The sequence below is a fragment of the Mobula hypostoma genome, chromosome 12 (genome assembly GCF_963921235.1).
Source record: "Mobula hypostoma chromosome 12, sMobHyp1.1, whole genome shotgun sequence".
Classification (NCBI taxonomy): Eukaryota; Metazoa; Chordata; class Chondrichthyes; order Myliobatiformes; family Myliobatidae; genus Mobula; species Mobula hypostoma.
The window spans coordinates 75,139,229-75,283,407 of NC_086108.1; positions in this window are offsets into that span (position 1 = coordinate 75,139,229).

Below are 144,179 nucleotides of genomic sequence, written 5' to 3' on the forward strand. Positions count from 1 at the left end.
GCTTTAATTTTATTTTAAAATTCATTGGCAGGTGGAGCTTTGAGACACAGTGGAAGAAGCTGCTGCCTGGAGCTCCTGAGCAACACTCAGTGGCAGGAGGAACTCGGCAGATTAGGCAGCATCTACAGTGGGAAATGAACAGTCGGCCTTTCAGGTCGAGACCCTTCATCAGGACTATACTCAGTGACCACTTTATGAAGTACCCTCCATACCTAATAAAATGGCCAATGGGTGTGTGCTCATGGTCGCTTGTTGCCATAGGCCATCTACTTCGAGGTTTGTGGTGTTGTGCATTCAGAGATGCTCTTCCGTACACTGCTGTTGTATGTGTGGTTCTTCCTGTTTGCCTTTGACCTGACTTGTGCATCCTGTGCAAAATTAACTGACTGAATCTACAGTGGGGAGCTCTGACCATGCTACACGATTTTTGATTGAGTTTTCTCGAAACTTACACTGCTTTTAAAGACAAACAACAGGAATTCTGCAGATGCTGGAAATTCAAGCAACATACATCAAAGTTGCTGGTGAACGCAGCAGGCCAAGCAGCATCTATAGGAAGAGGTGCAGTCGACGTTTCAGGCCGAGACCCTCCCCGGCCTGAAACGTCGACTGCACCTCTTCCTATAGATGCTGCTTGGCCTGCTGCGTTCACCAGCAACTTTGATGTATACTGCTTTTAAAGATATGTTTTTCCTGACTTTGGTTTTACTCATATCATCCTCACCACTAACTGTAATGTGTATGGAGCTGGGCCACAGATACTTTTGGAATGCTGATGAATTGTACTTAACTTGCATCATGACAGAGACAAACATATCTCACTGCTTTCCTTCTTTGAAGAAGATTGTGTGTCCATTCTTTTCAGTTATACACAGTTATTATACAGATCTTGTCTGCTTACTGGGTTATTGAGTTGATTTGACCTTCTCAGATATGTATTTCTGCCAAGAAAAAGATAACTATGCTGTTGAAAGGATGCTGATTGGTGGAAGAAGTTGTTTACTTAGCATAGTGTGTTTCTTGGGTTGAGGTCACAATTAAAAGAAATTTGGATTTGCTCCCTGCAGTTAATAATTACATAATATGTAAACTGTTAGAGATATAATAAATTACTCTACTCTTCCGAGTTCATGAGAATGCCTATTTATGTTTCTGTACAGCTTCACGACCTTTTGGGGGGGGGGGAATTTCTGACCAATTAAACATCACTGGTAGATTAACATTTAAAAATGTAAATATGTCCCCAATACATTTTTAGTATTATGCTTGAAGAACATTGTACTTGAGGTACTGTATCACGCAACGTTGTTCACTAAAGGGGAAAAAAGGCTGAGAAGTGGCAGACGGAATTCAATCCAGAAAATTGAACAACACGACCTTACAGACAAACTTGAAAATTCATCAGGGCAGGTCCACATCTTTGTTTTAGTTTCACACCATCACAATACTTTAACTTTCAGAAACATCTGTATGACCATTCTCAATTAATTCTGTTGCAGGGACATCATGTGTACATTCAGATGCTTTTTCAATGTCACCACTCTTTTGGGTAGTGAGTTTGAGACCTTCACCAGGAGAATCCTGCAATAAGCAACAGTAATTGGGCAGTCATAAAAATTTAAAACTAAATTCAAGAATGCTTTTTAAAAGTGTCTTACTTTTGTTTTATGGGAGTGGGTGTAATTTGATGAAATAACCAATAAGGAACTAACCACAACAATAAGCATTTTAATCATATTGCATTGTACCCACCTCCGAATGGTCTAAATTTAAATTACTGAAATATTTTTTTAAAAATACACATTGGTTAGCGTCCATCTATCTCGAAGGACAATGGGTGTCGATAATCATCATCACAAGCCTGGGCAGAAGGTACAGAGGTCCTGAGATGCCCAGTCGTGCAGATCCCCCTCTTGGCATCACCAGTGTAATCCAAAGGAAAGCTTATGAAGCAATACATTTGGCACCAGCTTGGCTGCAGAAGCTGCCGGAAAGAAGTTCAATGACATCCAGCTGCCTTAGGGGCTCCACTCCAGAATTGCTCTCTGGGTTTACTTCTATAGCCTTCGTCTCTCCTGAGGCTGCCCACAGGGCAATGGGGCTATTTACCCATAACTGGGGTAATGTTGAATGAACATTCACTATTACATTTAAGAGAGTTTACTTGAACAATAAGAGACATTCTACCACTTATTGCAAAGAGCAAAGTTGATCTTAAACTCTCACTGAAAGCCTGCAACTCAACACACATAACAGACCCTTCACATTTTCTCAAGTAATGGCTGGTCCATGCTAATGTATGTTGGGGATGGAAGGTTCAAGTGGTCTATTTTGGAGAAAGTGCCTGATTCTACCTAAGTTTTTGGAATAAGAATAAAAGATACAATGTAAATGAATGAACACTCCAGATAAAATTGTTAGAGACTGCAAAACAGTAATCAGTTATTTGTAAAAGATAAGCGAAAATTTAAAGAAATTATTCAAGGTTAAAATGCCTTCAAATCAGTGCAGTTAACAGAAGTTTCTGACCATGAACTTCACAATGATCAAAACTGCTCAGAAGGTGACCGGAAGGAGACACTTAATACTTATGATTAGAAGTATTTAGCATTTAGAGACTCCATTTCTTATCACAACACCTTCTCACCACCTGTAAACTACAAGTTAGTCTTGCCTAACAAGTTACAGCAGTGGGTCATGAGGTGGTACCTCAACACCCTCTTAAGGGCAATGATGGCAGCTCAGGTCTTTGTTCCAGTTTCATATGAACACATTATTTTAATTTTCTGAAATGCCTATCTGAATTTGTCTAAGAGTTGTATTTAGACAAATCACACTTTCCCACACTTGATTAGTGATCTTGCAGGTTGTGACTGACCGTATGTACAGTACATCAAGATACCTTTCCAGTATGTATAGGTCACCACATGCTGATGAGATGAAGGTTGGCAGTGCTGTGGATAGTGAAGGAGGTTTCAAGGGAACATTGATAGGAAGAGGAGCTGAGCTGAGAAATGGCAGATGGAGTTCAATCCAGAAAAGCATGAAGTAATGCAAACACTTTAGAAGGTCAAACTTGAAGGCAGAATGAAAGGTTAATGACAGGATTCTTCATAGTGTGGAGGAATAGAGGATCCATAGATCCCTTAAAGTTTCCATGCAAGTTGGTAAGGTTGTTAGGAAGATAATGGTGTGTTGGCCTTCATAAGTTGAATTCAAGAGAGGCAAGGTGATGTAGCCCCATAAAATTCTAGTTACACCACATTTGGATTATTGTGTTCCATTCTAGTCACTTTGTTATAGGAAGGGTGTGGAAGGTTTAGAGAGGAGATTTGCCAGAATATTGCCTGGATTAGAGAGTGTGTCTTATGAGGAAAGATAGCAAGATAGGGCTTTTCTCTTTGGTGTGAAGCAGAACCAGAGGTGACTTGAAAGAGCTGCTTATGATGATAAGAGGCATAGATAAAAGTGGACAGCCAGCAGCTTTTAATATGAAAGGGCAGAATTTTGAAGTGATTGGAGGGAAGTATAAGAGGGATGTCAGAGATAGTTTTTTTTTGCACACTTATTATATATCCAGTCTGGTGACTGGGTTACCGAGTTGCTTTGACCTCCTCAGCTATACATATCTGGCATGCACTGCCAGAGGTACTAGTGGAAGAAGATACATCTGGGACATTTAAGAGTCATATAAATAGACATATGGACGAAGGAAAACTGGAGAATTATGTGGGAGAAAAGCATTAGATTGATCTTGGAAGAGTGTAAAATGTTGGCACAGAATCATGGTGGAAGGGGAGAAAAAACACAATGAACTAATGCAATTAGTGCAAAAGCCCATGAATGAATTAGAATAAGAAGGAACTTGGATTTCTTTTGAACAGTTTTCCTTCTTCCTAATCTTTTCAGTATCTTTCTGGGCACAAATCACTAAGAACCTGTGCCTATGCCAGATTTCCCCCATTTGTTCCAGATACCACCCCACCCCATATTTCAAAGGCATGTATGTTAGTAGATAATTTGACCAGTGTGAATTGCTCCTTTATGTGAGTGGGAGAATAGGAGACTGTGGAGAAAATAAAAAATAGGATTAGCACGGGATTAATGTAAATGGTTGGTGGTTGGCACCCACTCATGAGGTGACTGTTTCTGTGCTCGATGATTCCTATGACCTATGGCTAAAAGAAAGATTGTGGGTACCCTTCCTGACAGTGGTTGCAGTTGACATAATCTTGAACAGCTCTGAGCAAAATGCCCTGTATGTGACCTCCATCATCCTGAAATACGCAGCCATTCTCTGGGCAAGACTGAAACAGTTTAGGCAGCATCTGTGAAAAGACAATCAGAATTAACATTTTTGGTGGAACTGAGAAAGGAGGGAAAATAAGTCAATGTAAGGATTGATCATATGCGGCAGAAATGTGCTTCGCTGACCTATTCTTCCTTGTCTAACTTGCTTTCTGTCTTTCCCTGTTCTGAAGAAGGTCTTCGACCTGAACCATTAATTTCTTTGCCCACAGATAGTCTCTGATTGTCAGCATTTCTGTTCTTATTTAAGATTTCCAGTATCTGGTATTTTTTGATTTCAGTCTAATTCAAGCTAATTGACTGGCACCCCTCTGAAATAGTGGCAGCTTCGCCAAGAATATGAATGCCTGCTTTTGTGCTCAGTTGTCTGGACAGAATCTGGAAGAATTTGATGAGAGTATGGGGAGAATAAAAAATGGAATTAATGTAGATTACTGTGAAGGATAGCTGATTATCAGTGACAGCTCATGTTTCTGTGGTCTATGACTCTGTGACTCTGAAAGGTTTGTTTCAGCAAGGGTGCATTATTCCATATTCTTGCACTGGGAGTTTGTCAGGCCTGAACAGGCACACACCTCCCAGTCTCCACCCAGCTATCAGCAGTCACCATCTACAGCCTAGTTAAACCCAGCTCTCAACCGCATTGGTTGTTCACTATCAAACCAGCCAGACTCAACCAGTTGCTCATAGCCTTCAGTGGCCCCTTGTGGCTTGTTATTTTGCAGTTTAATATTAAAGTGATACCCTACTGCAAAATCATCTCCGCTGCTCTGCATTTGGGTCATGCCCCCCTGCATCTCCTGACAGGATGAGTGAACCATCAATTGACCCAGCAGAGTTTGCTTGCCTTAAGGAAGTTCCCACTGACGTAAGTACACAATCCAGAAGCGGCCGGAATGACCATCTGTTCGCCACTCTCAACCAACGCTCCGTCTCATTACAGCAAACCCCACACCAGTCAACCTTCTTCAAACCCTCAGATTCCAGTGCCTGAATACTTCAATGCATCCCCAATCTGATGCCACAACTTCCTATCCCAGTCCATCTAACACTTCAAGGTCCAGCCATTTCTGTATTCTGTGGATTAGGCCAAGATAGCCTTCATCATTTCCCTCTTGACTGGGCGAGCTCTCTCTTGGGCCACCGCTGACTGGGACAATAAAACCACCATCTGCAATAAAGGTGAGGAATTCACCATGAGGAGATGCGCCAGGTTTTCGACCATTCAGGAAGTGGAACGGAGGCAGTGGATTGGATACTTCCCCTGCATCAAGGCTTACGTTCAGTGCTGGATTACACCCTGGAACTCAGGACCCTCCAGCAGAGTGCAGCTGGAATGCAAAAGCGCTGCTGACCCATTACCATCACCGCCTTTTAGATCGACTGAAAGACAAGCAGCCCACTGACCTTGAAAGCCTCACTTTGGCCCTCCATGTGAACAAGGAATTACCTTCCAGATCACCAGCCAAAACCCCATTTCCATTCCCACAACCATTTCAGGCGCAGGACCCTCATCAGCAAGGCCTCCAGAATACATACAGTTATTGAGAGCTCCTTTAATCCCCCCTGAGCATGAGCATCAGTGAAGAAGCACGCATGTTCAACTTGTATTGCGCCAAACTGGAGTAGGAAACAGGGAGCTTTTGTTGTTCAGTCATTCAGTGAAGTCTGACTCTTCCTGACCTCATGGACTCCTGCACACCAAGCCTTCTTGTTGGAAACTGCCTCTCTAAGATTCCCCAAGGTCACACACATTGTCTGAGTAATATTATCCATCCATTGTAGCCACTGTCATCCGCTCCTTTTATCTAACATGAGAGTCTTCCCCAAAGAATCCTGTCTTCTCATGATGAGGCCAAAATATTTGAGCTTTTGTCTCATAATCAATCAAACCACCTAGTGAGCAGTCTGGCTGTATTTCTTCAAGAATGGACTTGTTAGATCTTCTTGTTGTCCAATGAAATCTTAACACTTTCCTCCTGCATCCAAGTTCAAAGGCGTAGATTCTTTTGTATTCAGCCTTACTAATAGTCCAGCTCTCACAGCCATACATCACAACTGGAAGTACCATAGACATGACGATACAGATCTTCATAGACAATGTTATATCTCTGCTCTTCAATATTTTGTGTAAATTTGCCATTGCTGCCCTCCCCAGAAGTAAACGCCGTTTAATTTTGTGGCAGGGGCCACTCACCGTTAAATGGGCCTTGCAGGAATGAAGACGTTGGCTGATGGGGAGTAGTGAGCCCTTTCTGATCTGGGCTGACCAGCACAACCTCATACCCATTCAGCAGACCCGCCAACTCAACCTACGTCAGACTCGCTGGGCCCTTTTCTCCAAGCAATTCAACTTCAGTACCTCCTACCAACCCAGCTCCAAGAACACTAAGGCAGACGCGCTGTCACAACAGCTTGACTCAATTGAAACACCAATCGTTCGTCAGCCTATCATTTCATCCTGATAAATCCTTACCCCAGTCATCTAGGATGTTGAGAACTAGATCCACCAGGCCTTGCAGCACGAACCTGCTCTGGCTGACATCCCTGTCAACCGCATGTATGTGCTGGCAGCCGTGCACAATGAAGCACTCCAGTGTGTCCACTCCTCGCCTCTCTCCAGCCATCCAGACACACAACGGACACTGGATTTTCTGCAATGCCAGTTTTGGTGGCCCACAGCACAAAGAGGTCTGAGCTCACTCACTTACTTGGAAGCAAAAAAGTAAATGTAACCGCAGCAAAGATGTGTGAGTGTGAAGGTGGTCATTGGGGATCAGGGAGATGGGATGTGAGCATAAGAACATTAGACATTTACTCGTGGTTATACAAGAAATAACAGGAGAGGATATAATGGCAGTTGGCAACAGGACCAATGTGATGACTTGTTACCGAAAGGAAATGCCAGTATTGATACATATAATGAACTTAACCTCAATGTTCAAAAATTCAAAGTACATTTACTAACAAAGTACATATACTGTACGTCACCATATACAACCCTGAAATTCGTTTTCTTTTGTACATACTCAGCAAATCCAAGAACCATAATCGCAACACTGAAACAATAGGGGGGACAACAAACTTTGCAAATGGAAAAGGAAAATAATAATAAATAAATAAGCTATAAATATCTAGAACATGTCCTTGGAAGTGAGTCCATAGGTTGTGGGAACATTTCAGTGATGGGGCAAGTGCAGTTATCCCCACCAGTTCAAGAGCCCGATGCTTGAGGGGTAGTAACTGGTCCTGAACTTGGTAATGTGAGTCCTGAGGCTCCTGTACTTTCTTCCTGATGGAAGCAGCGAGACGAAAGCATGACCCGGTTGGTGGGGGTCCCTGATGATGGATGCCGCTCTCTCCCCTGTGATAGTGCTCCATGTAGATGTGCTCAATGGTGGTGCGGCCTTTACCCATGATTAACCGCGCTGTATCCACAACTTCTAACCTCAGTGTAAGGTTTGAACTATTTCTTTAATACCATGCTTTGGTTATTATTATTTAAGCTCAAATTATATTACACCACAAAAAAACTAAATTATGTTCTATTTACCGGGTAATGAAGATGGCTCCCTCGTGTAGAGCTATGTTTCAGAAACAGCAGTAATTATTGAGATGAATTTTGTGAACTGCTGCCACTTGAACTCAGTCGTCATGCGTTAAAGGCACACACACAACACCATCAGCTTCTGTAGCATATGTTTATTTTTATATGGTTGCACAGGTGATCCCTGAGGGCAGGGAGTCTCCTTGATTTAGCGACAAGACCTGACAAGATCACCCCGCTTGCAGGAGGGATGTGATTGTTTGAAGGCTCACAGGGAGTATTTAGTGCAGCAGGCAATCCAGGCAGTAAATTGTCAAGGAGATTGATGTTATAAACAATGCTGCCTGCACAATGACCAGCGGAACAAAAAATATCGTTATCACAAAAGATCGGAAAACATGTCCTCACAAATTGAAATGATCATTATCTGTGCAGATCTTATCTTCCCCTTGATTCACGCTCTGCCAATGCCATTCTTTACACTACACTCACCCTCCTACTCACAGACTACCAAAAAATGTTAATGTCAGAAACATAGAAACATAGAAAATAGGGGCAGGAGTAGGCCATTCGGCCCTTCAAGCCTGCACCGCCATTCAGTACGATCATGGCTGATCATCCAACTCAGAACCCTGTACCAGCCTTCCCTCCATACCCCCTGATCCCTTTAGCCACAAGGGTCATATCTAACTCCCTCTTAAATATAGTCAATGAACTGGCCTCAACTGTTTCCTGTGGCAGAGAATTCCACAGACATCCCACCCTGCAAAATCTCATTTCAGGGAGGTAGTACCCCCGCCCCCCGCAACTTCATATTCCCCCCACCCCCATCGACCTCCAAGGGTGTATGTAATACTTTGTTTAGTGATTTTGTCTCATCTGTAAACCAAGTCGGGTATATGCAGAAAATGTGACATTAAAGTATGTACTTGTATTATATTACCATGTTTATTCTATTACAACTTTAAGCAAGTGAATAGGGAGTTTGGCCTCATCAAGTAGGACATCAATAGCATAGCTTCTTAGCAGCCAGCCAGCTAGTTTAAATAATGTTAGCTATGCCAATGAATGAATGACACCTGTTACACTCACCTCAACATGTCTTTTACATTTTAACCCACCATGGGCAATCGAAAAGTCACTGTTGCAAATAGTGCAGCGAGCAACATTGTCATTATTTTTGAGGTCGACTGTAAAGCCCGCCCACAGAGAAAACTGATGGGTCTACTTAGCAGGGGTCCGCAATTGTTTTCGCACCGCAGACCGGTTTAATATTAACAATATTCTTACGGACCGGCCGAGCGGGGGCTGGGGTGTTAATCACAACCGGAATATAAGTGATAAGTCAATCGCATCTTAACATTTTAAGTAACATTTGGATATTAAACACACAGCGCATATTTTCCCCATATGAACATATAAAATCATTGCAACACACCAATATCACTGAATCAGTAGGAGTCCTGGGCTTGTTTTCCTGCAACAAGACCGTCCTATTGAGGGGTGATGGGAGACAGCGATACTCGAAGGGGGTTCCTTATGTCCAGTCTATTCCGCAATTTAGTTTTCGTTGCATTCATTGCAGAAAACTCCGCTTCACAGAGATATGTTGGAAATGGAAGCAACGTTTTCAGTGCTTCCGTGGTTATCTCAGGATATTCAGCCTTGACTTTGATCCAGAATGCTGGCAGAGATGTTATGTCAAACATAGTTTTCAGCCCACCGTCATTTGCAAACTTGAGGAGTTGATCTTTTTCCCGCGCTGACATGGAAGATTCACCGGGGACATTCACTAATGGGTCAAGGACCCGTTCCTTTGTACGTCTCGGGTCACTGATGACCTCGCGTGTGTTAAAATTCAACAGTGCGTGACAGGGAATGAGGAAAGGTGCAGCTGACTCATATCATTTCATATCGTCAAATCATATTGTTTCCTCGTGGCCCGGTGGTTGGGGACCACTCTTAGCACGAAGAGAGACCAATCAGGATGCTCGCTCTCCCTCTCCCTCTCAAAAAAATCTATTTCCGGGATATTGTATATAATTTCCGGGCATCAGGGAGCCACTATCGATATGCGGGAGGCTCCCAGAACTTCCGGGAGAGGTGGGATGTCTGTAATGTTAGGGGAGGGGGAAGCACGCTTCATGATTAACTCATCGTGGTGCACAGACGTGACGGTTCTGTCTCAGTCCTGCTTACCCGACCTGGAACATCTAGCGGTCAAGTGTCATCCATTTAATCTGCTGAGGCAGTTTTCTGCCATTATTCTGGTAGTGGTGTACATTCCACCTCAGGCCAATGTCAGGCAGGTACCGCAGGAGCTGAGCACCGTGATCAGCAGTCATGAAATAGTGCACCCTAATGCCTTCCTTGTCATTGCAGGGGATCTCAACCAGGCCAGCTTGAAGAAGTCTCTGAACGGCCTGATGCTTCACTCCCAGGTGGGCTAAATGGCTTTTATGCACGCTTCAAAAGGGGGAATAAAACTACTCCTGTGTGAATCCCTGCAGCATCTGGTGAGCCTGTAATCCCTGTCTTGGAGGCTGACATCAGAACATCTTTCATGAAGGTGAGCCCTCATAAGGAGACAGGCACCGATAGTGTCCCAAGTAGGTACTGAAAACCTGTACCGACCAACTGGCTGGAATGTTCAAGGACACCTTCAGTTTCTCACTGCTGCAGTCAGAGGTTCCCTCTCGCTTCAAAAGGGCAACAATAGTACCAGTGTCCTAGAAGAACAGGGCTGGGTGCTGCAGTGACTGTTGCGCTCACAACTACTGTGACAAAATGATGTGAGAAGCTGGTCATAGCCAAAATAAACTCCTGCCTAAGCAAGGCCTTGGACTGCTGCAATCTGCCCATCGCCACAGTTAGCTTACAGTGGATGCGATCTCATTGGCTCTCCACTCAGCCTTCGATCACCTGCACAGAAGTAATACTTGTCCCAATCTGCTTATTGATTACAGCTGAGCATTAAACACCATCATACTCTGAGTACTAGTCGACAAACTCCAAAACCTGGGCCTCTATACTTCCGTCTTGAACTGGATTTTTGACGTCCTCATCAGGAGACCACATTCAATGCAGATTGGAATTAACGTCTCCAACTGGCTGACAATCAACACTGACGCTCCTCAAGTATGCACGCTTAGCTCACTGCTCCTCTCTCTCTGCACCCATGACTGTGAGGCCAGGTATGGCTTAAAAACCATCTATAAATTTCAATGACAAAACTACAGTCGGCAGAATTCCAGATGGTGGTGAGGAGGTGTAGAGGAGTGAGATAGATCAGCTGGTTGAGTGGTGTTGAAATAACAACCTTACTCTCAATGTCAGTAAGACCCAGGAATTGATCGTGGATTTCAAGAAGAGGAAGTTGAAGGAATGCACATCAGTTCTCACTGAGGATTCAGCAGTGTGGAAAGGGCAAGCAGCTTCAAGTTCCTGAGTGACAACATTTCTGAAGATCTATCCTGCGTCCAACATATTGATGCAAAAACAAAGAAAGCATAACAGTGGCTATATTTCATTAGGAGCTTGAAGAGAATTGGGACGCCACCAAAGACTTAAACATTTCTACAGACATACCGTGGAGAACATTATAATTGGTTGCATCACTGACTGTTATGGAGGGGCCACTGCACAGGATCAAAAAAGCTGCAGTACGTTATAAACTCAGCCAGCTCTTTTGTTGGCACTAGTCTCCCCAGCGCCGAGGACATCTTCAAAAGGCGATGCCATCTGTCATTAGGGATCCACATCACCCAGGACATGCTCTCTTCTCATTGTTAACATTAAGAGGAGGTACAGGAGCTTGAAGACACACACTTGACATTTCAGGAAACAGTTTTTTCCCACCACCATCAGATTTCTGGAGGAACAATGAGGCCAAGTACACTACCTCACTATCTTCTTTTTGTCCTCTTTTTGCACGACTTATTTGATTTAATTACATATATGCACCTATTTCTTATTGTAATTTATATATTTTAACTATGTATTTCATGTACTGTTGTTGCAAAACAGCATACCTCATGTCTCATGCCAGCGATATTAAACCAGATTCCGAAATAAACTGCTTTGGTTCACCTTCTCACTCTCCTCCTTTTTCTCTCTGCTCCATGTCAGGTTCAGTCTGTTCCTAGCTCCATCCTGGCAGGCCAAAAGCTGAGTTTGTCTCATTGCCTAATCAGGCAATGCACAGTATAACTCGATGCTGAATAATGCAACCATTGTCGTATATTTTGAGCAACCCTGGTTGGTTAACCTCAATCTCTTGCTACTAGCACATCATATCAGTTGTGTTTAGAGGTTTAAACTGAACCAACAGCCACTTGAGTAGGGGATAGTCCTCATCCCTCAAAATTCAGCTTGAGGAGCAACATGACTGTCAGTGAGAGACAGATGAAATAGTCTAAGGAGTGAGTCACGTGAGCTCCTGACGTACCTAGGAGTGATGCTGAATTTTGGGCATTGGATGCCTGTTGATGTCACGAGTGAGTTTGATATGAGAAAAGCAAAGCTAGAAAAGACAAACGTCTTGCCAAAAAATGAGCACATGACGTCAGTGACTAATGTGAAGACATCCAGAAATGCAGGACTGCTTTGCATTAATTTTCAACTGATCCATGTCTATTTACCTGCCATCATGAAAATGAATTTCTAGCTTTTGTTCTGATGTCTAGATTAACCATGGAATATTTTATTCATTTCCTTAATCGTTTCCATTTGCTTGTCTCTTGGCTATTGAATACCAAGTGAGTAATTTCCTGCAATTGAGTAGCTCCTCTGCAATGATTATATCCACCACTGGATTAAACAGCTAAAGTAACCATATATACCAACCCATATTGTGTGAATCAGAACTTAATTTGGATTCAAATGTTTTATCTTCTCCATATAGGAATTTAAATTCATACTGTGATTCTTTTTTCAATGACTTGGTACCACAATTAGAAATTTATTTCGTGGTGTTGCAAACTTTTACTATGCTAGGGATGGACACCTTGCTTCTCAAGTAGCGATGAGGACATTCCTGTGGAGAAGGGATCCAGAGTCATGGGATTATTTAGCATGGAAACAGGCCCTTTGGTCCCATTCATCCATGCCAACCCAGGTGCTAATTCCATTTTCCTGCATTTAGTTCATATATATATTAAAATAGAGCCAGTAAAATTCACAAGTCAACTGAAAGGGTAGGCAATCAGGACCAAGGCAAGCGAACGAGAGACTATATAAACATAAGCGCTCCTGGAGAGAAACGCTAACAACTGTGCACTGACGATGTCACCTCAACTGGCTAATTGCCAAGCTTGGCAAACACCACAACTTCAGATGGTTCATATACTTTCAAACCTTTCCCATCCACGTACCTGTCCAAATGTCTTTTTAACTTTGGGTTATACCTGCCTCCAACATCTCCTATGGCGGCTCATTCCATTTACTAACTACCCTTTGTGTGCTAAACTTGTTCCTCAGACCCTCTTAAAAATTCTCTCTTCTTAAACCTCCAGTTTTAGACTCCTTTACCCTGGGAAGAGAGACTTTGATTATCTATCCCGTCTGTTCCCCTTATAAGATAAGTCCTCAGCATTCTTCTTTTGAGGAAAGACAGTCCCAGTCAATCCAGTCTCTCTTTAAAACCTTCAAACCAGACAACATTTCTGTGGATCTTTTCTGCACCTTCTCTAACTTAAACATATATTTCCAGAAGTGTGACTATCAGAACTACACACCAGAATCTGGCCACTGCACTAATTTTAAAGGACACGATGTTAGTATGGTGGTTAGCATGAGGTGACACTATTATAACTCAGGGCCCTGGAGTTCGGAGTACAATTCCAGCATCATCTGTGGAATGTGTGGGTTTTCTCTGGGAGTTCCTGTTTCCTCCCACAGTCCAAAGACCTAACGGTAGAGTAGGTTAATTGGTCACTGTAAATTGTCCTGTGTTTAGGTTGAATTGGGGTTGTTGGGTGGTTGCTGGGGTGGTATGGGTTGCAAGGGCCTAGTCTGCATAGTATTGCTAAATAAATAAATAGCCAATGATTATACAACTGTAACATGATGCTCCAACTTCTATTTTTAATGCCTCAGCCAATAAAAGCAAGCTCATTCACCACTTTGTCTACCTATGTCACTACTTTGAGAGATCTACATATTTGCACCCCAATGTCTCACTGCTTAATAACACTCCCTATGGCCACTGCATAAGTCCTGGTCTGGTTTAACCTCCCAAAAAGCATAATTTTGCACTTGTCTCCGTTAAATTCCATCTATTGGAATTTTCTCATTTGATCCAGATCCTGTTGTAACCTTAAACAACCTTCTTCTCTATTCACTTTACCACCAATTTTGGAATAATGTGCAAACTTCCTAATTGTGTCACTTATATTTTCTTCCAAATCATTAATATACGTAATGAACAATGAAGGACTCAGTGTAAATCCTTTTGACACACTGCTTCAATCTGAACAGCAAATCTCCTCTACCACTATCTGCCTAACACCAAGCCAATATTGTATCTTTATCTGCAATGTCACCCTGGACATCTCGTGTTCTACCATACAATGTCAATGTCATACAAAGTGCTCTTGTCAATGGCCTTGCAGGTGACATCCACTGCCCTGTCCTCATCAGTCCTCTTGGTGACTTCATTATCTCAATCAAATTTATGAAACATGATCTCCCAGACCACCAGAAGAGAGGTCCAGAGATAAACCAACAATGGAGCAAGCAAATAGGATGATCAATATAAGGAGAGATGCCTTAGAATATGCTTCAGGTGTAGTAAGTGAGAGGTGCCAATGAGTGAAAACATCTTATCTACCAATAACTGCATAACTACCATCAATCACTGCTTTATGCAATACAGCTCCAACTCTCACCAAACAAACCATAACTCCCATCAGTCACAACCCCAACCTAGAATTCATATGTTCCACCACACCAAGCCACCACTACTTCTTTTTCAAAACGCACATATCTTTTCATGCACCACCAGACTTGGTAGCAAATGGATGTATCCGATATTTGGTCTATCAGTTAACTTAGTGTACGATCATCACTTGTGTTCAAACAGAAATTGCTAACCACCAGGTAAGTATGTTATCATGAAAATTGGATTTTCTCTTTATTGGTAACCCATCATGAGAAATGAGCACAACTGGAAGATTGGCATGCGAAGATATTCTTTCAATGCCATTGATGGTGGTGAAGGACAGCCTAGCTGACCATTGCAATACTTCTGATGGAAGTGCTCTGTCAATTCATTTATGAAGACAATTCCAAAATGGTGAATATGTGAGGACGTGGGAATCAGCATAAAACCTTTCCACTTGAGGATGGAATATTACCTATGGTCCATCTTATAGTTGTTGGACAACTCAAGTGATATCTGGTCTTGTCCTTCTGGATGCTTCAAGTTAAGGTTCATTTTGAAGAAACACTTTGGGTAAAGAACCTCCTCAGTGATGCTGTCATCCATCTTGTATATGGTGTGTACTATAGCCATTGTGATAATAGTCAAATGTAGTGAATTTTGATGGGATAACGATGCACCAGACTACTTTGCATGATAAATTAAAGCTTCTTTACTGTCAGCACTGGAACAGCACTAAAGTGACAAGAAGATACCTGATTTTTTAGCTACCTAATTTGTGCCTTGTACATAATCGAAAGGCTTGCTGAAGTGTTTCCCTGCAGAATACTTAGTATTATTCATGTCTCTGTGGCCATGTAATTAAAGTGGGCCATACAGGAAATTTTCTGGTCAGCGATGGTCACCAGTATGTTGCTGGTTAATAACGATGCAGCTAAATTCAAACAGGATTTTTTTTTAGATTACCTCTAGTAGGAGATGATAATTGACAGGCACTTAGGTGACCAATGGGAACTTTCTACTTATCATTTCATCTCCAATTATTGGTGAGCTCTAGTTTTATGTTCGCATAACGTGTATGCTCAAAATTGTCCTCTATTCAGGTAATCAAGTCAATTGCAGCAGCAGCAGCAGCCAAAACCAGAGATAAGTGACAAATCTCAGCTGTTTAGAGCCTGGGTGATGTGGGGAGGAAGGTAAACAAACTTTGGAAACTTTATTTCCACAAGCAGAACAGTTCATAAATATGGAGATAGGAAGGTTGCTCCCAGCATTCTACTCAAGACGTCCTTCAGCCTCCTTTACTGATTAGGCTTTGTCTCCAGGCCCTCTTCCCAGTCATCCAGATAGCAGCTCCTGCTGAAGACGGATACCCAGCGGGATCAGTAATAAACCACCCATATTCAACCAAAAATATAACAATCTTCAATGGAAAAAATTATCTGTAGCTCTGGCAGTTCCACAGACCATGAACAGACCTCCTCTAAGTTAATCCCTGATGAAACCTGCAAGCAATTAAGGATCCCTTTAAATAGTGCAGGTGCAGGGCTTCAGCTTGCCTTTCAGACCTAGCTTCCTGTGTATAGCCCACATTGTGTACTTGTAATACAAACACAGTCCAGAATGGGAGGACAGGGGTCAAATGAGCTTTCCACACACAATAACTGATGCCATTATTGCAAAACGCTCTGTGCTTGGGTTGTACATCCTAATGCTGTGTCCTTTCATATTGCAAGTTATGTGAGATGTCTATTAATGAGCTGATCATAAATTACTATTACAATTGCCCCCAAAAGTGGTATATAATAACACAAGTGCTTTGTTATTGAATAACCATTCCAGTTTATGTTCCATTGTACCACATATAGTTGTGGTTAAGACATTGCCTTAGTAGAAATAAATATTAAAACAGCTGACTATTTTATATTCACAAACATTTCCCTAAAGGTTGTGATATATCTAGCAGCCTTCAGCTCCCTAAAGAAAATTCAATTGTGTCGATTGTTGAGGATGCCTAGAGGTAGTAGCTTCTTGGTGTTCTGCTAAATCCATTTGCCATGTTGAAAAGGGGATGATTGATTTTGGCTTGGCAATAAAACTGATCTGTTGGAATGGATGGATGCAAGTTCTAATCTACAGAGTCTAGACTGCATTCAGGAAAGCATCAAAAGTTAGCAAGACTTTGACAAATAGGAAACGTATCTGGAATCTCATGATGTAAGTGCAACTGTATCTTACTTCAGCTGATGTAATGATGTTACTTATTTCTTTTTACCCTGACTACATTTAATGAGTTATCACAATATAGAAGGTTTTGTTTTTCCATCTTTAAGCCAACATACAATGTAAAGCCACTGAATCACTCCAACAGCATGCTCAGATTAAATTACTTAAATTTGATGACATATTGTGGAAAGTGTCGTTAAAAAATCTAAATACTCATGGGTATTAACAATAACACATTAGTATGGAGAGAGGATTAATTAAATCAATAATAATAAAAAAAGAGTAGGACAAAGCAGGTAGTTTTCAGGTTAGCGGTCTGTGTCCAATGGGGAGCTTCAGTTATTAACAGTTTAAATGAAAGGGCTAAATGTTAAATGTAGCACATCCAAGTTTTCTATTGATAGATGCAAGGTGGGAGAATAGTCTATGAGATGGACTCAGTATTTGAAAAGTTTCGACAGGAAGAGTAGGGCAAGGAGGTGGCAGAAGGATTACTTATAGAAAAAGAAATGAAGTTATTTCGGTAGAAAGAAGGAAAATTGAATATTTTAAATGCCAATAAGCTAAATAAGCTGATGCACCAGAAGGATCTTGGTCCTTCTGGTTTTTATGATGCAGAAAATAAATATACAAATATGGAGAGCTAATAGGAAAGAAAATGGTATGTTGGCCTTTTGTTAAGGAGGTTGGAATACAAAAGGAAATCTTACAGAGACAATACATGGCTTTCATGAGAACTTCACAGTTTAATGAACAGTTCTGGGTCTGTGAACCTAAACAAAAAGAATAAATTTATTTCGGATGCACCACCACATAGTTTCATTAGGAGTGGGGATATTTTATGAATATATATAGAGTATGGTTCACTCAGGCTGCTGGAGTTTTAGGAAAGAAATGTGCCAAAGATTCTGAGAAGGGTTGATAGAGAGCTTCCAAGAAGTTGCTTGCTGCAACTGATTCAAGGTTCAAGAAAGTTTAATGTCATTTCCAGTGCACTGATGTAAAGGAGGCAAGTCAAGTACTAGGAGCAAAGTCTCATTATAAGGAATCTGCCTCTTTGGACTGAGACTTGGAGGAATTTCTTAATTCACAGTATTGCATGACTTTGGAACTCTCCGCCTTAAAAGGCTGTGGCTGCTCAGTATTTGAGTATATTCAAATCTGGAAGTGATGAGAAACACAAAGGGTCTCTGTTGCTTCTTATCCATTGTGTGGCTTATTATTGAATAATACCATAACAATACATCACATGGAACTTCATTGTTGTCTTAATAAGCAAGAGGAACTTCACTTGTTTTCCTTTCTAGTATTTATCATGTGCGCGTCCTTGCTCCCTCCACTACATCCATTTCAAAACCTTTTATGCTAAGTGCTGCATTGGCTGATTTTACGCACAATACTACATTATCCCTCAAAACAACATTGGCACTGCAACAGTTAAAGGCTTCGGAAATGACTTCTCATTTTTGTTCATCACCCCTTATTGCAAAACACACAGTTACATCAGTCAATTCAACTCCACATATTGCTTGTGTAGTCTTCAAACACTAAAGATTTTCATTATCTGTACTAATGGAAAACAATAGATTATTTTGCACATAGAACAATCCACTGCTTACAAGACTTCAGCCATCGAGGATTGATTTTTTTTGGATAATGTTATCCAAATTTTTGTGATTAATTTTATCATCCAAAGTTGTCATTTTTTTTTGGATATGGTTACTCTAATTCCATAGAGTAACCTCATGCTTGAGGAGAGCTCTTTCTGCATATTGATGGTCAGGTACTAATAACTATTGGTGCTGGCATTCTATTTTGCAAAGATATTCTTAAATTTCTTTGATCCTGCTAGCACCTGTGGTAAGTGTTGGCCATTGCAATTATTGCTGATGATCGAACCAGCCTCATCAGTATGCTTTGCAGTCAGTTTCAAAGTCTTAGACTTTGCTATAGCTATCTGAAAATGGACTACAGTTACACCACCTTCTTATGATGGATAGAATTCTCTGGCATTCTGTGACATAGTAATTTAACATGGAAGTAAGATTGACAGGTTTTGCATATTCATAAGCTATGACAGAAATTGTTCATTTACCAGTCCATACACAAACTTGTCACATCAGGCATCTTCTAAAAATGTGCCAATACTTTAATATGACTACTTGTTTAATGAGACAATGTATTAATTTCTGCATGCATAGGTAAATTCCCAGATCTTAGACAAAAGTTCTTCCAGTTATATCTATAAAAGACAGTTTGAATAATTTAGGAAATTGTAGATTTTAGGAGAATAATCTGAAACCTAACAACTTCCAAGTTTCTTGCATGAAAGTTCATGCCATGTTCTTTGTTAAACCAGTGCATGTATAGGGAAATCTCAAGCTCACTTGTAATCTGTATCTGGAATCTAGAAATAAAGGCATATAAAATTTAACTAAACCTTTGTGAATCTGAGATTATCACATTTCCTATTGTTAAAAAATGGAGAATTTTAAATATCTAGTATTTTTTAACATTCCTCCTTAACAGCTGGATTCTTTGGCACAATGGTTTCAACTTTTGAAACTTCCCCAAAGTTTTATTCATTTTCATTTTTTGTGATGCACTTCATGAACTGTCTTGCCATCTGGGAAAAAGAAAGGCTGACACAAAGGTTAAAACTGAAAGTTCATATGTTCTACTCTATGGCCCTCTTGTGTTTTAATCAGATGTGAATTCATGACTCACACAAGAGGCTTGAGCACAAAACTCTGGAACAACTTTCCAGTGTATTCAAAAGAATGCTAGATTGTCAGAGTTGCTGTAATTCTGATGCGATGCAAGTCACTTCCTGCATCTCAGATGCCTCTTTTCTAAATAAAAAGCACCATTTTAGAGAAGGGAAGGGGATTTCTTCCTAACTTCATGAACAATGTCTATCACTTAACAAATAACGCTTAATAACAACATGGCTATTAAGATTAGTTACTATAGAACCATAGAACACTACAGCACAGAAAACAGGCCATTCGGCCCTTCTAGTCTATGCTGAAACTTTATTCCGCTAGTCTGTTACGGTGGAAGTTGTGTGAGTTGGTTGCCATATCATTTACCTACAAGAGTAACTCGAGTTCTAAGGCATTTCTCGGGTGTCTTAAAGACATCCCGAGGATGTGAAAGTCACTATTTGAATGCAAGTCATTCTTCTTTTATCCATGAAGTAAAGTGCAGCTGGAAATCAAAATAAACCCAGAGGATAGTATAAATTGAGATGGAATCAAAGGTAACATTTCAGGTCTTTAAACTGTTTCTCAGAACTACGTGAGTTCTTTAGATCTGTAACTACAAATTACAGAAGTAGACAAGGGCTACCTTACATTTGGCAGGGGCAGGAGTTAACAGATCAATTCTTATTTTTGATTTGTTTGCATTTTAAATCATTTGTTTGTAATCTGCTCCACATAGGCATTTAAATGTAGACACTGTAATGTCAATAACCACAGTGATGCTTGTTATTATCTCCCAGGTCTGTTACACAAAAACAGATTGGTCTTCTGAAGTTTCTTCCTGAAGTTTACTCTTTCATGCAGCTTATCACTTTTGTGCCCTTTTGGATTCTAGTGTTCCTCATTATACTAGTCAACTTGTGATGTCAGATTTTGAATAAGCCAGACCAAAGAATACTATCCGTTTTGGCTCTACCTATCTTTTTATTGGTAGACTGCAGTGAAGATTATGCTTTTTTAAGGCACGGTAAATCATCCTGTCAATGGCAGAGACATTGTTGATATTACAGTGAGCTTACTAGTCTCCTTATAGTTACATTGAGGCACAATAGAGATGCTGAAGATTCAAAGATGTAAGCCATACTTTTATGCATGCTTTAGTCGATATTGAAAAGGTTCTTAGTTGAACTTTACTAAATTTATTGCACAGGCTGTCAATTAATCAGTGATCTGATATCCATGCATTTCCTGACAGAGTACCTTTTATTGAAAACTCATCTGAGTGAAGAAAAAAGTGATCCTATGTTTCATTTGCATTTCCTGTTAAACTGCTGACATCAATCATATTTCAGTTCCTTAGTATGTGAGGGTTCTTGGTGGGTCTAAGAGCAAAGTAATACCACATCAAAATTATTATATTAAAATGTCAGTACATCAGGTTATGGGATGTTTATTGGATAGGAAACACTTGAAGCTCTTGTTGGTTGCCACAAATAAGCTTTCTCACATATGTTTAACACATATGAGCAGCAGCCGGTATTTTCTCCAATTAAATCATGCACTAACAATTTTGATTTGAGTTTTCATTGCTTAGTGACGTATATCACTGATGTAAACAGGAATATATTTATCTGTATTAAATTCTCACTTGTGTGTTTAACCAAATGAAGGGAGGTGTGGTTCATTCAGTATCGCTCATGCCTTTCAGTCAAGAGTTTGTGGATTCTAGTCAAGGAATTATGGGACAAATCCATGCTGTAGCTCCAAAACCAATCATCAGGGAATGTCATATCACTGGTGGTGGCACCCTTTGGATGAGGCACAAGACTGAAAGCATGCGGGTTTGCTTAGCTGGATGCAAAATGTCCTATGAAAGTGAATTGATGAAGAACAACCTTTATCAATCATTTAATCCTTCATTCAGCATTCTTGGAATAGATTAGCCATCCATGATATTATTGATATGTATTGAAATTTACTATGTGCAAACTGGCTGCTGTAGATCCTAGATTCTAACAGTGACTGAACTCGAATAAAAGTACAAACTGAGTACTCTTTATCCAAAATGCTGCGGGCCAGAAGTGTTTCAGATTTCAGGTTTTTTCAAATTTTGGAATATATAATGAGATAATTTAGGATCACCATAATTTCCAACTCTGAATTTATGTGCTACCGGTGAGCAGCCTTGGTCATAAACTTGTTCATCACACGTATGTACTGATGCACATGCTCAGCATGTTAGATTTTCATCAGAGACGATCATGGCAAACTCATCAATAAATTTCTCTGCAGCTTTGTGATCAGCAGACGAATTATCACCACCAATCTTTAAAATTTTAATGCTGTACTTTTTCTCAAATTTCTGCAATCAGCCTGCTGAATATTTAGAATTACCTTCACATTTCAGTTCACCCCGATAGATCTTTGCTTGTTTTATGGTCAGCATACTGTTAAGCAGCATATGTTCACTCTGACCCTGTATCTATTCTATTTCTAACAGTAGAATTAATTTTTCCCTGTGATCATATCAACACAAAAGCAGCTGTACGTTATTTTCCCCCAATACCAGTTGAAGAACAAGTAGAGCTCAGTTTAATTTTTTGTTGCATTTACTTTTGTAACTCTATTCCATTCAGTTCTGATCTAAAAGTGCTGACGATCTATCTCAAGAATGTAACAAAGGCAAGGAAAAGTCATTTGGTGCATGAAAACTCATCTCTCAAATATTATTTTTGCCAATTTGTTTCAGAAATGTTTAACAATATTATTTTAGAGTTTTCTTAAAAATCTTTTCATTAAGTAATTCCATCTAATGTTTGTTTCAATTATAATTTGGCAAATTAAAATTATATTTTCTGTTTTTATTTTACTGTAATTTTCTTATCTATACTGAACACCTTATTTTTTGGCATTCCCTTTATATGCTTACAGCACAGAATGAGGCCACTCTGGCAGACTGGTCCATGCCATAGTTTATATCACTTCCACTCAAAGTACTACTTACGATCACAGTATCATTCTGTTTCATTTCTATCTACTGTGCCTAATGTCTCCCCAAAGATATATAAAAGACATTTTCTCCAACCATGAATGTGACTGCAAGTTCTGCATGTTCTGTGTAAAGAAGATCCCCATCAATTCTTTATTAGAACTGCTGGCAATTATATTTTTAAGCCCTCATTCTGACCTCACCCTCAAATGAAAGCAATTTCCCTGCACTTACCCCTGTACAATTCTTTTAAAATGTATGTGTACTTCCTCTTCTAGCTAAGAAACAAACCTGGCTTATTTCAACTCTCACAAGTTTGATAATATCTTTAAAATCTTTTTTGCATTTTCTCCAATGATTTGATACTATTTACTTGTATTGCTGCACTGAAGTGCGGCTTAACTGAATCACTGTATTTTAACAATATGTCTCAACTTTTTATTCTATTCCTCTGGAAATAAACTTTTATAATTGAATTTCTTTATAGCCTTAATATTTGATTAGTATTTTGTGTATCTGTTTTTTGGATCTCTTTGCTTCCCTTCCCCGTTTATTTCCTTATCTTCTGAGAAATAAACCGATCCTTTATTCATTCTATGGAAATACATGACTGTGGACTTTGTTATGTTGAATTTCATTTATCATTAATCTCTGTATTTGCTAAGTCAGTTTATCTCTTTCTGCTCTTGTGCAACTTTTCAAATTAGCTTCATTTATGAAATTCAATACAACTTAATCATAAACATACATAGTACGCAGTTGTGGTTTCAGCAGAGATTTCTCCAGTTCACTGCTTATTGCCAGACTGAGAAACTTTTCATAATTTTTGCCACTGCTTACTGATTTATATCCAGATTTCAATAAATTCTGCATTCCAGTTCCTGACCTCGCTAGCCCGTGTCCTTTAACGGCATTTGACTGAAAGTCCAAACAATACAATATCCATTGCATTGCCCTTGGCTAATCGTTCTATTCTCTATTCAGAAAAAAGTAATAATATTATTTACAAGACTTACATTTAGAAAATAGACTTTGCTATTTTTAAAGATGCCCACCTTTCTTTAGGTAGTTTCTGATCTTATCAATGTTTTTAGTACGTTTTTCTGCCATTTATTTAAAGATAAAAACTGGTTATCAACTATTACTACTTCAATTCTCTAAATTCCTTCATGGTTCTGTTGTTTTCCAACTACATGTCTACCTTTCCAGCAAGTCTGTGACCAATTACTTTGAAATCATTTACAGTTCTCTAGCCCTATTTTTTAAAAAAATAAAGTGACATTAGTATGTCTTCTGTTTCTTTGCTGAGTTTTCTTTGAATACCCACAAATAAAATCTACATTGATCTGGAATCCCATCTTAGCTTACTCAGCCTGCCATGATGTCATATTTTCATCTGAGCTGTTACAATTTCCTTAAAATTCATTTTATTTTTTTGCACTCTAAATTCATAGTCAAGTTTATTGTCATATGCACAAGTACATCTATGCACAGGTGCAATGAAACCAGGTATGTTGTATCATATATGCAGCATTTACGAGAAAATCATAAATTATAACCCGTATACCCCATGTTTTTAAAAAGCAAGAACACAATTAGAAAAAAAATCTTTTTTAGAACAAAGTGATCAAATCAAATTGGTAAATTAGTTTCTTATTTTCACACGTACTGAGGTAGAGTGAAGAACTTTGAATTGCAAGCCATCCATATAGATCATATCATTATATCAGTGCATTGCAGTGATACAAGGAAAACCAATAACATAATTCAGAATAGTTGTTAAAGTTACAGAGAATGTTCAGTCTAGGCAGATAACAAGGTGCAAGGTTATAGTGAGGTAGATTGTGAGGTCAATAATCCATCTTGTAACAGTTCAATAGGCTTATTACTACACGATAGAAGCTATACTTGAGCCTGGTGGTACATGAGGGGAAAAGAGAGAATGTCCAGGCTGAGTGGGGTCTTTGATTGTGTCGACTGCTTTACCAAGGCAATGAGAAGTATGGACAGAGTCCATAAAGGGGTGGGACGGACTGGCTTTCATGCTTTTCAGCAATCCTCTGTAGTTCTTTGTAGTCACGTGCAGAGGAGTTACCATACCAAACTGTAATGTGTCCAGATAGCATCAGTAAAATTGCTGAGGGTTAAAGGGGACATACCATTTTCTTTAGCTTCCTGAGGATGTAAATGTGCTGGTGCGTTTCTAGGCCATGGTGATATTTATTCCTAGCAACCTGAAGCTCTCAACCCTCTCGTTCTCGGCACAGTTGATGTAAACAGGAATGTGTGCAATGCTTCCCCCCATCCCCAAACCCTTCAATGAATAGCTCTTTTGATGCCATGCCACCAGGCTGTCTTTCTCCCTCCTGTTACTCCAACGTTGTTATCTGAGGTTCAGCCACTATGGTGGTGTCATCTACAATCTTGTAGACAGAGTCAGATCAGAATCCAGCCACACAGTTGTGATTGTATAGGGAGTAAAAGTAGTGGTCATGCTGTGGCTAAAATGTAGTGATTATGGTTATGCTGTTGATTCAAGAATTAAATAGTTGAAGGAAAATAACTGCTCCTGAACCTGATTGTGCGGGACTTCAGGGTTCTATATTGCCTGCCTGATGGTAGCTGTGTGAAAATGGCATGGAATGGAAGGTGGGGATGCTTGAACATGGATGTTGCCTTCTTAAGGCAGTACCTTCTGTAGATGCTATCACTGGTAGGGAGAGATGTGGCCACGATACACTGAGTCCATCACTCTCCGTAGCTTCTATTGTCCATACACATTCAAATTGTTATACTGGACCCTGATGCAACCAGTCATAAAATTCTCAACAGTACATCTGCAGAATTTGTTAGCACGTTCGGAGACACTCAGAATCTCCTTAACTTCCTAAGAAATTGCACTGACACTATTTAGGCATTTCCAGTGAAAATGAGGCCAAAATGTCTCAGTTTCTAACGCTGCCTGGAATAGAGAGCATAACTGGTGAGGACAGATTGAGTGAGCTAGGGCGTATCTCTTTGGAGTGAAGGGGAATGAGAGGTGACTTGATAGAGGTATGTAAGATGATAAGAGGCATATACTGTATAGAGTAGACAGCCATCACCTTTTCCCCAGGGTGACAATGGCTAGTAGAGAGGGTATAATTTTAAGGTAATTGGAGGAAAGTATAGAAGGCTCTCAGAGATTGTTCTTTTTTAACACAGAGAGTAATGGGTGTGTGGACCACACTGCCAAGAGTGCTGGTAGAGGCAATTATATTTGAAACGTTTAAGAGACTCCGGGTGAAAGAAAAATGGAGAGCTATGTTGGTGGGAAACGTTAGATTGATCTTGGAGTGGGTTAAAGGGTTGGCATAACTTCAAGAGTTGAATGGCCTACACTGTGCTGCAGTGCTCTATGGTGCATTACTGCCCATTTAAGGTTCACACAATGCCCCTCTCCTGATCTTCTCTCCTTTCTGTTTCTTATGAAAATCTTTCCCTGCCTATAGGACTTTTCACTGTTTTGTGTAACCTTTTAATATTTTTTCCATCTCATTTTTCCTCTTTGCCTTTTACTTGTTTGCTCAATCCGCTTCTAAAGATCACAACTTCTTTTTTTGCCTTCTTTTCCATTGTTCTATATTTTTCTTTTCCTTCAGGTGACCTTTTGCCCTCATTCTTCTTTCCAAACCCATTCTGTTGTGATTGCTTGATAATGTTTCTCTAAAAAAAAGTTCAGCATTAGTTTTAATAACTCTTAATGAAAGAGTTATTAAAACTACTTCCTGTGATTTTTTTTAAGCTACTTGGTGGGAAACAGCTGAGATAGAGACAAATAGATAATTCCTTAGCTTGTCTGGATGTTGCAATTGCAACCTACACCCCTTGAATGGAGAAGCACTTTGATTGTAATGGGTGAAATGAAAAGTATAGAGAAATAGGAAGATTTTCCAGAGTATCTCTCTGGGAATATTGACATTGATCTTTGTAGTCCATGTTTGTTTCTTCCAAGAAGTTGACCAAACAGGAGTGAAATGTCTCACAACTTGAACCAATATGCAATGTTGTAAACATCTATATGTCTAGTCTCTGAAGATTTTACTGTAGTCTTCTGCTTAGATACCCAATATTCCATTTGAAGTTTATTTGTTTTGCATTTAGTTTAAATGGCCAGAGTGGGTTTTTTTGTGATTTCCTTCAGTAATTTATTTTAATGACTTTAAGTTCCCTAGCCCCGATTATCTTATTTTCACTATGGATATCCAGTCCCTCTACACATCTAATCCCCATCAGGAGGGTCTTAAAGCTCTCTGCTCTTTTTTGGACAACAGACCCAACCAATTCCCATCCACCACTCTCCTCTGTCTGGCAGAACTGATCCTGATCCTCAATAATTTCTCCTTCAGCTCCTCCCACTTCCTTCAAACAAAAGGTGTAGACTTGGGCCCTCGCATAGGTCCCAGCTATGCCTGCCTTTTTGTCGGCTACGTGGAACAGTCTATGTTCCAAGCCTAAACTGGTATCACTCCCAACTCTACATCAATGAATGCATTGGTGCTGCTCCCTAAACCAATGCTGAGCTTATCGATTTCACCAACTTTGCCTCCAACTTCCCCCCTCCTCAAATTTATTTAGTTCCTTTCTGACACCTCTCTCCCCTTCCTTGATCTCTCTGTCTCTATCTCTGGAGACAGTCTATCTACTGATATCTTTTGTAAACCCACTAACTCTCACAGCTATCTGGATTATATCTCTTCCCTCCCTGTCACTTTGAAAAATGCCATCCCTTCTCTCAGTCCCTCTATCTCTGCTGCATTGGCTCTCAGATGAAGCTTTTCATTCCAGAACAACAGAGATGTTCTCCTTCTTCTTAAAAAAATGGGATTCCCTTCCTCCACTGTCAACGCTGCCCTCAACTGCATCTCTTCCATTTAGTGCATATCTGCCCTCACCCCATGCTCCCGCCACCACACAAGTGATAGGTTTCATCTTGTCCTCACCTACCACTACACGACCCTCTGTGTCCAGCACATAATTCTCCATATCTTCCACTGTCTCCAATGAGATCCCACCACAAAGCACATCTTTTCCTCTCCCTGCCAACCTCCACTTTTTGTATTCCACAGGGACTCCCTTGTCCACTCATCCCTCCTCACTCATCTCCCTCCTGGTACTTATACTTTCAAGCAAATCAAGTGCCACACCTGTCTGTACACCTCCTCCCTCATTACCATTCAGGGCTCCAAACAGCCCTTCCAGGTGAGGTGACACTTCACCTGTAAGTTTGTTGGGGGTTATCTACTGTATCCAGTGCTCCCCGTGTGGCCTCCTGTATACCGTTGAGAACTGATGTAGATCGGGAGGCCGCTTTGCCGAGAACCTTCCCTCCATCTGCCACAAAAAGCAGGATCTTCCAGTGGCCAGCCCTTTCAATTTTATTTCCCTGTTCCCATTCCGACATGTCAGTCCATGGCTTCTTCTATTGCCACAATGAGGCCACACTCAGGTTGGAGGAGCAACACCCTATATTTCATCTGGGTAGCCTCCAAACTGATGACATGATCATCAATTTCTCTAACTTCCGATATTTAACCAGCCCACCCCACCACCTCTTCTTAACCATTCCCCATTCCTCTTTTCCTCTCTCACCTTCCTCTGGGGCTCCTCTCCCTTCCCTTTCTTCCATGGTCTTTTGTCCTCTCCTATCAGCTTCCACCTTCTTAGCACTTTATCTTGTTCACCAATCAAATTCCCAGCTCTTTACCTCACCCCCTCACCCTCTCTCAGTTTCTCCTATCAACTGACACCTTGTACTTCTTCCTCCTCTCCCTCCACCTTACTCTGACCTCTTCCCTTCCTTTCCCCATCCTAACGAAGGGTCTCGGCCCGAAACATCGACTGTTTACTCACTTCCATAGATGCTGCCTGGCCTGCTGAATCCCTCCAGCATTTTGTTACTAACGATTAGAGTTATACTGCATTGAAACAGATCCTTTGTCCCAATTAGTCCATGCTAATCAAGGTAACCAAGACTCAGCTAGACCCATTCTTCTGCATTTGGCTCACATCCCTCTAAACCTTTCCTATCCATGTACCTTTTCAAATGTTAATAATTGGATCAAAGTGGTTTACAGTAAGCAGTACTGTACATTTGTCACTCTTTACATTTTATTTAATAGTCCTTGCCCAGTTTGCTTAGTTTGTCTTACTTATCTATTTAATACACTTTATGTCTGTGTTCCTATGGTGTTCCAATTTAATTCAAAAACCTTCATATGGAAATCATCACACTGATTCATCCACTCTATACAGTTAGACAATGCATTACAGAAAACATAAGTTGCAATCTGTGTTCTCTATTCAAACATACCTTGTACTGAGACATGGAAGAACTCAATGAGTCAGGCAGCACTCGTGGAAGTAAATAGACAGCTGATGCTTTGGGTTGCGACACATCTCCTGGGCACCTTTAAATGGACTTGTACTGTATTTACATTGGTCCGCTCTTCCTCGCAGGGTGCCCACCTACTTGGTCTATCAGCTCCCTCCTGAACCATCTGCGGTAGATTTCCCACTGATCTCAATTGTCACCTTAGAACCGATGGAACTCAAGTGACCCTACATCCTGGGGGATCTCTCTAAGATGAGGAGCTGCAAATGCAATTATATTTAACCCTTACATACTATTCAGGTCAAATTTGACCCGTTTTGACATTTGACAGCAGTAAAAACAGCCTAAATGCCACTTTTTTAGCTGAAATTTGATGACTTTTCCTAAAGTGACCCAAAATGCACAAAAATGAAAATATTTTAAAATTTTATACTTTTGTACAGGTGCTAGAAATTTTTGTACATTGAGGCTGATCTGGGTCAAATTTGACCCGAATCTATTGAAATTGATTTTAGATCCCTGAAATATTAAGGATTAATGTACATTGAGGCTGTTCCAGGTCAAATTTGACCCGTACCTATTGAAATGGATTTTAAATCTCTGAAACATTAATTAAGGATTAATCACCCATTTATTAATGTCAGATAGGCTATTTAGACATTCTAAATAGATCTGTGGTTCAAAATTTGGTATTGACACTTGTTATGAGGGGATTCTTGGGCCGGGTCAAAATTGACCCAGACCATACTGTGAAGGTACAGAATATGAACAGGTTGCCTGGGTTAATTTAAAAATTAAAAATCATAGAGAAAGCAGGATCTCCTAGTGGCCACACGTTTTAATTCCACGTCCCATTCTCATTCTGATATGTCTATCCACGGCTTCCTCTACTGTAAAGATAAAGCCACACTCAGGTTGGAGGAACAACGCCTTATATTCCGTCTGGGTAGCCTCCAACCTGATGGCATGAACATTGACTTCTCAAACTTCCGCTAATGCCTCACCTCCCCCTCATACCCCATCCGTTATTTATTTATTTATCTACACACATTCTTTTTCTCTCTCTCCTTTTTCTCCCTCTGTCCCTCTCACTACACCCCTTGCCCATCCACAGGGCTTCCCCCCACCTTTTCTTTCTCTCTAAGCCTCCTGTCCCATGATCCTCTCATATCCCTTTTGCCAATCAACTGTCCAGTTCTTGTCTCCATCCCCACCCCCATCTTCTCCTATCATTTCGGATCTCCCCCTCCCCCCCACTTTCAAATCTCTTACTAACTCTTCCTTCAGTTAGTCCTGACGAAGGGTCTTGGCCCGAAATGTCGACTGTACCTCTTCCAATAGATGCTGCCTGGCCTGCTGCGTTCACCAGCAACTCTGATGTGTGTTGCCTGGGTTAATAGTACCATCATGACTTGGATGTCTCTGGATACACTATTGTGTCTATTGCACAGAGTTAAATCATAGGGAAAATGATGTAAGCTGCATAGCTGCATCCCTATCCTTCCCCTAGTGTTTTACATGCACGTCAAAAATATTCACCAAGCATGGATAGAGGGGTAGTGACTGAACAATCTGACAATTTCTAAATGTACTATAACTGGGTCAAGTAATGTCAGATCACATTTATTATTATCCAGATAGTCAGCAATTCCGTTATTATGTAGATGATAGGCATTGATCTGTTGGGCCTGTTTCCATGCAGACAATAACTGACTGAGCCCTGATTGCTGTAGCAGCTGTCCTACAGGTTTCATCAGAATGGAACTGAAAAATACCTTTGTTCAAAGCAATCACAAATTGCCACTACTGGTCAGGAAAAGATTTTAAAAAACATAGGCTCCACCTTTTATGTGGGATGACAAGGAATCCCTTAATTTGGTCATTGACACTTCGATATAACCCACATATTCTATCTCTGAATTTGGTCTGGTTGCTGTAAGATTTTATTTGCAAGTCAAAATCAAAGACTTTTGAGCTGCCCAATGAATGACATTTGATATATGTTATTACACTGGAATAATATATATTGAAGTATGTTACTTAATCTCAGCCAGTTCTATGTTGGCCTAAACTCACACTATGGCCTCTCAGGCACCCTATGCTGCAAAGGCAGGATTAAGCTGTTCCATTTCAATGCTCTATACTTGAGCCAAACCACAGGCCTGAAAAGCCCATTCTGCCAAAATCAACAATTCACAACCTGTTCTGAGCACAGATCTAAGACGGTATCCATCTACTCACTAAACCTCTGCCTCTGTCTGAAATATCGTTTCCTCTTTTGTCACAACGATAATTAACTTATTGATTTATACATTAACCCAGGCAACCTGTTCATTTTCTATACCTTCACAGTACGGGGCCCAAGAATCCCCTCATAACAAGTGTGTATACCAAATTTTGAACCACAGATCTATTTAGAATGTATAAGTAGCCTATCTGGCATTAATAAATGGGTGATTAATCCTTAATTAATGTTTCAGAGATCTAAAATCTATTTCAATAGATACGGGTCAAATTTGACCCAGAACAGACTCAATGTGCAAAAATTTGTAGCACCTGTACAAAAGTATAAAATTTTAAAATATTTTCATTTTTGCACATTTTGGGTCACTTTAGGAAAAGTCATCAAATTTCGGCTAAAAAATGGCATTTAGGGTGTTTTTGTTGTTGTCGAAAGTCAAAACAGGTCAAATTTGACCTGAACAGTATGTAAGGGTTAAAGAAATCAGACAAGCTTACCCAGCTGACTATAGCATATTCTAAGCACTTCTGTGTGGATTTTGTATTGTTTCCTGTACACATTTTTCATAAATGAACATCACTTATCCTTGGAAGCTCATAGGCTTCTTTCCATAGAACCATAGATCCATAGAAACTACAGCACAGAAACAGGCCTTTTGGCTCTTCTTGGCTGTGCCGAACCATTTTCTGCCTAGTCCCACTGACCTGCACACGGACCATAGCCCTCCATACACCTCCCATCCATGTATCTGTCCAATTCATTCTTAAATATTAAAAAAGAACCCGCATTTACCACCTCGTCTGGCAGCTCATTCCATACTCCCACCACTCTCTGTGTGAAGAAGCCCCCCTAATGTTCCCTTTAAACTTTCCCCCCCCTCACCCTTAACCCATGTCCTCTGGTTTTTTTCTCCCCTTGCCTCAGTGGAAAAAGCCTGCTTGCATTCACTCTATCTATACCCATCATAATTTTATATACCTCTATCAAATCTCCCCTCATTCTTCTACGCTCCAGGGAATAAAGTCCTAACCTATTCAACCTTTCTCTGTAACTGAGTTTCTCAAGTCCTGGCAACATCCTTGTAAACCTTCTCTGCACTCTTTCAACCTTATTTATATCCTTCCTGTAATTTGGTGACCAAAACTGAACACAATACTCCAGATTCGGCCTCGCCAATGCCTTATACAACCTCATCTTAACATTTCAGCTCTTATACTCAATACTTCGATTAATAAAGGCCAATGTACCAAAAGCTCTCTTTACAACCCTATCTACCTGTAATGACACTTTTAGGGAATTTTGTATCTGTATTCCCAGATCCCTCTGTTCCAGTGCACTCCTCTGTGACTTACCACTCCTCAGTGCCTTACCATTAACCCTGTATGTTCTACCAGGTGAGGCATCACTTCACCTGTGAGTCGACTGGGGTGATATACTGCGTCCGGTGCTCCCGATGTGGCCTTTTATATATTGGCGAGACCCGACGCAGACTGGGAGACCACTTTGCTGAACATCTACGCTCTGTCTGCCAGAGAAAGCAGGATCTCCCAGTGGCCACACATTTTAATTCCACATCCCATTCCCATTCTGACATGTCTATCCACGGCCTCCTCTACTGTAAAGATGAAGCCACACTCAGGTTGGAGGAACAACACCTTATATTCCGTCTGGGTAGCCTCCAACCTGATAGCATGAACATCGACTTCTCCAACTTCCTCTAAGGCCCCACCTCCCCCTCGTACCCCATCTGTTACTCATTTTTATGCACACATTCTTTCTCTCACTCTCCTTTTTCTCCCTCTGTCCCTCTGAATATACCTCTTGCCCATCCTCTGGGTCACCCCCCCCCTTGTCTTTCTTCCCGGACCTCCTGTCCCATGATCCTCTCGTATCCCCTTTTGCCTATCACCTGTCCAGCTCTCGGCTCTATCCCTCCCCCTCCAACTTTCAAATCCCTTACTCACTCTTCCTTCAGTTAGTCCTGACGAAGGGTCTCGGCCTGAAACGTCGACTGCACCTCTTCCTACAGATGCTGCTTGGCCTGCTGCGTTCACCAGCAACTTTGATGTATGTTGCCTGTATGTTCTACGTTGGTTTGTCCTTCCAACGTGCAATACCTCACACTTGTCAGTATTAAACTCCATCTGCCATTTTTCAGCCCATTTTTCCAGATGGTCCAAGTCCCTCTGCAGGCTCTGAAAATCTTCCTCACTGTCTACTACACCTCCAATCTTTGTATCATCAGCAAATTTGCTGATCCAATTTACCACATTATCATCCAGATCATTGATATAGATGACAGATAACAATGGACCCAGCACAGATCCCTGTGGCACACCACTAGTCACAGGCCTCCACTCAGAGAAGCAATTCTCTACCACCACTCTGGCTTCTTCCATCGAGCCAATGTCTAATCCAATTTACCACCTCTCCATGTATACCTAGCGACTGAATTTTCCTAACTAACCTCCCATGCGGGACCTTGTCAAAAGCCTTACCGAAGTCCATGTAGACAATATCCACTGCCTTCCCTTCATCCACTTTCCTGGTAACCTCCTCGAAAAACTCCAACAGATTGGTCAAACATGACCTACCACGCACAAAGCCATGTTGACTCTCCCTAATAAGCCCCTGTCTATCCAAATGCTTGTAGGTTCTGTCTCTTAGTACTCCCTCCAATAACTTACCTACTACTGACGTTAAACTCACCGGCCTATAATTTCCCGGATTACTTTTCGATCCTTTTTTAAACAACGGAACAACATGAGCCACTCTCCAATCCTCCGGCACTTCGGTAGACAGCGGCATTTTAAATATTTCTGCCAGGGTCCCGCAATTTCAACACTAGTCTCCTTCAAGGTCCGAGGGAACACTCTGTCAGGTCCCGGGGATTTATCCACTTTAATTTTCCTCAAGACGGCAAGCACCTCCTCCTTTTCAATCTGTACAGTTTCCATGGTCTCACTACTTGATTCCCTCAATTCCATAGATTTCATGCCAGCTTCCTTAGTAAATACAGACGCAAAAAACCTATTTAAGAGCTCCCCCATTTCCTTTGGTTCCGCACAAAGCCGACCACTCTGATCTTCAAAAGGACCAATTTTATCCCTTACAATCCTTTTGCTCTTAATATACTTGCAAAAGCTCTTTGGATTATCCTTCACTTTGACTGCCAAGGCAACCTCATGTCTTCTTTTAGCCCTCCTGATTTCTTTCTTAAGTATTTTCTTGCTCTTCTTATACGCCTCAAGCACCTGATTTACCCCCTGTTTCCTATACATTTCATACAACTCCCTCTTCTTCTTTATCAGAGTTGCAATATCCCTTGAGAACCAAGGTTCCTTATTCCTATTCAATTTGCCTTTAATCCTGACAGGAACATACAAACTCTGCACTCTCAAAATTTCCCCTTCGAAGGCTTCCCACCAACCAATCGCATCTTTGCCAAAGAACAACCTGTCCCAATCCACGCTTTTTAGATCCTTTCTCGTTTCTTCAAATTTGGCCTTCTTCCAGTTCAGAACCTCAACCCTAGGACCAGATCTATCCTTGTCCATGATCAAGTTGAAACTAATGGTGTTATGATCACTGGAACCAAAGTGCTCCCCTACACAGACTTCTGTCACTTGCCCTAATTTGTTTCCTATCAGGAGATCCAATATTGCATCCCCTCTAGTTGGTCCCTCTATATATTGATTTAGAAAACTTTCCTGAACATATTTTACAAACTCTAAACCATCTAGACCCTAACAGTATGGGAGTCCCTTCCTTCTGAAATAACCAGTGAATTGTTTTTGAATCGGTAAAACCTAACTCAGAATGTTTACTGACACAAAAGCATGTCTTAATTACCAGCCGAGCTTCTCAAATGGCTTTTGTGCTATATTATTGATAGAATTTGCTTTGATGTTTAGAAGCATGTTTAAGGACAATTATTTTGTATCCTTTATGCCTTCTCCAGGGGGTTGGGGGGGGTGGGGGAGAGAGATGCTAACCTGGGTATTCCCTTTATTTCATGTCACTGACGGATCTTTAAAAAACATGAATTTGACAGGCCTTCTAAAGACCATTTACTTTTGCTGGACTTTAATCTTTCTTGCCAATTTCTACCCAAAGTCAAACTGTAATGTTAATGTACATCTTGTGTATATTAATTTGGAGATGGGTGGAGGGAGAAAGGGTGGTGCTAAGGAAATGGACCACATTTTTCAGCTGCTTTCAGGATTTATACTTCTATAATGGATTAACTGAAATATTTATTGAGAAAGCAGGGAAATTGCTTCACATGTTAGTATCAAGTTACAGTCATAGCAGTTTCCATTTTATATTAGAGTTTGCTGTATTACTGAAAGGGGATTAAATTAATAACAAACAATGGCTCAGAACAAGCATTTATGTGGCAACATGCATGATTTTATTATTGCAAATTTGAACAATATTGCCTGAAGTCATTTTTGATGAGAAGGGCTAAGGTAACGCTGTCAGAATTAAAAAGGATTTGTGATTTTGTTTTTGACAGTTTCAGTCACGTTCCAAAGCATATTCCAAATTGGAAAGATTGAAATATGGAGTCATGGGAAAACTAGTAACAGATTCCATGCATGATCAAGGGATTGGGAGTTAAACTGGAGTTTGGATTGGCTTTGGTTTTCAAGGGTGTTGGGCAATAGCTGTTTTTTTATGAAAGGGGGACGAACGTGTTATCTTTGAAATGTAGAGAGATGAGAGTTGAATAGAGGGATCAATTTGCTATCATCATCCAGGCTCAGTTTGGAATAATATGCAATTTTGCCAAACAATAATAAGGCCTGATATCACTTCATGTTATCCAACTGGATCTGATGATGGTTGGCTGAGCGATTTCTTTGCCAGATATGTTCCTGAAAGTACTAAAGGTCTGCACTCCAGAAACAGTGTCTCCAGCTATTTTCTTCTGCTACACTGGCATCTACTCTGCTATATGGAAAATTGTTCAGGTATGTTCTGTTCACAAAATATGGAGCAAATCCTATTTACCAAATACTGTATCTAGATTCTACAGATAATTACCCTACTGTCTCTGATTGGTAAGTGAGTTGCGAGTATCTAAGGACAACAAAACTATAGGAGAATGAGAAAAGAGATTAAAATCAATAGTGGTTGCTCAGTGCAGAAACTGAGGGAGCAAAGCAGAGATGGCATTTAGAAGAAAACTTAATGGGGGGCACCTAAGCATTTATAAGGAAAGTTTAGGTCTGGAGAAAGGTGAGCATGGACTAGAGGGAAAAGAGGGACCAAAAGATGATTTTGTTCTGAAGGTCATTGTTCCTTTATGTTGGAAATTATAGTGACACTCCAGAAAGGGAGAAAGGAGATAAATTTCTGTCAAACACAAAAAGTCAAGAGTTTAAACACAAGAGATTCTGTAGAGGCTGGAAACCTTGAGCACCACAAAATGCTGGAGGAACTCAGCAAGTCAGGCAGTATCTATGGAGGGGAATAAACAGTGGATGTATTGGGCCAAGACCCTTCATCAGAACTGATGAAAAATCAGAAGTTTTCCCCTAAATGAAGGGTGTGAATAAGTATGAACTTCATCATGACTGAACAGAGAAAACATGGAAAGGGACATTAATAGTAAAGCACTTTTTGATAATGCAAATGATAGTGGTAGAATGAATAGTGGAACTAGGGGAAAAAGTTTTGCTCTCAGTTAAGCTAGTAAGAGGGAAAATTGCCATCATTGGACTTTATAATGATATAAAAGCAAATAAAGACTTTTTATGGGTCTCTCATTGAGTACTAAGTGCCACACAGTGCCGTGGGAATTCTAGTCTCACACAGTGACAGAAAAGAAGGGCGTCTGAGAAATTGTGATAGTCTATGTAAAAGCTACAGCACAAATGCTCTCCTTTTGGAGCCTGACATCCAAGTGAACCTTTCTTATCTATTTTCCTTCCTTTCCTTCAAAAAATTATCAGGCACTCTGGCATATCACATTTCTGCTATCATAGCCATTGATGTGCAATAACAGATAAGGTGAGCATTTGCTCTTTATCTCAAGAAAATGAAGCTAAGGTTTAAACTAGCCATGATCTAACATTACCGTAACAGGCTTAAGAACCTGAAAGCATACACCTGTCCTTAATGCTTTAATATTATTAAACTTTAATTACTGTTTGTATGGTTTAAACTTTTACAAAGTTGATTTTTCACCAGTTTTGTCAATCATAAAGTTAACTGTAAAGTAAGAAATAGGAATAGATTTAGATTCACCCACAGCCTTTAAAATATTATGTAGCTACCTTAAGGGGAGAAACATATTAGTGGAAAACAAATAAACATTATTGATTACTGAGATCTGCAGTATAAAAATGCAAACCTCCCAAGTGAAGGTTTCCCTTTGATTCGGTATTCAGACACAGTGCAATGAAGCCTGAGGTAATGTTGAAATGGGGCCAAAGTTATAAAATATAACAGTTTATTTTCCAGCTCTTTTGCACTGCTGCTCTTACAAAGAGAAATAGAAGATGGGGTCATTTAACTATTCAATTATTCCTTAAGAAAATCTACTTTAAGAAAAGCATTTGAATATAAATAATATCTCAGATGATACTGGGCGATGGTCCTTTAGGATTATTCTTTCCCACCCTGCTCTTCTGCAATTTTCCTTACCTCTCCATTCACTGTTCTAGGCTAAGGCGGTCTCCTAAAACTTAAATCATCTATTGGTTGCTCTTCCTTTTATTAATTCAAGGGATATGAGTTCCTTAGGATGAACAAATGTTTAACTGGCAATCCATAGTGGTCCTTAAGAAGGTGATGATAACCTGTGTCCCTGATCCACTGCAGACCTTGCGGTGTGAGTACACATACAATACTAATAGGGAAGGAGTTCCAGGAGTTTGACCTAGCACCAGCGAGAAATGACTATACTGTATATTCTCAAGTCACAGTGGTGTGTGGTTAGACGGGCAACATCCAGGCGGTGGTGCTCCTATGCTTCCATTGCCTTTGTCTTTCTAGCAGGTAGAGGTTGTGGGTTTGGGAATCTGCTATGTAAGAAGTTTGGTAAGTTGAACCAATGCACCTAATAGATGGTCCGAACTGTTGCAACTGTGCATCAGAGGTGGAGCGAGAGAATGATTTTGGATGGGGTGCCCATCAAGCTGGCTGCTGTGTCCCATATGGGTCCAAGTTTCTTGAGTGCTGTTGAAGCTGGACTCAATCAAGAAGGTGAAGGGCATTCCATTACACAACTGACGTGAGTCTTGTAAATCAAGCAACACACAAAAAAAATGCTGGAGAATGCAGCAGGCCAGGCAGCATCTCTAGGAAGAGGTACAGTCGATGTTTTGGGCTGGGACCCTTCGTCAGGACTAACTGAAAGGAGAGATAGTAAGAAATTTGAAAGTGGGAGGGGGAGGGGGAGATCCGAAATGATAGGAGAAGACAGGAGGGGAGGGGGTGGATCTAAGAGCTGGAGAAGGGAGAGGATCTTGCTTTCTCTGGTGGACAGAGCGTAGGTGTTCAGCCAAATGGTCTCCCAGCCTGCATCGGGTCTCGCCAATATATAGAAGGCCATACCGGGAGCATCGGATGCAGTATGTCCCCCCAGCCGACTCACAGGTGAAGTGTCGCCTCACCTGGAAGGACTGTCTGGGGCCCTGAATGGTGGTGAGGGAAGAAGTGTAAGGGCATGTGTAGCACTTGTTCCGCTTACAAGGATAAGTGCCGGGAGGGAGATCAGTGGAAAGGGATTGGGGGGTGGGGGGGGGAACGAACGGACAAGGGAGTCGCATAGGGAGCGATCCTTGCGGAAAGCAGAAAGGGAGGGAGGGAAAGATGTGTTTGGTGGTGGGATCCCGTTGGAAGTGGCGGAAGTTACGGAGAATTATATGTTGGACCCGGAGGCTGGTGGGTTGGTAGATTAGGACAAGGGAATCCCTATTCCTAGTGGGGTGGTGGGAGGATGGGGTGAGAACAGATGTGCGTGAAACGGGAGAGATGCATTTGAGAGCAAAGTTGATAGTGGAGGAAAGGAAGCCATCTATCCAACCTCAAAGTTCCCTCACCCTGCACTTCCTGTTTCTTGGTAGTTAATAGAGCAGTGAAAGAAGTGCATGGAGTAAAGCCAGATCTAACATACAGAGAGGCTTTGAGGAAAGAGAAGCAGAATAAACGGTGTAAAGACAGTAAGGTAGAAGGGCTGAAATGTGTGTACCTCAATGCAAGAAGCATCAGGAACAAAGGTGATGAACTGAGAGCTTGGATACATACATGGAATTATAATGTAGTGGCCATTACAGAGACTTGGCTGGCACCAGGGCAGGAATGCATTCTCAATATTCCTGGATTTCAGTGCTTTAAAAGGGATAGAGAGGGAAGAAAAAGGGGAGGAGGGGTGGCATTACTGGTCAGGGATACTATTACAGCTACAGAAAGGGTGGGTAATGTAGCAGGATCCTCTTCTGAGTCAATATGGGTGGAAGTCAGGAACAGGAAGGGAGCAGTTACTCTATTGGGGGTATTCTATAGGCACCCTGGTAGTAGCAGAGATGCAGAGGAGAAGATTGGGAGGCAGATTTTGGAAAGGTGCACAAAAAAAACAGGGTTGTTATCATGGGTGACTTTAACTTCCCTAATATTGATTAGCACCTGATTAGTTCCAAGGGATTAGATGGGGCAGAGTTTGTTACGTGTGTCCAGGACGGATTCCCGTCACAGTATGTGGACAGGTCGACCAGGGGGAATGCCATACTAGATCTAGTACTAGGTAATGAACCGGTCAGGTCACAGATCTCTCAGTGGGTGAGCATCTGGGGGACAGTGACCACCGCTCCCTGGCCTTTAGCATTATCATGGAAAAGGATAATCAGAGAGGACAGGAAAATTTTTAATTGGGGAAAAGTAAATTATGAGGCTATAAGGCTAGAAGTTGCAGGTGTGAATTGGGATGATGTTTTTGCAGGGAAATGTACTATGGACATGTGGTTGATGTTTAGAGATCTCTTGCGGGATGTTAGGGATAAATTTGTCCCGGTGAGGAAGATAAAGAATGGTAGGGTGAAGGAACCATGGGTGACAAGTGAGGTGGAAAATCTAGTCAGGTGGAAGAAGGCAGCATACATGAGGTTTAGGAAGCAAGAATCAGATGGGTCTATTGATGAATATAGGGAAGCAAGAAAGCAGCTTAAGAAGGGGCTGAGAAGAGCAAGAAAGGGGCATGAGAAGGCCTTGGCAAGTAGGGTAAAGGAAAACCCCAAGGCATTCTTCAATTATGTGAAGAAAAAAAGGATGACAGGAGTGAAGGTAGGACCGATTAGAGATAAAGGTGGGAAGATGTGCCTGGAGGCTGTGGAAGTGAGCGAGGTCCTCAGTGAATACTTCTCTTCAGTATTCACCAATGAGAGGGAACTTGATGATGGTGAGGACAATATGAGTGAGGTTGATGTTCTGGAGCATGTTGATATTAAGGGAGAGGAGGTGTTGGAGTTGTTAAAATACATTAGGACAGATAAGTCCCCAGGACCTGATGGAATATTCCCCAGGCTGCTCCACGAGGTGAGAGAAGAGATTGCTGAGCCTCTGGCTAGGATCTTTATGTCCTCGTTGTCCACAGGAATGGTACCGGAGGATTGGAGGGAGGCGAATGTTGTCCCCTTGTTCAAAAAAGGTAGTAGGGATAGTCCGGGTAATTATAGACCAATGAGCCTTATGTCTGTGGTGAGAAAGCTGTTGGAAAAGATTCTTAGAGATAGGATCTATAGGCATTTAGAGAATCATGGTCTGATCAGGGACAGTCAGCATGGCTTTGTGAAGGGCAGATCATGTCTAACAAGCCTGATAGAGTTCTTTGAGGAGGTGACCAGGCATATAGATGAGGGTAGTGCAGTGGATGTGATCTATATGGATTTTAGTAAGGCATTTGACAAGGTTCCACACGGTAGGCTTATTCAGAAAGTTATAAGGCATGGGATCCAGGGAAGTTTGGCCGGGTGGATTCAGAATTGGCTTGCCTGCAGAAGGCAGAGGGTGGTGGTGGAGGGAGTACATTCAGATTGGAGGATTGTGACTAGTGGTGTCCCACAAGGATCTGTTCTGGGACCTCTACTTTTCGTGATTTTTATTAACGACCTGGATGTGGGGGTAGAAGGGTGGGTTGGCAAGTTTGCAGACGACACAAAGGTTGGTGGTGTTGTAGATAGTGTAGAGGATTGTCAAAGATTGCAGAGAGACATTGATAGGATGCAGAAGTGGGCTGAGAAGTGGCAGATGGAGTTCAACCCGGAGAAGTGTGAGGTGGTACACTTTGGAAGGACAAACTCCAAGGAAGAGTACAAAGTAAATGGCAGGATACTTGGTAGTGTGGAGGAGCAGAGGGATCTCAGGGTACATGTCCACAGATCCCTGAAAGTTGCCTCACAGGTGGATAGGGTAGTTAAGAAAGCTTATGGGGTGTTAGCTTTCATAAGTCGAGGGATAAAGTTTAAGAGTCGCGATGTAATGATGCAGATCTATAAAACTCTGGTTAGGCCACACTTGGAGTACTGTGTCCAGTTCTAGTCACTTCACTATAGGAAGGATGTGGAAGCATTGGAAAGGATACAGAGGAGATTTACCAGGATGCTGCCTGGATTAGAAAGTATGCATTATGATCAGAGATTAAGGGAGCTAGGGCTTTACTCTTTGGAGAGAAGGAGGATGAGAGGAGACATGATAGAGGTGTACAAGATAATAAGAGGAATAGACAACAGACAATATGTGCAGAGGTAGACCATTCGGCCCTTCGAGCCTGCACCGCCATTCTGAGATCATGGCTGACATACCCGGTTCCTGCCTTGTCCCCATAACCCTTGATTCCCCTATCCATAAGATACCTATCTAGCTCCTTCTTGAAACCATCCAGAGAATTGGCCTCCACTGCCTTCTGAGGCAGCGCGTTCCACACCTCCACAACTCTCTGGGAGAAGAAGCTCCTCCTCAACTCTGTCCTAAATGACCCACCCCTTATTCTTAAACCATGCCCTCTGGTACTGGGCTCTCCCAGCATCTGGAACATATTTCCTGCCTCTATCTTGTCCAATCCTTTAATAATCTTATATGTCTCAATCAGATCCCCCCTCAATCTCTTTAATTCCAACATGTACAAGCCCAGTCTCTCTAACCTCTCTGCGTAAGACAGTCTGGACATCCCAGGAATTAACCTAGTGAACCTACGCTGCACCTCCTCCACGGCCAGGATGTCCTTCCTTAACCCTGGAGACCAAAACTGCACACAATACTCCAGGTGTGGTCTCACCAGGGCCCTGTACAAATGCAAAAGGATTTCCTTGCTCTTGTACTCAATTCCCTTTGTAATAAAGGCCAACATTCCATTAGCCTTCTTCACTTGCTCATTCACCTTCAGAGTCTGATGAACAGATACTCCTCGATCTTTTTGTATTTCTCCCTTACCTAACTCCACACCGTTCAGATAATAATTTGCCTTCCTGTTCTTGCTCCCAAAGTGAATAACCTCACACTTAATCACATTAAGCACCATCCGCCATGTTTCTGCCCACTCACCCAGCCTATCCAAGTCACCTTGTATTCTCCTAACATCCTCATCACATGTCACACTGCCACCCAGCTTAGTATCATCAGCAAACTTGCTGATGTTATTCACAATGCCTTCCTCTAAATCATTGACGTAAATCGTAAACAGCTGTGGTCCCACTACCGAGCCCTGTGGCACCCCACTAGTCACCACCTGCCATTCCGAGAAACACCCATTCACTGCCACCCTTTGCTTTCTATCTGCCAACCAGCTTTCTATCCATGTCAATATCCTCCTCCCAATGCCATGAGCTCTGATTTTACTCACATTCTCCTATGTGGTACCTTATCAAATGCCTTCTGAAAGTCAAGGTACACCACATCCACTGGATCTCCCGCGCCTATCTTCCTGGTTACATCCTCGAAAAACTCCAATAGATTAGTCAAGCATGATTTGCCCTTGGTAAATCCATGCTGGCTCGGCCCAATCCTATCACTGCTATCAAGATATGCCGCTATTTCATCTTTAATAATGGACTCTAGCGTCTTCCCCACTACTGATGTTAGGCTAACGGGATGATAGTTCTCTGTTTTCTCCCTCCCTCCTTTCTTAAACAGTGGGATAACATTAGCCATTTGCCAATCCTCAGGAACTGATCCTGAATCTAAGGAACATTGGAAAATGATCACCAATGCATCCGCAATTTCCAGAGCCACCTCCTTTAGTACCCTAGGATGCAAACCATCTGGACCTGGGGATTTGTTAGCCTTCAGTCCCATCAGTCTACTCATCACTGTTTCCTTCCTAATGTCAATCTGTTTCGGTTCCTCTGTTACCCTATGCCCTTGGCCCATCCATACATCTGGGAGATTGCTTGTGTCTTCCCTAGTGAAGACAGATCCAAAGTACTTATTAAATTCGTCTGCCATTTCTCTGTTTCCCATAACAATTTCTCCCAATTCATTCTTCAAGGGCCCAACATTGTTCTTAACTATCTTCCTTCTCTTCACATACCTAAAAAAACTTTTGCTATCCTCCTTTATATTCCTAGCTAGGTTGCATTCATACCTCATTTTTTCTCCCCGTATTGCCTTTTTAGTTAAGTTCTGTTGCTCCTTAAAAATTTCCCAATCATCTGTCTTCCCACTCACCTTAGCTCTGTTATACTTCTTTTTTAATGTTATGCTATCTCTGACTTCCTTTGTCAACCACTGTGGCCACATTCCCCCCTTTGAATCCTTCCTTCTCCGGGGGATGAGCTGATTTTGCACCTTGTACATTATTCCCAAGAATACCTGCCATTGCTGTTCCACTGTCTTTTCTGCTAGGATATCCGACCAGTCAACTTTGGCCAGCTCCTCCCTCATAGTCTCCTTTGTTCAACTGCAATACTGACACTTCTGATCTGCCCTTATCCCTCTCAACTTGCAGATAAAAACTTATCATATTATGGTCACTACCTCCTAATGGCTCCTTTACTTGAAGATCACTTATCAAATCCATTCAATAGATAGAGTGGATAGCCAGCGCCTCTTCCCCAGGGCACCACTGCTCAATACAAGAGGACATGGCTTTAAGGTAAGGGGCGGGAAGTTCAAGGGAGATATGAGAGGAAAGATTTTTACTCAGAGAATGGTTGGTGCGTGGAATGCACTGCCTGAGTCAGTGGTGGAGGCAGATGCACTAGTGAAGTTTAAGAGACTACTAGACAGGTATATGGAGGAATTTAAGGTGGAGGCTTATATGGGAGGCAGGGTTTGAGGGTCAGCACAACATTGTGGGCTGAAGGGCCTGTACTGTGCTGTACTATTCTATGTTCAATGTTCTACCTCCTACCCAAGATCCACAAACCTGCCTGCCCAGGTAGACCCATTGTCTCAGCTTGCTCCTGCCCCACTGAACTCATTTCTGCATACCTCAACACTGTTTTATCCCCCCTTGTTCAATCCCTTCCCACCTATGTTCGTGACACTTCTCACGCTCTGAATCTTTTCAATGATTTTAAGTTCCCTGGCCCCCACCGCTTTATTTTCACCATGGATGTTCAGTCCCTATATACCTCCCTCCCCCACCAGGAAGGTCTCGAAGCTCTCTACTTCTTTTTGGATTCCAGACCTAACCAGTTCCCCTCTACCACCACTCTCCTCCGTCTAGCGGAATTAATCCTTACTCTCAATAACTTCTCCTTTGGCTCCTCCCACTTCCTCCAAACTAAAGGTGTAGCCATGGGCCCCCGTATGGGTCCCAACTATGCCTGCCTTTTCATTGGCTTTGTACCAAGCCTATACTGGTATCTGTCCCGCTCTTTTCCTTTGCTACATCGACGACTGCATTGGTGCTGCTTCCTGCACAAATGCTGAGCTCGTTGACTTCATTAACTTTGCCTCCAACTTTCACCCCGCTCTCAAGTTTACCTGGTCCATTTCCGACACCTCCCTCCCCGTTCTTGATCTTTCTGTCTCTGTCTCTGGAGACAGCTTATCTATATTATGTTACTATAAGCCTACGGACTCTCACAGCTACCTGGACTATTCCTCTTCCCACCCTGTCTCTTGCAAAAATGCCATCCCCTTCTCGCAATTCCTCCGTCTCCGCTGCATCTGCTCTCAGGATGAGGCTTTTCATTCCAGGACAAAGGAGATGTCTTCCTTTTTTAAAGAAAGAGTCTTCCCTTCCTCCACCATCAACTCTGCTCTCAAACGCATCCCTCCCACTTCACGCACATGTGCTCTCACCCCATCCTGTTGCCACCCCACTAGGATGAGGGATTCCATTGTCCTAACCTACCACCCCACCAGCCTCCGGCTCCAACATATAATTCTCCGTAACTTCCACCACCTTCAACGGAATCCACCACCAAGCACGTCTTTCCCTCCCCTCCCCTTTCTGCTTTCTGCAGGGATCGCTCCCTACGCAACCCCCTTGTCCATTCGTCCCCCCCATCTCTTCCCACCAATCTCTCTGCCGGCACTTATCCTTGTAAGCGGAACAAATGCTACACATGCCCTTACACTTCCTCCCTTACCACCATTCAGGACCCCAGACAGTCCTTCCAGGTGAGGTGACACTTCACCTGTGAGTCGGCTGGGGTGATATACTGCGTCCGGTGCTCCCGATGTGGCCTTCTATATATTGGCGAGACTCGACGCACACTGGGAGACCGCTTTGCTAAACACCTACGCTCTGTCTGCCAGAGAAAGCAGGATCTCTCAGTGGCCACACATTTTAATTCCATATCCCATTCCCATTCTGATATGTCTATCCACGGCCTCCTCTACTGTAAAGATGAAGCCACACTCAGGTTGGAGAAACAACACCTTATATTCCGTCTGGGTAGCCTCCAACCTGATGGCATGAGTATTGACTTCTCTAACTTCCGTTAATGCCCCTCCTCCCCTTCACACCCCATCCCATATTAATTTATTTTATATTTTTTTTATTCCCCCCCCCCTTTTTCTCTCTCTCTTTTTTCTCCCTCTGTCCCTCTCACTATAACTTCTTAGCTGCTCTCCACTCTCCAGGCTACCCTCCCCCCTTCTCTTTCTCCCCAGGCTTCCCGTTCCATGATCCTCTCCCTTCTCCAGCTCTTAGATCCACCCCTCCCCTCCTGTCTTCTCCTATCATTTCGGATCTCCCCTTCCCCCTCCCACTTTCAAATCTCTTACTAGCTCTTCTCTCAGTTAGTCCTGACAAAGGGTCCTGGCCCAAAACGTCGACTGTACCTCTTCCTGTAGACGCTGCCTGGCCTGCTGCGTTCACCAGCAACTTTTATGTGTGTTGCTTGAATTTCCAGCATCTGCAGATTTCCTCATGTTTGAGTCTTGTAAATGATGGACATGATTTTGGAAGTCATGGGGAGAGCTAGTCTTTGACCTGTTTTTGTAGTAACACTCTGTATATGGCTACTTCTGTTCCATTCTGATCAATGTTAGCACTGCATATTGATAATGGGTCATTCAGTGATGGTAATTGTGTATTTAATAATTCAGTAATATTTGAGTAACATTGTATATATATTGATTGATTAAGCATTTTGTTGTTTAAATAATTCATTATGGCTAATATGTAAAAGTATGTGAATGGCATACATCATTATGACACTACATCATCTGTGAGCACCTTGCTTAAGGTAAAAACAAAATTAAGACACAAACCTACCAGCTCCACATTTTTCTTTCAAGTCGTTTTATGTTTTGGAGTTACAAAACATAACAATAATGTCATTTAATTCCAGGGGCTGATAGCTGGAGTTTCCCTTGTTATCATCATTGCCTGGTAATTGTCATATGTGAATGTTACTTACCGCCTTCATTGACCTAACACCCCTCATTCTGAGAAATCCCTCCATATTAAAAATACCATTTGTAAATTATTCATAAAATGTAATTTAGTAAAAATAACCCAACAGCCTCTTGGGAACTGCTAAATTTAAACCTTGTCCATGTATTAAAAAGTAAGATTATCTTCTGAAAGATCAGTAGCCAAGATTCATCCTTTTCCGGCCTTGCACGGACAAATTAGTTAGCAACTTCCCATTTCCTGCCTGGTCTACAAACCAGTCAATAACATCATGAATCTCTTTGCAACTAGCCTCTTAGATAGCTAAACCTAAATTTTGATTGTTGGAATTTATGTTCCTAAATCAACCATGAGTATGCAGCAAGAACAAAATTGGACTAGCCATTGAACCCCTAGGTTTATCATCTCCATCCATTTTCCAGACTATGCATCATCCACTTATCTGACAAGACATTAACAATTGTGATCATTATGTCCATTAGCAACCATGAATACAATTTCTGTGTTGTTCATCTATCTAAATTAGTTTCAAAATGAAGGACAAATAGGTCTTCTGTGGGATATTGATTAATTTACCTTTATTAGCCCGAGGATTTATGGTGCAGTAAAATCACTGCACCTTTCTCCAATATTTCACCTGACTAAAAGTATTTGGAGAGTAAGTTGCCATTTTTTAAAATCTTTTTTTTTTGCTCTATCCAAGTGATTCTCTATTAGAAGGAGTTAAATGTGTAGGGGATAAAAATGATGCATTTGTCTTATCTAGGTTACTGAGTTTTATTGGATTAGAATGAATGATCATTCACAGCAGGCTATTCTACTGCTGTGGCCTCTGGTGCTGAGCTTGTTGCATTAAAGATGTGTGATGATGAATGCTGGAAGGTGCAGCTCGAGATTGCCCACTCTGAATTCCATTCCTGGTTTATCTTTACTTTTTATTTTTCCCATATTTATCAATTTCCTTTCTTACACTTAATCACTGATTTAAATTCTCTTATCAGTGGAATTGCTTATCAATAGGCCCACTTTATCTCATAAGATATGCTTATTCAATAACTAAATAGCCTTCATTGCCATTTTGTTGTCTAATAAGTTATTTCTCTATCTAATTATTATCACTACGATCAATTTCAATTTACATAAACAGCTTTTGCCTTGGACATTTAAAGATTTATTTTGAAAGGCAACTTAATTAAAAGTTAAAAAATAAAAAAAACAGACAGAAAGAGTTAACATTTCATATCAATGATCTTGCATCTGATCTCAGTAAGCTGAACTTGATTATTCAGTGCAAACTGAAGGTTTGAGTGCCATCTCTGCTTCTAGTCATTTACTTAACTGGGTTGTTTGTTTGGAATTAGTTCAGCATTTTATCTTCATGTTGGGCATGTCATCAAGAAATTAAAGCATCAATCTGGGGATTCCTTTCAAAGCTCTACAATATCTACAAACCTTTCCAGTTTGCCAACTAATCTCATTAATAGGTTCGCTCTTTTTATAGTTTTCTGAAATATGCTTTGATTATGGGAACAGATTCATTATTAATAAAACGTTCATTTAAGTTACTCTGATAATGTTCTTAATTGTTTGAAGAACTTCTTAATCCCTAGTATCACTATAGTCCCAGTAAAAAAAAGTATTTTGGTAATCATTTGTTAATAAGTTTGTCACCTTCCTTAATTCCATATAATATGTTATGTTTTGTAATTCCAGAAACTAATCAAAAAGAAAAACACGGGAGCCCGGAATGCCCGCTTTATTTAATGAGACGTGCAAATATGACATGGTGATGTAACAACGTATGTCATTCACATACTTTTACTTATGACCAGTAATAAATTATGTAAACAACAAGGAATGCTTAACCAAACAATATACTTACAATATTACTCAAATATTACTGAAATACTAAATACACAACATTGTATATTTGACAATTTTGGGAGGGAACTTCCTACATTTCTCCTGAACCCACTGGATACTTGTGATAATATTTAATCTTATGACAACTGTCCTTTTTTCCAGGGGTGTATTGTCCTGTCATTTATCATCTGCAAAACAAAACCTGACTCCATTGTCACAGGACTGTTAGTGACTCAAATTGCCTCAATCATAGGCTTATTCAGAAAGTTAGAAGGTACGGGATCCAGGGAAGTTTGGCCAGGTGGATTCAGAATTGGCTTGCCTGCAGAAGGCAGAGGGTGGTGGTGGAGGAAGTACACTCAGATTGGAGGATTGTGACTAGTGGTGTCCCACAAGGATCTGTTCTGGGACCTCTACTTTTCGTGATTTTTATTAACGACCTGGATGTGGGGGTAGAAGGGTGGGTTGGCGAGTTTGCAGACGACACAAAGGTTGGTGGTGTTGTAGATAGTGTAGAGGATTGTCAAAGATTGCAGAGAGACATTGATAGGATGCAGAAGTGGGCTGAGAAGTGGCAGATGGAGTTCAACCCGGAGAAGTGTGAGGTGGTACATTTTGGAAGGACAAACTCCAAGGCAGGGTACAAAGTAAATGGCAGGATACTTGGTAGTGTGGAGGAGCAGAGGGATCTCAGGGTACATGTCCACAGATCCCTGAAAGTTGCGTCACAGGTGGATAGGGTAGTTAAGAAAGCTTATGGGGTGTTAGCTTTCGTAAGTCGAGGGATAGAGTTTAAGAGTCGCGATGTAATGATGCAGCTCTATAAAACTCTGGTTAGGCCACACTTGGAGTACTGTGTCCAGTTCTGGTCACCTCACTATAGGAAGGATGTGGAAGCATTGGGAAGGGTACAGAGGAGATTTGCCTGGTTTAGAAAGTATGCATTATGATCAGAGATTAAGGGAGCTAGGGCTTTACTCTTTGGAGAGAAGGAGGATGAGAGGAGACATGATAGAGGTGTACAAGATAATAAGAGGAATAGATAGAGTGGATAGCCAGCGCCTCTTCCCCAGGGCACCACTGCTCAATACAAGAGGACATGGCTTTAAGGTAAGGGGTGGGAAGTTCAAGGGGGATATTAGAGGAAGGTTTTTACTCAGAGAGTGGTTGGTGCGTGGAATGCACTGCCTGAGTCAGTGGTGGAGGCAGATACACTAGTGAAGTTTAAGAGACTACTAGACAGGTATATGGAGGAATCTAAGGTGGGGGCTTATATGGGAGGCAGGGTTTGAGGGTCGGCACAACATTGTGGGCCAAAGGGCCTGTACTGTGCTGTACTATGCTATGTCTATAGCGTACAGCATTTAGTAGCTATGATATGCAGTACAGTACATGAATATAAAACACAAGGCAATATAGCATTGGAATAAGCCCTTTGGCCTACAACTAGACTATCCCTTTTACCTACACAATGTCAAGATTTGTGTTCCTATCTTACAGTCCTTATTGCCCCTTTTATATTTGCCTCCGTTACCACCCCTGACAATGCATTACAGGCACTCAGCCCTCTCTATGTGAAATAAAAACTTGGCCCACATAATCACTTTGAGTTTGCCTCCTCCAACCTTAAATGTATATATTTCAACCTTGGGAAAAACACATTGCCTGTCTACCCCAGCTATGTCCTTCATAATCTTATAAACCTATGACATCTCCCCTCAACCACCATCACTCCAGAGAACCCATGTTTATCTATCCTCTCCTTGTACACGTGCACTTTAATCCAGGCATCATCCTGGTAAACCTTTTCTGCACTCTTTCCAAAGCAACTACAGTAGATCCTTCCTACAATGTGGCAGCAGCAGCTGGATTTTAATAAAACTGCATCATAACATCCTGACTCTTGATTAATAAAGGCACAAATGACATGCCCCTCCTTTGCCACCCTCTCAACCTGTGAAGCCACTTTCAGGGAGCTCTAGGCTTGGACCCAATGACCACCTCTACATCAGCCCTGTGCACTGTCCCTTTACATTTGATATCCCAAAGTGCAAAACCTTACACTTGGCAGGATTAAACTCCCATTTACCATTTCTCCACTTGCAGCTTCAGTTGATCTATATCTTGCTGTATTGGAGTCAGTCACAGCAATGCAGCACAGATACCCTTTGGCAATCTTCTACACTATTCACAACCAATCTTTGTATAGACTGCAAACTTACTAACACACATATCCAGGTTTTCATTCAAACAGCAGAGGTCCCAGTGCAAATCTCCATGGAACTCCAACCAAAATAAGCTCCATTGAACATGTGTCTTTCTAGAGGCAAGCCAATTCTGAATTTAAACAGCCAAGTAACTCTGGATTCCATGGATCTGAAATGGGGCAATAGTGCTAGATTCAATTTCAATTTTGTTTTACACTTTGATTTTTTCCCCAACAACATGAAATGTAGAGCAACAAAAGGATAAAATCACACTGCAGTATTTACCATTTAAACAAAATTCCTATGACTGTTCTTGAATAAACTCTATGTCCTTGTATAAGCGGCATTATTTCTATCTATAAGCTTCATCCAATTACTTTCAAAAATGCATTGGGACACATAAGGTCATTGGAGTTCTGTCAATCACTCTTCAAAATGCTGAACAAATTTTGTTTCATTGAATTCAATGGGTGCTAATTTCAGAAAAGATGTAAAGCAGGCAGTCGAACTGCAATAATCAAAAATTAAAATCTACACATTGTCTCCAGGTATGAACAAATGAATAGTTGGTGCAAACTCTCCCTAATGCCCCCATCTCATACCTAAGAGAATTCATAGTCACAAAGCACTATTTGAGACAACTATTCTCTTCAAGGATCTGTTTCATGTTTTTAAAAAAACCTAAAGACCTTTGGGATGGTTCAAGAGCAGAGGTTAAAGGCATTATGTCATCAGGAAATTCTTTTTTGTAAGCCCAAGCATCCAGTCCATAAACAGAGAATAAATGTAGTTTATTCAAGTGATGATAGAAATTCAATCTGTAGCCGTGTGGAAAAGCTATGTCCTATAATTCATCTTTCTTTGTTCTCTCTTCATTTGTGTTGGGTATCAAAATCCACTCACTGCTCTGTAATGGCTCTCCATTCTGCTTCTTTTCCGCCAGCAGATGGTGCATGTACTAAACCGGGTGGAACCGACTTTCATCCTGATTTTGAGCACCCCGTTCTATCTGAAAACTCATTCAAATTACATTCAAGAGGACAACTGGGAAGCCAGTTGTCCTTTTGAATATGCATTGATGAAATTCAGCTGTAAGTTTCTTGATAATAGTTACTTAACTTATTTTCATGAACATTATGGTCCACGAATTCAATAGCACAGCCTAGAGTTGTAGAGTCATACAGTATAGAAACAGGTCCGTTGGTACAAATGGTTTATGCTGACCAAGATGCCTCATCCAAGCTAGTCCCATATGCCTGTGCTTGACTCATAACCCTCCATGTATCCGCCCAATTGTCTTTTAAAAGTTGCTGTTGTATCTGCCCCAAACACTTCCTCTGGCAACTGATTCTGCTTAGATACCACCTTTTGTGTATATTTTAAAAAATTCTCCTTAAGTTCCTCTTAAATCTTTCCCTCTCATCTTAAATATTGTATCTGCCTCAACCACTTTCTCCGGAAGTTGATTCCACTTAGATCCCACCTATAGTTGAAAAATACAGTTGCCCTTCAATTTCCTCTTAAATCTATCCCCTTTCATCTTAAACCAATGCCCTCTAGTTGTTTATATGCCAACTTTGAGGAAAAGGACTGTTTTCACTCCATCAGTGCCCCTCATGATTTTATACACCTCTATAAGGTCTCCTATCAGTCTCCTACACTCTACAGAATGAAGTCGTAGTCTGTCCAATCTCTACCTATAACTTAACCCCTCAAGTCCTGGCAGTATCATTGTAAATCTTTGCTCCATTCTTACCACTTTTGACATTTTTTCCAGAGCAGGGCAACCAAAACCAAACATAGGACTCCAAGTGTGGTCTCATCAGCATCCTGTTAATTGCACTATGATCTCCCAACTTTCATTCACATTGCTCTGACTTATGAGGGCAACAGGCCAAAAGGCTTCTTCACCACCTTGTCTCTCGAACTTTTTGCATCTGCGTATAGACTTGAAGAGGTCAGCACTCGCATGGCACACAATGTAAAATCGTATTTTGGGCCTTTGCACAAAGTTTGCTGGCTGAGCAATTCGATGTCAGTCTGCAACGTTAGATGTTTTTGTGAGACTGGAGTGTGGATGTGCACTGAGGAACTCGTGAAGCTTGACTAGAAAAGTAATCTTTAACTATAAAATAAACCAAGCATATGTTAAAAGGCCTTGACCCATGGTTAAAAATTCTGCTATTGAAGCCAGATAAGGTATTCTTACTGAATCTTCAGGTTTTTTTTCCTTTTTTCTCTTGGTTAAAACTGTGGACTGGATGCCTTACAGCTTCCGTACCACACAATGATGCAGCCAGACAGGACACACTCGATGGGGCTCCTGTAGAAGGTTATTAGAATGAATGAGGGGAGCCTTACATGCCTCAACCTTCTCAGAAAATGTAGACACTGCTATGCATTCTTGACTCTTGAAGAGGTGTTGAGAGTCCAGGTTAGGTCATCTGTTATGTGCACACCAAGGGATGTTATTCTCTTCACTCTCTCCATTGCCAGGGCCAACTTAGCCAACTTCTTGACTATTATCCTCATTACTTCACAAAGTCCACTGCCATCACTTTTGTCTTGTCCGCATTGAGACCCAGTTTGTTGTTCTCACACCATTTGACACGCCTCTTTACCTTCTCCCTGTACGTCAACACATCATTGTTGCTGATGAGGCCACCCACTGAGGTATCATCAGTGAATTTAATGATGCAGCTTGAGCTGGATCTGACAGTGAAGTCATGAGTCAGTAGTGTGAATGCCAGCAGACTGAGCACGCAGCCCTGGGTGATACCAGTGCTTAGTGTGACGGAGCTTGAGATGTTGCTGCCAACTTGGACTATAAGACCATTAGATATAGGAGCAGAAGTAGGCCATTCAGCCCATCAAGTCTGCTCTGCCATTCAATCATGGGCTGATCCAATTCTTCTAGTCATCCCCACACACCTGCTTTCACCCCATACCCTTTGATGCCCTGGCAAATCAAGAACCTAAGTGGGGTCTTTCCCTCAAGAAGTCCAAGATCAGTTACAGAGAGAGGTGTTAAGTCCCAACAAAGACAGAGTACCCACCAGCCTCTGAGGGATGATCATATTAAATACTGAGCTGAAGTCGATGAACAATATCCTGGTGTATGAGGCATCATTTTCTAGGAGGGACAGAACGCATTGGAGAGTTGAGATTGTGGTATCATCAGGCGACCAGTTTGAGTGGTAGGCGAACTGGAAAGGATTCAATGTAACTGGAAGTTGGGATTTATATGATCGATTACCAGCCACTCAAAGCACTTAGTGATTATTGAAGTCAGTGCCACTGGGCAATAATCACTTAGTCCCATTACTGTTGCACTCTTGGGCACTGGAATGAAGGTGGCTGCCTTGAAGCCTACAGGGACAGTGGACTGTTTCAGAGAGAGATTAAAAATGTCCGTTAAGACTTCTGTTAGACGGGCCATGCAGTCCCTCAACACCTGTCAAGTATGTTGTCTGCCCCTCCAGCTTTAACAGGGTTTATTTTGGCTAGGGTCACGCATATCCCTCACCACAGCTGCGGCCAGACAGAGCGCCTGTTCCTTGGGAAGAGGGTGGCTTTCCTCAATGTCAAATCATTCAATTCATTAAGTTGTGCGTGGAAAGCATTCAGCCTCTCAGAAGGGGATGCGCCGTTATCATTGAATCATAGGGTAGACTTGTAATCAGTTATGATTTATATCATGCCACATGCACCAAGTCCCTGCTGTCACAAAGGTGTCTGTGTATTTTCTGTACATACTCACACTTTGCCTTCCTGATGGTTCTACGTTTATGGATTAGAGTATTGTGTTTATGGACTGTGGACTTTTTCGAACTTATGGTTTTTATTTTCGGTGTTTTTTATTGCCCGTTCCTTTTCCGTTTTGTTGTGTGAGGGGAGGGTTGTTTCTTTTTGGGAGAGGTCAATGTTTCCAGTTCCATTTTGTGTTGGGGAGGGGTTTTTGGTGGTTGATCATCAGGATGCCATTCTTTTTTGTACGGGTGGGTGGATTTGATCTTTCTCTCTGAATGACTTCCATGTTCTTTCTTTTTTTCGTGCCTATCTGGAGAAGACAAATTTCAGAGTTGTATATTGATACATGCTTTGGTAATAAATTAACCTTTAAACCTTTGAACGTTTGATGGCACAGGAGAGCACAGCTCTTGTTGACCTTAGAGTCATCCTGTCCCCCATTCTGAAGGCAGCATCCCAATCCCTAAGCAGTTTCAGGTTTGCTTGGCAGTGCAGTGTTTAATCACGGCAACATCCTCAATGCAAATTCCTATGTAGCCAGTCACCGATCCCACATATTCACCAACGTTGATGTGATGATTGTTGGTAGCTGCCTCCTGAACATGCTGCGGTCCGTGCTTTTGAAACAGTCCTGCAATACCGAGGTGATACCTTCTAGCCATTCCCAGAACTCCCTGTGAAATGGTTTGATTCATTTAACCAGTCGTCTGTATGCAGGGATTAACAAAATAGCTATGTGGTCTGAGAGTTCGAGGTGAGGGTGGGGGATAATCCTGTGGGCTCCATGAACGTTGATATAAACCAGGTCCAGTATATCCTCTCTTTTGGTTGCGAAGTTGACGTGCTGGTAGAAATTTGGCAGGAAAGCTTTTAAGTTGGCATAATTGAAGTCACCAGGAACAATGAAGAGGCCACCAGGGCAAGGGCTTCAGGGTTGCCGATGGCACCGTAGAGCTCCTGCAGCACTTCCCCAGCAATAGCACAGAGCGGGATATAAACAACAATAGTCACACTGGCAGTGAACTCTCTCGGTAAATGGAAGTGCCCGAAGTTCATTATTAAAAACTCTATCTATAGTCAGCAGGTGGGCTTTCACTACTGTAGTGCTCACACACCAGTTCTTAATGATGTAGACACAACAACCTCCTCCATAGGTCTTGCCAGAGGTTGCAGCCTTTCTGCCCACCTGAAAGGAGATTAGGCCCCCTAGCTGGATTGCCAAGTCTGAAATGGTGTCTTGAAGCCACGTTTCAGTCAGGACATGTGTGCAACAGTTCCTCATCTCCTACTCGTTCAGATGCAAACACGGGAAAACCAGTTTATTTTCCAGCAATCCGACATTAGCAAGTTGAATCGATGGGAGGCCTGCTGGATCTCCTTTAAATTTCACTTTAAGTACCAGCACATTTACTATGCTTCTGCATTCAAGCACACTGCTTCCAACAACTACGGCACAGAGCAAGAGCCCACTTCCTGTGTTAGTCCGTAACTGCTCAGCACCTTCGTCTAGAAAGGTAGAACTGCCGACTTTAGCGTTCGTAACATTCAGCAGTGTTTTTCAGTTACAGAAAAGATGAACAGGTCAAGAAATTCCATCGTTGGTTGAAGCTGGAGGGGCTGCTGTGTCCGTGCATGGCACCATCTTGTGACGTCTTATCAACTATGAAAACTTAACTACTTTTTGTGATGCCTTACCAGTTGTCAAAGCTTACCAACTTTTATTGATGTACCGTAGAAGGCATCCTGTCCTGACGCATCATGGCTTTACCCAAACATTCTCCCTCCTCCATCACTGGGCAGAAGATATAAAAGTCTGAAAACATGTCCCACTAGGCTCAAGGACAGCATTTAGTCTGCTGTTGTACCACTATAGAATGATTCTCCTGAATGATAAGATGGACTTTTGATTTTACAATCTACCTCATTATGAGCTTTCACCTTATGTCGACGTTCTCTGTATTTTCTTTGTAATTCTAACACTTTATTCTGCACTGCATTATTGTTGTACATAGCTTGTACTCTCTCAATATACTTTTCTAATGGATTGATCTGTAAGTAGGACAGATTTATCAGTGACAATAATAATATATAACAATTTATGTGACAATTATAAACCAATTTATCATTTCAACAATGATTGGAAAGGCAGGCATAATTCACAATGCATCCTTTCCCACTCCAGGTAAAGGGAAATCCTCCTTAAATTCTTCATCAGGAAGTACCTTCCTTGATTTCATTGCATTAACACTAGTTTCATTTACTTCAGGATGTTCCAGAAGACATATTATTTTGATGTTATCAATGCTTATTTTCCCCAAGTAATTCTTCACACTCTTTGGGTAACAATGTGGGTTCTTGTCTGAATGCAGAACTGCAAAACACCTTGGGATGTTAGATTTGTTATTTAACTCAAAAGTGTTATTTTTGCACAGCATGGTTTCAGTTTCACAACTGTATGAAGTGCTTACCAGCGACACTTGGGATGCCTTATGTAATCTGTCTTGACCTACGGGAAGAATCTTACATCCTTGCAGAGGATTAAGGTGAAGAATTTCAGAGTCAGTTCATCCACTCCTGTTATCAGTGATGGGAATCAGATGGTGAATTCATTAGGGAGCCAAAAATATGTGTGCACAGATAAATTGATACAGTGCGAAACTGGGTTTACTATCAGTGGATTTTTGGAAACCATAATTACCTTTCGTGTTTCAAATTACCATGTTCAACACCTGCATTTGTTCAAAGTAAAATTATTTATTATCAAAATATGTATTTGTTACCATATACTACCATGAGATTCATTTAATTGAAGGCATTTACAGGAAAAATAAAGAAATGCAACAGAGTTTGTGAAAAACTATACATAAATGGACTGACAAATAAAATCGAAAAGAATCCTTGAAAGTGAGTTTGTAGGTGGTAGAATCTGTTCAAAATTGTTGCGAGTGAAGTTTTCCACAAAAGTTCAGGAGTCAGATGGCTGGAAGCTAATAACTGTTCCTGAACCTGGAGGTGTGGCACCTGAGGCTTCAGAACACCCTGCCCATCGATAGTAGTGAAAAGAGAGCATGGGTTGTAGGGGTCTTTGATGATGGATGTTTTTTTCTCTTATGGGCTGAATTGTGATAACTGCATTATTGCAGGTACGTTAGTGGATGCAGAGCATGCCTCCACAAATACAAATGTCTATAGGGATTGGTGTGACTGATTATGAAGCATGTTTCAAACAGAATAATTCCCAGCAGGGGTACTACATGCCTAGTTTTTTCTGCAAGCAGTTCTCAGGTGAGGATCAATGCGTGAAATGACTGTGCCTTGATGAGGATGGTCACACTGAGATCTGCTGGCTACAGCAGCCATACTATTTGCAGAATTGTGAGCAGTTTTATGACACATATGTAAGAATAGATCTGCTGGCATTGGAGAAGGTCCAGAGGAGGTTCACAAGAATGATTCTGGAAATGAAAGGGTTAATGAATGAGAAACATGTCAGACCTCTGGACTTGCTGGAGTTTAGAAGAAGGGGAGGGGGGAATCTCATTGAAACCTTTCAAATATTGAGGGACCTAGATAGAGTGGAAGTTGAGAGGATTTTTCCTACACTGGGGAAGTCTGGGACCAGAGGACACAGCCACAAAATAGAGGGATGTCCATTTAGAACAGAGATGAGAAGGAATTTCTTCAGACAAAGGGTGGTGACTCTATGGGATTCATTTCCACGGACAGCTGTGGTTAGTCATTGGGTGTATTTAGAGCAGAGGTTGATAGGTTTCTTGATGAGTCAGGGCATCAAAAGTTATGGGGAGAAGGCATGAGAAAGGGTTGAGAGAGATAATATAACAGCCATGATTGTAGGGTGGAGCAGGTTCAATGGACCAAAGGGCCTAATTCAGCTCCTATGACTTATGGCCTTATGGCCTAATTGTAATCAAGTTCAAGTTCACGGTTAGTTTATTGTCATTCAGCCATACACGTTTACTGCCAAACAAAACAAAGTTCCTCCAGACCAAGGTGCACGACACAGACACAGACGCAGACACATTGTGCAAGAAAACTCAATGCATTAAAGTATACAGGCAGGGTCAAGATATTCAGTTGCTGTTCAGATCAAACATCACAATGAGGGAAGAAACGTAGTCTAACTAACTTTGCCCATGGAATGATTGTTGGTGCAAGATGGGGTGGATTGAGTATCTCAGAAACTGCTGATGTGCTGGTATTCTCACACACAACAGTCTCTAGAGTTTAAAAAGAATGGTGTGAGAAACAAAAAAAAAGACCCAGTGAGTGACAGTTCTGTAGGCAAAAATGTCTTGTTAATGAGAGAGATCAAAGGAGAATGGCAAGACTGGTTCAAGCTGACAGGAAGGCAGTAATTCTAATAACCTCATGTTACAACAATGGTGTGCAGAAGGGCTTCTCTCTGAACGCACAGCACATCAAACCTTGAAATGGATGGGCTGCAGCAGCAGAAGACCATGAACAGACAGAAATGTAATTTTATTCATCATTCCTACACCAAATTGCTCGGGTTGAGAAGAATGAGGATGTCAAGGAAAAGATGAAAAAGAAGAGAAAGCAAGGAGGCAGCTGAAATAGTTGTTTTCTGCTGGGGTTGCTTGAAGAGAACTCATTTGAACACACTACCAATTAATGCAGAGTTAACAATGCTATATCATTCCTTCCATGTATCATTGACTATCATGGCATCCTTCGTGACAAAAATCACAAAATAATCTTTCAAAACCAAATTTGTAAGTAAAATCATATCATGCTGAATTAAGAAATCAATTGATGGCCTCGTAATTTTTTGTGCTTGCCCTGTGCTTCTCTGTAGTACACTGCCTATATTTCTGCATTTTTTGTAAGCCGTATTGTGATAGCTGCAATATTGCAGAGAGATATTGAGCACGTCACCACAAATACACCTTTTCCCACTCATATTATACCTCAGTATGCATGAGGCTCCACCAGTTTAAACAACAATGAGCAAAATTATCCTAAGACTCAGTTTTGTTATTAAAATACTTCAACAAAGATTTGACAGAATTATAGGTTTATAGATTAATACAAAACTGAAACTCATCCATGCCAGTCAGCATGTACTGTACCTCATTAATTCCATTTTCCTGTATTTTGCTCATTTCTCTCCAAATCTTTCCTGTACAAATGTCTTTTAGATCTTGTAATTGCATCTGTTTCTACTACTTCCTTTGGCAGCTTGTTCCATACACCCAGCACACTCTGGAAAATCTTATCCTTGGATCCCTTTTAACTCTTTATATATTCTTTATATATACTGTCAGATTAACAATCTTATAAACTGAAGAGACTGGACCATAATTGCTGCTCAATGCACTCGGGCTCAAGTTGTCAACCAACAGCAGATCTCAGTGCCTGCTGTAGCTGTGTCTTTGTCTGTAGTTTCCTTGACTAGAAGAGCTACAGAGGGGGCTGCAGTGAGGACCTGCAGATAACTTTGGTGGTTTGAGTCCACGCTTGGCTATGAACTCAGCAACATCCCTGGCCAGATCTGCTTTCTGCATTAGATGTAGTACTTGCACAATTTTGCAATCCCCTACGGTATTTGAGGCCAACATGAGACATGTACCACTTGTTCCGCATAAAATGAGTACTGTAGAATCTGAATGTATAATGTGCCTGTCGGAGCTGAATAGCTAGAAGACAACATAGGCAGAGAGATATAGGACAGAGACACTGAGTCCTGTTGAAAGCATGAGAATTGTTGGAGGCTATCATTCTTGATTTGTTGCTAAGAGGGGTTGGTATGAGGAATCAAACAATCTCTGCAGTTGAAAGTGAAGTTGTAAGATATGGTATCACGAGCCTTGATCATAGAAGTGAGTTCATCAAACATCATGAAGTATCTCATCGATTTCCATGTTCAAAGGTTCAAAGATCCATTTTAATATCAGGGAAATGTATACAATATACATCCTGAAATGCTTTTTCTTTGCAAACAGCCACGAAAACAGAGAAGTGCCCTAAAGAATGAACGAGTTAAACATGAGAACCCCAAAGCACCCCCAGCTCTCCCCTCCCACATGTAAGAGGTGGCAAGCAATGATCCCCTTCCCCCACAGCAAAACAAAGTGCACCTGCTACCGAGCACAAGGGTAATCTAGGCAATAGCAAAGACACAGACCTTGCAGTTACCCCAAAGACTATCACATTTCATCCAGCATTCGACAAACCACAGGTTCTCTCTCTCCCTAATAAGGGAGAGGGAGGTGTCTCCCATTTTCACAGTGAGTGGGAGACATAGCAACAACTCGCTGGTTTATGATGTTAAAAAGTCTGTTTCGATGCTTTTTTTGAGCTCTATGCCTTAAGATTGCAAAGATCTCGGGTCTTCAGGCTCACAGTGAAAGATTTTCCGACCTCCCTGACAACACATGAGTCCCCTGCCATGACACCAACACTCGATCTGCCCGTCTCCAGAGCCCCAAGATATTAGGCTTTCGAATTCGAGCCGGACTCTCAGGCCGAACCCTTGGCATGCCAAACAACAATGGCCTGTCCTGAAACCCTGAGAACAGGTCCCATTCCCATGAAGAACCGAAGTCTGCATGTAACTCCAGGTCAGGGTCTTCAAAAGAACCCAGAAAGGGAAAAATAAAGATATTAAAGGTGGGAATAGAGCTGTTTCCAAAGATGCAAGTGAAGGAGTTGCCGTTTCACACCATCTTAACTCTGTCTCCAACCCCATGTATGTTAAATCCTGCCATTCCTAGTTGCTCCCTTTGAACTGTATCTGGACAGCATCCAGAATCCCTTTGACATGTCCATGTCTCCCTAACTCCTGTACTACAGATTCTAATGTGGCATCCAAAGGTCTGGGGAACAAGAAGTTCCACGATATTCACTGCATCCCATGTAGAACAGCAGCCAATGCCTTTTCCAGCCAAATTTCATCACCTCTTCAAGAAACACAGAGAGTTTTAAAAAGTACAGGCTAGCTTTAAAACATTGCCTTCCTATTGAAACATCCATGTAACCCTGGCTGTTAGCTGGAATTGTAATAATGAGCAGGAATACTGCCTTGATTTAAATCATTACGTCTTCTTTTAGTAGGGCACCATGGTCCTTCCATCCATGTGGGGTGGGGTGACGGAGTGAGGAAGAACATCAAATTTAGCCCCATCAATGTCTTACTTTTAAGAAGAAAAGCTATTGTTTGCATGTCCAATGTTTGCTGGTAGAATGAAAAAAATGAATATACCCATGACTTCTCTGGCTGGAGAGTTCCTGCAGGGTTTTGCCACAGAGCCGATCCAAGATCTTGGTTTCATTTCAGCAAGAAGTCTAACAAATACTTGATTCTTAAGAACTCATTCATAATTTTGTGCCAACTACCCCCAGAGTTCCAGATAATGCAGCCTTTGTGCTTTATTTTCTTGCATATATTTACCCAGTTTTCCCAGACCATTCACTGGTCTCCATGTTAGGATGCATTTTACAGCATAATGTATAGAACATAGAAGAGTATAGCATAGGAACAGGCCAGTCGGCCCACAATGTTGTACCAAACAAGATAAAAAGCTAATCAAAAACATCCAACACTAATGCCTCCTACCTACACAATCAACGATTACTTTTCGTATGGGTGGAAATAGATCACCAAAAGATCATACATTACATGGATTGACCCAAATAACACAATAATGTCAGTGAATATCACTGCTAACTTTGAAACTTGGGGCTGAATTTTTGATCATAAAGCATAACCAAAAGACACAAATATTTGCTGCTTTTGCCATCAAATTATGGGTATTTCAACATTTCATATCTAAGTAACAACTGTATTTTGGCTCATACTGTATAATTCCCTGAATTCTGTGAATACAAATAGTTTTGCTATTATTATCCCAGTCATTACTCTGCAATGCTGCAGTAATTTTGCAAAACATGTGAAATCTCAAAGTTGGTATCGGTGCTTTATCATTGAACAGCAGATCACGCACATTCTGAAATTCAGTTTGGAAAGGAAAAGTGAAGCTCAGTGCTTTGTAGTTGTGAGAGAACTCTCATGAACTGAGATTCTTCCCTTGATTTCAATGGAAAGGATAGCTGTCAAAACCCCAAAAAGATATTGGTAAGTTTGTTGAAAAATACTCTTTCAAATTTATCTATGTTCTGTGGCCTTTATCAGGTACATCTGCTCATTAATGCAAATATCTAATCAGCCAATCATGAGGTAGCAACTCAATGCATAAAAGCATGCCAACATGGTCAAGAGGTTTGTTTGTTGTTCAGACTAAACATCAGAATGGGGAAGAAATGTGACTTCGATCATGATCGTTGGTGCCGGGCAGGGTAGCTTGAGCATCACAGAAACTGCTGATCTCCTGGGATTTTCCACACACAACAGTCTCTTGAGTTTACAGATCATGGTGCAAAAAACATCCAGCAAGCAGCAGTTCAGTGGGTGAACACCTTGTTAATGAGAGAGGTCAGAAAGGAGAATGGCCATACCGGTTCAAACTGAGAAGAAGGTAACAGTAACTCAGATAGCCACGTTACAACAGCGATGAGCAGAAGAGCATCGCTAAGCACACAACACATTGAACCTTGAAGTGGATGGGCTACAGCAGCAGAAGACCAGGATCATACACTCAGTGGCCACTTTATTAGGTACAATAGGTACATAATAAAGTGCCACGGAGTGTATATCTCCAGTTCAGTTGTTTTTTCTAGATCATTTAAAGACATTTATAAGATTTTAAATACTTTAAGTGTTATAATTGTTTTCTATTTTAGCATTTTTAAATTATTTTAGAGTTTCACTTTTTTACAAAAGATTATTTAAATTTTCAAGGTGCTTTCAATGTTCATGAATTTATCAATAGCATTGAGAAATATTCAAAGTGGTTTGGCAGCTTTGAGAATTGGTTAGTTTGGGAAAATATCACAACTGTTACATTCTTCTTACTTTGTATATGGGGCTTGCTTGTCACTTTGTATGATGATCATTTTCTCATCTTTCAGCAACACTATGCTCTGAAGCAGATTAATGACAAAAGAGAATAAGTTAGGACCCCATGCTTGCTTCTCCTTCTGTATGATCATTACCACCAGAAAATGGGATGAAATAGAAGTATTATAGTCATAGTCATACTTTATTGATCCCGGGGGAAATTGGTTTTTGTTACAGTTGCACCATAAATAATAAATAGTAATAAAACCATAAATAGTTAAATAGTAATATGTAAATTATGCCAGGAAATAAGTCCAGGACCAGCCTATTGGCTCAGGGTGTCTGACCCTCCAAAGAAGGAGTTGTAAAGTTTGATGGCCACAGGCAGGAATGACTTCCTATGACGCTCAGTGTTGCATCTCGGTGGAATGAGTCTCTGGTTGAATGTACTCCTGTGCCCAACCAGTACATTATGTAGTGGATGGGAGACATTGTCCAAGATGGCATGCAACTTGGACAGCATCCTCTTTTCAAACACCACCGTCAGAGAGTCCAGTTCCATCCCCACAACATCACTGGCCTTACGAATGAGTTTGTTGATTCTGTTGGTGTCTGCTACCCTCAGCCTGCTGCCCCAGCACACAACAGCAAACATGATTGCACTGGCCACCACAGACTCGTAGAACATCCTCAGCATCGTCCGGCAGATGTTAAAGGACCTCAGTCTCCTCAGGAAATAGAGACAGCTCTGACCCTTCTTGTAGTCAGCCTCAGTGTTGTTTGACCAGTCCATTATCATTATTATTGGAATCCTCATTTCCGTGTGCCCATTTGTCATTATCACAGAGAATTAATTGCCAGTCTTAGTAAATATACTATCAGTCAAAAGCCTTATTTATCTCTCACCATCATCACAGAGATACAAAATGGGTCTCTGACAGAAATACCAAAACAAAAATGAGTGAGACCCAGCTGGGTCTTGTGACCCTCCCTCCATTGTCCAATGTCAGGCTCTCAATAACGACCTTCTGCTGCTCCTGTCGACATAATGATTCTCATCCAGGATCTAGCTCAAGGCATCTAAATTGCTCTTCATTCTGATGTGTTTGAATAAACTTCTAAATGGTAAAATAAACCCTTAACATATCTGTTGCGAACAAGTCCCTCTGCAGCCACGTGTAAGAAGGCAGCTGCTACTATCGTGTGCTAAGTGCTGCATTTTCATGAAAATGAGTTACCTCTGAATTTTGATCCTACCTTTCTTTCACTGAGATGTCTCAGGGTGTCTGAGGAACCCATAAAAGTGAGCATGCATTTGAAAGTGAAATAGTATCTCATTTCAGTTGAGTATATAGCATATATTCACAGGGACTGAACAATCCCTTCCAGTTCAGAAGCGACTGTGTGCAGTTAACATTGTGCTCAAGTGTGTTGAAACCAGCTTCTTGTTTCACTGTTTTCTGATTTACACCTTTGCCTTATTTCAAACCTGCTCCCAAATTAAAGTTAACCCTGATATATCTTTTGTTCTTGATCATAATTTAAATGCTGCACGCTGCTCCCAGCACATCTTTGGGTGTTGTAGTTGTTAATGCAAATAACACAATTCTCACTATGCTTTGATGTACTGTGCATGGGGTAAATGAATCTAAATCTCATTCTGAAATGGATTTAAATGCATTGGGCGAAGACATATACAGAGATTATATGTTTGCTAAAATATGTTCTAAATCTAGGATAGCTGGCCTACTGGGATTGATGATGGCAAACTGAACATCACTTACATGTAACATTAATTAGGTATCATTTCCCTCAATAACTGGATAACCTATTTCACTTTGTTGCCAGAATCAATGATGATGATTATTGATTCTGATTGTTTCTGTATAAGTACAAACTAAATTCTGTTTTAGGAAATTCTGCTATCATGCTAGTAATATTGATAATACAGTATATATATAATGCACCAGTTAAGCCGTTTAAAGAGAACCACAGACAAATCGATACTTTTCTGTTGGGTTAAGCAACAGATGTTGCTGCTTAAAGCTTAGAGATAGCATGGTTCCAATTTCACACAGCATATGTAAAACTTACCATCCCATTTGTAATATTTATGGCTGAATTTTGAAATATGAATTGAGTGATGAGTGAGATGCTGTATTGATATATTACCTTCTGAGATTCAAATATTTTGCTTAGCAAATATGAAATACCTTGTCTTCATGACTAATACTGTGGAAAGGGAGAGAAGCCCAGAGTAGAAGTTAGGAACTTACAGTTGGTGCTGAAGAACCTCTTTGGAGTTTTAAACACAGCCTAAGACCGGTTGGTTCTAGACATAGATGCCTGCTTGGGTTTCTTCTAGGAAGTGTGCATGACTTGAGCTAATGAAGGCAGGTAACATAGAAGAGGATCAGCTACCAGAAAAGCAATAGGAGGAATCAGAAATGTTGGCCATGTTTTTTGAGAAACTTTTGGGATCGTCATCTCCTTGCCTCAAGTTCAGCAAAGCAGCAATTAGATCTATCTCGCTTATTGTTGCATATATCTGCAATTCTTGAAATGCAAGGTGATGGTAACCTATGGTCGTCAAGAAGACCATGATTCTTAACATCTGCATGTCTAACTCCTGCCAGGTTGCTGCTAAAAATATGACAACATTTCATTCTTTGACAAGCTAGCTCCTGCTTAATTCCTTCCTCTTGCCCTCAGTCATGCACACTTACACCTGGCATTTTGTCAATGTGCTGATCCAGACTCTGATTTGATCACTAAGCTCTGATACCTCTTCTTGCAAAGATCGCCATGGCCTCCAAGGCTTAAAGCATTGGTATAGTTTGACACAAGGTCAAAAAAAATCTCACTGTTTCTTGTAGGCACCCGTAATGCACCTTAAAGGCTGCCTTAAAGTAGTATTGCTCATCAACAATGTCAGGTATTATTTATTGTAGTGGCTGCACTGTTTTGTGCACTTTATGCAGTCTTGACGAAGGGTTCCGGCCTGAAACGTCGACCGATCTTTTCCACGGATGCTGCCCGACCTGCTGAGTTCCTCCAGCGTATTGTGAGTGTTGCTGGATAGGTCTGTAGTCTAGTGTAGTTTTTGTGTTTTTTCTTACGTAGTTCAGTGTAGTTTTTGTATTGTTTCATGTAGCACCATGGTCCTGGAAAACGTTGTCTCATTTTTACTATGTTCTGTACCAGCAGTTATGGTTGAAATGACAATAACAAGTGACTTGACTTGACAGATCACTGAGTTCAGCCAATGAAATCAATGTGAACACAGGCTGAACACAGCAACTATTTAAAAGACCAGGGCACATAAATTCCAAAACATATTTTGAAAGTTAGTTATTTTGCCCCAATATTGTCTTGTCCTACTATCAGTCTGAAGGGAACTTAGGTGACTGAAGTAAGTCCCTTCTCCTCTACGAGAGTAATCCTGTTCTCCTTACCTACTGTCCAAGAAGGTCCTGAAGGACTCAAGGTTCCAGTGGTTATTTTCCACGAGCTCTAGTGGTGCAGCCCTTGAAGTCTCCCCTGGTGGTGGCCAATGCTTTTGGTTTGCTGCTGCAGGACTCTTGTAATTGTTACCCTTGGCCTTTCTGGCAAGCACACTATTTATTGGCTTCTGCTTACTGTAGTTCTGGAAATTATTAAGTAGTTCAGAGTTCTTCCAGGAAAAGAGTTTAAAAGATAAAGACTACAAGATGCTAGTTAGTGCATGTGCTTTGCACTGAAGAGTCGTTTAATCTGATTTCCCTTCTGTATTCAAATAAATTTGTAAATCTAACTCAAAACACACATTTAAAATCAGTTGTTTATTTTTTGAGAACCTCAACTAAGGACAAGCTAACAGCTCTGAAGTCAGTCTGTGCTATTGCTTCACCTTTTTAAATGCGAAATATTTATATAAAAATGAATGGAAAGTCTTAGTGAAAGTTTGATGGGGTGGTTAGGCAGCCATGTATATAAATGTGCTGCCCATGAAATTAGAGATGAAGAGCTTATGTTGGCACAGCCTGGTTTCTCAGTGAGGAAACTGGCTTTCAGTCTGACTTGCCAATACTCATGCCAAGAGCTCAGATTTGCTAAGGGCATGCTATGAAAATTGGAGATCAGAAAAAAATGTGATAAATCTAAAAAATCTGCTGCAATTTTCATTTCTGAATAAATAGCTGAATAATTTCATAATATTCATGACAGGTTGTGTTTTAACATGATTTAATGTTCTTTTATCTTTTGCTGGATAAATCTTTTATGATACTTTCACATATTGGTATGTATGTACACAGCAGGTTATAAAGATACCAGAATGCTGCTGATTGCCAGTTTAAGGATTATGTTCCAGTCCTGATGAAGGGTCTTGGCCCATAATGTTGACTATTTACAGTATTCCTCTTCATAGATACTGCCTAACCTGCTGAGTTCTTCCAGCAATTTGTGTGTTCCTGTGAAAGGTGGTATTCATTAGTTACCCTACATTGAGGGGCGCCACAATAACATAACATTTAGCGTGATGTGTTTACAGCTTGGGGCATCAGAATTCAATTCCAGCTTCTTCTGTAAGCAAGCTTGTAAGTTCCTTCTCACTGCACAAAAACAGAAAGAAATCATAGATAGGTAACTTCCACCCACAAATAGGCAACATCCATGTTACAACAAAAAGTTTGGGATTTGGTAATGAGGGCCCTCAAGCACAGCTGACCAGCTCTCCGGACAGTTCATGGCTTAGGAACTTAAAATAGTTTAATATCAGTATTGCTGCACTGTGTGACATGGCAATAGGAGTTTAAATAACAAGGTGGTGGGTACACAACCTGTAGGAGCAACGAAAAAAAGGAAGGCTGCCTGCCTGGATAGAGCTTTCACCCTAAAGAGCATGCTGATCTGTCTGGTTCAGCCTCTCAGTAACTTCGCCCCCCACCCCATAGAGTTAGTAAATGCTTGATATCCCATTGGCTCACTCTAGCTCATGGCTGTTAGCCGTGCGTGTATCTTCTGGAGGATTGCTGAGGCAACAGAACCCTGGAAAATGTGGTCCACATCCTATATCTTGGTATCCACCTTTCAGTGAAGGTCACCATCAACTACAATGCACCAGAATAGCCTTAGCAGACCTAGCACAAAACCCATTCTCTACTGAACAGCAATGACATCTGCCTGCCCATAAGCTATCTAGAACTGGACTTCTTACAGGATGGAGTGGAAGGGAGTGGAAAGATACCACCACCATTATCTCCATATCAACCTCTGCCCTTCTATATTCCTCTGAGGCCTAGACCACTGACAGGGTTACTTACAGCAGTCACCACAAGACATTGGAAAATTACCAAATATTGCATCTCAAACTCCTCCTAATTCACAGTTATACAGCACAGAAACAAGCTCTTTGACCCACTGAGTTCACAGTGACCATCAGGCACCCTTTTACAGTAATCCCATTTTATTCTTTCCACAATTCCCATTCCCTTTCCCAGATTCAGTTGTAAAATGTGCCCACCCAGGGTAATTTGCAGTGGCCCGCTAACCTACTCTATGCACATTTTTTGAGATGTGGGAGGAAGTGGAGCCACTAGGAGAAACCCCACACAGTCATGGAAATGTGCAAGCTTATCAGAGTCGACACAGGAGGTCGGGTTTGAACCCAGCTCACTGGAGCTTTATTCACAGGATCACTGGGTCACTATTCAGTGCAAGGAAATGTATTGTCAATACCTTCTCTCAGGCCAGAATCGTTAGCACTGAAGTCCTAGTCGCAGTCAGACAGGGTGCTATCATTTGCATTGCTAGGCATCCAGAGAAAATACTTCCTTGAAGTGCAACATTTCCACTTACCGCTAGGAACATCTAACTACTGCAACAATCTTTTGGATGAACTTAGATCAAGCAGCTTTTGGACGGGGAAAGGAATTGTCAATGACCCATGTCAAAATCTTGCATCGGGGCCAAGAGTGGAGAGGGGAGATAGCTGATGCACCTTTCCATTCCTTTTTATCCCTCCTCTCCCACCACAGGTGCCAATCAATCTGCTGAGTTCTTTGAGAAGATTGTTGCTTTGGATTCCAGCATCTGCTGTCTCCTTCAGAATGGACAGGGATACTGAACTTTGTATTGATAATCTCATGGCTATTCATTGGGAGCACACAACACTGCTTCACAAACAAAACACCTATTCACCTCATCATCTACCTCCTGTCCCATGAGTGCAAGAGCTAACAGTCCCTGCATTAGCCACCATGAACTCTCAAAACTGGTGTGAAAGCAAGTCATCCTCAGTCCTGAGGATTTCCCTCAGAAGGAAAAGTAAGGAGTTCGGCAGACGCAGACAATGACTTCGGCGAAGAATGTGCTTTCCAGCACAGTCAAGCTTTTAAAGGAACATTCAGCAAATTAAAAGTGCTTTATTACATCTTGGTTTGACTTTCACTTTGATAGAAAATTAAACTAATTCAGCATCTGAATCAGAGCCAGTTTTCTTACCCCAAAGTAAATATGGCTTCTTTGATTGTGAATTTCAAGTAAGTAAAACAAACAGAACAAAATTAATCACAAATATTTTTATTCAGAAAGTTACGATTGAAAAAACATATCTAATTACCGTTTAGCTCAATGATTTATTTTACAGAGACAAGAATAAACATGAAGCAACTATAAAATAAGTGTTTAACTACAAGCTGCTTGCAATCTTCTATATTATTTCATTCCATTATTTATGTGGAGAATAGAAGATAATTAGGTGCATATTATATGGGTTTGGTGATCAGATAAATCACCAGATTAATTTGGAATTATTGATTCTATGATCCAAATTTCTAAAAAGTGTGTTATAAACTTGACAGCATTCACAGTATTCCTTGCTTTTGTACTACATATCTACTTGCTGGCTCTTAATACATGCTGAAGTTTCCATGTTTAGCATCTGTATTATGGTAAGGAGGTTTATCTGTACTTTTAACTTTGTTAACAAGTTACATTTGACATAAGTGCAGAGCTCTTTGTTCTCTGCTTTTTCATAAATTACATCTCTGTAAAAATATGATAATTTTAAATTTCTGATTACTTCTTTTCTTTGATGCATATTCTTAGTCTTTAAAAGCATTCTCAGTTGCATCATTAGCTTTCTGGCCCAACACTGCAAAGCTGCATTACAGGCAAAAGAGTTCAAATTTATTGTCACCCAATGGTACATATATACAAACAAATGAAACAACATTCCTCCAGACCATGATGCACCCTCGAAACATATATCATGCACAGCGCATAAATCAAAATATTACAATAAATAAATCAACAGAATATAATCTAAAATGCATGTAGCGTGCAGCACAGGTGAACAGTACAGAGAGCTGCTCGCTGTCCTCGTGACAAGTCCTCAGAAGTGGCAGAGTATTCATTAGCCTCGCAACCAGAGGGGAGAAGTTGTTACCCAGGCTGGCAGTCTTAGTCCTGATGCTTTTGTATCTCCTTCCTGATGGTAGTGGGTTAAAGAGATTATGGAATGGGAGGGATTCTCAGTAATGCATCAGGCCCTTCATCTGCAATAATCCCAATAAATTTCACAAATAGCGGTGAGGGAGACCCCTATGATAGTTTTTACTATCCTTTGTAGGGTCTTGTGGTCCGAAGCCTTGTAGTCTCCACACCCCCCACACAATGATGCAGCCAGACAAGACAATCTCGATGGTGCTCCTATACAAAGTTGCTGAGTGGGGGTGTGGAGCCTTGCATGTGTCAATCTCTTCAGAAAGTGTAGACGTTGCTGTGCCTTCTTGACAAGTGAGAAGGTGTTGTTGGTCCAGGTTAGATCATCCATTATGTACACACCAAGGAACTTGTGCTCTTCATTCTCCCCATTGCAGAGCCACTGATATGCAATGGAGAGTGGTCAGCCTGTGCTTCCACAATCACCTCTTTAACCTTGTCCACGTTGAGACTCAGATTGTTGTTCTCACAGCATTTGACAAGCCTCTTTACCTCCTCTCTGTATACTGACTCATCATTATTGCTGATGAGGCCAACCACTGTGAACTTGATGGCGGCTTGAGCTGAACCTGGCAGTGCAGCCGTGAGTCAGAAGCATGAACAGCAGTGGAGAGTGCACACTGCCCATGGGGCCGCCAGTGCTCAGTGTGATGGAGCTTGAGATGCTGCTGCCAACTCGAACTGACTGGGCCCTTCCCATCAAGTAGTCCAAGATCAATTTACAGAGAGGGGCATTGAGTCCCAACCAGGACAGTTGACCCACCAACCTCTGAGGGATGATCGTGTTAAATGGCAAGTTGAAGTCAATGAAAAATATCCTGGAGTATAAGGCATCATTTTCCAGATGGGACAGGATAAAGTAGAGGGCTGAGGTGACGGCATCATCAGTGGAGCGGTTTGGGTGGTAGGTGAACCGGAAAGGGTTTAATATAGCTGGAGGGTGGGACTATATGATCTATTACCAGCCGTTCAAAGCACTTCATAAAGCACTGGGCGGTAATCGTTTAGGCCAGTTACCGTCACTCCCTTGGGCACTGGAATAATGGTGGCTGCTTTGAAGCAGGTAGGGACAGTGGACTGTTTCAGAGAAATATTTAAGATGCTTGTTAAGACCTCTATTAGCTGAGGCACACAGTCCCTCAGCATCTGTTTTCCAGAACTGCAGCTTTGCATTGGGTTTACCCTAGCTAAGATCCTTCTCACCTCAGATGTGACCAGAGAGGGTGCCTGTTTCTTGGGGGAGAGGGGGCTTTCCTTGATGCCACATCATTCAATGTGTCAAATCGTGCATAGAAGGCATTCAGCCTGTCAGGAAGGGAGGCGTCACTGTTGTTGTCTCGCAGGGTGGGTTTACAATCGTTATGGTTCGTGTACTTTGCCACACGTGCCGCGTGTTCCTGGTGTCACAAAGGTGTCTGTGGATTTTCATGCTTTGCCTTCCTGATGGCACAGGAGAGCGCAGAACTTGCTTACCTTAATGTCACCCTGTCCTCTGGTCATGATCTCTAAACAGTGCACAAACCCTGCAGTCAGCCATGGTCTCTGATTTGCCCTGGCAGTACAATATTTTACACTGTCCTCAATGTATTTCCCTATGTAGCCAGTCACCGATCCCACATATTCATCAATGTTGATGTGATGGTCATATGTAGCATAGAAGAGGAGACACAGGCAATGTGCATCACCACAAAATAGTGGGTACTGATAAAAGCAACACACACAAAAAATGCTGGCGAATGCAGCAGGTCAGGCAGCATCTATAGGAAGAGGTACAGTCGAAATTTCGTGCCGGGACCCTTCATCAGGACTGTGGGAGACAATGGCCTGGTGCTCCTTAGTGGGGTCATGATCGAGGGGTAAACAAGAGGAAGTATCCGCGAGTTGACGCTGTGCCTCGGCAAGGTAAAGGTCAGTACGCCAGACTACAACAGCACCCTCCTTAACAGTGGGTTTTATAGTAACGTTAGGATTAGTGCGGAGGGAGTGGAGAGCAGAGTGTTCAGAAGGAATGAGGTTGGAATGGGGACAAGGTGCGGTGAAGTCGAGACTGTTGATGTCCCGTCGGCAGTTAGCAATAAAGAGATCCAGAGCAGGCAGAAGATCAGAGCGGGGTGTCCATGAAGAGGAGGAGGGTTGAAGACAGGAGAAGGGGTGATTAGTGGGGGTGGGAGAGTCCTTGCCGAAGAAGTGGGTTCGAAGACGGAGCCGACGAAAGAAGAGTTCAGCGTCATGGTGTACACGGAACTCGCTGAGGTGTGGGCGAAGGGGGACAAAGGTAAGGCCCTTACTGAGGACAGAGCTCTCTGCCTCAGAGAGTGGGAGGTCAGAGGGGATAGTAAAGACCCAGCGCGGGTGAGAGCTGGGAGCAGAAGGGGGAAGGGGGAGGCTGGCGGTGTCAGTGGAGAGGGGAAGGTTTGGGTGAGAGGAAGATGGAGCCTCTGAGGGCCCAGGAGCTGACAATGGGATCTGAGGGAGACGGGGTCGCAGAGTGGTGGTGGGGGAAGGGGAGATGGGAGTCACAGTAGCAGCACGTGAAGACCCAGCCTGGAGTTTAAGGCTGGAGTTGCAGTTGATGGTTGCGCAATCACTTTGAAGGTGTCCATGGTCGTTGCTGGAGTCCGGGTTTTGAATATGCCCTGGGGTGTTGGAGCCGGGGAGATCAATGGCAGGGGCCGGAATCCAAAGTTCATACCTGCTAACGTCGGGGCCAGCAGGCTCTGGCGTCTGCAGATGTAAGATCTAGCGATCCTTGCCTAACATGACAAAGTCCAAGAAACGGCGATTGCACTTATGAATCCGATGGAGGATGACGTTCCGGGTAGGACCATTACAAACAGCGAAGAAAGTGTCCCTGAGGTGTGGAAAGGTCTTGGATAGGGACGCCAAGTACCTCCTCTTGGTGGAGAGCGTCGCCTTCAGAGCTTGAAGGGAGAAGCTACAGGAAGCAGAATCAATAAAATGTGAGTACCTGGCATCTTCAGAAGGTCCAAATTGAGAGGCTCGAAAACTAATCCTGAAGCCAGCTGGAGTAAGTTGGAGGTGGAGGCATGTTCCAAGGAAGGATATATGGCTGTGATAGCGAGTCTGAGTCAAAGTGTGGTCGAAAAGTTGAAGAGCCGAAGAAATTATAGATGGGGAGCACTGAGAGAGGGTTTCACTAAACTCCCGTCGAAGAGAAGATCTGAACTTCTTCAGTGTAGGCATCACTGGAAGAGGCTTCGCAGTAGTGAATTTAAAAACGCAAACGCGAGGAAATCTGCAGATGCTGGAAATTCAAGCAACACACACAAAAAATGTTGGTGAACGCAGCAGGTCGGGCAGCATCTATAGGAAGAGGTACAGTTTCGGGTCGGGACCCTTCGTCAGGACTTTTGCAAAGGTTTGAGAGGAGAAAGTGTGAGATGAGTCTATTTCTAGTAAAAAGAAGACATTAATGCTGACATTTTGCCTACAAAACCCTGCTCTGAGGTGTCCAAGAGGTGTCTATTGTCTGAGGCTAATGTGCTGAGATGTATGTGTGTGTCTGTGTGTTTGTGTGTGTGTGTGTGTGTGTGTGCTTGTGCATGCACGTATTAGCTATGTATCTCACGATGGTTACTATTAGTGAGGACGTTTGCACTTCTAGCACCAATACCTGCTTAAAGAATGCTGATCACAGTGCAAAGAAGACACATTTGAGTACAACCCAGCAAGTATCATCTCATTGAGACCACCGCCGCATTGTGTCCAAGTTCAGGCTTCGCATTCTGCCCATGAGAAGACCCCAAGGGCAGAAGACTGCAAAGAGGTTGAATGTCTCCAAGCTGAAAAGCAGCAGGGCTGCAGAAGAATTCATCGATGACCTTGAAGGCAGACTGCCAGACACACCACAGGAAAACGGGACCAGCGTTGAGGAACAGTGGACGGCCTTCAGAGACGCTGTCTACAGTACCGCCCTCGAACATCTCGGACCAGCAACCCGATAAAACCAAGACTGGTTCGATGAGAATGATGAAGAAATACAGGCACTACTAATGGAGAAACATCAACATTACAGAGCACATCAGAATGACCCCACGTCGCTAGCCAAGAAAGATGCCTTTACCAACGCAAGAGGAAAGGTGCAGAAAAAACTTTGCGAGATGAGGACAGCTGGTTCAGCAAGAAGGCCGATGAAATCCAGGGCTATGCAGACAGCCACGACATAAAGCGCTTCTACGATGCGCTTAAGGCTGTATACGGACCCCAGTCCTCCGGCTCCTCACCCCTCCTCAACGCAGATGAGACGCAGCTGCTGACAGAGAAGAAGCAGATTCTGGATCGGTGGGCTGAGCACTTTAACAACGTCCTTAACCGCCCTGCCAACATCAACGACGAGGCCATTGCCTGCCTGCCCCAGGTAGAGATCAACAAGAACCTCGACACCCTCCCCACAGTAGATGAAGTCAGGAAGGCAGTGAAGCAACTCTCCTGTGGCAAAGTGCCAGGACCCGATGCAATCCCTGCTGAGGTATACAAAGCAGGCGGCCCTGTCATGATGCAAAAGCTGACTGTACTCTTCCAGTCCATGTGGAAAAAGGGACAGGTCCCGCAACAGCTGAAAGATGCCAGCATAGTCCACATCTACAAGAGGAAAGGCAACCGCCAGTCTTGTGACAACCACCGAGGCATCTCCCTCTTGTCCATTGCGGGGAAGATTCTGGCCCGTGTCCTGCTCAACCGCCTTCTCCAACATCTTGAGCAAGGTCTGCTCCCAGAAAGTCAGTGCGGCTTCCGTGCTGAATGTGGGACCGCGGACATGATTTTTGCTGCGCGCCAACTCCAGGAAAAATGCCAGGAGCAACACAGCGACCTCTTCGTGACCTTTGTCGATCTAACCAAGGCTTTCGATACGGTCAGCAGAGAAGGCTTGTGGAAGATCATGGAGAAGTTTGGCTGCCCCAGCAAGTTCATCACAATCGTCCGGCAGTTCCACGACGATATGATAGTGAAAGTTCTGGATGACGGCGACGAGTCGGAGGCCTTCCCAGTGACAAATGGCGTCAAACAAGGCTGCGTTCTTGCCCCGACTCTGTTCAGTATGGTATTCTCTGCCATGCTGACAGATGCCTTCCGTAACTACGAAGAAGGAATCCACGTCAGATACAGGACTGACGGCAGGTTGTTCAACCTTAGGCGCCTGCACGCAGTTACAAAGGTGCGAGAGACTGTCATCAGAGACTTCTTGTTTGCTGATGACTGCGCACTCAACGCCAGCACAGAGCAGGAGATGCAGCGTGAAATGGACTGCTTCTCACAAGGCTGCGACAACTTCGGTCTCACTATCAGCATCAAAAAGACCGAAGTTATGTACCAGCCTGCCCCAGGAAAACCATACCAAGAGCCACGCATCACGGTGAAGGGCCAGAACCTCCAGGCAGCCGACAACTTCACCTACCTGGGCAGCATACTCTCTCGCGCAGTGAACATAGACGCTGAGGTCAACAACAGGATTGCCAAAGCCAGCGCCGCCTTTGGGAGACTCCGTGAGAACGTCTGGGAGCGGAGAGGACTCAGCCTTACCACCAAGCTGAAGGTCTACTGTGCAGTGGTCCTTACCACCCTCCTTTACGCCAGCAAGACCTGGACTGTCTACAGCAGACACGCCAAACAGCTCAACCACTTTCACCTGAGCTGTCTCTGCAGACTCCTCCACATCAGGTGGCAGGACAAGGCCCCCGACACGGAAATCCTGGAACGAGCTGGGCTCTGCAGCGTCTACACCCTCCTGCTGAAAGCCCAAGCCAGGTGGGCTGGACATGTGGTCAGAATGCCAGACAGCCGATTGCCTAACCAGCTGCTGTACGGAGAACTGTGTCAGGGCAAGCGCTCAGTCAAGGGGCAGAAGAAACGTTACAAAGACTGCCTCAAAGCGTCCCTCAAAGGCCTGAGTGTCGACATCAACACGTGGGAGACGCTTGCCCTCGACCATCCAGCTTGGCGCAGCAAGATCACCACAGGAGCCCGTGCAGCTGAAGTCAGGCGCATCATCGAGGCACAACGAAAGCGTGCTGTGTGCAAGGCCCGAGCAGCATCCACTGCCACGACAGCACCCACCCACTTGTGTCCCACATGTGGGCGAGCCTTCAGGGCCCGGATTGGCCTCATCAGTCAGCTCCGGACCCACAGCCACCAATCTCCCATTTGACTTTGAACCCATGGTCATCTTCGACTACGAAGGATGAACAACAACATCATCTCATTACTCTGTTTACACTGTGCTTGTCTTTTGGCATATATTTGATGAATACATTTTATTTCTGGCATAAAAAAAAATTTGCACACCTTAGAGAATGGCAACCCCAAGAGAATAAGCATTAAACAGTCAGAGCTGGCCAAGCTTCTAAAAGGAGGAGGAGTGAGAAGGAGGGAGCTTAGCAGAAACTGCATCCGGCAAAGGTGTTCAGAGGGCAACTAACAATCAGGATCATCTTTGCAAATCCAGCCATAGCTCCAAACTCAGAGTGGCACTGTCACTATCTGGCAAGATTGTTTTCCCCTTCATATGTTGAACACCGTTTGATTTAGAGATATGCACAGCTCTGTGCAGTTTGCCTTCTACCATTGCTTAAGGTCTCCAACTCCATAGTTTAATAAAAATTGAGCTGAGGATACGGATACGATAGGGTCTTTTAAGAGACCCCTGGATAGGTACATGGAGCTTAGAAAAATAGAGGACTTTGGGTAACCCTAGGTAATTTCTAAAATAAGTATATGTTCCGCACAGCATCGTGGACCGAAGGGCCTGTATTGTGCTGTAGGTTTTTTTTGTTTCTATGTTTCATTTTTTTTTTCTTCTCAGAGGGCAGCAGTAAGCGTAAGCAGGTGGCTTTGCAAGAATCACATTTTTTCTAAGATGCTGTATGTCATCAAAGGTATGCATTTCATTTTGCAGGAGCTAAGTTGAAATATACTACCACTCAACTCAATTTCTATCCTTTGACTGCATGTGACTGCATAGTTGTCTAGCAATAGTTATGATACTTTTAGTCTCTAACAATTCCCAATACTACCAAACCATTTGACTACAACAAGCCAATAGGTTTAAGAAAAAGGGAATCTATTAATGGCTTGGCCCTTGATTCTAATGCATAACAAATATATATGTGAGCAAAGTCCACTCATCTAACTGCATACTGCCACACCAAAAAAAAACTAATAAAGTGGAGCATTACTGTGCTCAAATAGTAAGTTGACTGTCTGGTAATGTTCTGATTGTTGGAAGGAGCTGGTTGATGCTCATCAGATTCAATATCAAGATAATCTGAGAGATACTTGCTTACACTATCTACAACGTTTGTAAATCAGAAGTTGTGAGATCAGGGTGAAAAATCTTCTGAGAGGAGATACAGTATGAACATATTGTGAACTTTGATAGTTTCAAACTCAATATGGATGTATACAACATGAAATTAAAGGTGTATGTTGACAAAGTTCCCTATTTTAAGGAATTGGGAACAAAATAGAAAACACTCTAGGAGTGAAAAGCAATTACTCAAAATGCCAAAAGGAAGTGGTATTCCTCAGGGGTTAGTGCTAGGGTGACTGCTTTTCCTTATATTTACATAAATGGTTTGGACGCAAGAACCAGAAATACAATTGCAATCTTTGTAAGTGACATCTTGAAGGATAAGCATGGTTTGGGTGCATTAGTTTCAATATAGATATATCTTGATAGGAAAAATAGCAAGCCTGAAAAAAAGTCTATAAAAAATAAAATCCAAGTGGAGCTTCAATATTAGATAGTCATCAATAAATCCAAAAGAAAGTTCAGGAGTAATTTTTGCATCCAAAGAGGCAAATGGACAAATTCAAAGAAACAAAATGAGAGAATTAGAATCTGGCTTTTTATCAGTGACATCTGTCATGAAATTTGTTGTTTTGTAGCTGCAGTACAGTGCAAGACATAAAAATTACTATAAATTACAAAAATAAATTGTGGAAAAGAGGAATAAAAGGGTATGCCAGTAAAAGAGAGGCAGCAGGCTCATTGTGCAGCATTGAGCCAAATGGACTGTTTCTGTGATATGCTTCTGTGCAGTGCTATGCAGGCAGTCTGTTGGCCACCAGTGCTGTTGGATCACTCTTCTGTATTAATACTAGAAAATTCTAGGAAATGGTTGTATTTTTGTTCCGGGGTAACTTCAGCTGCCATAATGCATTAACTTTTCAGACCGAGAACCTGGCGGTGGAAAGTTGAAAGAGTGAACTGCAATGTAAGGATTGGATCAAATTATTCAACTTTAACTTAAATTAATGCATAAGAATTGAAGTGAACTGTCGTATTTCTGTTTAATTGCAACATATGGTGTTAAAGATTCTTTATCTTTAGTAATAATAGTAAGTTATATACACTTGCTATTTAAGTTATTCTGATATAGCCCTGATATAAAATATTTCTCAATTATTGAAGACACATGAGGCCAATAATGTAACTTCTCCTTTTACATAATTGCAAATAATGGAATAATCATTCCACCACATTTACTGTTGAAGTTGATATACAATGTTGCCAACAGTTTTTCAATTGAAATTTTATGGTTTATGTTCATTTTCTACATTGTAACATAATAATAATTAGAGTTAATTTCAAGCTGAAATTTTTAATATTTTTTAACAAAACCTGTCAAAACGTTGATTCAACTATTTCTACTTTTTATCTTTGATATGGATCACATCTGGGTCTCCTAGGAAATTACATCATCCAGTTTCTGGGGCAGAAGCTGATTCATACATAGAAACATAGAAACATAGAAAATAGGTGCAGGAGTAGGCCATTCGGCCCTTCGAGCCTGCACCGCCATTTATTATGATCATGGCTGATCATCCAACTCAGAACCCCGCCCCAGCCTTCCCTCCATACCCCCTGACCCCTGTAGCCACAAGGGCCATATCTAACTCCCTCTTAAACATAGCCAATGAACTGGCCTCAACAGTTTGCTGTGGCAGAGAATTCCACAGATTCACCACTCTCTGTGTGAAGAAGTTTTTCCTAATCTCAGTCCTAAAAGGCTTCCCCTCTATCCTCAAACTGTGACCCCTCGTTCTGAACTTCCCCAACATCGGGAACAATCTTCCTGCATCTAGTCTGTCCAATCCCTTTAGGATCTTATACGTTTCAATCAGATTCCCCCTCAATCTTCTAAATTCCAACGAGTACAAGCCCAGTTCATCCAGTCTTTCTTCATATGAAAGTCCTGCCATCCCAGGAATCAATCTGGTGAACCTTCTTTGTACTCCCTCTATGGCAAAGATGTCTTTCCTCAGATTAGGGGACCAAAACTGCACACAATACTCCAGGTGTGGTCTCACCAAGGCCTTGTACAACTGCAGTAGTACCTCCCTGCTCCTGTACTCGAATCCTCTCGCTATAAATGCCAGCATACCATTCGCCTTTTTCACCGCCTGCTGTACCTGCATGCCCACTTTCAATGACTGGTGTATAATGACACCCAGGTCTCGTTGCACCTCCCCTTTTCCTAATCGGCCACCATTCAGATAATAATCTGTTTTCCTATTTTTGCCACCAAAGTGGATAACTTCACATTTATCCACATTAAATTGCATCTGCCATGAGTTTGCCCACTCACCCAACCTATCCAAGTCACCCTGCATCCTCTTAGCATCCTCCTCACAGCTAACACTGCCACCCAGCTTCGTGTCATCCGCAAACTTGGAGATGCTGCATTTAATTCCCTCATCCAAGTCATTAATATATATTGTAAACAACTGGGGTCCCAGCACTGAGCCTTGCGGTACCCCACTAGTCACCGCCTGCCATTCTGAAAAGGTCCCGTTTATTCCCACTCTTTGCTTCCTGTCTGCTAACCAATTCTCCACCCACACCAATACCTTACCCCCAATACCGTGTGCTTTAAGTTTGCACACTAATCTCCTGTGTGGGACCTTGTCAAAAGCCTTTTGAAAATCCAAATATACCACATCCACTGGTTCTCCCCTATCCACTCTACTAGTTACATCCTCAAAAAATTCTATGAGATTCGTCAGACATGATTTTCCTTTCACAAATCCATGCTGACTTTGTCCGATCATTTCACCGCTTTCCAAATGTGCTGTTATCACATCCTTGATAACTGACTCCAGCAGTTTCCCCACCACCGACGTTAGGCTAACCGGTCTATAATTCCCCGCTTTCTCTCTCCCTCCTTTTTTAAAAAGTGGGGTTACATTAGCCACCCTCCAATCCTCAGGAACTAGTCCAGAATCTAATGAGTTTTGAAAAATTATCACTAATGCATCCACTATTTCTTGGGCTACTTCCTTAAGCACTCTAGGATGCAGAGCACTCTAGGATACAATCCATCAGCTTTACGTCAAGGCAACCCGTGCAGTACTCGCTCAGGGCTCGCTCATGAGACAGGTTCCATACCTCTGTAGGAGTCTGTCAGGGCTGCCTCCTCTCCCCCACTCTCTTCAACGTCTTCCTGGAACGGATCGTGAGTGTTGCTCTTGAAGATTATGTGGGCACAGTCAGCATCGGAGGGAGGAACATCACAAACCTAAGATTTGCTGACGACATTACTGGACTTGCAGGAAAAAAGGACGAACTGACCAACCTGGTCAGCCATCTTGACAGAGCCTCCACAAAGTTTGGAATGGAAATAAGTGCCGAGAAAACCAAGCTCATGGCAAATGCCATCGGTGCCATCACAACAGACATCTCAGTCCATGGTCAGAAACTTGAGACAGTGCCTGGGGGCAATCATCAGTGATGAAGGATCAAGACCAGAAGTCCCGGCAAAAACCGCACAGACAATGACTGCACTATCCAAACTCAACACAACATGGAGGGACAGCAACATCACCATGAAGTACAAGACCAGACTCCTGCGTGCGTTGGTATTCTCCACTTTCCTGTATGCATGTGAGACATGGACCCTCACAGCAGAGCTACAGAGGAAGATACAGGCATTGGAAATGAGATGCTATCGCAACATCTTGGGCATCTCATACTTGGACCACATCACAAACGAGCTGGTCCGCAAGACCATCCAGCACCACATTGGCCACCATGAAGACCTTCTCACAACGGTGAAGAAAAGAAAGCTGAGATGGTACGGCCATATAACAAGATCCAGTGACCTTGCAAAGACCGTTCTACAAGGAACTGTGGAGGGGAAAAGGAGAGGTAGACAGAGGAAAAGATGGATGGACAACATTAAAGAACGGACAGGGAAAGCATTTGCAGTGACCCAGGATCTGGCACACAACCGCGACAGATGGAACAGACTGGTGCAAAGCTTGTCATGACGGCGCCCCGACGACTCCACCAGGAGTTAAGGGCACAAGGCAAGGCAAGGCAAGTTTCTGTACCACAAAAATTTAAAAAAAAGTTCCTACATGTTTGTTTTAATTAATTTTGGTACAAAATAAGGAAAAGTAAAATAAATGTTTGTCGTGTTGATTGTTCAAAGGAACTTACGATATAATAATCATCCAGCTGGCCAGTGGTGTAGTGGCAGCCTCACTGGACTTCAAGGTGAGTGGTCCCTGGTTCGAACGCAGCTGGGAGCTTGCACACTTTCTGTCCGTGTCGGGTTGAGCATTAAGCAAGCAACTCAGCCTCGTAAAAAACGACAACATGCTAAAGAAACGGTAAGGCTGCGGCCCGATGCGCTATGAGGGGCTGAAAGGAACAACAATATAATAGTAGAGCGCAGGAACAGCTCCTTCTGTCTACCATATCTGCATCGACCATGATGTCAACCTAAACTATTCTCATCTACTTACGCATGTTCATCTATCTGTCCAAATGCTTCTTAAACTTTTCTATTGTATCTGCTTCTACCACTTCTCTTGACAGTGGGATCCAAGCATCTACCACCCTCTGTATATGAAAACTTGCCTCCTCTAAACTTCCCCCTCTCACTCTAAACCTATGTCCGCCAGTACTCAACCCTTCCATTTTGAGAAAAAGACCATCTTCTATAACCAACCTGTTTTTGAAACCAATCTATCAAGTGTGCATAGATCAGACTACCATGAAGGAACTTGTCAAATATGTTATCAATTACTTATATACACTATGGCTAAGTCTGAGTTCTGTTGACTTTGATTCTAAGGTGAATTGTTAGCTTTTATCTTGTGGCCTCATTTTTTAAAATTTTGATAAGTAACTTTAGTATTTTTCATTCAGTATTTGTCCTATCTGAAGGTTGTCATTGAGCTAAATTTAGACACACGTATTCCTTGGCATGCTACTGCTCTACCCTCATCAGTTATTTTTGTCACCTTCTCAAAAAATCTCTGTCAAGTTTGTGAGATGTGATTTACCACACACAAAGCAATGCTAACTATCTTTACTAATTCTACACCTTTGCAATCTGAGCAAATTCTCAATAATTTCATGACCACTAATAGAAGGTTCAGCTGCCTATAAATTCCTGGATTATTCTGAGTGCCCTTTTCCCACCTTCAGGAACCCCTCCTCCCCACATCCATGGCTAAAGAGGATACAAGGCTTTACGAATGGAATTTTGTAAAGGTATTAGTATAGGAACCTCGACAGGAGTACTGTATTTATCAAGGACATTTAAGAAGAACTTAGGATTCACCATCTAGGATATGCTAAGGGATGTGTATGTCTAACTGAACTCATTGACTCATCTTCTCTAGGATGTTAGCTTTGGTAGGTAGGAGAGTGATAAAACTCTGTTAGCAGATGTCCATTTACTTTGGATCATTTACTCCCAGATATTCATCTTCTGCATTTCTTCTTTACATGGACAAACTGAGCTAAGTTTCTGGAGTCACAAGAAACTGCAGATACTGTAGTCTGTAGCAACAAATAATCTGCTGAAAGAACTCAGTGGGTGGAGCATCATCTGTAGAAGGAAAGAATTTGTGGATGCTTCAGTTCAAAAATCTGCATCAGGACTCATTCAGCCTAGAATGTTGGTCTTTCTGCCTCCCACAGATGCTCCTCAACCCATTGAGTCCTTCTGGCAGATCATTAGTGGACCTAACTTCCTTTTATATTGCACAGATAATCTCTAAATGACAGATTTAGCTGTTGAAAATCAAAAAAGAAAACGCAGATGCTAATATTCTGCAAAAATAAATAAAATGAAAAGGCTGAAAATACTCAGCAGGTTAGGCCGCATCCATGAAGCAAGAAATGGATTTCCTTGCACTCCACAAATACTACTTCAGATGCTGACTTCTTCCAGCCTTGTTCCAGTTTATCATGTCTCCATGTTTCGGCTTATTTAGTAATGCAATTCTGCATTGTCCAATCTTTCCCTGAATCATAAGAGATCTGATTTTATAGAGAAACAATGTGCTATCACATATAAAATAATCCAGAATTAGTAATTTCAACACTAATCTAAGATTTAATTTACATATCCTTAGCTTTCACTGAAGAATTCTCAATTATACTAACTAATTCAAATAACATGACTGAAAGGATTCAGTACTAGTCTGTTCACTTCACTTGGCTCCTTTCACATCTTTGATAATTTTAAAGTTAATTCATCACCAGCATTTACTCCCTAGCTCCAGGTTCTTTTCAAACACAAGGTATATTAATGTTAATAATGCCCTCCTTAGAAAGCCTCCTAATGGCCTTGATTAGCATTCTCCACATTGGAAATAAACACGTCTTTTATCGGAGCCTTCTAAACATAATGTGTTTCACCTCAACTTCAGAATATTTGATACCTTGCTTGGTATAAAGAAGAATGTGCATTATCATCAAACCTTAGTCCCAAGTATACTTTGCATTTTTTAAAACCTAATGTAGGATCTACGTGTAAGGAAAATAGTGATTAAATTATAAACTGTGAGGAAAATGCAATTTGAAGGTTTCCTATTAAGTTCTGACACTATTAATTTCACAGACTGACATATAATCTTACAGGCAAGCGACTGGTGAGAAATTAGTCTCTGCTTTTTGTTTAAGTATAAATTTACAGGATAAGTTAAACTACTTCTTCCAAGTGGTTCCCCAATTTGATCCCAAATTAAGCAGCCATTTTAACTCAGTTAAAAAAACAGCAGAATTAAAGTGTAAGAGGCCAAGAATGGAGAAAGAGTGGGAGAGTAAAAGCCTATTTTAATTCCTTCTTTCTGTCAACTGAGTGTTAAAAATCAACATTTTACATTTCTAGCTGTTTTGGGTTGAGCATTAAAATGTTTTCACAATTTCTTGTAAAATGCTCTGTTCATTAAGAGATAATCCTGCAAGTATAACAGTAGTAAATTAGTTTATTTTGACTTGTTCGTTGCTGGATAATTAATTGATCTTTTTCACAGTAATTCTCCATGAAGGAATGATAATTATACCATTCTCCAGAAACAAAAGCAACAGGTGTAATTTATTTTTTATTTACCACCTTAAAATGCTCACACAAATGGATTTCACAATACTTGAGACATTAATTGACACAATAATTTCTAGGACTGCTAATGCTGCTGGCTCTGGTCCAAAATGCTCAACAGTAGAAAAAAAATCTCTCACAATGTAAATCTCACATAGCACTTCATTAATAAAGCCACTTCACTTAAAAGCAGTCTTCAGTTCTAAAAGGTTTCAACTGGGTCATGTCTGCATGATATCTTTCAATGTAGAAAATTAATACATCTTCAATCACAACAGTTATTTAAAAATCTAAAGATTCAGATTGTTATTGTATCTTCGACTAAAAAAAAGCATAAGCTCTTTTTCAATTGTTCCAAAGCTAAATCTGTCTATGGACATATTTATTGGAGAAAAACATGAGAATATAGCGTTGGAGCCACGTTAAGGTTTTTTTGCGAGTCTGAAACAGATACTGCACATGGAGTGTGTATTCAAACCAGGAGGACAAAACAGGCGTGAAATGGAGCCCGAGGATACTCTGTACTGCCAACCCCAGTCTAGCTCCAAAGGCAGGTTGCCTACGTCATGCAAATGAATGCTAAAGTGCTTGCCTTGCCTGCATAAGACTGAAGCTTTATCCCAGCATCCCACAATCTCCACCCTTGTGGTAAACCATGTATATATGTTGTAACTCTGTTACCTGTCTGGACACACCCCTCTGCTGACTGCTCCTGTGGCTCCTCCCACAGAGTCCTGTATAAAGGTGTTCGTCTTGCCCCTCCCCCTCAGTCCGGGGGCAGACACTCACTGTGGAGGTTGTATTGTACAGCGAATAAAAGCCTTTCAGTATTTTTACCAAACCTCAGTCTTTTGGAGTAATTGAAGGTGCTTCAACCCTGTCAAGGAAGTGAAGAGAAGATGGAATGCCAATAACAGCCTTCCTTCTCCTGATTTCATAAGTTTGCCAGGTCACATTCATGCCTGGAAAATTTGACCAGAATAGATGCAATGTTTCTCCATTCTCTGCTATTCATTTCACCTAATGGGCCTTACAAACAAGTGCAAGTCATTTAATTAGCACATGTAAGGGGCCTAATGTTTACATCAGTTTGTGATGAAAGTATCAGAGGAAAAGCTGGCAAATATAGGTACACCGTCCTCTTTACAATTCTGCGGCCGTCCCAGATTGGCCCTTGTTTCAACATTGCTACTTCATCCCACACTCAGTGGTTTTATTGCCTGTTTCTTTCCAGACACTCAGCTGTGTTTGTTTTCCTTTGTCTTTCTTTGTTACTCAATTACTGATGGAGTGCTATGTGGACTCATTACCATGGCTGGATCTAAAGGAATAAGCTGGACCTTTCTAGAATCCTTCATTGGCAAGATTACTTTCCTAATGCCTGCAAACTTTGCAAAAGGTTGAATTGGAAATAAAACACATGCTTTTTTGAAATGTCACCACTTTTATTTTTGTAAAATTCAATAGATGAATACTGCTTCAATCTGGCCAGAGTAGACCATAATTGAGGAGATGATAGACTAAAAAATAAAAATGGTTTCAAATTAACTGTGTATTCTTGAATTTTATTTTGCATTCCCCATTAAATGATGAATTTTGTTTGCCATTCTTTCGTTCCAACCTTCTAATGATGTAACTCATTAAAACACTGATAAAACAGAAACCCTGTCACTGTCTGTGTGACTACAGAAAAACTTATCCACACAACCACCAACACCTATTAAGCACCTACCTTTTCACATCTTCATGAACCTTTGAAAACAGTGAATTGCATTAGAATCCCTTCTTCCACTGTGCCCTTCAGCAGAGATTTTAATGCTCAAATTTATTTCAAGAACTGAATACCCATAATGCAACTCTGACCCTATCCAAAGTAAGGCTTCATTCTAAACCCTACGTTTCTTTTTCCTGCACACAATCTTCCCTACACTCCCAAATGTTTTATACCATGCCTATTTCTAGCCTTCCTTATCTTCATATATCTAACGAGACTAAAACCTCACTGTTATTGACACAACACACCCAGAATGCTGGAGGAACTCAGCAGGTCAGGCGACATCTGTGGAAATGAGTGCAGTCGACATTTCGGGCCGAGACCCTTTATCAGGACTCATGCAGGGTCTTGGCCTGAAACGTCGACTGTACTCCTTTCCATAGTGCTGCCAGGCCTGCTGAATTCCTCCAGCATTTCATGTGTGTTGCTTGGATTTCTAGCATCTACAGATTTTTGCTTGTTAGTTATTAACACAAGTTTCTCTATGTGCCAAGTTGCAAATGTTAGGTACAAACCATTTTAATAGTATAGGTACTCCAATAAGACTGAAGGTGAGGATGTCAGTATTAGCTTTCTCTTAAATGATGATGAACAGTTTCTGAAGTCCGTAAAGACAGAGCAAAATGTAATAATCACAGATGCCCTGCTCTTCACAGACATTGCAGTTGGACCTGGCAAACACACGGATGAAAGTCATAATACTTATCTATTAGAAACCCATACAGTTCAAGATTCAGAATTCAAGGTTGTTTTATGTCATTTTCGGTACACAAATGTGAAGGAGAATGAAATAATTGTTACACCAGATGCAATGCAGCATAAAAATACACAATAAGAACATAATAATAATAAAAATGCAATAAGTATAAATATGTAAGATAGCTTATATATGTAGATTCATTGTAGTATGTCCATAAAGTGATTTTAGGCACAGGAGTGTTTGTACGTAAGATGATTGATGGGAAATGATAAAGTAGTGGTGCTAGGAGTGTGAAGGGGTGGGTTAGTGGGTGGAAGTGTTGATCAGCTTTTTTGCTTGGGGCAAGTAACTGTTCTTGAGTCTGGTGGTTTTGGTATGCATGCTACTTTGAATCCTCCCTGATGGGAGTAGGTCAAACAGTCCATGAGCAGGGTGGGATAATTCGTGATGTTTCTGGCCTTGTTCCAGCAGTTTTCTGTGTACATGTCCTTTGTGAACACACGAGATAACACTAGAGCTACTTCATACAAACATTTGTGGATTTTTAATGGTATGAGCAATAAACTGCTAAGCAATCTCTTTAGCATTGAAAAAATAGTTTTCTTCTTTTAATTTCTAATGAAGATTTAAACAAAACAAATTAAAAAGTCAAGTTTTAACTTTTCTTCTATCCTTTACATAATACTACCTAAAGGTTGTTCCACTGTTAAAGAAAGCTCTAAACAGAAAGCAGAAAATTATAGGCTGGTAAGTCTATAATTCAGTTGTGCAAAGTTATTGGAAGGTATTCTAAAGGACCAAATATGCAAGCATTTGGATAAAAAAGGACTGACTAAGGATAGCCAACATGACTTTGTATGTGGTACGTCATGTCTAACCAATCTTATAGTGTTTTTCGATAAAGTTACCAGGAAAGTGGATGAACACAAGGCTGTGGATGTTGCCTATTTGAACTTTAGTAACACACTTGACAAGGTCCCGCATGGGAGGCTGGGGCAGTTGCTCAGCATTCAGGGTGACCTAGTAAATTGGATTAGACTTTGGCTTTGTGGGAGATGTCAGAAAGCAGTAGTAGAGAGTTGCTTCTCTGACTGGAGGCCTGAGACGAGTGGTGTGCCACAGGGATTGGTGCTGGGTCTTTTGTTGTTTGTCATCTATATCAGTGATCTGGATGATAACGTGGTTAACTGGATCAGCAAAGTGGGGATGTGGAGCACAGTGAGGAAAGCTATCGTGGCTTGCAGAGGGATCTGCATCAGCTGGAAAAATTGGCTAAAAATATGGCAGATGGAACTTAATGCAGAGAAGTGTGAGATTTTGCACTTCGCTTGGACCAACCAGGGTCGGTCTTACCAAGTGAACGTGAGGTGTGGTAGAACAAAGGGATCTGGGAATACAAGTCCATCATTCATTGAAAGTGGTGTCACATGCAGACAGGGTTGTAAAGAAAGCTTTTTGTATATTGTCCTTCACAAAATCAATGTATTGAGGCCAGAAGATGAGATGTTACATTGAAGCTGCATAAGACATTGGCGAGGTTTAATTTGGAGTATTGTGTGCAGGTTTGGTTACCTACCTACTGGAAAGATGTAAACAAGGTTGAAAGAATACAGAGAAATTTACAGGCTATTGCTGGGTCTGGAGGGCCTGAGTTATAAGGAAAGATTGAATAGGTTAAGACTCTATTCTTCAGAATGTAGAAGAGTGAGAGATTTGCTAGAGGTATACAAAATGATGAGGGGTATAGATAGGGTATATAGAAACATAGAAATATAGAAAACCTACAGCACAAAACAGGCCCTTCAGCCCACAATGCTGTGCCGAACATGTACTTGCTTTAGAAATTACCTAGGGTTACCCATAGCCCTCTATTTTTCTAAGCTCCATGTACCTATCCAGGAGTCTCTTAAAAAAAAACTATTGTGTCTGCCTCCATCACAGTCCCTGGCAGCCCATTCCACGCACTCACCACGCTCTGTGTAAAAAACTTAACCCTGACATCTCCTCTGTACCTACTTCCAAACACCTTAAAATTCGATTTCATTTATACAGTTTAATTATTGAGAAAGCTCCTTGTGTTTGTATCAGACACAACTTTAGCTTTACCTGCCAGGGATTAGTATCATTAGATGTCTGTTTATAAATGATTTTGGAACACCACACTGACAGAATGTTTTCAAGCTTTTGGACTTTACAACTTTTATATATTTTGTATTGGTATTGCTTGTTGCTTGCCATGAATCTACAAGACTCAAAATCCGATGATAATCTGCTCCCTTTGAATTTTCTGGAGAAACTATTGAGGAGAACCAAATAATTCAGGAGGCACCTTGATCCCGCTGTGCTTTCCTTTACATGACAAACCCTAAACCAAAACAACAAAACTTTCCTCTGTGAAAACAATAAAACATTGGGTTTTTTCTGTGAGTGCATTGTTTCAGTTCTACAGTTGTAGTCAACATTACACTGCTATAATGGTCTATGTACTCCAGTCCTCACTTCCCCACCTAGTCCTGCAGCTTGAAGTCCTTCTACTCATCAATGTGAACAATAGACCACCATCGTAGATAGGGTATATGTAAGCAGACTTTTTCCACTGAGGTTGGGTGGGACTACAACCAGAGGTCATTGGTTAAGAGTGAAAGGTGAGAAGATTAAGGGGAACATGGGGGGAAACCTCTTCACTCAGAGAGTCGTGAGAGTATGGAATGAGCTTCCAGCACAAGTAGTGCATGCAAGCTTGATTTCAATGTTTAAGAGAAGTTTGGATAGGTACATGGATAGTAGGGATATGGAGGGTTATGATTCCTGTGTAAGTTACTGGGACTAAGCAATTAAAATGTTTTCAGCATGGACTAGATGGGCCGAAGAACCTGTTTCTGTGCTGTACTTCTCTATGACTCTAAATACCAACTTTCTTTTCACACTTTTTGTCTGAATGATTTATTCCAATTTGCATCGCAGGCTCAGCATGCTTCAATGCATGTTCTTCAATCATACAGACTGAATTACACAGAAAAGCTTTCCTTATTCAGGAAGACTATTATCTGTAGAGTGAACTGTACAGAATGGCACTTGTGCTATCCAAAGACCCATATGAATTCTATGTAATTAATGAAGGATCCTTTTTGTTCACTGCAAAGCATAAATTTAAGTCTAATTTGCAATTATGCAAATCATCCAATGTTTATTCTAATTTCCTGAAATACACAGACCAGGCTATGCTAACGTACAGCTTTGCTAAATCTAAGTCACCAGGCACAAAATGGACTGAGAGTAGTAAGTGACAAGACATTGGGGAATAAGGAGGGAACGAGGTGTGATTAGGAATTGGCAGCAGATTGGAATTCATTCATATGTGCTGTGTCATATGACATGAGCAATGATGGTCTTTCCATGATTATCCTTGGCAAAAATTTTCTACAATGTCTTTACAAGACAGGTGACCCGAGCCATTATCAATACTGTTCAGATGTGTCTTCCTGGCATCATTGGTTGCATAATCAGGACTTGTGATATGCACCATCTGTTCATATGACCATCCACAATCTGCTCCCATGGTCTCACATGACCCTGATCGGAGGGCTAAGCAGGCACTGCACCTTGCCCAAGGGTGACCTGCAGTCTAGCGGAGTGAAGGAGCACTTTACATCTCCTTTGATAGAGACGTATTTCCACCCTGCCACCCTGAGGTGAAAAGTTGCCACGTGGGGTCAAGTGAATTGAGGATGAGGTGACCAGGTCTGGATACAAAGGTACTTAGTTGTCTTAATATGAGTTTCCTCTCCATTGTGATGTTGAGTCATAGTCAGCACGGTACGTACAATGGGGTGGCATGGTAGCATAGTGGTTAGTGTAATGCTTTACAGCACAAGTGACACGGGTTCAATTCTTGCCATTGTCTGTAAGGAGTTTCTTCATTCTTCCCTTTACCGTGTGTGCTCTGTTTTCCTCCCACATTACAAAGTCATATGGGTTAGTCTTAGTGGCCTGATTGGTCACATGGGTGTAATTGGGCAGCAAAGGGCCTGCATGCCAGAATGTCCTGTTACCATGCTTTATCTCTAAATAAAGTAATTAATTTCCTCCTCATTTTCATTGACTACAGCTCTGCCTTTAATACCATCATTCCAAATAAACTGATTCCTAAGCTCTGGAACCTAGGCCTTAGCACTGTCTGCAGCTGGATCTTCAACCTCCTCACAGACAGGACCCAGGCTGTAAAAATAGGGGACAAGCTCTCCTCTACAATCACGCTGAGCACCGGTGCCCCACAAGGCTGTGTACTCAGCCCCCTGCTGTACTCATTGTACACCCATGGTTGTGTAGCCAAGTTTCCATCAAACTCAATATATAAGTTTGCTGATGACACAACAATTGTAGGCCATATCTCGGGTAATGATGAGCTTGAGTACAGAGGGGAAATTAAGAACCTGGTGGCATGGTGTGAAGACAATAACCTATCCCTCAACGTCAGCAAGACGAAGGAATTGGTTGTCGACTTCAGAAGGAGTAGCGGACCACATGACCAAATTTACACCGGTGGTGCGCAAGTGGAACAGGTCAAAAGCTTTAAGTTCCTCGGGGTCAATATCACAAGTGGCCTGACATGCTCCAACCAAGCACAGTCCACTGCCAAGAAGGCCCACCAGCACCTTTACTTCCTGAGGAAGCTAAAGAAATTTGGCCTGTCCCCTAAAACCCTCACTAATTTTTATAGATGCACCGTAGAAAGCATTCTTCTAGGGTGCATCACAACCTGGTATGGAAGTTGTCCTGTCCAAGATCGGAAGAAGCTGCAGAAGATCGTGAACACAGCCCAGCACATCACACAAACCAATCTTCTGTCCTTGGACTCACTTTACACTGTACGCTGTCAGAGCAGTGCTGCCAGGATAACTAAAGACATGATCCACCCAGCCAACACACTTTTCGTCCCTCTTCCCTCCAGGAGAAGGCTCGGGAGCTTGAAGACTCATATGGCCAGATTTGGGAACAGCTTCTTTCCAACTGTCATAAGACTGCTGAATGGATCCTGACCCGGATCTGGGCATACCCTCCAAATATCTGGACCTGCCTCTCGTTTTCTTTGCACTATCTTACTTTCCCTTTTCTATTTTCTATTTATGATTTATAATTTAAATTTTTAGTATTTACTATCGATTTGTACTCCAGGGAGCGTGAAGTGCAGAATCAAATATCGCTGTGATGATTGTACGCTCTAGTATCAATTGTTTGGAGATAATAAAATAAAGTAATTAAATCACCCAAAGAAATTATGAAGAATCTCACAATGAAGAACATGTGAAATTATATTATTGAAGTACACTGCTCAGTATAACAATGAAATAATGCTCGAAGGAACTGATGTAGTATCCTGAATGGTGTAAACCACAACAGAAATGAATACAGATATCATTTTGTCACTTAATTATTCCATTGTACTGAGAAAAAAAACAGCATGACAAGAATCTAATATTTAGGCCAAATTCTTTACTCAGCTTGCAGAAAGAGTTGTGCACTGAATTAATTGTTTTTCTTTTGGAGAGAGACAAAGCAGGAAAATCTGCAGGACCACCAGTTCGTTGACTGCTGAGGGGGGCCACACAGAAATACAAACCCAAACCAGCTGTGGCATGGAACATGGTCAATAAGAGGTATTGGTGGAATTGTAAACTTTGCAAAGGAACGTGTTGACTGCAGAATTGTTCCCAACGTTTATTTCACTGCCAGACTATGCACAAGTCCGACTTGAACTCATTTGAAAAAGGCAGTTTGCAAATTTTAACATTTCTTCATATGTGGCCCTCTTCTATTTTCTGTTCAGTGTAGCGATCACAAGGAGCTGATGCTTTGAAGACCTTCCAAATAAAAAATGCCAAAAGGGCCAATTCTTTCCAGCTGCCTAACCAGCTCTGGTGATCATTAAGTGAGCAAACTAATTCAAGCTAATATTTATGAAATGCACAATTTGAAATTGAGATCTCAGTAAAGGTTACACACGTTTTGATGTATAAATATATCAAAGAGAAGCTTTTGAATGAAACAATTGTTTAACTTATTCAAGGGGAGAGAAGAAAAAACCTCATTAATTTATACGTGCCTCTTTGTTTTTAAAGTAATAAAATCACAGATGCATTTGTTTATTGGTGAAAGCAGGGACAAGCCAATCTCTTCTATAGCCAGCCATTGGGATACAAAAGATACCGTGCACACAATGCATGGGATGACTCGGCCATTGGGTTTTCTCTCCTTAGTAGAAAATGCCTAGCTAGTGGTATGGACATCAGGAAATAAAAATTGATTGATATTATTAATAAAATTGAGATTATTAACAGCAGGTGTCCCTTTCCTCACCAAGCTGGATGGTACCTTTCCAATTATCATGAATAATAATTAAATACATCAGCTAAAAATAGTAATTTTCAAAAGGGCATTTGATGCAGGTGATAAATTTGCAAGGCAGCGCGGAAAGAACAAGAAATTGTGATTAACTTAATGCCTCTTATCAAAACTCATTACAATTATGATGTTTCAAACTACCCCCTTCGGTTCTGAATTATATGTCTATTTCATGATTCCATAGTTTGCTAAAGCAGGGCTTTTAACACCATCTGGTGTTAATCAGATGTGCCATTGCATCTTAAAGTATCTTAAAAAGTCTTTGCGTGGCAAATTGCTGAGTGTACAAGCTAACGGGGCAGCAAAGAAAACAGGTCACCTGGAGTCCCAGTGAACAGGCCAAGCAACTGTGCATACCCATAACAAATCAGGTTGAAAGGCTATGAAATTAACAGCTCAACAACCAAGAAGGAATTAATGGGCTGGATTGTGCTTGACCTGGCCTGAGCCTTGAATTCATCACCCCACCACCCACACAATTCCATTTGCAGCCCCGCGGGTCCAATTGAAATTGAGGCCTGACTGATGTGGCCATCCTGCAAAGTGGGGTGATGAGAGAGCAACAACTAGGCCCCAGCCTATAAACCGGCAGTCTGCTTTTGGACTATCTAAATGAACTACCTGTTCTCAATTCTCTGATAGAGTTAAAATAAATAATTTTGAAAAACACAAGGCATGTTCCAAAAAGATACTGAAAAATGTACTTAATATATATAGATTATTGAGAACATTAACAATATTTAAAATACAGACATATTTAAACACTACTTTCACTTATTTATCCATCCAAGTCATAGAGTCCCTTCAGAGACCAAATAGTCTGGGACTTCTTTCCCCTGGTGTGTAGGAGGCTGAGGGGTGACCCTACAGAGGTTTATAAAGTCAACAGATAAGTGATCACCATCTTTTTCCCTGGGGTAGGGGAGTCTAAATCTAGAAGGCATAGGTTTAATGTCAGAGGTGAAAGATCCAAAAGGGATCTGAGGGGTAACTTTTTCCACACAGAAGGTGGTGGATATATGGAATGATCTGCCAGAAGAAGTGGTAGAGACCGGTACAATTATAATATTTAAAGGACATCTACACAGGTACACAAACTGAACTGGTTTGCAGGAAAATGGGCCAAATGCAGAGAAATGGATTTTGTTTGAGTAGATAACTTGGTCGGCATAGTTGAATGAGGCCATGCATTACACATTCACCATCATTGACATAAAACTGAAGGTCCAGTTACAATGTGTATACAGGCTCTCATAAGAACATAAGAAATATGATTATGAAGACACGTAGTCCTCTTTTATTGTCATTTAGTAATGCATGCATTAAGAAATGATACATTATTTCCTCCGGTGTGATATCACAAAACACAGGACAAACCAAGACTAAAAAAACTGACAAAACCACATAATTATAACATATAGTTACAAACAGTGTAACAATACCATAACTTGATGAAGAAGTCCAGTAAAGTTCAAAAGTTTCTCAAATGTCCCACATCTCACGCAGATGGGAGAAGGAAGAAAAACTCTCCCTGCCATGCCGACCACAATCCGACTCTGAGTCATCCGAAAACTTCGAACTCTGATCAGCTCTCTGACACTGACTACTGAGCGCCATCTCTGTCCGAACGATTTGACCTCCTTCTCGATCGCCAAAAGCAGGCAAGGCCGGGGATTTTCCCAGAGGGTGGTGAATCTGTGGAATTCTCTGCCCAATGAAATAAGAGCAGGAGTAGGCCGTCTGGCCTGTTGAGCCTGCTCCGCTATTCAATAAGATTATGGCTGATGTGGCCATGGACTCATCTCCACCTACCTGCCTTTTCCCTTTTCCCCATAACCCTTAATTCCCCAACCATGCAAAAATCTATCCAATCTTGTCTTAACTATATTTACAGGGGTAGCCTCCACTGTTTCATTGGGCAGAGAATTCCACAGATTCACCACCCTCTGGGAAAAGCAATTCCTCCTCATCTCCGTCCTAAATCTACTCCCCCAAATCTTGAGGCTATGTCCCCTAATTCTAGTTCTTTCAGCTCAGAACAAGGACAGTGCCTCATCCAGTGACAGAGCAGAAGGTCAAATGGGCCAGCTTCTGCACTTCAGTGCACAGATGTACAAGTAAAAGATGTGCTGATATCACGACACATGCCAGCGATAATAATCCAGATTCTGGTTCTGAATATCAGAGGGTGGATAGGTGATACTCCTCAAAGGAACTGCCATCCAGTTGGCATTTGGTCCTGTCTATTATGAGTGAGGTCAATAACAAAACCAGGCAAAGCAAGAAGAATGACAGACTAAATCTACTGAGATACAGAAAAAAATAAACATGTAATTTCCAAATTTTAGTATCTATGACAACAATTGAAACTGAAAGGAAACTGAAAGAAACCCACCACCTCAACTCTTTTTTTTGTCAAAAAGTTAATTGGCAGAATTTAATACCTCATTGTGAAATATGTACTTGAACTTAAATACACAAATCTTAACTTTCTGTGTTAAATTCAGTCTGGATTTAGCATGCAAAATTTATAACTTTCAATCTGCCCGATGGGCCAGTTGGCCAGTTTTGTGAAAATAAAGGAGGAGTTTGTGATAATGAGACAATTGCTTGTCTCCTGAAGTCACAGCGGAATTTCCACTAAAATAATGGTGAGCACCATTAGACTAACTATCACCTTGACAGCATCGTTTGGGTCACAATATGGAAGTCCTACACTTAATGCTGTTACCATCTTTCCAATTCATAACATTTGACGTTCAAACATCCAAAGATTGCTTCAGTATCATCTCCACACAGATTGACTGTATTTCTACATACTTAGGTTCATCAATCATCCCTCATTTCTTCTTTGTTGTACAGTTTAACTCACAAGATTTAATTCTAGTCAATGCCTTGGCACAATTATGTGAGTCACCTTCATAAAATATTTCCTTAATGCCGAGTGAAATGAGCTGTTGTAATATGAGGCTTTGTATTTCCATGCTATCCCTTTGATTTGTTCCCAATGGAAATAACAAGAGACTTTAATTGTAAACCAGTTCCGCCACTTGGCCCTGAAATCAAGAATCACACCTTTCCGGGTAAAAGAACAAACTGGAAAGAACGATAATTGCAAACCTAAAAATGCACAAAAATTAAAGAAGTATACTATCTGGTGGTACGCAAACAGAAGTTTTTCACTGTATCTCAGTACATATGGCAATAATAAACCACTACCAATTGACACTGTTTTTATTTAATTTATCCCATTATTCTCATTCAAGTGTTTTATCCTCCTCTCCATTATATTTAAACTATAACAATTGCAGACAACTCGCACATATCCATTAATGTTCTTTTACTACTCATTTCAAATAAAAGAAAATACTTTTCATTCAGCTGCTCCTACATACAGATTGGCAATTCAGCAGAGTTCTTGCACTGAACTATTGAATTGTCTATTGGCTTTTACTGAGATAATCAAATCAAAAAGATGTGAATTTGTCCAAATGGTAAATGTGAATGTAGTTTTATACAAGTTTACCTCTTGATTACCTTTAGCAAGCATTTTCTTACTGTCATATTGCTGCAGATAGCTTAAAATTAACTGCAAAGTTTTGTTGATATAACCTTAATTGAGGCAGATTTTCATCTGCTTCATCATTGGCTCAACAACTACATTGAGTTTGTCTCTCTATTCAGCTGAATTATTGATGACTATGGGAGCACAAAAGAACAGGCAAACTGAGCAGAGAGCTTTCCTTAATGAAAAGCAATTACACCTCAAAATCGGAATCAGACTCTGGTTTAATATCACCAGCATATGCTGTGAAATTTGTTGACTTTGTTGACTTACATATATATATATATAATAGTCAAATTAAATAAGTAGTGCAAAAATAGAAATAAAATGTAGTGAGGTAGTGTTCATGGGTTCAATGTCCATTCAGAAATAGGATGGCAGAGGAGAAGAGGCTGTTCCTGAATCATTGAGTGGGTGCCTTCACACTTCTGTACCTCCTTCCTGATGGTAACGGTGAGAACATGGCATGACCTGCGTGATGGGTGCCCTTAAAGACGGACTCCACCTTTTTGAGGCATCACTCCTTGAAGATGTCCTGGATACTACAGAGGCTATTGCATATGATGGAGCTGACTAAGTTTACAACTCTCTACAGCGTACTTCGATCCTGTGCATTAGCCACTGCATCACCCCACCCCCCGCCACCCCCAGTACCAGGTGGTGATGCAGCCAGTTAGAATGCTCTCCACAATACATCTGTAGTAATTTTCAAGTGGTTTTGATGATACTAAATCTTTTCAAACTCCTGATGAAATAAAGCCACTTTTGTACCTTCTTTGAAGCTGAATTGATATGTTGGGTCCAGGTGAGATCCTCCGAGATATTGACACACAGGAACATGAAATTGCACATTCTTTTCACTTCTGATCCCTCTATGAGGACTGGTGTGTGTTCCCTTGTATTACCCTTTCTGAAGTCCTCAATGAATTCTTTGGTATTACTGACATTGAGTGGAAGGTTGTTGCTGCAGCACCATTCTACTAGCTAACATATCTCAGTACTGTACGCCCTCTCGTCACCGTCTGAAATTTTGTGAGCAATGGTTGTATCATCAGCAAATTTATAGACGGCATTTGAGCTGTGCCTAGCCACAAAATCATGGGCATCGAGAGAGTATAGCAGTGGGCTAAACACACAACCTTGAGGTGCACCAGTCTTGATTGTCAGCAAGAAGGATATGTTGTTCCTGATCCACACAGATTGTGATCTTCCGGTTAGGGAGTCGAGGGTCCAGTTGCAAAGGGAGGTACAGAGGTCCAGGTTCTGGAGCTTTTTGATCTGAACTGTAGGAATGATTGTGTTAAATGTTAAGCTGTAGTCAATAAACAACCTAACACAGCCTAACAGTCCTAAACAGATGTTTTTATTGTCCAGATGATCCTGGACAATATAATAGTTACATTCAGTGTCTAGGAAGCTTACTTCAAGAATATGTTCAAATACATCATCTTCCTTCCTGTGTTATTGGTGTGAAGAGCCAATGAGTTCCAATCCACTGTAGACCTATTGTGGCGATAGGCAAATTGCAGTGGGTCTAGGTTCTTGCCGAGACAGGAGTTAATTCTAGCCATAACCAACCTCTCAAAGCACTTCATCACAGCTGATGCAAGTGTTACTGGATGGACTTTCTCTTAAGAAACAAACTTATATGCTTATTATATTTAATTAAAGCTAACTGTTTCAACATGCTGTATGATCTTTTTCTTTATTTTTCTGAATGCAAGGCACTTAAATGTTAAAATTCTTTTCTGTGATGTAGTCCCAGTATCCATCATTTCCTATATAAATCTATAGCGAATTTCCTATATATTGTGCATTATACATAACCACGTTTTCCTGTATATCGTGTTTGATTGTTTTTTTAATCCCAATCCAAATTGATCTCCGCACCTTAATTATGTCAGAAGCCTTACACATTCAACCCTATTCAGAAGCAAATTATTATAGTGTAAATATTTAAAAGAAATCTGAAACTTCTGATGCTATAACAAAATTCCACAGAAATCCCATCCTATCAGAGGCACTAATGAGGGAGGCAATGGTACTAAAACCGTTTCCCAGCTTCCAGTGTTTTATATTTCTGAAGCCATGCCTTTAGGGTGATTGGGGCATTCAAAATGATTACCATGTTAGGTTATGAATTAGCAAGTCCTATCCTTTTAACACATAAAGGCCAGAGGGAATTCCTCATTAAGCAATCCCTATAAGAGAGCACTGAGAAATGCTTTCCTAGACTACAGTGGACAGGTTTTTGCATTTGCATGACCCTCAGAGCAATGTCATCAGGCGTCCTAAATTTCTTAAAGGCTGTGTGGCAGAATGTGCCTACTTGAAGACCTGCCATGTTTCTGTCGCAATACTACCCCATATCTCATGTAATAAACTGCAATGTATGCAGAGTAATACATTGAAAATCCAGAAAACTATATGATGCATTTAGGGTTATTGACTCCTCCTTCAGCTCACACACAGACAGTAAAACACATGTGAACAAATATCTTAGAGTGATGCTGGATTTGCATGCATAAACTACACTGCTTCTCCCTTTGATTAGATTTTCAATTCCCTTTGACCTTTGTAACTGCACTGATCTTGCTCTTGTCGATTTCCAATATAACATACTCAACAGATGTTGATGCAGCTTTTACTTTTATCCAGAAAGCTTATTTCAAGATTATGTTCAGACACATACTCATCCGTACTCTTTTATTGGGTATGATACAAAGTGATATGAAATGAGCAATTGACGTAAGAAACTTTCAGTTCGTCTTGTGAGTGAATCCTTGAAAACGTATATGGAGTCATAGAGTCGTAGAAAAGTACAGTACAGAAACGGGCTCTTCTGCCCATCTAGTCCATGCGGACACCATTTAAATTGCACACTCCCATTGACCATGGTCCACAGTCTGTCTGATATTCCACATTTAGATCCCTGACCACCTGGTCATAACTACACATTAATTTATTATGCAATCTGAGCCGCTTTCCTTAATCATGTGGGCCATGAGATTTGCTTTTCTTATACCTTTCACTTTTAGCCTCAGTCAAACCCACACATGCCCTCAGTTTTCTGTGCACCAAAACTCCTGCAGAATTGAATCCCATCACAGAATGCAGTGATAATCCGCAGCTCAGAAGAAAATCAGTGAGTCTGTCTTTAATTCCACAAACTATTCAAATTGAAATAACACAAATTGTTGGCCATTATATTCTCTAGAAACCTATGTGTCAGGGAATGGAACCAAGTTCCTCTGTAGAGCATTAAATGGTGGTGCATGACCTCTTAATACGTTTTGAATTACTGTCCCCAGATGCCAGGAAGCTTCTTCCAGTAGTTTATATGCATATAATGGAATGTTTGTTTAGAAAGGATCTCATATCACCACGCTCAAGGAGAGCTTCTATCCTAATGTTATAAAAGTCTTGAACAGACCTCTTATGCACCAAAGATGCACTTTTGATCTCTCAACCTATCTGTCATGGTCCTTGCATTTTATTTTGTCTATCAGCACTGTACTCTCTTTGTCACTGTAACAAAATATCCTGCATTCTGACTTTATTTTCCTTTTGTACTAGACCAACATCTTGTAAGAGTTGTACATGGGATTGAGGAGGGTGCGTTTGGAACATTGTGTTCTGTTTTGGTCATCAGAAATAGGAAACATGCCAGTAACCTGGACAAATTGCAGAGGAGACTCACAAGGATGTTGCCAGGACTTGAGGGTCTAAACATTGATAGAGACTGAGCAGGTTGTGACATTATTCACTGGAGTACAGAAGAATGTGGGATGATCTTATAGAGGTGTGAAATTAAGAAAGGTACAGATTGAGTGAATACGCAAGGTTGGGATCAAAAATTAGAGAACATAGGTTTAAGATGAGGGGAAGAGATTTAATAGGAATCTAAAATGGCAATTCTTTCCCCAGAAGGTGGTCAGAATATGGAATGAATTTCCAGAGGAAGTGGTTGACACTGGTATATTCACAATATTTTAAAGGTACTTGGACATGTAGATGGATAGAAAAGGATCAAAGGGACACACAGTAAGTCAGAGGTAAATGGGACTAGCAGATGGGTATCTTGGTTGGCATGGACTAATTCATGCCTTTATATTGAATATTCTAGAATACCGCAATGTACTTTTTACTGGCTTCCATAGCAATCTATTGACAACAAAGAATCATTTATGTTTTATAATCCCGCTCAAGCTCGAAGGTCTTCCTCTGCCTGTCTCTTAGATTCAAACACTCTCTCTCAAAAGATAATTGGCAGGTCAGCTTTTTTGAACCACGCTCCTATACTGTTGAATTCGATACCTAAAACTATGAGGGACTATGGTGTCCTCAGTTGACACTTTTAAAAACCAGTTCAAAAACTATTTATTTAAGCTTGCTTTTAACTACCATCTTTTTTTTTATTTTAATGCTTATTTTTATTTTTATTTTTTATTTTATTTTTGTGTTTATACTTTTACCTGATTGTAAAGCACTTTGCATTACATTGTATGAAAAGTGCACTATACATAAGGGGGAGGGAACGTCGACTCAGACATGAGAGGCCTGCGTCGGGGATTTTCATGCCTTACAAGGCGCAGATTGGAAGTCTGTGTGGGGTGCCACACCATTATACATAAAGTTATTATTATTATTATTGATATTATTAATTGGGCTGAAGGGTCAGTTTCCGTACTGTATGACTCTATTACTTTAATGTTCTTATGTATGGAGTGAACTGTCTGGATGGCAGAGGAAGCAAAATTTTTCGCTGTATCTTAGTAATAAGCCAATTACCAATTAATATTGACCCATGCTAAGACAACATCAAAATCTGTTGACATTTTCAAGTTTATGGTCTTCACAAAAGTCTTAATCTTTATGTGGACTGGTTGCAGACAATATGTATCTACCTTACAGGCCAAAACAAATACTTGCTTCGGTACAGTTTACTTTTCTGATGCTTCTTCAATACATTTTCATATATTCCAGGATTCTCCTCTGTGGCAGTTGCAACCAAAATTTCTCCTTGGATGCAGAGACAGCATCCAACTTCCTTTAGCATCCTGACAATGGTGCCTTGAGGTATTTTGGGTGGTGACTTCACACTTTAAGAGAGTTGGTATTTCAATAAAGTGTGGCTTTCTTTGTCTGCACTTAGTTATGCATAGCATGAGATAGATCAAGCTTGGTAAAGAATTTGGCTCATGCAAAATCAGCAGGAAGATCACGCAATGTGGGCATGGTGCATCGCTCATCGTCTACAGCTTAGTTTAGGACTACCTTATAGTCTTTTCACAGGCTGGCTGTTGCCTAAGCACTCTGCGAAGGTTTGACAAATATATCACATTGTATGAAATTCTTCACTCCTTCCTTAACTTCAGCGTACATCTATAAGTTCAGGCCTGCGATAATCTTTTGACATTATGCTCTTTGCTTCTTTGGACAACTTGTTCCGGTAAAAGAGCTGCAACAGTGAATTTTTGAAAGAAGTTTTCTAAGTGTTATCCAGGAGATAATTTCTTGCTTTTGGATTCCAATTGAAATAAAACATGGAAGATCCAAAGATCCTGACAATGTGAGAGACCAGAAGAACCCCAGTTAAATTTCAGCTGAGAAATTTGTTCCTTTTTCCCCTCCTTTTCTGAGCGTTAAGAAAGAGGGCAAAGAAGACTAATGTTGTGACATAACATTTTATATGTTAGAGAAAAATATTGCAGGCATGGTTCTTGCTTAACTTTTATAGTGACACTCTAACAGGAGAATATATTTTTATCCAATTACCAAAAAGTGAAACTAATGGAATAAAGAGGTTGCTGGCACTATAACACTTAGATCTATTAAAAATTATTTTATGCCCCTGACTTTAAGTCTTGGGTTTCATGATCTGGTTGGTCCCCTACAGATATATTTCAAAAACAAAGTATGACTTCAGTTAGCTATTTTAAAAGATATCAACAAAACAGAAATGAGATAGAGAGGTACAGTGCAAAATAGCCTCGGGTAACTTGAATCAATCCATATGTTTGAGAGATAATGGAATACATTAAGTACAGATGGAATTAAAAAATCTATTAAAGGAAGCACAAAATTTAACTGGTGCCTTACGTTTTGGAGAGTGCCTTCTCTGAACGAAACAAAGTAACCAAGATTGTATCTGGACAGGAAATCTGAGTTGCAATTTGATTCAAGTTGGATAATACGTCAATCAGATGTACAGGAGGAAAACTGAACCATTTGTAATGGTGTCAAGGGAAGACGGAGGAAGATCCCACCAAAGGAACAGATCTACTCATGTTAGGAGGTAATTAGTGTCAAAAAGCAGCAAATTTGTCAAACAGTAATAGCCACTTACCTTTCTAAAATATCTTAAGCTAATTAGAACCATACCTCAGAGTATCTTTGAGCACTTGGAGGAAAGTCATGCAGTCATGGGGAAAATGTACAAACTCCTTACAGACAGTGGCAGAAATGAAACTGGGTTGCTGACGCTGCTTCACGGTAGCATTTAGTGATAGCTTAGGAACAGTTTAGTGATAGGGCGAGTGAAATTGAGTGAGGTTATCCTCTCTGGTTCAATATCCTGATGGTTGAGGGATAAAAACTGTTCCTGAACCTGGTGTTGGGGGTCCTGGAGCTTCTGTACCTTCTTCCTGATGGCAGCAGCTAGACGAGAGCATAGCTTGAATAGTGAAGATTCTTGATGATGAATACTGCTTTCCTGTGATGGTGCTCCAGGTAGATGTGCTCAGTGGTGGAGAAGGCTTTAGCTGTGATGGACTGGGCCATATCCACTACTTTTTGTAGGCTTTTCCATTCAATATGGAACCCAATTTATGGTGCCATGAAGTAGCAGGTCTACTAGCTGTGCTTCTGTACTGCTGTGTAAAGATTATTATTTTTATCATTCTGAATTTAACCTGGTGTTCTTTCTAATCTGAAAATATGCTGGAATGGAGCATCCTTCCCTTGACCATTGGATCTTTGGCCTATCCCAAGTTCTGGTCATAAACTGGATCAGTCTTGTATTTATAGTAAGGTATGTTGTTTTTTGTGAGTTTGTATTTTAAAGCAAGATTTTGGTGAGTGATGTTTGCCAGTTGATTGTGCCTGTGTAAGTAACCAGATTGAGCTAAACTGCTACAGGATTTTGTAAAGTGTTAGATTGTTTTGAGTTTTTCTTGGCATTTTCTGCACCTGTCATCTTTGCTGGACATTTATTGTGTATTTTTGATAATTTTTTTTGTGCTAATCATCTGATCCTGTACCCCCACAAGGAACTTCTCTGTATCTGGGAAGAGGTCTCCAACTCTGAGCCAGCCATTCGATGCTTCCTTGTTGGTATTTAGTATGCTCCGATTGTGGGGGTGTCTTCCATGAAGGGTCTTTCTCTTCCTTTTTCTTCTGTAGCGATAACATCTTCATTTTACCGTATTGTGCTTTCGTATAAATTTAGTGATGTGTATATCTTACCAGAATCGTATATGATCACATGGCGTGCTGAATCCAATTTTCATTGATGAAAATATATCCTTAGAAGTTTTATTTGCCTTTTGTGTAAATTCTTTATGTATGTTATTCCTCTTCCTCCTTCTGTTATTATTATTATTATTATTTTGTATTTGCACAGTTTGTTGTCTTTTGCACATTGATTGTACATCCATCCTGTTGGGAATGGTCTTTCATTGATTCTATTGTATTTCTTGTATTTACTGTGAATGCCTCCCCGCATAAAAATGAATCTGAGGGCTGTATGTAAATGGTGACATATATGCACTTTGATAATAAATTTATTTTGAACTTTGAACTTTGACCTATGGTGCTGTCTGTGTGGAATTTGCATATTCTCCCTCTGAACACATGAGTTCCTTCCGATTGGTCAAGTTTGCTCCCACATCCCAAAGATATGAGCATTGGTTAATTAATTGGATATTGTAAATTGTCCCTAGTGTGAAGGTGGATGGTACAATCTGGCGGGAGTTGATGAGAATAAAAAAGGATCAATATAGGATAGGTGGTTGGTGGTCAGCAGTACGTAGTGGGTCAAAACATTTGCTTTCCTGCTTTATTGCTCCATAACTCGATGCCTCTAAAATAATAAAGTTTATTGGAGAAAATAGATCACAGGCTAAAGGTGATTCACCATAATTGTTCATTATCTTTCCGGGCCAATTGACATGCACAAGCTCTTAATCTGAAGGTAGCAGTAGCGCTTTAATTGATTTTAATTTTTACATGCGATTCCAAAACCTATCCAGGATGCAGGACAACAAAATCAGAGTTCCAATTTACCCACAGAAGTTCCACTTTTTTAAGCTGTGCTGTTCATTTAATCTCTTGTGACTTGGTTAGAGAATAAATAAATCCATGAGCCCAAATTGTTTCTTCCTACTATAGTACTGACATTATCACAAAGTCAATAATGTTGACCTCCACCCCACAGCCTGAGTTCCTGTCAATCACAGCACCAGGTTTGCTGGTAGAGGAGAGAGGTCAGGGGGATTTTATGTTTTTGATAGCAATAATGCAAGGAGATTAATGGAGAACTTAAAAGCTAGATTGTTTGCAATATTTATTTTAAATTTGTTGCACTCTTTGTGATGTTTCTTTTTTCTAATCCTTTCATCCGGTATATATATTTTTGGCTTATATTTTGACTTTGTTTTTGCAAAGAATATACCAAATGATTAGATTTTATAAAAGCAAAAGCTAAAAAAAAATTCTCTACATAGGACACTACCAGAAGGCCAACTCTAATTGAACTGATTCGTAAGTAAACAGGATATGAAGAAACTGGAAGAGAACTTCTTCCTACAGCACGAAGTATAAAGCCAGCCTTGCAGCAACAAGACATCTACTATGGTCTACAGGAACCTTGATTCTATGATAACCTATCTGAAAAGTAACACTGGGAATTATTATTAAAATTTCTAAAATTGTGTTTTATGATTGACATGCTACACAAAATAAATCAGGATTAACTGTTCCTGGTGATACAGGAGGAAATAGTCCCTTTACACAGCAATTTAATGCGATCCAGAAGACACAGCCCAAAGTGTGGTGCAATAGCTTGAATAGTAATTTTACAAACAAACTTGGATAAATACAGGATGGGAAGTAAATTGCATGTCAATAACAGAAGAGCAGGAGAACAACTGGAGGAGCCACATTGTGGTATATGGCTTCCTACTTCCCTCTGTGGTTCTATTATTTTCTTTATAATGTGATAGGAATTTTTCAGCAAAACAGTGCTATTCACATTCACCAACATCCAGCCGCAGTGTGTACAGAAAAGGGCAGTCAAGTAGTATGGCAAAGCGTTAAGTATAGTTGTCACTAATGTGTGTACAAGCCATCGATCTCTACAGCAAATTTCTTCTGAAGCTCTGGAAGGATGCTTTAAGGATCTTTGCCGGTTACCTTCTGAACTTTGATCCACTATCATAGGTTTAATCCTCAGTGATCAAGATTCGAGAATTTAGTTGACTGCCACTAGACATCTGTGCAAAATTAACCTCAGACTTTGTGATTGTCCAAACACAAAATAATGAAAAATAAAGCAGAACGTGTTCAACTGAAATGTAATCCATGTGTGTTCTAAAACAGCATTGCAAGAAGCAATATCAGGCACATTGTGTAGGAACCTTTCATCAATCGATCAATTACAGCACCTCCATATCCTTCTTCTGTGCAGTCTACCAGCTGCTAGAACGTAAGGGCATTCTGGGGCCACAGGACTTTGTTCTGGCACAACTATTTAGTTAATACTTGGGGTGCAATGTAGACTCTGAGTTTTGACCTCAAAGATCAAAGCACATTTATTATCAAAATATTTATGCAGTATTCATCCCTGGCATTTGTCTTCCTGCAGACAGCCACTGAACAAAGAAACACTATGGACCCTGTTCACAGAAAGCATCACATGCAAAAAAAAAACAAATCAAGCAAATGCCAAAAAAAACAAGCAAATAAACCACAGAATATTAAATATCAAACTGTGGCGACCCACTTTCCAGCACACTCGAATCAGCTCACGAAATGGCGCCAGGCCATCTTCACCAGCAGGGGGGAAAACCCACGCGTGGGAAGGGTCTGCAAATATGCATTCCCCACAGCAGTCCCGCCCGGGGAGGGCAGGAACGGAAAGGCTTTAAAGGAGGCCGCGAAGTTTGAATAAATCCCTTTTATCTCAATTCCAACTCACCGACTACGTGTCGTTATTCTAGCGCTGTGTGTAGCACACCGCTACAAAACCACAGAATCCTTGAAACCGTCTAGGAATGGTCAGTTTAGTTCAGTTCAGTTCAGTTCAATTTAGCACTGTGTCATTCAATGTCCACAGGCCACAGATCACTTCCACCAAGATCACACAAAATAGCAATCAAAGCAGGAGTAACGAGAAACCAGAGACACATATAACAGGAACTGCAGGGCCCTCTAAAAATGAGTCTATTCCACAAATGAGACCGATCAAACCTTGCACAAGACCCAAGATCCCTGTGCCTTCCTCTGGCAGCAGCAAGTAAGAGGGAGAGGGAGACCAGTCAATAGGAAAGGAAGAAGGATAATTAATTCACCTTACCCAAGTAGTTAAGAATATCTAGTGAACGTAGCAGGCCAGGCAGCATCTATAGGAGGAGGTACAGTCAACGTTTCGGGCCAAGACCCTTTGTCAGGACTAACTGAAAGGAGAGAAAGTAAGAGATTGAAAAGTGGGAGGGGGAGGGGGAGATCCGAAATGATAGGAGAAGACAGGAGGGGGAGGGATGGAGCCAAGAGCTGGACAGTTGATTGGCAAAAGGGATACGAGGTTGGAGAAGGGAGAGGATCATGGGACAGGAGGCCTAGGGAGAAAGCAATGGGGGGGGGGAGCCCAGAGGATGGTCAAGGAGCTATAGTGAGAGGGACAGAGGGAGAAAAAAGAGAGATAAAAAAAGGGGGGAAAGAAAAAAAAATCATAATAATAAATAAATAAATAAATAGATAGATAGATAGATAGATAGATAGATAGATAAATAAATAAATAAAGGATGGGGTACGAAGGGGAGGTGGGGCATTAACGGAAGTTAGAGAAGTCAATGTTCGTGCCATCAGGTTGGAGGCTACCCAGATGGAATATAAGGTGTTGTTCCTGCAACCTGAGTGTGACTTCATCTTGACAGTAGAGGAGGCTGTGGATAGACATATCAGAATGGGAATGGGATGTAGAATTAAAATATGTGGACTCGCCAATATATAGAAGGCCGCTTCGGGAGCACCTGACGCAGGCTGGAAGAACGTCTCACTGAACACCTACACTCTGTCCGCCAGAGAAAGCAGGATCTCCCCGTGGCCACACATTTTAATTCTATGTCCCATTCCCATTCTGATATGTCTATCCACGGCCTCCTCTGCTGTCAAGATGAAGCTACACTCAGGTTGGAGGAACAACACCTTATATTCCATCTGGGTAGTGTCACGTACCCCGTGTTGGGAGTAAAGAACCAGCAGAGATGGAAAACACTTTGGAGTCTCGTATTGCTATAAACTACTGATATTTATTAGTAACTACACAATACAGTAATATAAATGTAGATAAATCAAATAGGTTAGCAATGATTATATATAAAAGTAAGTGTGGAATATATACATATATGTATGAAAACCAAGCTTCTTTAAGTCTTGGGGTAAAAAGATACAGTTTTACGATGTTGAGTAAAGTTCAGTTCAGTTCAGTTCATGGTATTGAGTTGAGTAGTGATGGAGAGAGAGAGAGAGAGAGAGAGAGAGAGAGAGAGAGTGAGTTGAGTCTTCAGGTAAGCTGATGCTGTCGATCTTCTCGTCGTCCTCCGAAATCCTTTACAAGTCACCGACTGTGACTTTAACCAGGGGGACCGGTTTTCCTATGGTGGAGCTATCACCCAGGCGAGGGTGGACACATAAACAACTCCCCACCAGTCAACCCCTTCTTCACTGTTGGAATAGCAATTTGGATCGATCCGCCTGATTGATTCTCCAAAACCCACTTTCTCTGCGGGCACAACAATGCTCATTCAGTGTCCAGATCATGTGTCCTGAGGTCTGTATCATCTGACCTCCCATTTATTTCACCAGGCTGAGCATCACCTGTCATTCAAAGAGTCCCTCCTTCCCTTGTCTGCAAAAAAGTGCACAAGCAGGCAACAAGTCCTTGAAAGTAACATCAACAATCTGCCTTTGGTCACCATAGCAACTTTCGAGCTGCTCAGTGCTGTCTCCAACTCCAGACTCAGTAGAAATCCAAAGTTACTTCCAATGCCTTAAAGTGACAGTCCAACTGTTGATCTTCGTCTCTCCCTCTCTCTCTTTTCAAAAGCAACATATCGGTGGTAAATAACTCTGTCTCTCTCTCCTTCCCAAACAAACCATCAATGATAAATGTCTCTCTGCAAACAGTTAATAGGGGTACTCCTGGATCCCCTCCAACTTCCGTTAACGCCCAACCTCCCCTTCATACCCAATCCCTTATTTATTTATTTATTTGTTTGTTTGTTTATTATGTTTTTTCCCATTCCCCCTTTTTTTCCTTCTCTTTTTTCTCCCTCTGTCCCTCTCACTATAACTTCTTGCCCATCCTCTGGACTTCCCCCCACCCTTTCTTTCTCCCTCGGCCTCCTGTCCCATGAACCTCTCCCTTCTCCAGCCTCGTATCCCTTTTGCCAATCACCTGTCCAGCTCTTGGCTCCATCCCTCCCCCTCCTGTCTTCTCCTATCATTTTGGATCTCCCCCTCCCCCTTCTCACTTTCAAATCTCTTACTTTCTCTCCTTTCAGTTAGTCCTGACGAAGGGTCTCGGCCCAAAACGTTGACTGTACCGCTTCCTATAGATGCTGCCTGGCCTGCTGTGTTCAGCAGCATTTTTTATGTGTGTTGCTTGAATTTCCAGCATCTGCAGATTTCCTCGTGTTTGCGTTTTTAAAGAATATCTAGTGTCTTGTAAGCAGAAGAACTGTTGACAGCACCAGTGCCACTTTACTCCAGGCAATAATCACTTAGTCCCCCATCTCATGAGTTTAAAGACCTTAGAGGTCTTTAAGAACATGTCAGCCTCTTGTAATTTCTCTGTCATGAAATAAGATTACAGGTGATCATTTAGTGCAGCAGCACCTTTTTCTCGCAGTCAATATCCTTTGATCTTTTTTATTATTTAAAAATCTATGAATAACCATCTTGAAAATACTCAGAGACCAAGCCTCCACAGCCATCTTAGATACTTAATTTCATGAGTGAAGACATTCCTCCTCATTTTTGTTCTAGGTTATCCTAGACACCTCAACCAGCGAAAACAATCCATCTACTCTGTTATGTCTTTGAAGAATATTTTGACTTGATAAGATTAGCCGCTGTCTTTCACCTTTTTGATCAGTTCGCCCAAATGTACAGATATCAGCTGCATTAACAAATGGCTGTCAACATTAAGTTTAGAGATCTGAGTGGAACAGAGAGATAAATTGCTCTAACTTAACTCACAGTGTTTCAAGGTTGTGTTTTTAAAAAGTCAGTCTTTCATGACACCCATATCTTTGGGACTTCACCTACTTACAAATCTGAATTATCTAGAGTTTACACTTACTCGTATGCAATTTCTATTTGTAAAATGTAACAAAACTATAATATACCATGAACATGGAGGAAAGTCACAGCTGAAGTTTTATTCTGCGAGACAGTTTCCTTCCCTATCATTTTCCATTTATAATTTGCTGATATATGAATTATCACCAGCTGTACAGAAACCCTGAAGAGGAACTTAAAGTAAATGGTAAATAAAATCCAATTACTTAAAGTTGACAAATTACAATGATCCTTCCTTGCTACATATTGAATTCTACACATACTCCTGACCATCTCAGGGTTAATCTGCCTTTGTTGAGAATGTGAAACCCTTCCAGCTACTGACCTTAATAAAATACATTGGGCTGAGGAGCTATTGCTATAACGTACCACTCCAGTAGCTATAATAGAGAAATTGCATTGATCTAAAACTAAGCTTTGCACTGTACTTCCAATGTTGGGTTGAGCAAATAGTAGCTCAGCTCTTTCCCTCACCTGCTTGGTCCTTGTGTCAGCTGTTTGATACAATTTTGAATGTTGCACTGTTATAATTTCGAATAACGTTCCTGATGAATAAGCATAATTTCAGTAGTTACAGAGGGATACTTTGTTTCGGTAAAATTTCAGATGTGAAACCAGATGAAAGAAATTAGACACTAGCAATAGAATGCATCTTAGATGAGGAAATAAAAACAATAAAATCTTTAAGGCTTCTCAGCACCTGTTCTGTTGTTGATGTTGATCCAAGCTAAAACCAAATTGATATAAAATGCCTTGCCATAGTGGATAATTCTTGTTTGCTAGTACTTCTAAAAGTATCTAAGGATCTCTATTTTACCACATTGAATGCTATAGCTCTGTAGGCACAAGAAAATCTACAGAAGTGCAGTAAATGGTTAAACTGCTGCTACTATGCAACAGTGATAAAGTGAGTGAATGGTTGTGGATGTGGTGCCTACCAAATGAGCTTTTATGCCCTATACTTCTTGCTGAAGTAACATGCATCCAGGCAAGTGGAGAGTATTCTATCAGACTCCTGACTTGAGATGGTGGATAGGCTTTGGGAAATTAGGAGGTGAGATGCTTGCTTCAGGATTCCTAGCCTCTGACTTATTCTTGTAGTAACAGTATGTATATGGCTGCTCCAGTTCAGTTTCTGGTCAATGATGATAACTGGATCTTCACTTGTTGGATTTTGTTGTGGTCTAGCACTTGTATGGCAGAAATGTTTCAGTCCAGGCCTAGGTATTGTCCACATCTGGGAGTCACAAATGGTGCTGAACATTGTGCAATCAGCAGCCAGTATTCCCACTTCTGACCTGACAATAAAATAAATAAATTAATTAAAATGTCATTTATGAAGCCATTGTCAATGGTTAGACCTAGGGCATTCCCCTGAGGAACTGCTGTACAGATGTCCTGTGCTGAAATGATTGACCTCCAGCCAGCCGAGTCATCTCCCACCCAGCAGAGGGCCCTCTCCCTGATTTCCATAGATCACAGTACAGCCAGGGCTCCTTGATGACACACTTGATCATATGCTACTTTGATGTCAGGGGCAGTTAAGGCCAATTTATACTTCTGTGACAAATCGACGCTGTAGGTACGGTGTACCTGCATACCCTACACCATACCCTACGCCCTACCCTGATGTGCACCTCCCCCAAAAACGTATCTACGCGTCGCAGCGACGCAGACCGCAACAACTGTGATTGGTCCGCTTGGTAGCATCGCATTTCCTCCTACTCTGCAATAGCTTCCCATTGGGCAACTGAAGGGCAGGGAAGGAACTCTGGCTGCAATGCTTTCCATAAAGCTTTACAGACGTCTGAAATTATGGAGGACCCTGTGCTTGATGCCAGTTTGTAGCTAGCTGCTACAGCCCATTGACTTCCACCTGAAGCTAAAACTCAAATGGTGATTGCCAGTCTCTGAGTATACTGTGCGTACACTGATGCAAAATAAATGGTTAGAGACGATGAACCAAATCGTCAAATCTACCTGCCAACATCTGAAAATATTTGAAATGCATTTCCTCGTCCCTGTCTCTCAGTGGCCGGACAAGCACAGAAAATTCACCCTCCTTCAGTTTCAGTCGCCATTGTTTGAAGTTTGAGTTTCTTTGTGTTGAGTTTCAACACGAAGAAACTCAACAATGTGGCATAGAAACCCCACTGCCAACTAGCATTTGGCGGTGAATTGCAGAGCAACGCAGACACACCAACGCACAAGTATAAATTCTCACAACAGCGTAGGCTACTACATAGAAGTATAAATCAGCCTTTACTCCTACTTCACCTCTGGAATTCAGCTATGTCTGGATTGAAGCTGTACTGAAGTTATTTTTAAGTGAACACAAAATAATCTGCAGATGCTGGGGTCAAAGCAACACTCACAACACGCTGGAGGAACGCAGCAGGTCGGGCAACATCCATGGAAACGACGACTGATCGTTTCCACGGATGCTGCCCGACCTGCTGAGTTCCTCCAGCGTGTTGTGAGTGTTAGTTTTAAGTAAGTCCTGCTTGATAACACTATTGATTGCCCCTTCTGACACTTTGCAAGTCTTTAGTTTTACAGTCTTAATGTTGTGAGGGCCCTTAGCCCTTTCTATATCGTATGCCTTGTACTGGGGTGCTGAGCTCACCCATCGTTGATCATGAGGATATTTGTAGAGCCTCCTCCTCCAGTAAGTTGTTTAATTGCCCACCTCCATTCACTACCGGACACAGCAGGACTGCAAGGCAGTTCATAGAAACATAGAAAATGGGTGCAGGAGTAGGCCATTCGGCCCTTCGAGCCTGCACTGCCATTCAGTATGATCATGGCTGATCATTCAACTCAGAACCCTGCACCAGCCTTCCCTCCATACCCCCTGATCCCTTTAGCCACCAGGGCCATATCTAACTCGTTCAGGTTCATTGGGCCTGATCCATTGGCATGGGATCGCTTTGCTCTATCTATGGAAAGCTTGTATATTTAAAAAACCAAGGTGTTCTTAAAACATACTGGGACACTATATTGTCGATCAGTTTCTGGAATTGTGGATCATGAACTGTTTCTAAAAGCTGCCGGGCATCAGTAACAAGGTATCAGAGCAGGCATCACTGCAGATCTAGGCTAACACACTGGTATGGGATTGTCAGAGACTCTGGATGTTACCTGAAACATTAAATCTAGTTCTTGTCTGTCTGTTTGTGTTAGACCAAAAACACATGGGATTTTCTGGAAGAAAAGAACAGAGCTTTCTGAGATACTCTCAATTAGCCTGATTTAAGTGCGCAATCATTAATGTCTTTGCTAAAAGAGGCATAATCCTTCACACTGTGGCAGAAAGTCACAACTTTATACTTAGCGTATGACATTAGAAGCTATCCTATAAACCCCCTGAAAACATTGGCATTGGGGGAACTTTAAATTGGTAACATCTGCGAATCTTCACATACTTTTTTTGACTTCTTTTCAGTGGGAGGAAATGACTGAGTGGTCAGAGCTGCTGGCATTGCACTGAGGAGGTCTGGGGCTGGCTCTCTTCCTGAAACAGCACTACAGGGTTGTTGCAAACCCCCTGCTGAAAATCTGGCAAACCAATTACTGGGATAGGTTCGTGTTGAAGCAGATGTGAATTCCTTGGGGCACTAGCTGACCTTGGTGAAAACATGTTTTAAGAAAGGAAAACTTGCTTTAAATAATGCTTGCAAATGTATAATGAAACAATTAATATATTTTCAAACCTAATGACAGGACTTTCAAATGAATTTCTTCATTGAAAATGTTCCTTATACAGAATACCTAGAAATAAATAGGGAAAAAAAAAACTTTTTACGTTCTAAAATCGGGCCAGTTGGACATTACATTTGAAGAATTAAGTTCTAAACAGAACTGCCAGTGAACATTATGAGAGTAGCCTGGAACTGCCTTAGAACTGCTTTGAGTTTGCCATTCTTCATGCACACAAATAAGGTGTTTAGCAACAGTTCAACCAAGTTATGTTAAGCGAACACACTAGCTGGCCTTCACATGAAATCTCCACAAATAAGTGAAAATCTGAGGTACATGCCTATCATCTCCCTCTGGTGCCCATTCTCCTTCTCTTTCTCCCATGGTCAACTCTCTTCTCCTAACAGATTCCTTCTTTTTCATCCCTTTTCTTTTTCACCAATCACCTCTCAGCTTCTCACTTCATCCTCCCATTCCCCCCCACCCCCCACCAACCTACCTTCCCCCTCACCTGGCTTCACCTATAACCTTCCAATTTGATTTCCTTCCACTCCCCCAAACCTTCTTACTCTGGCTGCTTCCCCCTCCTTTCCGGTCCCGATGAAGGCTCTCAGCCAGAAGCGTTGACTCCTTATTCTTCCTGACAGATGCTGCCTGGCCTGCTGAATAATTCCAGCATTTTGTGTGTCTTGCTCTGAATCTACAGCATCTGCAGAATTTCCTGTGTAAGTGAAAACCTGATGAAGTGCTTACGATCTCAATCATTTCTCTCTCACCAGCCTAATCTGCTGAGTATTTCCAGCATTTTCTGATTTTAGTTTTGGAAATTTACAGTTGTTGAATGGAGCCTGTTTCAAACAAGATGGAGTTTGATGTCACAGGCCAATAAGATGATATTATCCTCTTTGTAAAGTATACCTGCATTTTGCTTGTAATTAGCCCCAGTTAAATGAGTTCTTGCATGCTTTCAATATGGCTGTACAAACTCAGGATGTCTTAGCCTTTGTTTTATAGGTCTGCACTGATGCCTCCTCCAGCATAAGGGGGAAATAATACCAAAGAAGGAAGGGACTACAGGCAAAGATCATAGATCTGTGAATTCCACTTAAATAGCTCAATCTCCCTCTCTCAACCTACCTCTTAGTCAGAAATCCTGTTGTTGCCATGGCTCCCAGTAGTCAAGTCTGCCCTGTATAAGTAAAGCAAGATCAAAAATTGCCAGAGCTTTCAAGGCTCCAGAAAACAGAGGCTAAACCTACAGCCATTCCAGCATATCAGCAGGGATAAGAGAAATCTGCCTCTCATGAAGCCATGAAGAATAGATAAAGTGTTGTCCTTGTGCAGATACATCAATGTGAGATTTTACTGGGTACAGAGCTCATATTCTTTTCTTTTTCTTTTTCCAGTATTTTTATTGATTTCTATATAGAAGAATACAGAGTCCAAGAGAATAAATATTATAAAACGAAAGAAAAAATATAATAATACCAGATACAGTATATTGAATCACATTAATGAACTCCTTACTCTATATTCATATAGATTAGATTAATTTGTGTGTTAGAATATAAGCAATTTTATTTTAAAAAAAGATCTACACCCACTACCAAAGTCGAAGCTGTTTGGGAAAAAAGAAAAAAAAATTATCAGATAATAACATATACTATTAACCAACTTCTGTACTTTAACAAGAAGTCAAAGTTATGAAAATAATTTTAAAATGGTCCCCACAGATTTTGAAAATCTTGGTTAGATTCAGAAATTGAGCAACGAATCTTTTCTAAATTTAGGCATGCCATAACATCTTGTAACCACTGAGCATGATTAGGCAGAACAGCATCCTTCCATTTAAACAAAAGTGCCCTCCTAGCCATAAGAGAAATAAAAGCCAGAATGTGCAGATCAGATGTCTTCAAGAGGATATCTTTCCCTCCAACAATAACAAATATGGCAGTCAAAGGATTAGGCTTAAAATTTACTTTAAAGAGTACAGAAAAAGTTTGGAATACTTCCTTCCAACATTTTCCAAAACTTGGACACGTCCAAAACATATGAATAAGTGAAGCTTCTCCATTGTTATGCCTATCAGAGTAGGGAGATATATCCATATAAAAACGAGATAACTTATCCTTGGTCATATAAGCCCTATGAACCACTTTAAATTGAAAGCTCATGTTCATATTATCCCTGCTTTGTCCTTTCAGTAGAACTTGGTGGTAACTGGCTTCTTAACATATGGTACTAAATTAGACAACATGAGGAAGGAACTTTTGATGGGGACAGAATGCCGAAGGTATGGTTAACTGATTGGTTAAAAGACACAATTTTATCATAGACATTTTTGAGAGTGAGGAGAGTAGGAAGAGTTGGCGTAACATTTTCTGCTGATGTGGTTGTGCACTCAATGTGACATTTCCATTAAGGACATGTAAATCAACTACCTAATTGAAAGCTTGGGGTTACATTTTATTAACAAAACTTACTTTACTAGTCAGGGAAGGTGTTTTTACTCTGCATCTCGTATTTAGCAAGATGTGATGGGATTGCTGTGAGAGCTAGTATATCCTCAATAACCTCCTGTTATGTTTTGCAAGAAGTCTGAAAATATGAGAAATGATATTTTCAGGGGAAAATTTGGTAATTACTTGCTGGAAGAAATAACGGGTGCAAATAATCATTCAAAGTGACTAAGCAGCACAGATGACCAAATGGCCTTCAGCTCTGCTGGATCATTTTGTGATTCCAATATAAGGTTCTGTTCACTCAACTCAGTCTTAGCCCTAGGCAGCCTTAATATGTTATACAAAATGTTGTAATAGTGCTGTGTTGAAATTGTGTATGGAAGTTCTTTTTGTAAGTGGCCACTTCTTTAGCAATAATTTCCACCAGATAGCATCTTTATAACCAAAGTAGAATAATTGCTAAATATCATAGCTGCAGAATTTACAATAGCAGTAGATTTTTTGAAGGAACAAAACAAACCTGATTGCTATGGCTGTACCTAAAGGAGCTGTGTGCTCTAATTTGGTGTGAGTGATAGAATCTACCCCCAATTATCCTTCAATTGGAAACTTAAGCAACTTTCCAATAAAAAAGAAATGGCTTCCTGTAATCTTACAACTATTACCTTTTTGTACGTGGCAATGCTGACAAGACAATAGCAGGATGTTTCCATTCAGTGTAATCCCATTCACTCTAACTGATGAATGAAATATATGTGTTTGTATAATAATCAATTAAATGTAGTAAAGGTGCATGAAAGATAGATGGATTTATGCTGAGTTAAAATATCTAACTTGAAAATGCCATTGCAAGCTAGGCTTTCATCTGATGATTGTTTAATAGGAGTATCTGATATACTATAGTATACTTTTCATAATGGATATACTTTTACAGGTCCTAAGAGGATCATTATAAACACATGTTTTGTTGTTTGTCCTTCGTATAACACTCCTTTTATAACGCTGAATGGAGTTAAGTGATAAAGTTACTTTGGCCACTGGCCTTGCTGTTTCAGTTATCAATCTCATGAGACTGCCTCAGTAATCAGGACATGGAATACAAAGTGGATGTTTGCAACCTTTACAAATAGAAGACCATAAGTGAGGAGGATGCTAAGAGGATGCTGGGTGACTTGGATAGGTTGGGTGAGTGGGCAAATTCATGGCAGATGCAATTTAATGTGGATAAATGTGAAGTTATCCACTTTGGTGGCAAAAATAGGAAAACAGATTATTATCTGAATGGTGGCCAATTAGGAAAAGGGGAGGTGCAACGAGACCTGGGTGTCATTATACACCAGTCATTGAAAGTGGGCATGCAGGTAGAGCAGGCGATGAAAAAGGCGAATGGTATGCTGGCATTTATAGCGAGAGGATTTGAGTACAGGAGCAAGGAGGTACTACTGCAGTTGTACAAGGCCTTGGTGAGACCATTTTCCTAAGCTCCATGTACCTATCCAAAAGTCTTTTAAAAGACCCTATCGTATCCGCCTCCATCACCGTTGCCGGCAGCCCATTCCACGCACTCACCACTATCTGCGTAAAAAACTTACCCCTGATATCTCCTCTGTACCTATTCCCCAGGACCTTAAACCTGTGTCCTCTTGTGGCAACCATTTCAGCCTGGGAAAAAGCCTCTGACTATCCGCACGATCAATGCCTCTCATCATCTTATACACCTCTATTAGGTCACCTCTCATCTTCTGTTGCTCCAAGGAGAAAAGGGTCACTTCACTCAACCTATCCTCATAAGGCATGCTCCCCAATCCAAGCAATATTCTTGTAAATCTCCTCTGCACCCTTTCTATGGCTTCCACACTCTTCCTGTAGTGAGGCGACCAGAACTGAGCACAGTACTCCAAGTGGGGTCTGACCGGGGTCCTATATAGCTGCAACATTACCTCTCAGCTCCTAAATTCAATTCCATGATTGGTGAAGGCCAATACACCGTACGCCTTCTTAACCACAGAGTCAACCTGCACAGCTGCTTTGAGCGTCCTATGGACTCGGACCCCAAGATCTCTCCGATCCTTCACACTGCCAAGAGTCTTACCATTAATGCTATATTCTGCCATCATATTTGACCAACCAAAATGAACCACTTCACACTTATCTGGGTTGAACTCCATCTGCCTCTGCTCATCCCAGTTTTGCATCCTATCAGTGTCCTGCTGTAACCTCTGACAGCCGTCCACACTATCCACAACACCTCCAACCTTTGTGTCATCCTAACTTCCTAACCCATCCCTCCACTTCCTCATTCAGGTCATTTGTAAAAATCACGAAGAGTAACGGTCCCAGAACAGATCCCTGAGGCACTCCACTGGTGACCAACCTCCATGCAGAATATGAGCCATCTACAACCATTCTTTGCCTTCTGTGGGCAAGCCAGTTCTAGATCCACAAAGCAATGTCCCCTTGGATTCCATGCCTCCTTACTTTCTTAATAAGCCTTGCATGGGGTAACTTATCAAATGCCTTGCTGAAATCCATATACACTACATTTACTGCTCTTCCTTCATCAATGTGTTTAGTCACATCCTCAAAAAATTCAATCAGGTTCGTAAGGCATGACCTGCCCTTGACAAAGCCATGCTGACTATTCCTAATCATATTATACCTCTCCAAATGTTCATAAATCCTGCCTCTCAGGATCTTCTCCATCACCTTACCAACCACTGAGGTAAGACTCACTGGTCTATAATTTCCAAGGTTATCTCTACTCCCTTTCTTGAATAAAGGAACCATAGAACCATAGAACCGTAGAAACTACAGCACAGAAACAGGCCCTTTGGCCCTTCTTGGCTGTGCCGAACCATTTTCTGCCTAGTCCCACTGACCTCCACACGGATCATATCCCTCCATACACCTCCCATCCATGTATCTGTCCAATTTATTCTTAAACATCAAAAAAGAACCCGCATTTACCACCTCGTCTGGCAGCTCATTCCATACTCCCACCACTCTCTGTGTGAAGAAGCCCCCCCTAATATTCCCTTTAAACTTTTCCCCTCTCACCCTTAACCCATGTCCTCTGGTTTTTTTCTCCCCTTGCCTCAGTGGAAAAAGCCTGCTTGCATTCACTCTATCTATACCCATCATATTTTTATATACCTCTATCAAATCTCCCCTCATTCTTTACGCTCCAGGGAATAAAGTCCTAACCTATTCAACCTTTCTTTGTAACTGAGTTTCTCAAGTCCTGGCAACATCCTTGTAAACCTTCTCTGCACTCTTTCAATGTTATTTATATCCTTCCTGTAATTTGGTGACCAAAACTGAACACAATACTCCAGATTCGGCCTCACCAATGCCTTATACAACCTCATCATAACATTCCAGCTCTCATACTCAATACTTTGATTAATAAAGGCCAATGTACCAAAAGCTCTCTTTACAACCCTATCTACCTGTGACGACACTCTTAGGGAATTTTGTATCTGTATTCCCAGATCTCTCTGTTCCACTGCACTCCTCAGTGCCTTACCATTAACCCTCTATGTTTAACGTTGGTTTGTCCTTCCAACGTGCAATACCTGACACTTGTCAGTATTAAACTCCATCTGCCATTTTTCAGCCCATTTTTCCAGCTGGTCCAAGTCCCTCTGCAGGCTCTGAAAACCTTCCTCACTGTCTACTACACCTCCAATCTTTGTATCATCAGCAAACTTGCTGATCCAATTTACCACATTATCATCCAGATCATTGATATAGATGACAAATAACAATGGACCCAGCACTGATCCCTGTGGCACACCACTAGTCACAGAACAACGTCCGCAAGCCTCCGGAACCTCTCCCATCCCCATTGATGATGCAAAGATCATCGCCAGAGGCTCAGCAATCTCCTCCCTCGCCTCCCACAATAGCCTGGGGTACATCTCATCTGGTCCTGGTGACTTATCCAACTTGATGCTTTCCAAAAGCTCCAGCACATCCTCTTTCTTAATATCTAAATGCTCAAGCTTTTCAGTCTTCTGCAACTCATCACTGCAATCACCAAGATCCTTTTCCATAGTGAATACCGAAGTGAAATATTCATTAAGTACCTCTGCTATTTCCTTCGGTTCCGTACATACTTTCCCACTGTCACACTTGATTGGTCCTATTCTTTCACGTCTTATCCTCTTGCGCTTCACATACTTGTAGAATGCCTTGGGGTTTTCCTTAATCCTGCCGGCCAAAGGCCTTCTCATGGCCCCTTCTGGCTCTCCTAATTTCCTTCTTAAGCTCCTTCCTATTAGCCTTATAATCTTCTAGATCTCTAACATTACCTAGCTCTCTGAACCTTTTGTAAGCTTTTCTTTTCTTTTTGATTAGATTTATTACAGCCTTTGTACACCACGGTTCCTGTACTCTACTATAACTTCCCTGTCTCATTGGAATGTACCTATGCAGAACTCCACACAAATATTCCCTGAACATTTGCCACATTTCTTCCATACTTTCCCCTGAGAACACCTGTTTCCAATTTAAGCTTCCAATTTCCTGCCTGATAGCCTCATAATTCCGCTTACTCCAATTAAATGCTTTACTAACTTGTCTGTTCTTATCTCTCTCCAGTGCTATTGTAAAGAAGATAGAACTGTGATCACTATCTCCAAAATGCTCTCCCACTGAGAGATCTGACACCTGACCAGGTTCATTTCCCAATACCAAATCAAGTACAGACTCTCCTCTTGTCGGCTTATCTACATATTGTGTCAAGAAACCTTCCTGAACACACCTAACAAATTCCACCCCATCTAAACCCCTTGCTCTAGGGAGATGCCAATCGATATTTGGGAAATTAAAATCTCCCATCACGACAACTCTGTTACTATTAGACCTTTCCAGGATCTATAAAATAGTCATAGTCATAGTCATAGTCATACTTTATTGATCCTGAGGGAAATTGGGTTTCGTTACAGTTGCACCAACCAAGAATAGAGTGTAAATATAGCAATACAAAGCCATAAATAATTAAATAATAATATGTAAATTATGCCAGATGGAAATAAGTCCAGGACCAGCCTATTGGCTCAAGGTGTCTGACCCTCCAAGGGAGGAGTTGTAAAGTGTGATGGCCACAGGCAGGAATGACTTCCTATGACGCTCTATGTTGCATCTCGGTGGAATGAGTCTCTGGCTGAATGTACTCCTGTGCCCAACCAGTACATTATGTAGTGGATGGGAGACATTGTTCAAGATGGCATGCAACTTGGACAGCATCCTCTTTTCAGACACCACCGTCAGAGAGTCCAGTTCCCTCCCCACAACATCACTGGCCTTACGAATGTGCTTGTTGATTCTGTTGGTGTCTGCTACCCTCAGCCTGCTGCCCCAGCACACAACAGCAAACATGATCGCACTGGCCACCACAGACTCGTAGAACATCCTCAGCATCGTCCAACAGATGTTAAAAGACTTCAGTCTCCTCAGGAAATAGAGACAGCTCTGACCCTTCTTGTAGACAGCCTCAGTGTTCTTTCACCAGTCCAGTTTATTGTCAATTCGTATCCCCAGGTATTTGTAATCCTCCACCATGTCCACACTGACCCCCTGGATGGAAACAGGGGTCACCAGTACCTTAGCTCTCCTCAGGTCTACCACCAGCTCCTTAGTCTTTTTCACATTAAGCTGCAGATAATTCTGCTCACACCATGTGACAAAGTTTCCTACCGTAGCCCTGTATTCAGCCTCGTCTCCCTTGCTGATGCATCCAAATCTCAGCTCTGCCTCCTATATTCACCACCGCCATCATACTCAATCGAAAAAGAAATATTTCAAATTAAAAGTGAATTCCACCATTGCCAAAGCAAACTTGATTATTAATGCTATCACTAATTATCCAAAACCAAGAGCATAGATACAAACATTTCTTTAGGTCTGAAATGCTTGTTGTGATTAACTCTCTCCTCATTTCTCTTTGGCAGGTTTCAAAAATGAAGGATGGAAAATTGGACCGTGATCTGGACATAGGGTAAGTGCAAGACGTGAGTTTACACAGCAAGTGGAATGAAGCATGATTCAATTCATTATGGCTTAAGACATGCATGACCTATATTTAATATTCATTCTATGAAGCTCTCCTATTGTCCTTAAATACTGTAGGCAATCTATTAATTCAGATTTTTATCATCAATGTATCCCATTGTAGCTGGAAGGTCTACAAAGAGACAAGTCAGTGTTTAATTCTGAAAATTTACACTGCTTACTATAGATTCCTATAGATTTTGTTTTTAATAGTTGTGCCAATTTCAAATTCTTGTTGTCCAAATTAATTGATCTGAAAATAAAGCTGAGTAACACACATCAAATTTGCTGGTGAACACAGCAGGCCACACAGCATCTCTAGGAAGAGGTACAGTTGACGTTTCGGGCCGAGACCCTTCGTCAGGACTAACTGAAGGAAGGGCTAGTAAGAGATTTGAAAGTGGGTGGGGGAGGGGGAGATCCAAAAGCTGAGTAAGCAGGCTTTTAAATTTTAGAGTAGACAGAATATGTAAACAATCATTAGATGTTAATTATTAAAACTCTCTGCCAAAATTAATTAGGGTAAATGTTGTATGGAAAATGTATTTTTCTTGTTGTAATGTGTGTTAGGAAAATGGGGAAACTGTAAAAGCTCCTCTTCTTGACATATCACTGAACTATGCACACCTACAATCTTACCTTTGGACTGAACATTCAGAGGCTGGTTTAAAATCTAACTCACATTTTACCAACAACTGAGCTTCTTAAGTAGGCTGTAAAAAAACCTGCATTTGAGTAAAACAGTATGTCATACATTTAAATTAAATTTAAAGACAAAATAGATCATTATTCAAAAGCTTTTTTTTTGCCAACTAACACCAGGTTGAACATAAAATATGTCTGTTCTACACGATGGAAAACAAGCTGATGACTTGACTAGAATGCTGTTACTTTCTACAAAAAATGAAGTCCAAGTAGACATCAACATGTATAATTACATTAATCTGTTTGGGATTGCACTTTCAATCATTAAGGTTAATTTTTATGTCTGCTTCATTTCAGCACCTTTTGTATACTGCCATTTTGAGTATGTGATTTTTAATGGGAGAAATTGTTGATGATATTATCATACAAACGGCCCATTCCCCAGTTACAATAATACTTCAATAAATCTCATAGAATTTGATAGCTTACTGTGCACAGCCTGATATAACTTATTTGCAACTAAAATTAGCATTTATAATTCCCTATCTTTTACATCTGTTCCAAATAATGGATTTATTTGAAAATTTGGTCAATAACGCACAAATATTCACACAAAGCAACAAGGGTATTAAATCTGCATTACTGACATGTGTATGCTCAGCCCTCACTATCAAAATCCAGGGGTCATCTTAGACCAGAAAGCAGCAACAAAAATATTATGTCTGCAAGAATAGGTCAATCGCTTGAAATCACGTACTAACTGACTCCCTTCCTGATACCACAAAGTATCAGAAGGTACTAGTCAGGAATGTGATGGAATCATTTCCACCTGCCTGAATGAGTGCAGTCCAACAACATCCACCATCCTAAACATTTATTCCTTCCATCGCAGGCACAGAGTTGTTGGATTATGTACTGAGTAGAAAATGCACTGTGTTTATTAGCCTTGACTACAAGACCTCCCAAACCTCAGGTCACCACATCAAAGAAGGACAAGAAAAACAAATGTGTGGGATACCTACTATCACCCTCAGTTCTCTACAAGTAACACATAATCCTGACTCAGAAATATAAACACGAGGAAATCTGCAGATGCTGGAATTTCAAGCAACACACATCAAAGTTGCTGGTGAACGCAGCAGGCCAGGCAGCATCTCTAGGAAGAGGTACAGTCGACATTTTGGGCCAAGACCCTTCGTCAGGACTAACTGAAAGAAGAGCTAGTAAGAGATTTGAAAGTGGGAAGGGGAGGTGGAGATCTGAAATGATAGGAGAAGACAGGAGGGGGAGGGATGGAGCCAAGAGCTGGACAGTTGATTTGCAAAAGGGATATGAGAGGATCATGAGACAGGACGGCCTAGGGAGAAAGAAAAGGGGGAGGGGGGAAAATACCAGAGGATGGGCAAAGGGTATAGTGAGGGGGACAGACGGAGAAAAAGGAGAGAGAGAAAAAGAATGTGTGTATATAAATAAATAACTGATGGGGTAAGGGGGGAGGTGGGGCATTAGCGGAAGTTTGAGAAGTCAATATTCATGCCATCAGGTTGGAGGCTACTCAGACGGAATATAAGGCGTCGTTCCTCCAACACCTACTCTCTGTCCGCCAGAGAAAGCAGGACCTTCCAGTGGCCATACATTTTAATTCCACGTCCCATTCCCATTCTGATATGCCTATCCAAGGCCTCCTCTACTGTAAAGATGAAGCCACACTCAGGTTGGAGGAACAACACCCTATATTCCGTCTGGGTAGCCTCCAACCTGATGGCATGAACATTGACTTCTCAAACTTCCGCTAATGCCCCACCTCCCCCTCGTACCCCATCCGTTATTTATTTATATACACACATTCTTTCTCCTTTTTCTCCCTCTGTCCCTCTCACTATACCCCTTGCCCATCCTCTGGGTTTTCCCCCCCTCCCCCTTTTCTTTCTCCCTGGGCCTCCTGTCCCATGATCCTCTCACATCCCCTTTGCCAATCACCTGTCCAGCTCTTGGCTCCATCCCTCCCCCTCCTGTCTTCTCCTATCATTTCGGATCTCCACCTCCCCCTCCCACTTTCAAATCTCTTACTAGTTCTTCTTTCAGTTAGTCCTGATGAAGTGTCTCGGCCCGAAACGTCGACTGCACCTCTTCCTAGAGATGCTGCCTGGCCTGCTGCGTTCATCAGAAATATAATGCTGTTCTTTATCATCAGTGATGATCATGAGGATATGTCACCACCATTTTTTCAAGACCATTAAAACAGCCAATAATATTGGGCACCCCAATCAATCTCAGATACCTTAGAGTGTAGTAAAATATCTTCAAAATGGCAAGAATTGGAAATTGATTAGTGCATGCTTCAAAATTCAAAGTTCAAAGTAAATTATTACCAAAGTACATATCTGTCACCATATACAACCCTGAGATTCATTTTCTTGCAGGCATTCTCAATGGACCCAATAACCATAATAGAATCAATGAAAGACTGCTCTAACAGGGTAAACAACTGTATGCAGAAGACAACAAACTGTGCAAATATAAAAAGAAAGAAAATGAGAGATAATAACAATAAATAAATAAAGACTAAATATCGAGAACATGAGAGTCCTTGAAAGAGAGTCCACAGGTAAGCAGTCACTGCATGGTATGTCAAAGACTATTTTGTTTGAGTACCACAGAAAAAAAAATCAGTGGTACACACAGCCTAAGAATGTCTTTCCTCAAAGATAAAAGAGAACACAAGTTATTTCAGCTAGAAATAATTTTTGGTTGTGCAATGAACAAAATATATCATGATGAGTCAGAGTTCAAAGTCCTACCTCAATGACTGTTAAGCTTCCAGAAATATGTTTATTTTAAAACCAAATTATGCTGTGCATTGCATTGCACAATTGCTTCAAATTATTATTGCCACTCATCAGTATTCTCAGAGGCATTGAAGTACAGCTATGTCTGAGACAACCCTGCCAGCACTGAAGGCATGAAATCCAATCCTTTTACAAATTAGACCTTTCCCACATTGGCAATTCCTTCACCTGGAATTGTTTGTGTTGGTAACACATGCCCAATCCAGCTTTTCTGCCTGCACAGCATACTTCACTTCTTTTGTGAATTTATCTGATGTGTTTTCTTTAACTCCGGCCAGTACATGCTGATAAATTTGTGAGGGGAAAATACCGTCATGTGGCTATATGAACAGTTTGCAATAAACTTGCTGACAATAAGCCTTCTGTGTTTCATTTTGCTACAGAATGCCAACTATTAGAAATGCTGCCAATTATGTACTGAAAGAGTTGCTTCGGATCTGGCCCCCATGGTATGGTGGAGGTTGCTATCTTAGGATACTTAAGGGCATCCTAACACTATTAGCATTGTACACAGGTCCCTGAGATTCTCTGTCATGCCCTTGTCAGTTCTGGAATGTGATACTTTACCTCTGTTAAATGTAAAAGGTAACATGCAAAAGCCATTGAAAAGCATTTGATTGCCAAGTGATGAAATTTATCTTGTTTACTTTTCATGAATGAAAATTGAATTGGTTTCCTTAAGCAAATATACTGTGCAAAGTGCACAAGCTTGTCTGGCTATAAAAAGTAGGTATCACAATAAAGGGAGCTGAGGGATTAGAATGATAACATCATTGAAGGGAGAAACAAAAGTAAATGCTTGTCTTAAGTGCAGTTCTAATGACCATTATATAAACACTAGAAACAGAAACTCAGTGTGAGGTAGCCTTTGGTATAAGAGGTTAGATTTCATTCCATCACAGCTGGCAAGATTGTCTCAGATATACCTGTACTCAAATGTCTCTTACTTAATTTTACTAATAAGTGTCAGAATAAGTGGCTTCAAGTCAGATCCTTCCTGCTCATGTTATTCTGAGCAGATTCAGCAGCATTGACACATATTCTTGGGAATTAGTTCCCACTCCTGATTGGTTGGAAGTCATTTTAGGACTGTGCCATAGAGATCAAAATTGGAAATTTAATCCAAGCTGACAGTGAAAATGAGAAGAAGGCTGGTTCAAAAACAAGAGTGCTAGGAACGACGGGTGGGGGAGTGGGGGGGGGCGGGTGACATGGCTCGATTACTGGATGGGGCACAGGATGGAAGGAAAGAAAATGCACTGTGATTGCTGAGAAGTAATATGCAAGGCTAGGTGGTACTCATCCACAACATCTTGTGAGTCACTCAACATTGAACAGCGACTTAATTGGACTGACTGCATAAATACTGTAACTACAAGAGCACACTGGAACCTCAGTACCCTGCAGTAACTAACTCATTTCCTGACACCACCAATTTTCAATGCAAAAAGTCTGGGATGTAACAGAATATTCTGCACTTAGGTGGATGAGTGCAACTTCAACAATACTTAGGAAGCTCTACCCCTCCAGGACAAAGTGGCTAGCTTGGCGGGTATCATCTTGTAAAATATACAATATTTCAAACAATTGTGTACCCTACCTGGAGCTTGTAGAATGCTTGCACTGCTGAAGCTAAGAAAAAAACAGCTCACTGTCACTTTCTTGATAGCAACAAGCATGGGACAATAAATGCTGCCGTGACACTAACACCTAAATTCCATGAATGAACAAAAGTTCAAGTTCAATTTTGTTGTCAGTCAACTGCATACGTGTTCATTCCTCCAGGCCAAGGCCTACAACACAGTGCAGATAGCTCACACACAACACATAAAGTAAGGTTTCCACAAATAAGTTAACAAATAATAAAATATATTCCAGAGGATTGACATTTAGCATAAGGTGTATTTACGACACAAGTCAGAAAGTAATCAGTACAATGCTGCTGGTGCTTGGGTGATGAGAGCTGGGCGGTGGTGGGAAGTTCAGTAGTCTCATGGCCTAAAGGAAGAAGCTGTTTCCCATCCTAACAATCCTTGTTCTAATGCTACAGAACCTCCTGCCTGATGATAGACGATCAAAGAGATTGTGGTACGGAAGAGAGGGAACTTTGACATTGTCTGGGACCTACATATGCAGCACTTCTGATAAATATCTCCGATGGGTGAAAGAGAGACCCAGATGATCCTCTCAGCAGTCCTTGTAGTCCTTTGTAGGGTGTTGTGGCCAGATGCCTTTCAGTTTCCATACCAGATGGTGAAGACATGCGGACACAGACCTTGGGTCATACTAGTGCATCTATCATATATTTGGGCTGTTGGTACTCCTGTGGTCTGGGTGTATCTGCAAGTCCAGGCTTCCTGTTGCTCTCTATCCAAAGAAAATTAAAGGAAAGAGAGCTTCCAGTGAGCAATGAACTACCAACACATTATGTTGAGTTGCAAACAGAGGTTGTAGTACACATCGGCCATTATCAACAGAAATAATATGGAGACATTATAAACATCTCTCCCACAGAGTGCCTGCATAGAACATAGAACAGCACACACAGGAACTGGCCCTTCAGCCCATGAGGTCTGTGTTGACCATGATGCTACATTAATTTAGCCTGTACATGGTCCATATCCCTCCATTCATGTTGATGTGCCAGTTTTGTATGCCTCTCAAACACCATGAATGTGTCTGGTTCCAACGCCACACCTGGCAACATGCTCTAGACACCAGCCTCTCTTGGTAGAAAATGATGCCACCACATTTACTTTACAGTTCCACACCCCATTTTAGTAGTTGACATTCCTACCCTGGGAGAAAGAGTGCCTATCTACCATTTCTACATCTCTCATAATCTGTTGGACTCCATGCGATCTCATCTCAGCCTCTGATATTCCAGAGAAAACAATTCAAGTTTGTATAGCCTCTCCTTATGACACACGCCCTCCAATTCAACCAGTAACCTGTCCCACACCCTCTCCAAACCCTCCAACTCCTTCTGGAAATCGGGTGAAGGGAACTGAACATAGTATTCCAAATGTGAATGAATAGAAGTTTGATACAGCTATGACTTCCTGACTCTTATACTCAATACCTCAACTGATGAAAGCAAGCATACTTTTACACCCTCTGTAGCATCCTACCTACTTGTTTCGTGACTTCAAGGAATAAGGGATTGGACCGCTTACCAGAATCCCTTTACACACCAGTGCGCTTAAGGATATACCATTTACTGTATACTTTCCCCTTACCTTTAGTCCCCCAAAGTGTAGCAACTCATACCTGAGTGGATTAAACCCCCATCGACCATTCCTCTGCCCTTATCTGTAACAGATCTATATCCTGCTGTATCCTTTGACAACCGTCTCCACTGTCCACCAATATTTGTAAAGTGTGCAAACTTACTAAATCAGCCAAGCTCCATTTTCATTTAGATCATTTGTATATATCATAGTAGCTCAGGTCTCAGAACTGATCTCTGCAGAGAACCACCTCCAGTCAGAATAACATGCTTCCATCTCAGACTTTTCTCTTCTATAGCCAAGTCAATTTTAAATCCAATCTACGTCTACCAAGTCAAGAAGAAAATCTTCAAATGCTACCAAGCCTTGCAGTAAGGAACATATCTCAGTGACCACTTGCTTTGAAAACACTACCTCTGAATGCTGCGTTGACAGGTAGAGGCAGGAACGTTGCTTCTAAAAGACCCTTGGCAGATAGGCCCTTCCGACCAGAGCCCATCTCCCGTTCTTCCAGGAAGCCTTTTTATCTTGCTCCTTCCATTCTAATCATATGGAAGCCAAGAAGGATTACTTCCAAAATCCATTGTTTCAACATTAATATTGAAGATTTTACCTCAAAATTATTCTCGATCTTCCTCAATCCATTGAAGCTGCAAAGTGCAGCCCACATGACCCCCAATAAACTATAACGTGTTAAGCCATCAGTAGAGCATCAAGTTATCAAGCATCATTTAATAAGCACAGATACTGTCCAGACATGATTTCCCATACAAAGCTCACATTCACTGTTCATTAACAAAGCACTGTCCCATTTGACAGGAAATATATCAAAATGAGTTTTGTGTGAGGATTAATGTCACTGCTGCATAGCCTCTGTCGTAACATCATGGCTCGTCTGTTAATTAAGGAGTCTATGATGCAAATAACAGCAGTTGGTACATCAATATAACAGCTGTAATGAAAATAACAAACAAATGGGAAACTGTGATCCATAAGCTCATGCAACATGTGAGCTAATGTCTATTTCTTAGTCACCATATCAAATGTAACAGGTGAGAAGATCATAGTTGAGAGCTTAACATCCAATGTCATACCTTGTATCAAAAGGAGAAGCAGGTAGGCAGAGAATATGCTGTAGCTTTTATAGTAAAAAAAGAAATCAAGTCCTCAGATCGAGGTGACGTAGGATGATAAGCTGTATTATCCTTGTAAATGGAGTTCAGAAACTGAAAGGTTAAAAAGACCCCGATGGGAGTTATATATGTACAGGCTTCCAAACGGTAGCCAGGATGTGGGGTACGAATGACAACAGGAGATAGAAAAGGCATGTAAAAGTGCAATGTTGCAATAGTCATGGGAATTTCAATATGTAGGTAGATTGGGAAAATGAGGTTGCTGCCGGATCCCAAGAGATGGAATTTGTAGGATGCCTACAAATTTTTAGAGCAGCTTGTGGTTGAGCCCACTAGAGAATAGACAACTCTAGATTGGGGGTTGTGTAATGGCACTGCTTTAAGTAGGGAACTTAAGGTGAAGGAACCCTTGGAGGCAGTGATCATGATAGAATTTATTCCGTAGTTTGAGAGAGAGAAGCTGAAGTCAGATGTATCAGTATTACAGTGGAGTGAGGGGAATTACAAAGGAATGAGAGAGGAGTGTTCCAAAGTGGATTGCAAGGGGATACTAGCAGGGATGAAAGCAGAACAGCAATAGCGGGAGTGATTCAGAAGATGCAGGATAGATACATACCAAAAAAGAAGCAATCTTCTAAAGGGAGGATGAGGTAACCATAGCTGACAAAGGAAGTAAAAGACAGCATAAAATCAAAAAGAAGTCATACAATATTGCAAAAATTAGTGAGAACTGAGAGTTTAGGCTTCATAACTTCTGCCATCTCCAATGGGATTACACCACCAAACACATCTTTCTCTCCCATCCCACTTTCCACTTTCTGTAGGGATCCCTTGTCCACTCGCCTCTCTCCACTGATCTCCCTCCTGGCACTTACTCTTGTAAGTGGAACAAGTGCCACACCTGCCCTTACACCTCCTTCCTCACTACCATTCAGGGCCCCAAATAGTCCTTCCAGGTGAGGTGACAGTTCTCCCGTGAGTCTGTTGGGGTCATCTACTGTATCCAGTGCTCCAGTGTGGCCTCCTGTATATCGGTGAGACCTGATATAGACTGGAAGACCGCTTCACTGTGCACCCACACTCCATTCCCCTGAAAAAGCGAGATCTCCCGGTGTCCAGCCATTTCAAATCTACTTCCCATTCCCATTCCGACATGTCAGTCCATGGTCTCCTCTACTGCTGCAATGAGGCCACACTCAGGGTGGAGGAGTAACACCTTATGTTCCGTCTGGGTAGTCTACAACCTGATGGCATGAACATCAATTTCTCAAACTTCCATTAACTGTCGACCCCCCTCCCCCCTTCACCATTCCCCATTCCCATTTCCCTCTCTCATCTTATCTCCTTACTTGCCCATCATCTCCCTCTGGTGCTCCTCCTCCTTCCCTTTATTCCACGGTTTTCTACCCTCTCTTATCAGATTCCCCTGCTGCAGCTCTTCTTCTCTTTCACAAATCAACTTTCTAGCTCTTTAGTTCACCCCTTCCCCCTCTCCCAGTTTCACCTACCATCTACTACCTTGTACTTCTTCCTCCCCTTCCCCCTACCTTCTTACTCTGACCTCCCATTTTTTATTCCAGTCCTGATGAAGAGCCTCGGCCCAAATCATCGACTGCTTATTCTTTTCCATAGATGCTGCCTGGCCTGCTGAGTTCCTCCAGCATTTTTTGTGTGTTGCTTGGGAAGTTAGACGATTTGAAGCTTTTCAAAACCAATGGAAGGAAACTACAAAAGCCGTAAGGAGAGAAAGGATAAAATATGAAGGTCAGCTAACCAATAATATCAAAGAGGATACAAAAAGTTTTATCAGATATATGAATAGTGAAAGAGAGGCGAGAGTGGATATTGAAACACTGGAAAATGATACTGGAGAGGTGGTAATAGGGGACTGGAAGATTACAAATATCTCTCCACTCTTTAAGAAGGGAGAGAGACAGGAGAAAGGAAAATTATAGGCCTGTTAACTTGAGTTCAGTGGCTGAGAAAATGTTGGAATGCATTATTAAGGGTGAGGTTGGGACCACTTTGTTTCACATTATATGTCAACGATTTGGATGATGGAATTGAAGGCTTTGTGACCAAGCTTGCAGCCAATACAAAGACAGGTGGAGTGGCAGGTAGTGTTGAGGAAGCATGGAGTCTGCAGAAAGGCATAGACTGATTGGGAGAATTGGCAGATGGAACGTAGTGTAATGAAGTATAAGATCAAGCAATTTGGTAGAAGGAATAAAGACATAGAATATTTTTATAAATGGGGAGAAAATTCAAAACTCAGAGTTGCAAAAGGACTTGGAAGTCATTGTGCAGGATCTCCCTAAAGATTAACTTGCAGGTTGAGTTGGAAGTGAGGAAGGCAAATGCAATGTTAGCATTCATTTTGATAGGACTAGAACATACTACAAAGGATGTGATGCTGAGGCTTTATAAGCCAATAGTCAGATTGCATTTGGAATTTTGTGAGCAATTTTGGGCCTCTTATCTCAGAAAAAATACTAGCATTGGAAAGGGCCCAGAGGAGGTTCATGAGAATGATCCTAGGAATGAAAGCGTTAATATATGAGAAGTGTTTGATAGTTCTGTGACTGTACTTGCTGGAGTTTAAAAGAATGAGCGGAAATCTCATTGATACCTATCAAATGTTGAAAGGCTTCAATAGAGTGCATGTGGAGATGTTTTCTATAGTGGGTGAGTCAAGGACCAGAGAGTACAGCCTCAGAATAGAGAGATGTCCATTTAGAACAGAGATGAGAAGACAGGAGAATAGGATTGAGAGGGACAATAAATCAGCCATGATGGAATGGCAGAGCAGGCTCGATGGGCCAAGTGGCCTAATTCTGCTCCTATGTCTTATGGTCTTTACACAAGGACCTTCAGACAAACCGCTCAGCATTGAAAAGTATTATCATATGTACTGTAAATCATAAAAAAGCGAGATTCTGCAGATGTTGGAAATCCAAAGTAACACAGACAAAATGGAAAGGAATAAAGAGTCTATGTTTTGAACAGAGACCCTTCGTCAAGACTGTACAGTAAATATGTACAGTGCTGGTTATCTGCTATCCAGCTTCTTGGAATCCTGATTATTTGTTACCTGGCTCATCATAAAATCATAAGACAATAATACATAGGAGCAGAATTAGGCCACTCAGCCCATCAAGTCTGCTCCACCATTTCATCATGGCTGAATTATTATCCCTCTCAACACTATTCTCCCACCTTCTCTACATAATCTTTAATGCCCTCACTATTCTAGAGCCTATTGACACCCATTTTATATATACTCATACTTGGTCTCCACAGCCACCTTTGCCAATGAGTTCACAGATTCAACACCCTCTGGCTGAAGAAATTCCTCCTCATCTCTATTCTAAATGGATATCCCTCTATTCTAAGGCTGAGCTCCCTTGTCATTGATTCTCTCACTATAGAAAATATCCTCTCCACATCTATTCTATCTAGATCTTTCAATATTCGATAGGTTTCAAGGAGATCCTACCTCATTCTTCTAAATTCGAGTGCAGCCCCAGAGCCATCAAAAGCGCCTCTTATATTAACCCAATCATTCCCAGAATCATTCTTGTGAATCTCCTCTAGACCCCCTCCAATGCTAGCACATCTTTTTTTTAATATAAGGATTCCAAAACTGCTCACAATACTCCAAGTGCAGTCCGACCAATGCCTTATAAACACCTCAGCATTACATTCTTGCTCTTATATTCCAGTCTTCTCAAAACGAATGTGTTTGCCTTCCTTACCGTCGACTTAACCTGCAAGTTAACCTGGAAGGAATCCTGCACAAGGACTCCCAAGTCCCTTTGCACCTCTGAATTTTGAATATTCTCCCCATTTAGAAAATAATCTATGGATTTATTCCTTCTACCAAAGTGGATAACCATGCACATCCCGACTCTAAATTCCATCTGTTACTTCTTTGCCCATTCTCCTAATATCTCCTTCTGCAGACTCCCTGATATCTTACCATTCTTTGCCTCCTAGCTTCTATCTTTCCTGTAATGCCATGGGCTCCTATCTTGTTAAGAAGTCTCATGTGTGGCAGCTTGTCAAGGGTCTTCTGAAAATCAGAATAAATAACATCCACTGACCCCCCCTTGTTGATCCTGCCTATTAGTTCCTCAAAGAATTCCAAAAATTTGGCAAGATTTCTCCCAAAAGAAACCATGCTGACTTTGGCCTAATTTATCATGAGCCTCCATGTACCTCAAAAGGTCATCCCTAATAATGGACTCCAGCATTTTCCCAGCCACTGAAGTTTGGCTAATTGGCCTATAATTTCCTTTCTTCTGCCTCCCTCCCTTCTTAAAGAATGGAGTGATATTTGCAAATTTCCAGTCCTCCAGAACCATTCCTGAATCTAGTGATTCTTGAAAGATCACTACTAATGCCTCCACAATCTCTTTAGCTACCTCCTTATAGTCAGATCACTCATCTGAGTGCTACTGGTACCATGTAACCCAGTACTACCTGTTGCATGGTCGGGTGGTCGGCTTGCCTGGTGAGGAGGGTGGCTAGACACCCTGCAGGATGAAAAACAAGACCTGTCAAAGGGCAGATGAACCCTCTCGTAATGTTTACAGCCATCTAGCAAACACGTGCCGTGAAGCGCGGAAAGGGCATCCCTTGCATCGAAGCTTGGTCTGGCCATTCACTGCAACAGAACTTCCCCCAGCCATCTTGGACCCCACCATGCCACTGGATCCGGGAGGGGATGTCAAGAGGGTGGGTCTGGACCTGTGCAACCCCCTACTCACCTAAATCCATTCACGCACACGCTGTTCCTTTCTGAGAAGTGGGGTACCCTAAACCCCAGTAACCGACTGAAAGGAACCATCATCATCCTATGGGATGGATAGCCAGAGAGAGCTACCTCTTTCAGAACTCTGGGGTGTAGTGCATCTGGTCCAGGTGACTTACCTACCTTCAGAACATTCAGCTTCCCAAGCACCTTCTTCTTAGTCATAGCAACTACATTCAATTCAGCCCTGAGATACGCTTGAATTTCTGACATACTGCTAGTGTCTTCCGCAGTGAAGACTGACATAAGATACCAATTAAGTTTCACCACCGTTTCTTTGTCACCCATTACTACCTCTCCAGCATCATTTTCCATCATTTCAATATCCACTCTTGCCTCGCTTTTACTCTTTATGTATCTGAATGAAAACTTTGGTATCTTCTTTGATATTTTAGCTAGGTTACCTTCATATTTCATTTTTTCTTTCCTCAAGATATTTTTTAGTTGCCTTCTGTTGGTTTTGAAAACCTTCCCAATCCTGTAAATTCCAACTAATTTTTGCTATCTTGTATGTGTTCTCTTTTGCTTTTATGTTGCCTTTTACCGTCCTTGTCTGCTATGGTTGCCTCATCCTCCCTTTACAATATTTCTTCCTCTTTGGTATGAATCTATCTTACGCCTTCTGAATTGTCCCCAGAAACTCCAAAGATTGCTGTTCTGCTGTCATTCCTGCTGGTTTCCAATCAACTCTGGCCAGCTCTTCTCTCCTGCCTCTGTAATTCCCTTTACTCCACCGTAATGCTGATACATCTGATTTTAGCTTCTCCCTCTCAAGCTGCAAGGTGAATTCTAACATATTATGATCACTGTCTCCCAAGTGTTCCTTTATCTTAAGCTCCCTCATCAAATCTGGTTTATGACAGAAGACCTACTAGGGGTTTGCCTTTACCTTAATGGACTCAATCACAAGCTGCTCTAAAAGCCATATTGTAGGCATTCTACAACTTCCCTCCCTTGGGATCCAGCACCAACCTGATTTTCCCAATCTACCTGCATATCGAAATCCTCATGACTATTGTAACATTGCCCTTATTAAATGCCTTTTCTATTTCACATTGTCATTTGTACCCCATATAAAGGCTACTTTTCAGGAATATGTATGTAACACCCATCAGGGTCTTTTTATGCTTGCAGTTTCTTAATTCTTTTTACAAGGATTCTACATCTTCTGATCCTGTATCACCCCTTCTGAAGGATTTGATTCATTGTTTTTTACCAACAGAACCACTACATATTCTCTGCCTACCTGTCCTTTTGATACAATGTGTATCCTTGGATGTTAAGCTTTCAGCTATGATCTTCTTTTAGCCATGACACAGTGATGCCTTCAACGTTATATTTCTAACCGCACTGCATAATCGTCTGCCTTACTCTGTATACTGTATTCATTCAAATACTGTATAACATCTTCAGTTTGTATTAATCACCCTTTTGATTTTGCCCCCATTTTACACTTCAACCTATCGCACTGCAATTTTGCCCTATCATTTGTCTTCCTTCCTCGCTGTCTCATGACACACTGCATCTGCTTGTATACCAACTGCCCCATTGTCAGCTCTATCACTATGGTTCCCATCCCCTGTCAAATTAATTTAAACCCTCCCCAGCAGCTGTACCAAACCTGCCTACAAGGATACTGGTTCCCTTAAGCACAAGTGTAACCCATCTCTTTTGTACGGGACATACCAGAAGAGGTCCCAATGATCCAGAAATCTGAAACAATGCTCTCTGCACTAATTCATTCATCTGCCATTCTGTCCTTATCCTCATAGTGCATGGCGCAAGCAGCAATCCAGAGGTTACTACCCTTGAGGTCCAGCTTTTAAGCTTTCTACCTAACTCCCTATATTTACTCCTTAGGACCTATTCCTTTTCCTACCTATGTCATTGGTACCAATATGTAAGTAGGTCTTCTGGCTGCTCGCCCTCCCAATTTGGAATGCTGTGGACCCGATACAAGATAGCACTGACCCTGGCACCTGGGACATAACATACCAACTGGGTGTCTCTTTCACATCCACAGAATCTCCTGTCTGCTCCTCTATAGAATCCCCTATTACTACTGCACTCCTCTTCTTTCCCCGTTCCCTTCTGTGCAACAGTGTCAGACTCAGTGCCAGATATGCAGTCGCTGCGATTTCTCCCTGGTGGGTCAACCCCATCCTGCAGTGGTATACTTATTACTGAGGGTATGGCCACAGGACTGGCTGCCTATTCCCTTTGCCTCTCCTGACAGTCACCCAGGCACCTGATTCCTGCAACTTAGGAGTGACTACCTCCCTGTGGTTCCTGTCTTATCAAATCCTCAGTCCCAGATAAGCCAAAGGTCATCCAGCTTCAGCTCCAGTTCCTTAATAAAGTCTCTAAGGAACTGCAGCTTGGCGCACTTCATGTAGATGTGGTTATCAGGGAGAGTGGAGGCCTCCCAGACTTCACACATCGCACGCAAAGAACATACCACTAACCCTCGATCCATTCTCCATGCACTAACTATGTACTAATAGAATAAGAAAGAGAAAAAGAAACTTACTGGAAACGTGCCTGTTCTTGCCTAAGCCTGTTGGGCCAAAGCCTGACCTCTCTAACCCTAGCCTACTCCAGCAATGGCTGCACCATTTAAACCTCACTCCTTTTTATTGACTCAAGAAAAATTCACTCCCAATGAGATTTGTTGCTTTTAAATGGCTGCCACTCTGGTCAGATCCCGCTCTCTCAGTCATTGCTTTGAATTATGACTTGCTCCCAATGAGACTTGTTTTAAGGGGCTGCCGCTCTGCTTAGATCACACTCTCTCACTCGCTGCTTCAAAGTATGATACACTCCAACGAGGCTTGTATTTAATTGGCTGCCTCTCTGCTCAGATCTTGCTATCTCACTCATTGCTTCGAAGCTGATTTGAATGATCAAATGTTGATACTCATATTCCCCTTAACATACCAGGGTACTGGTTGCCATGCTCCCTTTAAATTAATTTCCCATTCCCTTTAATCTAATCAGAATGCCAGTTCCCATAGTCCCTTTAAACTTATCAGGGCCCCAGTTGCTGTGCTGTCTTTAAATTAATTGGGGTCCTATTTCCGATACTCCCTTCAATTTTATCTGGTTATGTTTCCTGCACATTGCTTACACATACCAGGTTCACCAGAAAATTTATTATTTCATCCTGTATTATCTTATAAAAGTGAGTTAAAAGTACATTGGAATATTAATACGAATAGCATCCAGTAGTCCACAAAATTTGCTAAGACCATAGGATATAATTAGGCCATTCAGACCATCAAATCTGCTCTGCTATTCAATCATGGTTAAACTTTTTCAACCCCATTCTCTGCCTTCTGTCTGTACCTCTTAATCCCCTTCCCAATCAAGATCCTATCAATCCCTGCCACATCGACTTCCAGTAAAGATGGCGCCTCCATACAGTGCTCCTTCAGTCGACATCTTCTGGATAGATCATGAAACCATATACTTCACTTCTTTTATGTCTTTTACGTTTGTTTTTCATCTTGAATGTCATTCTGGAACTGCTGGAACCTGTGATTTGCCGTTTGCAGATTGTTTGAGTGTTTCAGCATTCTGCATCTCCGAGAGGATTTCCAGGAGGCAGAGACAGCGTGAGTGGATGTTTGACTCCATTTCACCAATTAAAGTTTCCATTCTTCGCTGATAAAAAGGGAGATCGAAACGTTGAGTCAAGTGTGGAAGGTGAGCGCCGGCTGCCTGCTGGTAGGATTGCTCTGCTGCTGGAGAGGGGAGACTCTTTTGATCGCAGGTGAGATCACTCTGCTAAGGAGAGGGAAAGATCTGGAGAATGTTACCCAGGTTTTCTGCATCTTGAATATAGACTTGGACTATAGACTTTTTATTGGTCTTACAGTTTTTTAAAAATATTCTGTGTTTTTCACCCAAACTTTCTCATTTTTTTGTGTGCAGGGAAGCGGGGTTTGGGGATCGATGATCATGCTGCCATTCTTTTCTTTCTTGGTTTTGTGGCTCTCTGGAGAAGAATAATTTAGAGTGGTACACTTTGATAATAAAATGAACCTTTGAACCTTTGAATGACTTGGCCTCCCCAGCCCTCTGCGGCAACGAATTCCACAGATTCACCACCTTCTGGTTTGGGTGCCACAGTAGCATAGCGGTTAGTCCGATGCTATTACAGCTTAGGGCGTTTAAGTTCAGAGTTCAAACCCAGTGTCCTCTGTGAGGAGTCTGTACATCTTCTCCATGGAATGCGTGGGTCTTCTCTGGGTCCTCTGGTTTTCTCCCACAGTCCAAAGACATACTAGCAAGGTTCATTGGGCATTATAAATTATCCCATGATTAGATTAGGGTTAAACTGAGGTGTTGGTGGTTGCTGGGCAGTGTGGCTCAAAGGGCTGGAAGGATTAATTGTGTGGTATCTCAAAATAAATCAATAAATCCTCCTTGATTTAGTTCTAAAGGGATGTACCTGTATTCTGAGACTGTGCCCTCAGATCCTGATCTCTCCTGTTAAAGGAAATAACATCTTCACATCCACTGCAACACCATCAATGTCCAATGAATGCCAGATAATGGAGCTTTACTGGTTTATAGTCATAGTCATAGTCATACTTTATTGATCCCAGGGGAAATTGGTTTGCATTACAGTTGCACCATAAATAATAAATAGTAATAGAACAATAAATAGGTAAATAGTAATATGTAAATTATGCCAGTAAATTATGAAATAAGTCCAGGACCAGCCTATCGGCTCAGGGTGTCTGACCCTCCAAGGGAGGAGTTGTAAAGTTTGATGGCCACAGGCAGGAATGACTTCCTAAGACGCTCTGTGCTGCATCTCGGAGGAATGAGTCTCTGGCTGAATGTACTCCTGTGCCCACCCAGTACATTATGTAGTGGATGGGAGACATTGACCAAGATGGCATGCAACCTAGGCAGCATCCTCTTTCCAGACACCACAATGACAGAGTCCAGTTCCATCCCCACAACATCACTGGCCTTACGAATGAGTTTCTTGATTCTGTTGGTGTCTGCTACCCTTAGCCTGCTGCCCCAGCACACAACAGCAAACGATGGAGGTTTACTGAAAGATTAGATTAGATTAGATTATGAGAACACTCAGTCCTCTTTTATTGTCATTTAGAAATGTATACATGCATTAAGAAATGATACAATGTTCCTCCAGAGTGATATCACAGAAAACAGGACAAACCAAAGACTAACACTGACAGAACCACATAATTATAACATATAGTTACAGCAGTGCAAAACAATACCATAATTTGATAAGGAACAGACCATGGGCACGGTAAGAAAAAGTCTCAAGTCCCGATCGACTCCCGGGTCCCCAATAGCAGGTGGCAAAAGGGAGAAACTGCCTGCCATAAATCTCCAGGCACCGACAACTGCCGATGCCTTGGAAGCAGCCGACCACAGCCGACACCGAGTCCGTCCATCCGAAAACTTCGAGCCTCCGACCAGCCCCTCTGATACAGACTCCCGAGCGCCTTCGACCTAGCCCCGGCTGCCGAACCAAGCAAAGCCGAGGATTCGGGGCATTCTGCTCCAGAGGTTCCGGTTACCACACAGCAGCAGCGGCAGCGAAGGGGGGATTTCAAAAGTTTCTCTAGATGTTCCTCCATACTGTCACATCTGTCTCCATCAAATCAGAATTGTGTACGGTCCCCTACTTGACAAATTACAGATATCATTCACCGGAGAGGGCGCGTGCACTGCGTCGCGTCGCCATCTTCTCCTCCTCCTTCAACAAGATGTTATCGAAGCAGTCTGCAATGCATCTCTTTCATATCATGAATCTACCAATGTTTTCTAATTTAGACATAGACATAGAATAGTTCAGCACAGTACAGGCCCTTCAGCCCACAATGTTGTGCCGACCCTCAAACCCTGCCTCCCATATAACCCAGCACCTTAAATTCTTCCATATACTCCATATTTAGGTAGGCAAGAGCCTGAAATTGTCAATCTGTCTGAATTATGGTTCGTTGATCAAAAATATTTGAGAATTGCTGTGAAAAAACAAATACAGTCACACAAATCACTAGAATTGAAGGCACAGGCACAGGGAGGACTTGAAAAGACTAATGTTGCCCATTATCTCAGGGAAGCTGGAACATAAACGTATGGAAGGTATACTTCACTTGCACAGGGTCTTGGCAGATAGTATTTGAACCAATGCATTGTTTTTTTTTGAGGACAGGAAAGACATGCTACATTTGGAGGTGTTACAGTACACATTCAGTTGAATTTCACCAGGGTAAACTGAATAAACACAGACTGAGTTCCTTTGAATTTATGGATTGAGAAGATTGGGCTATCCAGGATAATAAATGGATTTCATAAGGCAGATACAGAAAAGCTATTTCCTCTGAATTCAGAATTTAGAACAAGAGGGTGCAGTTACCAATTTATTGACATCTATTCAGGAGCAGGTGATGTGTCAACAGAACCTTTGAAGGTCAAGGTCAACATTATAATTAAGCGTACTAAGTAATACAGAAAATGGCAGGAAATTGGAGCTGCAGTGCAAACACATCATGATCTGCTCGAGGGACCATATAAGCTACATCTGTTCAAATGTGCAAGTTTGCACTTGGAGCCTAACAAAACTTTGCAATGGATTACTAAATTGCTGGAATACCAAAGCATTTGTGTGCATGGAAGAGGAATGATTTGTTAACTCACATATGAAGAAATTAAAATTGACAAAACCAGTTAAAACTGTGTACTGGAAGGCAGGCAAGGCACTACCCTTGAAAATCTACATTAATGACATGGGCTTTAGGCAGGAGTTTACCAAGCAACGCAGTTCCTTCAGAAATGAGATGAAATAGCACATGGCTGTGCTGATGGTGAAGTAGCTTAAAAATATCTAACTGAGTAAAGTATAGCTTGAGAAAAATGAACTTGTCAAAAATGTGAAGTTGAACAGTGTGAGGCCCACATGGCTGCCATGAATACACGTGAACAGGAAATGCTTTTGATTGGCTTGAGTATCCTAAATTCAATTAGTCACACACAGTGCCATTACATATTCATGTAACTGAGTGAACCACATATCAAGAAGTCACATCCTTGTAAACATAACCTGAGATTGAATAGAATGTTTTCACCTTTACCCTAACTACGTCCCAGTGTGCACTGCCTGTGCAAAGCCAAAGTAAACATGCTACAAAAAAAAGTTTCTTTTGAACAGGATACACCACGTCCTGTATTTAGTGGGAAAATGACTTCAGTTTGCATCACAGACACACTCCAAAAACAGCACCTCTCAGTCATCTTTTACAAGTGCCAAGATATCTTCTTTGATCTTACTAGTCATGAATGTTTAGGCTAAATGGAGCTCAGCAAGTGTAAAATTAAGTAGAAGCTTTACTAGGTAGTACTCCTAAGGCAAAATCTTACTCCAGATACTTTAGAAACATATATCCTTCCTGGAATGGGAATTGTGCCCAGAATAATTTAAAAGCTTTTGAAAAGCTATTTGATTTAAGCCTTTTAATCAAAAAAAAATTATGATCAAAGCTAACTTGGGCCCTAGCCCATTAGTGACACAAGTAGGCATGTGTTGGAA